Below are 137447 nucleotides of genomic sequence, written 5' to 3'. Positions count from 1 at the left end.
TTCTTCAGGGGACAGTTTCTTACTGTATGTTCACTAAATACAGTACCCAGTAAACAAAAACTAAGAAGGCAATTTGATGAAGGATGCTGGGAAGATCAGCAAGAGACATTCACTTCTGGACAGGTTCATTATGTCCACTGACTGACTGCTTTAGCCCATATTTTCCAGCTGTTTAACATCAAACACTCACATAACTGTCAATATGTATTAAGGACAGTTGAGTTAGTAAAAAATACTTCCTCATAACTTCATTCATTCATTCATTCATTCATTCATTCATTCGTGTGTGTGTGTGTGTGTGTGTGTGTGTGTGTGTGTGTGTGTGTGTGTGTGTGTGTGTGTGTGTGTGTGTGTTTTCAAATGGGACTTCTTTCTCCTATGGATAGATAGCAATTTATTTGTATATTTAGATGTTGTCTAAAATAATCAATTGATTTTTTCTTCTTATTCCCAAGTGTCATGATTACTACTAGAAATCAGAATAAGTATGTCTTTATATGAGTCCTTTATCAGAGTATGTAATTTCCATGGTTCACTCAGTTTAATCTAAATACATTTTTAGGAGTTTACATTCAATCAAACAAGTTTACTGCTGAAGTCACATGCCTGTAATCACATGAGCTTCTGGAAAGATCTCTCTGCTTCTTTCAGCAAAAGAAGAGAAATAGACACACAGGCACAAATAGTCTGCACAGAGACCCAGACTGAGCACTTGCATAGACAGAGTTTGCTGTTCCTATATTTAGTGCAAATTCATTTGTTATCTAGTAAAGTTCTACAAACCAACTCATTTGCATCTCTGCTCTATTATTTGCTCTGCTAATTCATTACAATACAATAAAAGGTTATGGGCCCAGCATGTTTCCTCTGCATATATTTTCCTCTGATGCAAAGTGAGTTGCTGATATAAAGGAAGCTCTTAAAGAAGCAAGGTGTTAAATGAAGAAGTCTCAATCATTGCCTCTAACTCAGCAATGACTGTTTCAGCAAATATGAGTGCAGTACAAACCCGCAACCAATATGCCCTGGCAAGCAGTTCCTCTCTACCTGCTCTCCCATGGTTGGATGAGCAAAAATTTTTGATCAAGCAATTTCGTATGAAGCATACTCTTGCTACTCAGAATTTCTCCCATATGACTGAGCAAGAAATGCCCCAACATTCCCATGAGTTGAAACTGTTTAAAATGGTTGATTCCAAAGTATGCTATCTCCTGACTTCAAAAATAGAAGGATAATGTAGGGTTGTCCAAAAGTATTGCATTAATTGATTTAATTTTCAGTTTTGGGGGCCTAAACTCTGTTCCTAAAGAGTTCTTATTTTGTCTATATTTTTAATGCCCATATTCTCATACTGGTTCTATGCAAAGCTTTTAAAATAACATCTGGCTCTGTTTACCTATGACAGCTGGAAAGAAATGCCACTCAGAGTCTATCAGCTAGGAATTACAATCAATAAGGTAGTGAGAGCGAGCAACAGGTGTAACAGGTGAAGAATATTTCCTGAGCTTCAATTACAGCTTCCTGAGCATAGCAGTGCTCACTCAGTGCTCTGTGAGATCATCCGCACAATATGTTGTATATAAAGAAGGGGGAGAAGTAAATTAATGGCAAAAAAGGATTAGTTATAATAAAGCAATGTGACAAGATGGGATAGATGTTACAAATACCCTTGAAAACATGACAAACTTTCCTCTCCTTGCAGAACCAAATTCTGAACATTGAAATATGATTTTTGCTTTCTATGAATTTGTAAAAATGACAAAAATATCTATTAATTTCATATATATCCTGTCTTTCCCCATTCTCTCGCCAGTTTTACTATCAAAACAGCATTGTAAGGTAGGTTAGATTGAGACTATGTGACTTACCTAAGATCATGTAGTGAACTTCCATTGTACATAAAGATATGAACTTGGGTATCCCAGATTCTAGTCTGTGACTACACTAACCAGGACACCACAATGACTTTCGGGGGGAGGGGGAGGGGTTGCATTTATACTCAGGAGGTGGATCTTTAACCTTCCACTCAGAAACTGGCAGTCTTGGGAAAATTAATATTTCTTGGCTTAACCTTCCTTCATAGGTTGCTGGAAGGATAAATGATATAAGACATATAATGGGCTTTGTGTTTGTGTGCTCATGGTATATGTTCATCCCAATCATTTCTAGTAAACATGTTTTGCAAAGGTTTTAAGTGCTTCAAAAATCTGAAAAACCTCTTCAACTGAAGACAGCAGGACAAAAGGAGTGACTGATCTATTTCCCATGCACAAATATCTTTGCTGTACTCTTAAAAACTGTTGCCCATCTCCAGCCTAAGACCCCACCCAGGAATACTCCCTGAACAGACTTGACAACATAGACTTAAGGAATCCAAAAGTGAAACCTCTCCTAAGGATTTTAAAAGGTGGATGCCAGCAGCCATGCATATTCCTTGATATTGAAATATGATATATTTTTGCTTTGCAAATAATGGCATGCAACCTCCAAATCTCCTTAGCATCTTCCTATGAATTTTTGATGCTCTTGCACTGGCAAAAGTTGCATCACATACACTGTGCTGTGTGTGCCCCCCCCCCCCCCGCTCCAATTTTTGTTTCTATGCTACAAAATTCTGCTGTATGTGCTTGTCCTTGACACCTGATTGCCAACAATCCTTTCAACTGATACAGAGCAGGTCACATTTTCTTTCTCAGTGATCGAAAGGCTTGCCCAGGGCCTCATCACTTTATGTGGCTCTTTGATGAGAAAAGATGGGTTTACAATAGGGCACCCTTCAGTGGCCTTTGGAGCCCTTAAGAGAAGCAAAACAGCTCCCCTAGGGGCAGAAATAACCTACTTGAAGCACCTGAAGACTTTGGCAAACTGAAGAATAAGATGGAGAGACATTTTCTTTGAAGCAGAGACTAGAAGAGAAAGTGCAGCCTAAGGGAGCCAAAGAAGAAAAGATCAAAACAACTGTAAGGAATTCAGACTGACATTGGCAAATGCTTGACATGACTCTGCAGTTGGGAATATGGAAAGCTCAGGCTGAGCCTCACTGCAATGGTATCAATTTACCACTTGGACCATGAAGATAAAGGGACACAGTCAAGGGTAGTTAAGTAAAATTAGACTTGCCTTCTCCAGTAAGTTTCCACTGTCAGACTCTGTGTTTGGAAGCCTGTGAGAGCATATGAAAGAGACTTTTTTGAGACCACCTGGAAAAGCTAGAAGAAAGCTGGAAATAGAGCATTGCGTTTTAATTCTGTATAACAGAAGTGTCAGTGTTCCCAGTGGTCTTTTTGTGTGGTCATTAAAATGTTCCTTCTTTCCCTTTTAACAACTGCCACTTCGATCCTAAATGGAGTTATGCCCTTCTAAGTTTATTGATAGAGCTCAGTTTAGGATTGTACTGGAACTGAACTAGGCACACAAAGGACTTCTAAGTGCTGCATGCTCTGCATTACAACTGATAGCGGAGCCAGGAGAGAATCCCGCTCCTGGACTGTGTCTGAACTAAAAACGTTTGAAAGATTTATTCTGTTTTGTATTTATTAGGTAGAAACTAGTTTGTATTAGATAAGAATAGGATTTGTAAGTTTCCCTGTACTTGTGTTTGTATGGAACCTCCTTGGCCCAAGGCAGAGAGCCATCTCTGCCTCACCCGGACCCATCCCATTCACGTGTAAAGTTTCTTGATGCACGCGGACAAAGGGAAACCTCCGTCGAGGCGCCTTGCCCTGCCTAATCCCATCAGCAGGCAGATAAGGGGAACACGTCATCGCTCTCTGCCTCCTGACCCCGGACACCTGGAGAAAACCTTTGTGTGTCCCCCGTCAGTGGACACGTCATCGCCTCGCCCTGCTCTGGCGCGAAACTCGAGAAGGGAATGCCTATCGGACATTGATTGGTTCCTGCATGTTGCAATGTATGATTGGTTGTTTTGAATGGTGGTGGGCTGTCTTTGGTTCTCCCGGGCTCCCGACGGGAGAAAGTGTACTTAAGGATTGTAAGGCTGCTAGGGCAGCGCAGTGTTTGTGCGATGGGAGGTGCTGACACTTAGGTCAGCATCTCAATAAATCTCTTTTATATATATCCGAAGCCTTGTCGGGTCTTGCTTGGAGTTCCTGGGCTGCCGGTGAGCGGGATACTCTAGAGCAAGGAAAGTGTTACCCTGAGCAGCTGTAACAGTTGGGGCTCGTCTCGGGATTTCCTGAACCTACGGGAGAACCGGTTGTTTTCGAGGAACCGACCCGACTGGCGGAGTGCAGTTCCGAGAACGGCGCTGGTTGCAGCGATTCGAGGTCGGAGGACCTGTTTGGTCGGAGGTTGTGGGCGCCCTCTGCAGGACAGGTGAGACGGACTCTGGCGAAAAAGGGGACGGGAGATCCCAGAGAGAGAGAGAGAGAGAGAGAGAATTTTCCGTGGGAGCCATAAAGAAGGGGAACGGAGGGCCTCGGCGTTAAGGGTTAGTCCGAAGGACAAGAAAGAACCCAGGCCAGGTTTAAACCCAGCGTGTCCTTAGGCCCAGGAATTTTGCAAACGGGTTTTGGTCCGGGAAGGACGGGAACAGAAGCCCAGGTCAGAAATTAGCGAGCAGAGTTGGTTAGAAAATGGGAGCCTGTGGGTCTAAGGATGGAAGCCTCAAGTCTCTCCCAGAATCCACCCAGTTGGCTTGCGTCCTGTATAACTGGAATAAGCTCAGTCGCAGCCCCGTGTCTAAGAAGAAAGTTGGAGTCGTGGTGCAGGCTAATGGACCAATTACAATTTGTCCGGGCCGGCCTCTGGGCAGTAACGGCTCGTTTAGCTGGCCAGTCCTCCAGAATTTGTATCAGGTCCTAAGGAGCACTGGGTTAAAGAAGCAGGCTAAGACACTGGAGAGGACCTTTATGGAGGTCTATAGAAATCCCAAGAGTTATGCCTGCGTTCAGGGAACCAAAATCATGCTAGTGGTGGAGCCAGGCGTCCACCGAGGAGTCAGTAGTTTTAGGGCAGCCCCCATGGAGATCCTGCCCTCCCCCCCAGATGATCTATTAGATTTCCCAGTAAGCTAGCATGGCCTCAGCCCCCACCGGAAAGTGTGGCTAGAAACGGAAAACCCTCCAGCATTTGGACAGCAGGCTGTCGTTTCCCCTCAAGATGCGACTGATAGCGGGCCTTCGAGTGGTGCCCTCCGCCTCCTCAGATGGGGATGGCCCTCCTTCTGGCTCCACAGCTCACGTGACTCAGCTTTCCCCCCGGAGAGAGTCCGGCCCCTCATCCCCAATTCGAATTCAGGCTCCTCCCGGGACTTCCTCCCATCGACCCCAGTACAATCGCATTTGGCTCAGATGCTGGACCTAAGTGGCCTCCCAAGTTCATAGTATGCAGTCTGCCCTCAGGAGTTCCCGGGTTTGGCTCCAACCTGGTCTTCCCCACGGTCGGGTGCCTCCCTCTCCACCGAGATGGTTGAGACCCCATCTTTCCCATCCACGCCGTCTACAAGCTTCAGAGAATGGCAGCCGCTACCGGCTCGACGCCGCTCCCGACCGCCTAAGTGGGGTTGAGTCAAAGGTGCGAGGCGGCGCCGGCGGCATGTTCTCCATCCGTACTCAGATGGGAATGACCCCGACCGCAGCCCGTTCTCTTTATGTCCATGTTCCCTTTACTGCCTTCGACCTGTATAATTGGAAGGAGAGGTCGCCTCCCCGTATTAATCGCTGATCCCTTTGGCCCTGACCCAACTGGTAGAATCCATTTTCACAATTCCACTTGCCCAATTTTCAAGGATATCCAGCAGCTGTTACTTACTCCTTTGACCGGGAGGAGAGGGTTTTACCATGCAAGGCGGCTAGAATCGAAGCCACCCAATATGTAGACTTAATTTCATCAGGAAGGAGCCGCACTCGCCACATTGGCTGAGGTGTTCCCGAAGTTAGACCCAGGGTGGGATGTGAACAGAGAGGCAGACCGGGATAAATTGGGGAATTATCGGCGCTTTATAATCTCGGTTCTCGAAATGGCGCCTCCATCACGCCATGATCTGTCCAAACTTCACCAGCTAGCTCAGAACAAGGATGAGTCACCACGCGCCTTTATGGAACGCGATTCGTTCGAAAAGTCGAAATGGACACGGGTGGATCCCACCGACCCAGTCTACCACGCCTAATCAATAAGCGTGTTCGCCGGTGGAGTGCCCGGATATTAGAAAAGTTGAATCGGATCCCGGATAATACCCTTAAGGATCCGGGCTGATCTCCGAAAACGCCAATACTGTATATTTGAGCGGGAGGAGATGGCACAGGATGCGAAGGAGAAGGTTAAGGAAGAACCGCCACCGCCAGCTAGTAGGAGCCCACAAGCAGCTGTGAGCAATGGCCGAGACCCTGGTTTCCCAGCCATCCTATGGGAATGTTCCCAGGACTTCATTACATGCCCCAACAACCCCGCCTTAGAGCAGATTCAGAATTCATTGCAGGAGGTGGTGGTGGGAGCCTACGGGCCGGCCGCTGGGTGGGAACCGGGATTTTGGTGGGAGCTCGGGTTACCAAGGGCTCTCCCGCAGCCCGGCCGTCGGCTCCACGCAATGCCCCTTGGATAGAGATCAGTGCAGTTATTGCAGCCAACATGGCCACTGGCGCCGAGTGTAAGCGCTGCTGGCTTCGGGAGGCCGCCAACCCCAGCCACGCGTGGCAACAGTTACCGCAACCCTCAGTCTGCCAGGCCCCAGTCTCTGCATTTCAACCCCCCGGCGCAATCTCCCCAAACCTCCGCTAGGACAGCCCGGTAATTTTTCCAGGCACGGGAACCCCGTTTGAGTGGGTGCCCGGATCTGGAGACCGGAGCAACAGGCAGGCTCTGGGATCTTTGGGCTCGAATCTAACTGCCGCTCTCCCCTCGGGTTGACAAGCGCCCCTTGCGCCTCCGAAGTTCCCCACGAAGATCAGCAGCGGGCGGCTCAAGCAGTGAGCTCCGTCAGCCATCGCCAAATCTTTACCTCGCCTGGCGCTGGGGGGGGGGGTGATCGCCAGCTCCGCCCCTGAAGTCCCTGTTCCATTCTGGAGCCACTGAGGTGGGTCGTTGGGATCATTCAGCCCTCACCAACCTCGGAGGTCAGCCTCGCTCTAACGCATCTCTCTCCCACCCGTGTTCACACCATGGAATTAGCCCCGTGTTTGGCTTCCTCCACAAGCTGCCTGGCCCTCCCAATGCCTCTGAACATGTGCAAGATGTTCTTCCTGAGCCTGTTTCTCCCCTTGTCCCTGCGATTCATCCGCCCGGTAGACCTACGCAGATTCGATGCCTGTATCGGAGTTGATGCTAGACCCTTTGCGGCCCTTCGCCGAGGGCTTATTGCCTTGTGGCGCCCCTGATGGCCTCGCTCCCCTATCCCCTCTGACCCGATTTTCCTGTTTTGCAGCCTCTATTCCCATGTTGGTTGATACTGGGGCCTCCTGCTCTGTTCTGAATTCTACCTTTCCGCTCCCACGCACGGGGAGTGAGGTGCGTATCATGGGTGCTAGTGGCGAAGCTGCAGCTTGTTCCCTACCGCCCCACTTCTGTCTCCGGCTGCCCGGTGGCGGTCGTGAAAGCATTCCTTCCTCAACATGGAGGATTGCCCGTCTCCCTTTTTTTTGGGCCGCCGACTACTCTCAAATTGAACGCCTCCCCTTTCATTTTCCCCACTCTGGCTGCTCGTTGACTTTGGGACCTGAATTGAGGGAAATTCGCCCCCGCCGGGCCCCGGCCTGATGGGCCCCATCACTGAATCAGTCCTTCGGGCTGGAGACCCGACTCCCAGCTCCCGATGTGCCCTGCTTGTCCAAGCTCTTACTTAGCTGCACGGACTGTGTTCCTCGACTCCAAACGGTAAGCGCTGGAGTTTCAGCGGCCTGACCTGCGCTTCGCCTTTGGGTTCGAGAATGATGTTGTATCCCTCCTCCTCTTATACCCGCTGGCCCACTGCAAAGGCTTATAGCTGCTCGGGGCTGTGCTATACAGCATGTAGAACGGTGGCTGCTGTGCGTGTGGGATTCCCCGGACCGCTTTTGACCACAACTCTGTCCCTCTCGCTGCCTTGGGCTGGCCCGTCCCCTCGGCCAGCCATTGCTGGTCCCCTTCTGACTCCACACCTGGGGCGCCATGCCTCCTGCTCTGCCCGGGTGCCTCCTGGCCCCCGTCTTCATGTGAGCGCGGGCAGCTAAGGGGAATTTTAGAGCCGGGACACGTGGTTCTGTTGCCCCGCCCCGCTGCCCTCATGCACCGAAGCCCTGCCCCTGCCGTCTCGGGCGCAGTTTTCCTCTTCACTCATGGTTTGGGCCGATTTGCAGCCCTCCTCGGGTCTACGCGGTGCGGGCAGGTGGCCTTGGCTTTTCGCTTCCTTTCTGCCTCCTTCTGCCCCTTAGCCTCCCCTAATTTTGTTGGGTCCCCTGGCTTTTTGGGATTTTGCAACGCCTTGGTTCGGTGGGTCTGGTTTTGGTGTTGTTTCTGAGACATTGCCTCAGGGGGGTGGAGAGAATCCAGACCACGCTTTAAAATGGATGCAATGTCTCAGATCCAACCAGCCGCTTTCTTCAACCAGCCAGCTTTTTTCTTCTTCGCCCTTAGAAACGCTGCAGTCTCAGAGCACACGCAGAATTTCAGTCCTGAGGCTCCAGCCAATTCTGTAGACAAGGGATTAGTGGCTGTGAGTCCCCCGCTGGGAGGCGATTTTCAGGCTGACACGTGCTCGGACTCGGCCAAAACCCCGCACCTCAGCTTCTTGGTTGCCATAGAGTGAAGCCTCCCTTCCTGCCGCAGTTGGGCTTAACAGATCGAACGGAGTTTTGCATTCAATAAAGCCGCTTAGGAATAGTGCCACAACTGCCGCCAAAAAAGTCGCATAAGGGGAAGGCTACGGGCTGGTTTCAGGGTATCACTAGGATGAAAGGGGGGGAGGGAGTTCACGCTATGCTGTTTCTTTGCTTAGGTGCATTTTTCTGTTCGGGCAAGGGTTAGGAAAACTGTACCAGCACTGGACGATTTTGCCACATGGGCTCAGTTTCCACTCTGTTTCTGGCTACTCTGTTTTGGCCCAGTTCTACAAGCTCTGTTTTCAGATTGGCCCTTTTCCACCATGACGGCACCATCCACAAGAAGGAAGGGACCACACTGGCGGGTTGGGTTGGACCGCTGTGGTTCAGACCACTCGCCATGGATTTTCCTCTCTGTTTCGCTTTTCTTTTCACTACTCAGCAAGGGAGGACCTTAGCAGGGTCACTCCCCAAAAACTATGTACAGTTGGCCTATATTTACATATCAACATATTTACAGTTAAAAAACCAGTCCTACTGTGCAATGTGCTGGAAGCGCAGGGCAGCACGTGAAACCAGGGACAATGACGGTTCCTAAGAAGACTGCATATGTCTAGCTTGGGAACTCCGGAAGTTTTGCCCTCCTAAGTAGCATATTCACAGACACGTGGACACCATTAAAAACCACAATTGGAAACCGTTACTTACATCGCCACTGGACACCCTCATGGCCTATGCCACTCTCCGCTGGAAACGGTCTGGGATCCGGGAAACCCTGTTGTGAATTCATTTTTTCGCCTGTAATTAGCTATGCATACCCATGATTCCTATAGCCCAGCCCTTGTTGGTGGTGGCGGTCCAGACACCATGGAGCCTGTTTACGCCACGCCATTGACGCTGCTCACCTACGCTTAGGCTTGCTCTTGCCCTAAGGGTTTCAGCCCCGCCCTGACACCTCCCTTCGCTTACTTTGCCGGCTTACCCCTATACCGTATGTTTCTCACCGAAGTGTTTTTCCTATGCAACGTTGTTTAGCAAGTTACATGGGAGGTGTCCAGGCACTTTTCATAAAAAATTATGGACTTTTGGCGTCTGCCGCATTGGGATCCGCTCCAGGCATTAGATCTGACAAGCCGAAGTTCGCTGCTTCATGCCCGCCGCGCTGGGATGTCCCCTCGGGCGAGATCGCGACCTGGGATCGATGCCGGCCGCCTCTGGTGACGCAGGGAGCCATGGCGAAGATGCCATTGACCTACTTCTGTTGCCAAGATGTGAAGAGCGTGCCATGCCAGCTGACAGCCACCCCGGGCGCCAGAAGTACCAAAGGGGGGGTGATCCCGGGTGACTGAGCCGCCTCCCCGAGATGCCAAGGATTCTGCAGATGCAGCCGGATTCTCGGACTTCGAGCGGCGGTGTAAGCGCTTGTCAATGTCAACTGTGATCACTCAACTGTCTTTGCGCTGGTGACCCGCTGTAGTTCAAACGGACCCTCGCTTTCTACTGGTCCTCAAGACCAAGACGCCCATCACAGGCCCGACGCTTTCTGCCTTCTGTGTTGTCTCAACTCAGCCCTTTGTCTTCTCCGTTGCCGGAACACCTCCATGCGCCCCCCCTCGCCGCTAATTCGAACGTTTCAGAAAGTGCCTGGACTACCCTCTGTTCCTTCTTTGGTTGGGTTTACTTGGGGATCTCCTGATTTATGGGTGTACTTTGATGTTCTGTTGTATATGTATGATATAAGTTCTTAAAGGTCCCAATGCTCCCCGCCGTCTGCCAAGAGCCTGTCATGCTCCTCGCATCCCTGACTACCCAGTGCAGCCAGGGCCCCTTCCCGGTACTCACAGCGAATTAGCCTGGGCATTCACGCCATGATTGCAAATGGCGGAAAGCCCAGAAAGTGGGGAAATGATACGGAGCCAGGAGAGAATCCCTACCCTGGACTGTGTCTGAAATCCAAAAAACGCTTGAAAGATTTATTCTGTTTTGTATTTGGCTAGGCAGAAACTAGTTTGTATTAGATAAGCAATAGGATTTGTAAGTTTCCTGTACTTGTGTTTGTATGGAACCTCCTTGGGCCCAAGGCAGAGAGCCATCGCTGCCTCACCCGACCCATCCCATTCACGCAGGTAAAGTTTCTTGATGCACGCTGACAAAGGGAAACCTCCGCCGAGGCTTCGTTCTGCCTAATCCCATCAGCAGGCAGATAAGGGGAACACGTCATCGCTTCCCCTCTGCCTCCTGACCCCGACACCTGGAGAAAACCTTTGTGTGTCCCCCCCCGCCAGTGGGATTAATGCCATCGCCTCGGCCGCCTGCTCTGGCGCGAAACTCGAGAAGGGAATGCCTATCGGACATTGATTGGTTCCTGCATGTTGCAATGTATGATTGGTTGTTTTGAATGGTGGTGGGCTGTCTTTGGTTCTCCCGGGCTCCCGACGGGAGAAAGTGTACTTAAGGGATTGTAAGGCTGCTAGGCAGCGCAGTGTTTGTGCAGAAGGGAGGTGCTGACACTTAGGTCAGCATCTCAATAAATCTCTTTTATATATATCCGAGCCTTGTCGGGTCTTGCTTGGGTTCCTGGGCGCTGCCGAGAGCGGGATACTCTAGAGCAAGGAAAGTGTTACCCTGAGCAGCGCGGTAACACAACTGCTGTAGTTGTAAAAAGCTAAGATCCATGCTGCTTGCTTTCTGTAAGTGTATGTAGAAAGAGAGCTTTTTTTATTTCTGCATACTTAATACTGTCACTGGAAATATATTGCTTTTAAAGTCTTTTAAAAATATTCAATAATGTTTTATTTTGCTTTATTTGTGTTGTTTTGAATTGACTGGACCAAACCCAGATTAAGCTTGGTAATGTTGTCAGTCGGAGGCTTGTTCCAGAGTCTGAGGCAGGGGAACAAATCTCTCAGACCAATGCAGGTCAGTCTTAATACCACCACAGTGCCTTTCATTACTTGTTGCTCCTTCCTGCTTTTTTGAGATAAGAAAATTAGCAGAGCTATTCTCAAGCTGATGATGAAGCACCCATGAAGGGGAACTGGTGTTGCCTAGCATCAAAGATACTGAGCTATAAAGCAGGAACCCCCTGGTTCGAATCTCTCCTCTCTCATGAATTCACTAGGGGACCTTAAGCAGGCTACTCCCTCATCCCCAGTTTCTTTTGCAGTAGAGATACAATAGTGCTGACTAGATTTACAAGACTGTTTTACAGACAGTTACCTTACTATATAATTGTGTAGCAAGCTCCCAATTCTGAACCAGAAAAGGCAAGGGTTCCTGGGAATGGTAGTCCTCAACCATCGAGGAGGGTCCAGATTCCACTTATACTTTCCAGCAGACCTTGCTAAGACTGCCACTGTAGGAAATGCTGCTGCCTTCGCACAAATGCTTTAAAAAAAAAGGCACTGCTGTTGCAAAAGCAGCTGCACAAGGGCAACAAACACCCTGTTGGTTCCCCCCCCTTTTCAAAACTGGGATCCAGCTTTGCAAATGGGGGCACGCCTATGGAGATGGGGAGCACTCAGGCACCCTGACCCTGCTGCTCCCCTTGTAAAGCCAGGATCCAGCTTTGCAAACAGGTGTGTGCATGTGCCTATGGAGATGAGGAGAACTCTTCCCATCTTCACAGGTTAAGAAACAGCACAAAGTCCTTCATTTCCAGCCATATTTGCTTGCAGACCTTCATCTACAAGCTATAAATTATTCCCTATTACCAGGAGGAAGTAATAAAATCCACTCTTCACAAGTACAGACTTGTGAATCTTGGGATACAGAGTGGAGGTTTTCTTGACTCAATTTTTAAAAGGCCATTCACCCAAAAAACTTGTTTTTCTGCAAAAATATGGTGGCTCTTGAGATTGCCTGGGCATTAAGCTCCTTCTGTTCTTTGACCTTTTGCAGTGAAGTACTTCATTTTCCGTAGTGTGATGTTCCGGAGTTTAATCTTGCCTGAGTATTCTGTCTCTTCAGTCCACAAACTCTAATCCCAAGGGAAGTGGGGGAAGGACTTTGACAGTAGTTCTTTGCTGGTGTGTAATGGCAATTTTGTACATGCATAGAGGCTTACATTACATCACACAAGTTACAATAAGATGGTTTGCAATGATTCCCTAGTTTAAAAAGAAATGAACCTAGCTGGGAGGAAAATACCCTCAAGGAGGAAGCATTGTGCGTGAGAGTCTATGACCATAGAAGGGGTTACGTTCTCCTCCCTACTTGCTAATGGTAGCCCTGTACATATCCTTCACCCATGCATTCCCACTGTCTTTGCAAACATAGAATTCAAATGGCAGATTTGCAAGACTAACCAATAATTCTTCCCCGAGTGGTCACATCCATGCATTGCCATTGCAAGGCAGTCATGGCACTTTCCACAAAACCAAGGTGCATTGCTTCTTTCCTACCATGCTGTGTACAAACCAATTTCTGGCAGAGAATAGGGAGGAACCAGTCCTCATTCACTGGAAGCAGCACTGGTCGGGTTTGAGGGGCCCTTAGACAAGATGGTCTCAGCTGGGCCCCTCCTCTAAGTGGGCTCACTTGCTGCTGCCCATTCCTTTGCTGTTCCTCTCTGGTCCTAATTAACACGACTGTCTGGAGGGAGAGGGTGAGATGACTAGCAGGAGCTATAGCTTTTCCTCGCTCCTTTTAAAGATGAGTGACAAGCAGGCACTGAGAGTGCAGAAGAGAAACCACAGGGCTAGGGGAAGGACTCCAAGTCAGGTGCAGGAACCCCTTCTGGGCCATGTACTTTCCTGGCCTGAATCCAAAGCAGGGGTCCATCCCACTAGGAAATGAGAAGACAGTCGATTAGCAATGCTATGTTACTTCTGCAAAGTTTTGGGGAGTACATCTCATGGGATGAGCTCTTGCCTATGATAACATATGCCACAATAATCCAGGTGGCTTCTGCAGAATCTTCTGGAGGAGAATTTGTATACAGCACAGCAACAATAAGAGCAACATGGTTAGCGGTTAAGGTGTCAGACCAAGGCCTGGGAAACCAGGTTCAAATCCCCATTCATGCCATGGAAGCCTGCTGGATGACTTTGGGTCAGTCACACACTCTCAATCCTAACCCTGGCTCAGATGCGTATGGCAGCCAAATCCCCCCCCCCCCCCCCCGTACAGAGCCCTGCTTACTTGTGAGTCAAGCTCCAGCCCCTCTTCCCTGCCCAGCAGCTGGGGCACGAGTTTCTCTCACCGCAGCTGCTGGGCTGGAAGGCATAGTCATGTGTGGGGCCAATTTTGTGCCCCTTACTTGACCAGATTAGCTGTGCCCAGGGACATAGGTTATGCCACTGCCATGGCTAGTATGTGGATGGGAGACCTCCAAGGAATACCAGGGTCCTAACAAGGAAACAGGCAATGGCAAACTATCCCTGAATGTCTCTTGCCTTGAAAACCTACAGGGTCCCATTAAGTCAGCTGTTACTTGAAGGGGGGAAGCAGCACTTGTTTGTTTCTGTTCTTGAAGTAGACAGCCACTAGAGAGTATGAAATCTTTGCCTAGAAACAACAGCTGTCTGGAACTACAGTCTATTCTGAAGAGAAAATGTGGGGTCTACTGCCCTCTTTTGGATAAATATGAATTTGCTTGTAGTCACGGATATGTCTTTCTCTTTTTCCTAACCAAATACAACCTCTGGAATGTGTTCAGTAGGGAGTTTAAATCACCTTTCACTGGGCCTTTCCCCACTCCCTTCCATCTCCCTATGCCGCTGCTCTCAGCAGCGCCAGCTGCATCCCAGGCGCCTTCAGGAACCTCCCACGCACCCCGCCGCTTCTGTGCTGGGTCGCCAAAAGGCATGCCTCGTTCGAAGAGCCGCCTGGGATGCCGCTACGAGCGGCAGCGTCAGGGCGGCTGCGCATTGGCCGCTCCTGCCGTGGGGAGGGAGGAGGAACCCCGCGCTACTCTCCTCAAGTAGCGTGGGGCTTACGGTAAGTGGGGAAAGGCCCAGTACTCTTTATTATGTTATTTATGTAACTTCTGATCAGTGGTTAGGTAGAAGACAATGTGGAGGAGAAGGGTCCTCTGAAATCAGAGTTGAAAATAGTCTAAGGACTGCTTTACATTTTATGTGGCATCCCTCCTCAGCCAGCGACTATATGTGCAGTGTTGTGAAGGGAGAGATGCAACTTTGCAGCCACACAGAAAACTGGTGCTGAGAAGCTGTGACACGTTTTCCAACAGTTGTCAAGGACTGAGCCACATCACAAAGCAATGATGCCCCATTCAAAACCTGAACACACTTACCGGTAAATAACATTTATTGAAAGGTGAGAAAACAATAAGGTCAAGCTGGGAGGTTTAACTAACGATATGAATAAAAATTATAATGGCAGTCCCAAGCTTAGGACCAAAAAAGAAGAAAGTCTTCTAGCTACTTTTCCTCACAGTCACTGGGAAGCCATACACTCTCAGGAGAGTTCATTCCAGAAGACGGCCACTCCTCTGCAAGCAGCCTTGCTCTGTCTCCACTGTTTTCTACAGGAATGTACTGTTTAGAAAGTTTCCACACCATCAGTAGAAAAAATGCCTCAGCTTCTCCTCTGGCTGTTTCTCCCTCTTGGGAGTAATGCTCTCCCCCTCCCCCCCCCACACACACACCCCACACACACACATCTTATTGCCAGACAACCACTTGCCTGGCCTCCCACCACCCTCTAGAGGGCAGGCTAGGTCTCACTGTCCAGGTGAAAACATGTTAAATGCTTTTAAATAATACACGTGTAAAACGTTTATATTGAAACGGTTCTTGTGTGGGTAAGCATCTGGTTTCTCCTGTGTATGTGCATGAACCATAAGACATCAAAGCCTGATATTTCACACGCTGTAGCTACTGAGGTTTATTTTAAGCTTTAGCCTACAGTAGCCATGTTTTTCTAATATACCTTTTACAACACATGCCACCATATTTGGCTTTTCAGACTGTAAAGGAAAGGCTATTGCACAGTAAAGGACCAAGGGAATGTGACAGTAAGCCTTGGTAGAACAGGGCTGTAACAAATACATCACTATTTCAATCTATGAAATGGTGGAGCATGCAGCTCCCACAGAGCATTGCTTTGCTTTTCATAGGTCATGCAAAATGGTTTGTCGAATAGTGACTTGTTCAGGCAGCTGTGTGGTTATGCAGACTTGCTTTTTCCTTGGCTTCTGTTTGTACTGCACTTGGTTAGATGAAACAGGTTACCGCTTGTCACATGGGGTGGTTTATAATCTCAGAAGGGTGTTTGTTGTGTGGGTAAGCATCTGGTTTCTCCTGTGTATGTGCATGAACCATAAGACATCAAAGCCTGATATTTCACACGCTGTAGCTACTGAGGTTTATTTTAAGCTTTAGCCTACAGTAGCCATGTTTTTCTAATATACCATAATCTCTTTATGGGCATAATCAGTCATGTGAAGAGATAGAAAAAGTGCAGAGAAGGGCAATGATTGAGGGACTGGAGCACCTTCCTTATGAGGAGAGGCTGCAGTGTTTGGGACTCTTTAGTTTGGAGAGGAGACGTCTGAGGGGGGATATGATTGAAGTCTATAAAATTATGCATGGGGTAGAAAATGTTGACAGAGAGAAATTTTTCTCTCTTTCTCACAATACTAGAACCAGGGGGCATTCATTAGGACTAATAAAAGGAAACACTTCTTCACGCAACGTGTGATTGGTGTTTGGAATATGCTGCCACAGGAGGTGGTGATGGCCACTAACCTGGATAGCTTTAAAAGGGGCTTGGACAGATTTATGGAGGAGAAGTCGATTTATGGCTACCAATCTTGATCCTCTTTGATCTGAGATTGCAAATGCCTTAACAGTCCAGGTGCTCGGGAGCAACAGCCGCAGAAGGCCATTGCTTTCACATCCTGCATGTGAGCTCCCAAAGGCACCTGGTGGGCCACTGCGAGTAGCAGAGAGCTGGACTAGATGGACTCTGGTCTGATCCAGCTGGCTTGTTCTTATGTTCTTATGTGAGGAAGCCAGTAATGAGGTGTAGTGGTTAACAGCAGGTGGACTCTAATCTGGAGAACCAGGTTTGATTCCCCACTCCTCCATGTGAGCAGTGGACTCTTATCTGATGAACTAGAATTATTTCTCCACTCCTACATTCCTGCTGGGTGACCTTGGCCTAGTCACAGTTCTCTCAGAACTCTCTCGGCCCCACCTACCTCACAAGGTGTCAGTTGTGGGGAGCAAAAGGGAAAGGAGTTTGTAAGCCGCCTTGAATCTCCTTACAGGAGAGAAAGGGAGGGTATATATCCAAACTCTTTTTCTTCTTCTGAATCTAGGGCCCGTTCCGCACACGCAAAATAATGCGTTTTCAAACCACTTTCACAACTCTTTGCAAGTGGATTTTGCTATTCTGCACAGCTATTCCGCACAGCAAGAGCACTGAAAGCAGTTTGAAAGTGCATTATTCTGCATGTGCGGAATGAGCCTAAGTTTAGTGTGTCTCACAATCTGTCAGAAATGTGAATACTGAGGACTTGATAAAATTTACTTCACAACCAATGCTGGCCTTTAATTTTGCCGCTTAAATGAAAAGAGAAAATCATACATACACAGTTGGATTTGGCCTCATTTCCCCTCTAATGGGATACACTGATGGAGGTTGTTAAAAACATTATCCTCCCTCCACCCACAAAGTGCTGTCTGAGGGTACTGTTGTGCAATGTTTCATCTGCCTCCCACACAATTGCATGTGCCTCATCATGGGGTTATAGACAACCACCATATCTGCATTAAAGTAAGACTCAAATCACAAGTGCTTTTTTAAAGCAGGGGAAGATTTTTTTCTTCACAGCAATTAAAAACCTGCACATTAAAAATATACTAAAACTGCCTTTCTGTTTTTCAGGCAGACACAGCAACAGTGGGAGCAGGGCTGGAAAATGGTTTAAATTGAACCATGCAGTTACCCTCTGAAACATGGGAACTCAATACCTAGATTAATGACAAGCCCCAACTGCTATCTATACCCACAGCAAAAACTGTTTTGCAGAAGGGTGTTTGTTTATTGCTGTCTAGCCACCAGAGGGCAATATATAATTACAGCTGTTGTTCCATGATGAGTTTTCCAGACCAGATATAACAAACCAAGCAAAACCAATGTGCCAACAGACAGCAATTATAATTGCCGTTTTCTAATTCTTGGCTCACCCTGGCCTCGTGTTTGACACGAGATGCTGTCAGATCCAGGTTTTCTAGCAACCAAGGAGAAAGTGTAAGAATTATGCTGGTGCTACAATAAATAACAACTTGTGTATTGTGTATAGTCTACTTACTAGAATGGCACAGTGCATGCTGTGGTACCCGTCCAGTTCCCTTCTCATAGTGAAACTACTTCTTTGTCACAAGTAGGAGCCATGACGTGGATGTCTCTTCAATGCACAGGGAGATGTGTGACATGATGCACAATGACGACCTACATGTTCTAACCATTCAGATCAGCAGCAAGTGCCACTAATTAGGCAGCCGTGAGCGCTACCATAGAGCCCCAAAGCTTGAATCTTCTGTCATGTTTGGCCAATTGCTTGGCACGTTCCTTGTGCCAGTTTGCTAACCCTGTGTGTTTGTAAACTGCCACCAAGTTGTGGCCAAGTTATGGCTACCCCAAACGGTTTTCAAGGCACGAACTGAACAAAGGTGGCTTGCCATTGCCTGCCTCTATGTAGCATCCCTATACTTCTTTGGTGGTCTCCCATCCAAATACTGAGCAGGGATGACCCTACTTAGCTTCTGAAAACTGATAATGTTGGGCTAGCCTGGGACATGCAAGTCAGGGCTTTCAAGCTTCAGGATTCTCCCTTTTAACTATATAATTTTCTTGTATTTAGCTCCCTGAAATTTAGGTCAAGGTCATATTCCTAGTGCCATGTTTTCTAGAGGCTGAGTCGTGCACAGAGTTGAGTGCTTTTACACAGCACTCAAAGACAGAGGCCCCTTCCGCACACGCAAAATAATGCATTTTCAAACCACTTTCACAACTGTTTGCAAGTGGATTTTGCCATTCCGCACAGCTTCAAAGAGCACTGAAAGCAGTTTGAAAGTGCATTATTCTGCATGTACGGAATGAGCCAGAGTGTTTAAAACAAAAACTCCAGCCACTATGAACCTAAAATCCAAAGGAGTGGGTAGCCATTGTTCAGACCAGTTTGATGGGGCAGTTTTGAATGCACTTAGTTTAGATATACAGAGTCAGCATGTATGGAGATCTAAATGGGGGTGATGGATTACAGCAGTTGGTCTGTGTTCCGGCAGTGATGCTTGTGCGTGTATAAGCCGAGTAGTGTATTCTGGTACACTCTGCAGTGTCACACAGTATTTGAGAGCCTCTTCACACATTACAGAGAACTCATTTGCAGGGTAGCTCTGTTGGGCCTGCTGGGAAACCCAGACACATTCTAAGGAACACGTGGCTTTCCCTAAATAGAAGAAAAGCTGGTTTTTATGCCCTGCTTTTCTCTACCTTAAGGAGCCTCAAAGTGGCTTACAATCACCTTTCCATCTCCCTCACAGTAGATACCTTGTATGTTGGGCAAGAGAGTTCAGAGAGAACAATGACTAGTCCACGGTCATTCAGCAAGCTTCATGTACAGGAGTGGGGAATCAAACCTGATTCTCCAGATTAAAGTCCACCACTCTTAACCACTGCACAATACTGTCTCTCACTCCCTGAAACTGTTTCAGATGGGGGGGGGGGAATGGTGTGTGGAGAAGGCTGAAGCTTTTTCTGTATATAGTCTGTGAGTCTGATCCTGTTTAGATACTGCACATACAGAAATTGAAGAGAAGCCATGTAGAAGTGATCTATAGTTGCTGACTATCTTGCTAATATGCACTAGATTCCTGTGCATCAGCACTACACTAGATTAGAATTTCTAATCATGAATCAAAGGAATGGACAAATTGGAAAACAGAGAGACTGTGTAGCTGAGGCAGCCACATTGGAACCACAGGGAGCTGCTCTGTTGGCCTCTGTGGCGGGTCCATGGTTGCTGTAAAGTACACATCTCTTCAACTGGCACTGAAAATCCGAAAAGACAGATCCAGTCTAGCATGACAGATTTTGGACGGAGAGTTGCCCTGTGTCCTGAATGCACCCAAAAAGGGGGTACCTCAATAAGTGTTATAAAGAATATCTCCTATTCCCTGAAGCGTATCAAAGGGTGAGGCAGACAGTGTGACAGACACCAGAGGTCAGGATTCAGAGAAACTACTGTGAGAAAGTCTCATATCAGAGCAAAACACATAATAGGGGTGCCAGTAGAAGGGGAGGGGTTGGAAGGCTTTAACCTTGCCACACACATGGGGCGTGCAGGCAGTTAGTAGCATGAGGGGAAGCAGCACCCCCCCCCCACAAACACTCATTGGTTCATTCAGACTGCTGCATACAAAGTGGGAAGGAGCAAAGGAGTAGTAAAAGCTACTGCTCTGCAGGGATTCCAGCTCTCCCCCTCCTTTCCGTTTCTCCTCTACTCCTGTTTCCATAGAAGCCACTAAATCTGTTTCCATGGAGACGATAGTGATTGTTTTGAGTTCAGCACAATGAAAACAAATATGGGGCTGCGACAGAGCTGCACAGGCTCTGGAGAGTAAGTGGCAGTGGAGGAGAAATCATCCAAAGTGGAGCAAAGGGCAAGACAGCCAGAGGATCAGGAACCTGAGTGCAGAGCAAGAACAAGAGATGACTCAATAGCAGCACATAACAGGGATGCAGGGCTAGCTAGATGGCCCAAGTACTCCAAGCACCCTTCTAGACAGTGGTCTCCTGCAGCTAGCCCCTCCAGCAGATCCAGGCTCAGTGATGCTTCTCCCTTAAACAGTGCACTGATTGGCTCTGAGTTCGCACTCTGTATCAGACATAACTTCATCACACACGAGGCAAGCAGTTCACGGGAAGCTTTCTGCCACTAGTAGGATGATGGTGCGTTATTCTGTTGTAACCCAGCATGGCTGGATCTAGGGAATGACAGAAGTGCACAGGAGGTTTTCTGCAAGCACAGTCCCAGCATCTAGTCCTGTTCTGTGTAGGAACAACCATTCTACACAGTCTGGAAAGCAAGGACAGTTCAAACATTTGGCTGTAACCCACTTTTCAGCCATTCATGAATGAGGGTGCCTTTGCTATCCCTTCCATTGCTGTGGTTCATCATCTTGAGTCTCTTGTTTTGTCTCATCCTTACTTTTCCTGCACTGTGTAGGTTATGTGGTAGACAGCTGACAGCACTGAGACAGTTGGGGAAAGACAGATACTTGTGAACTTGGGAGGAACCCCACCTGCAATACAATACTATCAACCACACCTTTGCATGGCAAGTTCCACCCAAACACTTACTGATTGGTTCCCCACCCTGGGACGTGGACAATATATACCCCACTATAACATTCCCTTCTCACTGGACACAGTGGGCCACTCCCCACTCACCATAAGCCGCGGGGTCACCTCTTTAAAAGACACGAGGAGGATGGACGTTCCCCACGTCACCAGCGCCCACTGCGCAGCTGCCCTTAATTTGCCGCTCTCCCACCTCCTTGTCGCGCGGCAAATTGGCTCCTCTGAAAAGAGCAACATTTTCAAAAACCCCGCAGGTGCCGCAGGGGGGTGGGGAACCTCGGCTGTTTACGCGTGGCTGATTTGCTCTGACGCGCAGCTTCCGGCCAATCAGGAAACAGGAACCATCATTTTGTTTAGGGAGGGTATTCCCATCAGAAAGTGCTTGGAAATTGAGACGTGTGCACAACAAGACGTGCCAACATTGCTCTTTTTTGCTCGAGCTCCACTGTTTTGCAGCTTGGCAAAGTGCTGCTGAGCACAGGGTTGTCGGCGGTGTAAACCGAAACCGATATTTACTTTCATTTTTCTGCCCAAGCAATTTGCAACAGGTAGTGACGTCAGCATGTGCAGACGTCTTAAAACAATGCGTTCAGCTTATCCAAACGAACTTTTCGGGTCAGCCAATCAAAATGGAGCCCCGCCTTCAGCTGGCTGCAACTCCCACGTGTAAATGATGCACACGTGTGCCAGCCAATCAGAACGCTCGATTGCCTCTTTGACTCTTGATGTGGAACCCCACACTATTTCCTGAATGGAAAATGAGTGGGGAACAAATGTCTCCGTTGTCAAAAGCCACGGAGGCTTTTCTACGAGGGGTCGCTGTGGGATTGCACTCAGACGAGGTAAGTGGGGAGTGGCCCAGTGTGTAACAGACTTCCCTCTGTGATACACCTCTGAAGATGTCAGCCACAGATGCAGGCAAAACGTTAGGAACAAGATCTACCAGACCACAGCCACACAGTCCGGAAAACCCACCAGAACCAGTTGAATCCGGCTGTGAAAGCCTTCAACAATACAAAATAAAAATGTAGGTAGAGTTCGGGCCTTTCCTCACTTCCCTTAAGCCCCGCGCTACTCGAGGAGAGTAGCGCGGGGTCCCTCGGCACTCTCCACTGAGAGGGGCGGCGACAGCACAGCCGCCCCGAAGCTGCTGCTGTCGCGCCCCTCAGCGCGCAGCATCCCAGGCGCTCTTCTCAACGGCGCCTTTTGATGGCTCTGCGCGGGGTCGTGGGGACGGCCGGGCGCGCGCCTGGGATGCTGCGCGCTGAGAGCAGCGCACGGCATAGAGGGGAAGGACAAAAGTGGGGAAAGGCCCTTCCTTCTGTTTTGACTGATGTTGGTTTAATGCATTTGAATCAGTGCTAAATATACACTTTATCTTGCCATTTCCTCTCTGTAACTTTGTTTCAAGGTTAGACTCACCAATTTGTAAACTGTTGAGGTATTCTGGAATGAAGGGGCTTTCCCTAGGGATACAAATCAGTGTTTTTCAATCTGTCATCTTCACACCCATGAAAAGCTCTGTACAAGTGTCCATTTCTTCTGTTTTAAAAAAGACATTCCATTCTGAATCTTTTAAGAAACACAGCAAAGGTTCATATAAATGATAAATCCTTATACCACCCTTGGAAGTAGTTTGGGTTTGCTGTTACTAGAGTCCAATGACCACAGAGCAGTCACGAAGAACCTTCCTCTGTTGTAAAGATGTGGTATAGTGGTGGAACTTTTAAAATGGGAATATTCTTATGGACCACCATTAGACGTAGAAGAGAAAACAATCTCCTTGGAGTGTTTGACCCAAACTGTTTTGTTATGTCTTTTCATGGAGACAGCTACAGCTGAATGTATATAAGTGTACAAAGTAGAATAGTAAAAAAAGAAAGAACCACAACAATTGTGCAACTTTTCATGTCTTCTCACTGATTGAATTTGAATAGTAGTGCAACATATCTGCACATAGTACTTTCGATTGTGTGTTCCTGCATTGTAGGGGGTTGGACTTGATGGCCCTTGGGGTCTCTTCCAACTCTATGATTCTATAACGAAAAGGGAGGATGGAGAGTGACAATAGCCTTGACACTCAAATTGTGAGCTTCAAATACCTTTGTGCAGTGCAACAGAATGAAGAAACCCAGCCAATTTGGTCTCTCACATGTTGCAGTACAGCAACACAAATCAAAACTACACTATGGCTATGTTAGTTGCTATATGTTATGCTGAAGCACATGGTGATCTATTTACAGGAATCAGCTGGTTATTCAGAAGCACATTACAGATTCCATGGTAAATAAATGGGTACATAACTAGTAATACCAATGTAATTGAGTGGTATGATATCACTTAGACATTTTGGGACATACAGATGAGCCACACACTAAAAATGAATGGCTATTGATTCACTCCCAACAGGAATTAGAACACTGATGATATTCCATGTGTTCTACATATACCGTGTTTCTCCAAAAATAAGACAGTGTCTTATATTTTTGCTCCCAAAGATGTGCTATGTCTTATTTTCAGGGGATGTCTTATTTTTCCACTCCACAGCTGCATGCTCTGGTGCTTCCAAACAAAAACTTTGCTACGTCTTACTTTTGGGGGATGTTTTATATTTAGCACTTCAGCAAAATCTCTACTACGTCTTATTCTCAGGGGATGTCTTATTTTCGGAGAAACATGGCACATCTTGTTTTCTAATACAAGTGGTTTTTTTCTTTTTGGACAGCAAGTCATGTTTGCTATATGATGACCCAGTGGGGTTTTTAAGGCAAGAAGTTCAGAGGTGGTTTGTCATAAGTGATATACAAATTCATAATTCCAGAACATTTCTTGAAGAACTGAAATTCTCCAGTGTAGTACAAGAATTAACTCGTTGGATCTGTTGTTTAAAACATCAGATCAGTGGGAGCTTAACAATGACGACACAGAGGCAGATTTTTAATAGAGATTATTTGTAATGGCTCTCTTAACAGACTTTTAGATTCTTGTTTTCTACAACAATTCTGTGTAAAAAGCCCCAGGACAATATACAAGAGTTTGAGAAAGTGGAGTAAAAAAACAACAACCCAGCCTGGGGGCACTGTGATTAGTTCCACTTGCTTTTTAATATAGGTAGTTACCCCAGGGAAATTTGACCAGACTGAACATTTTAACCTAAACACTTGAAAAAATAAAATACAATAAAATAAAAACCCTTTATTATAACACTAACAAGACATGGCCAAACCCAAAATAAATATTTACAGTCCTCTTAGCGAAGAAAGGCATTGACTGGGAACAAGGCTGCCAGATGGAGAATGTGCAACTCCACGTGGAACAGTTCATGTCTCGGGAATGCAGCAGGATGAATTTCAGGAATACAACAGTGAAGATGGTGGTGGGTGTTTTCCCATTGAAAGAAGAGCTGGAATATAAGTGGCACCCAGAACTTGGGCTCTTATGCCCACGTTCCAGCAAGAAAATCTGAGCCAATTTGGGAAGAAACTAGCAAGGCACTAGGCAATGTCTTTCCTCAAAGGAGAACAGTAGTCCCTATGGAGTCCTAATTGTGAACTGACAAAGGGTCTGTTCTTGTGCCACAAACAACCCCATGGTTTCCATAACTTTATTACAAAAGTAGTAAAACAATTAAAAAAAAATATTCTGAAAAACAACTAAGAAAGAATTGAGTCACAATTTTGTTTTGCATATGCACACTCTTCACATTTGCTGGGGCATGCATGCACAGTGGACTCAAGCATGCATCTCCAGCAGACCAAATAAAAAGAGAATCAACCCTAATTGACAGCACTATTTTGGGCATGTGGCTTTCTAAAGAGAAAAGGATGCCTGCCTCCTACACATAATAACTTGTAGAGGAATGCCAAGAATAACACTGCATTCTGTGTGAGGAAGATGATCTGAGAATGCCTCTCCCTTTGCACAGATTGTACAGCACAGCGCACCCGATATAAACAGCGTAGTGTTCTTATGATCTGGAATCAAGCAGTGAAGAACAGTAGACAGAGAAGCACAAACTGGAGGGGAGAAAGCGCAATCACTATTGGAAGACAATCTGAAATGAATGGAGAGGATGTATCCCAGTACACCTAAGGTTACATTCAGAGATGCAACCACATATCAGCATTGTGTGAGATCTCATACAGGAAGAAGAGCAAATCACAAAAGGTGACAGCCTCTTTGTATGTTTTCAGCAAACTGTGGAAGCAGCTGGAACCAGTGTCACAACTGAAGCAGCAATAACAAAATGATGGAGGAATAAGAAAAAGGGGGCCTCAGCAGTATACTTGTGAACAAGGCTTTAAAAAGACTGAGAGAACCATGTGGAACTTTGACAGTTAGGGAAGACCTCAAGATGGCAAAGCACAGAGGGAAACAAGAAGAGGCAGGAATTGTGAGCGCTGAAGAAGGATAGGAAACTGTGGAAGAAGCACATTGAGACTTAGTCAGGCCACAGAAAAAGCTAGAGATGTGCAGAACTATAAACAGTAAAACAGACAGAATAATGTGGGAACCATCTGCTGAAGAATGACTTAGAAGTGAGGCCAGATGAAAACAATATGATACATGATAAGGCTGGAGATGTACTTTGTCAAGCTATCTGATAGCAAAGAACTAAAAAGAGTGAAACCTTGCTTAGGACTGCACCATCAGCCAGGAGTTAGCAGACAGGAGAGCCAACCGATAGAGAAAGGCAGTGAGACAAGGACAACAGTACTCAGGGCAAAAAATGAAATGAGGAGCAGGATACTGTGCAATTGGCAAAAGCAGACAAAGATCAGAACAGGGAGACAGAAAAGCAAAAGTTTTGGGATGGGAAGTGAGAAAACAAGCAGGGATCAGATGCACCGAAGGAGCACATGGGACCTGCCTGGCAATTACCCATCTTCACTGGAGACTTTTCTCAGGCTACCTTCACATCTGCAGCTACTACTACGTGTAACTACTAGAGAGGGCCTTTTCTGTGGTGGTGGTGGTGGTGGTGATTGCAGAACTTCCTCCTAACTCAGATATGCCTGATGCGCATGCTAGCATCATTTAGATTCCAGATTCCTTTTTTTTTAACCTACGCTCTTAATGACATATGAAATACAAAGTTTTGTGGCTGGTTTTAATATTTTTTGTTTTTATTGGGTTGGACCCAACCACTCCTTTCTGCAAAGCATGGAACCTTCCTCCCACTGGAGCAAGCCCCCTTACCTAGCAGAAGGGAGTTGCTGAATCCAGCCCATTGGCTTGTTAGTTGTTTTGAGTGCTCTTAAAGTAGAAAAGCAGAGTAGAAATCTCTTCAATAAATAAAACACGGGAGACAGGTTATTATGTCTATGGCAGGAACCAAGGAATGGTTGAAGGAGACAAAGAATGTTCTGTCTGAGCATCTAAAGCAGTGGTTCTCAACCTTCCTAATCCCGTGACCCTTTAATACATTTCCTCATGTTGTGGTGACCCCCAACCCTAACATTTATCCATTTTACAGATAAAGAACACTGATGCAGAGAGTCTTAGGCGACTCCTGTGAAAGGGTCGTTCGACCCCCAGGTTGAGAACCAGTGATCTAATGCTATTAAGAAGTGGGATAGACCAAAAAAGGGGAAATAGAATGATTATGACAAGCTTCCAAGTAAACAAGTTGGTATTAAAGTGACAGACCTAATGTGGAATTACTCACAGGAACCAGAAATACATAGATGGAGGTGTGGAGTGGCAAACGTGCAAAAGGAAATGCTCAGGACCCAAGCAGAAGGAACAGCAAGACACAATATTGTGAATACATAGTACAGAACTAACCAAGAGGCATAGGAACAGGTTAGGAAATGACAGGTGAAAGAGATAAAAAGTAGGTATGGAGGGAATGATCCAGGGTGGAGAACAAGAGCTGGAAGATGGATGGAGCAATTTCAAAAGTAACATGGGGGAAAGCACTGAGAAGACAAGAGCCTACTGATGACTAGAAGGTGGTAATGGGGGAGAGAGTCAATCCAGGTTCAAGGGATGATAGATGGGAAGAATATCAGAGGTGTAAAATCAATGAAAACTGTTGATATGGCAAAGTAATAAATGGGAAATTATAAGTAATAATTGGAAAATTCAATCATCATATACATAACAAAGAGGCAAAATTATACTTCATATACAACTTTGCAGTAGACTAAATGCTGGGGAAATGTAACCTGTGTACCACAGCTTTGCTAGAAAATGAATGATGGAAAGATAACTAATTTTATACAGACCTCTTGAAATAACAGTGTGTGAACATATATGCTGTTGATGGGACAGGGAGGGGGGAGGTTGTTCTATAAACTTTAAAATGCTACAGCCTTCGCATGCTGCAGGCAATCTGCATGGAGAGAGAGGGCACAAGTGTCAGAGAATTATGGGGGAATTTTGCAGAAGTAGAACACAGTAACAAGAAAGCCCAAAAGAATCAAAATAACACAAAGCTGGAAACCAGTTCATACTGCTGAATTTTCTCCTGGAATGGTATAAACCAGTCAGCTGGCAACCAACCAGCTAACTACAGCCGGAAAAAGTGCAGCCACGGTTTTAAAAAGATGGATGACAGCCTAGTTCACATAGGCATATGCAACACGTGATGAAATACTGCTGAAAGCATGAACTGACTCCAGTAAAGAGCTCCTTTTGAGTGAGTGAAAGGCACTTTTGCATGAACAGGGGAGGGAATCTCAGGTTTCCATCTTCCAAGGTTCATCCTGCCAGCAGGAATAGCTGCAGATGAGGTGTAAAGGCAGGGGAAAAGGGGCAGGAAAGCTCTGTTGCACAACCAGAACTCTGTTCATTGCTGTCTGCACTTTCAGGTGATACAACAATTCTATCACTGGTATTCAACCTGTGATGTCTTCCACAGGACAGAACCATGCAAACTGCAAGAGCAAAACAAACAGATATACCTACTTGCAAGCCCCAAGTTGACACCAAGATCATCAAGTAATGAAAGCTCATGTGATGAATCAGCTTTAGACCATTCCTGTCCATATAGAGATTCAGCAACAAGAACTGGTGAAAAGATAGTAGGATGTTCATGGGGAGGAGGAACAGAAAACATTAAGGGAGAAAGGGAGATGGAATGGTCAGAGACAAATGAGGATTAAAGAACCAGAGGAAAAAGGGAAGCAACAGTAGAAAGTTAAAAGACAGGGGCCCGCAGAAGCATGGGAAAATAATGATAGGAAAACAGGTGGGAGACATGGGACACTTTATTTACTACTTCACAGGATAATTCTAACAATTACCAAATCATCTCGAAGAGATAAAGCTCTCCTTGGGGGACTATGGTCACCTGTTAGGGGCTCAGACTGGAGTTACTTCAGAATCCATTTGAAGTTTTATCTTTCTTGCAGCTCTGACCTCACCATCACTGCCTAAAGCAGAGATCTAAAATGTGAAGGTTGAAAGAGAAGTTCTCCTCAAATTCATGGGGTCTATTTCTCTAGTTCCCCTCACAGCTGGATTGCATTAAAAGACTCTGAAAATCAATTTATTAAAAGCAGAATAAGCTACTTTTGATGTGAAGCAACAAAGAAACACATGGGGCTGTTTGGAAAACACAAGAAATACAGAATGCGGGTTCAAGCAAGATCTTTCAGAGATCTGAAAAAGTATGATAAAGACTTGCAATATGCATGAGCAATTTTTAAAAATTCACTGCAGTATTGTTCCAAACAAATTTTTCAAGTGCTTCAAAAATCTCCAAAGTTGATTTGACTGGAGACCATAAAGGGACTGAAAAAATGATACATTTGTTCATTCCATGGCTTTATCACCCTATTTTCAAGTCTGTGGAAAAAAATGCATAGTCCCCGACTGTTATTTTTAGAGGTGCCACATACTGAATTCAGTGCATCAGTTCAAACATGAGAAACTATAATAAAAGTTCTCATGAGAAAGAAAATGACAATTCACTGCATCACAAAGAATACTTGAAAACTACCATTCCTCATTACATATCTGAAGATACCAGCCGCAGGTGCAGGCGAAACAACAGGAGAAAATGCTACTGGAACATACAACCCGGAAAACCCACAACACTCCTCATGAGTTTTTCATTTTCACATGGGAATTGTTTCATACAAATGAGCTCACTGTATGAAAAAAGAAAAGATTTTACTGCCTGAAGAAGGTAGACCAGTCTTCTGAGAAGTGAGAGGTGACCACTGCAAGCCTTTGTCAGCTGAAATGTCCTCTTACTTCTCCCTTGCTATAAGAAAGCCAGTGTCAGGGTCAAACTAGATGTTACAAGCCAATACCTGTAATAAAGTTCCCATATTTTTTCTTATTCTTAAGAAATGAATAAAAAGCAACCTGGGAAATCTGCAATTTTAAGTGGAGGAGCAGCAGGCGACAGGATGTTTTATGCTGTTCCTTGGTTGTTTTTCTGCCTCAAATCATCCCAGCTGTTTCCCCTCACATTATCCCAGATGTGTATGTGTAAATATTAAAAGACCTGCAAACAAGATGACAAAAGGAGAAAGGGGTAAGCGCCCTCCACGAGTACTGAAAACTGCAGCTTCCCGAAGTTCCCTCTCATTCAACATGGAACGCTGCTGTGGCTTCCACAATCTTGAAGAATTGGGCTGGTTTCACACTTGACACAGAGTCACTGTGTTGACATAAGGAGACATCAGGAGGAGAAAGAGGTGATAGACAGACATTCAGCCTGAACTGAATTACTTATCGAATTGTATGTCAGATCTTTTGGGCATGCCAATAAGGAAAGGAGTGGAAGTCCCAGGCCAAGTACAATTAGGGGACACACAACCTTCCTCAGAGACAAGGGGAAATAGGACACAATTGCCTAAGCCAGTTGTGCTGGCGGGAAGTTTAAGCAATTGAATTAGTTCATGTTTAAAATTGATCAAACCATTTTTAGAATGGCCTATCCTCTGGGGATGCTTGTGAACAGAGGCCAGTTTTTGCCAAAACTCTATTCTTCCAAGATTCAGAGCAGAGAGACAATAAAGAATGAAGTCGTCTATGCCTCAGGCTGTGTTGTCAAAGTAAATCCCAACTGTGGTGTTTGAGACATACTGGTAAGTGGTGCACTAGTGGCAAAGGGATGCCACAGGCAGACACTGGAGGACATCTTGCAGGAGATAACAAGGTTGCAATTTGCTAATGACAAAATGTCCCAGAATCTATAAATTCCATACTTAAAAACAAAAAAACCAGCACAGCTATTTACAGAGTAAGTCAAAATTTAAGAATATATAAATAATTAAAAGACATTGGTAAAAAAAATTGACCCAAAAAATCACAATCCAAAAAAGTAGAAGATTCTTTTCTTTTAAAAAAAGCCTCCAATGAAAATGCTAAAAAACATCCTAAAAAGGAAGTATTTACATCAGGAATTAGCAAGCACAATTAACCTCATATCCTACCCACCCCCTTTATACAAATTCATGCAAAGAGTAGAAAGGGGCTGCCCCAGAAAAGCCAGTCTAGCCTTGAGCTGGGGAGGTGGTCAGCTGCTGGTGCCTACTTTGCATTATGCTCTTCTATGTATGAGAACAGGCCTGCCTCTATAAGTGGAAAGACAGCAACAGACAGGCAGACAATAGGTCTGTTTTCCCAGCACAGTAAGGCGCTTGGTGGCGAGAGCTCAACCCCTTTGCTGCCAGTCTCTTGCCTGCTAGCAGTAACTGAAGAACTCACACAGTGGGATGCAGACTGAGAACAAGGCCACAGATGTGATATTTGCATGGATCTCACTGCTCTGCCAAAGAAAACAGCTCAGTCGCATAGGCTTGGGGTCAACAGTGTACTGAGCTGTAATGCTAAGGCTGTGCTTAGTAGGTTTAGCTTGGGAGTTCACAGACCTGAAGGCGGAGACCCAATACTCTTGAGTCCCACATTGAGGATCTATTTCAGGGCATGAGGCTTGCTGCACTCTACAGCAGACTTCATTCCCAACACTTTTAGCCCTATCCTTACACACCCTCTGTGTATTATTGCCATTTTGACTTGCAGTACGTATGGAGAATGGTTTCCTATATTATTTTAAGCATGCTCACTTGAAGGAGCAAAACATGCCACAAGCTCCCGATTCCCAGCAGTTAAAGTAACACCTGACAGGGGATGCAGGAGGCATTTCTGCTTCTGCAATTAAGTGCAATTGAAGTAACACAGGAATGAACTCTTAAGAGAATCCTAGAGCCATTAACAGGTGCCTGGTTGCCTTTCCCTTCCCTCTGCCAAGCTTCTTCATTACACGTGTATCTGAATAACTACTGGCATCTACGCCAAGAAATGCTGGTTTTACGCTAAAGGCATTAAGTAATGTTGCTTGTAGAGTTGAAGTCTCCCCAGTCTAAAAAAATGTTACTAGTTATTAATTGGGCCAGTTGCTTTCCCTCTAGAATGGACTCAGTTGCCTGCTACAAGCCAGGAACTTATCCACAGGTTGCAACACAAGGACAATCCCAACAGCTGCTGCACACCTGCAGTTCCACTACACAAGAGGTATTTTTATTTCAACTAATTATCTGGCGCATCCTCTCTCTGTTCTTACAGTTAGAGAACATCATTACTCAAAGTGATTCCTTTGTAACAGCAAATGGATTGAAAACTGTGTTGGTTTCTCTACCCCTTCGTCTGTGCTCAATGTAGCCTGTTAATGAATCAACATATGAAGAGAAAGGGGAGGGGGGGGATAGTGCATTCTAAAGATACAGCAAATAAACTCACTAGATTGATTAGCTTTAGGGACCATCCCAGATTGTTCTGTAAAATGTTCTATATGTCTAGCCATTAGATACAGGGAGAGTTCTGTGAATCCACTTTTTACCATGTAGAGTTGCAATGGCCAGGATTGGGACACCTCCTGTCCTTGTTTCGTACATTGTGTTTGTAAACTGAGTCAGTGACAATCTGGATCCAAAAGCCATGATGCACAAATCTACCAAAATTCTCCATGCCTGTTTTGTCTTCTTTACCTTGCAATCCTGTGCACAATTACTTTGGACTAAGTGTGACTGAATTCACAGGAACTAAGTATGCAAAGGATAAGTCATCCCTGTTAGAATTGGCCACATGGGCATTTCACCACAAATAGGCTGAAAATGGACATGCACTTCAGCTCCAGAAAAAGGAAGGCTGCAGTAAGTGCCTGTCAATCAATGAGGGGGAAAAACCCATCCGAAGGGCAAACACTAGAACACACACAGATGTATCCATGGGAGTCCCAGAGGAACCATCCATCCCTCAACCACAACAGCATGAATGGCTTTGGTCAGGAATTAAAAATCAACGAGACAGTGATTTTTCATTCTTTGTCAATACTGATTTGTAAAGAAATGACAGCTGGTCAGTGCAGAAGATACAGGGGAAAAGCCAAGGCAGACTTGCACTAATGCTCATGTCTTGCTTGCAAGTCCAGCACCAGAAACATCCCCAGTGGGGGAGAAGGATTCTCATGCAGACTCCAATTTGGATCCACCAGAGAGATTTTGCTCACAGAGCCCAACTTTCTCCTCTTTCCAACTCAAGTTAGCAGGCAGGAGTGAATCCTTCCACCCACAGAAATGCTTCAGTGGATCCAAGCCTCTCTCTCATACAGATATACATCATAGTTCTTGATACATAACCGAAACTATGCTCTGGGCACAAGACAGGGCAGGCACCTCCTCATACAGTTTCCCAGAGCAGAACTACAGCTTAATTCTCCCTGAGGGTTTTCTTTGATCAGGTAAAGCCAATGTGAGTAGGTGAATGCAAGGGGTAAGGAGAGACTCCCTCCCCCTTTTTTTGTTCACAATCACTTCTTCCGTGGTGGCTTTTCTCCCTGAAAAAGACAAGGGGCCAAAATCTTTGATCTGTCAGGGAGAAAAGCAGCTGGGGGGCATGCCAGTGCACCAGGTAACATTAAGCCACCCACCTTTGCTTTAACTGATACCAGAAAGTCCTCAGGGGAAAAAGAACAATGGAATTATACCACACAAGCAACTCCACTCCTTCGGTTTTATTATTATGGTTGGAGTGGCAATAATTGTTCAAAGCTCAGTTTACTTTTAATTGGTGTGAAACAAAACAGAACAATTCTCTTTAAAATGTCCAGGGCTGCAAATATAGTTTGAAATTAGTTTCCAACCATGAAGGCAGGAAACGTGTGAAAAGTGCCGTCAAGTCACAGCCAACTTATGGCAACCCCAACAAAGGCTTTTAAAGACAAGTGAGAAGCTGAGGTGGTGTGCCATTGCCTGTCTCTACAGAGTCTTCCTTGGTGGTCTCCCTTCTAAGAACTGACCCTGCTTAGCTTCTGAGATGTGATGAAATTGAGCTACACCCAAAGACAGGGAATACAGGTTCAATAGTGAATAGACAGAAGGGTAGGGAACTCCAGTGAGATCTGTGAGGTAGGTAGGTCTGAGTAGGATTTCTAGGCAGGACCCAAAGATTAAGGGTAGAAAATATTGGGAGTATTCTTTACCAGAACAGAGGGAGAGGCTTGGATCAATTGCTTGTCTCCACAATTAGGAGAAGCAAGATAAATTAGGCAAATAAGGAAATGAGTTCAGCATGATGTAGACATTCAGCTGCAAAATTTGGCTAAGCTTGGTGGAAAATTTAGAGACTTTATTTTAATCACAAAGGCTTGGATCTAACGATGTGCAAGCAGAAACATGAACAGGCTTGGCGCAGTCCTGCTTGCTCAAGGTCTTGTGCAATGCCCAGCACTTCCTGCCCTATAGATTAGAGTGCCCAGAAATCTGCTGCAGAACCCCAGTCACTCCATGGCAGCATTATGGTTTGCCCTTCTGTCATGGATCAGCCAAGTTCTAGTACAGGTATCCTGAAGAAATTTCGCTTTGATACTGTCCCAGGAGTGATCTATACATATGTTCTAAAAGGATGCTCTCCTCCTTCAGCATTCCCACTTCGAAATGTACTCTCTTAAAAGCTTTTAACCTGTGGAAAGCTAGAGCATCAGGAAGAAGTGTTGCAGCATTGCCTTCTCCATGACATTAATCTTCTATATGCAGGGAGTTCTGTTTGCATTTCTAACATGGAGAAACTTTTGAAGTTGTGATGCCCAGGCTGCATTCTGAAATGGTATAGCCTCAGGAGGAGGGCATGCTTTCTTTCTCTTTAGGGAGATTCTTCCAAGGAAGCTATTCCTTAGTCCACCTTGCTCTTTGTATGGTGGCAGAACTGTAAACAGTGGCACGCATCCAATCAGCTGAAAACTTCCTGGTGTGGAAGTTTCTCATGTTCCAGCTCCATTGCAGCCTATTAATCCCCTTTGAAATTTTGTTTCTGGGCATCAGCAGACCCTCAGTAGTGGCACAGGGGCAAAGTGAGGGTTTGCAGTGGAAGGGGAAGGGTGAAAATCACATTTCTCCTTTTCCGCAAAACAAAATATCATTCCACCAGAGGAACTGCATAGGTGGATAGATACCAACACGGTAGCCTATGACAGGGGTGGCCAACCTATGGCACTCCAGATGTTCATGGACTACAATTCCCATCAGCCCCTGGCAGGATGGCCAATTGGCCATGCTGGCAGGAGTTGATGGGAATTGCAGTCCACGCACATTTGGAGTGCCATAAGTTGGGCACCCTGGCCTATGATATCTCACTAGATGACACCTCTAGGACACGGACACTGCCCTACCTTTTCAGATCATAATCCTGTACACGCACAGTGTTCTAGCAGGTGAAACATTAAAAGATCCCAAATAACAAATCCGTTAGTGGGGTCAGCAAAACTCCCACCAATAATTCATCAGCAAAACAAGGAGGAACTGCGAGTCTGTTGCAGCTGTGAGAATTGCCCATGAGAACAGGTGATGCCACACACTGATCAAGGAAACATAGATTTCCATTTCTTTGGCCTGGGTGAAGGTTAATTCACATGAACTAATTAGCATCAAACAGCATGTAAATTGACTGCTTTCCATAACAAATTTGAGAAGGTGGCACAGAAAAAAAAACCTGCTATGAGATGTGAAGTTCCCAGGAATTTGGAATGTTTGGCACCTCTTCATGTCTGGAAATGTGGCACCTTCTCTATTCTCTGTTCCCAACCAAGTGAATTTTCACACTGTTGGGTCTGTCCTTGCCATTTCTCCCTTAAAGTTAATAATTCTTTGAGGCCAGCTTGATCACAAAGCTTCTCAAACATTATTTTTAAAAAGAGGTGTATGATTTTCTTTGGGAACAGTGACATCTTCCCTTGGTGAAGGCAAGGTGGAAATGAGGTTGGTTTTAGAGACACAGAAATACTTTACATACCCCTTTTTGTGACCTCTCTGGACTCGACCACACCCAGACCAGCCAACCAGGGAAGCAGAGGTGGATCATATAAAGGAGATGTTTTGATCTATAGAAATCATCTGTCTAAAGAGGACAGACTGGCTCTACTGACGCACTTCAGTAACCACAGGGTGTCTGATGCACAGCGATAGGTAGGAAGGCAACAGAAGCCATCTCTGCATTGTTGTTACTTGCCGACCAGATAAAAACATGATAGTGCAATGCTGCATCCTCACTTTATCAAGAACAGACATGGAAGCTGATATCACCCCTACCCAATTGCAGTGCAGGCTGAATGGATGGCACCGTGCAGACACTACTGGCTCAGCAAACTCGAGAAAAACTATCCATGCAAACATGGCCATAGAAGAACCGGCACATTTCCAGCCTACTTGTGCACAATCCAACACCCAAGAGCAGTGATGTTACTGTGGCTTCCCCCCACTCCCCCTTAGCTAAGATATCAAAATAAACCCTCCCCATCCCACATTTTCCTCTATATAACACAAGAGCCTCATTCTGTGGGGATTCTTTTATCATACAGCTGTTCTCAGGAAACTTCTAAAAGAGAAGAGCCCTCAAAACCAGTTCTGCACTGTTTGTAAAGAACTGTTTCCCCTTCCTTTAGACCAAGGCAGCTTCTTTGATGCTTTCCAAAATACTCTTGGCCCCTCTCACTGATGCCTGTTTCATGGGAAAGGGAATGAATCTCCTCAAACTGGTGACCACGGGAGAAAGCTGCCACACTCAATACCACATATGCCCACTGTGTGCCATAGAAACGGCACAGAGTGTTTCATTAAACTCCAGCAATGCCCCTCTCCTGTAGAGTGTGGCTGAAGGTTTTCCAGGAACACAAAACCACCCCATCCCAGCAAAACTCCCACTCTGTCCCCTGGCTCTATAGCACAGCTTCTGTGTTCACAAGAACCCCTGCTAAGGACAGACAGGAGCTGTGCGTTACTGCTCTGAGCATCTAAGGGTGGAGCCCCTCAGGATCTCTGCTGTGGCTGGTCCTCGAGTTGCCAAAGGGACCGGCAGGTTCAGGGAGGAGTTGCTCTTCCATCAGCACAGCAGCCAGCACAGCCCCTTTCACTCACTCAGCGGCCCTGCCCTCTCCTCCGCCCGGCTGCTGTCACTGGGGTGCAACTTGCACTTGGAAGGAGAGTGGCGGACAGCTGAGCGCGAGGGCCGAGCAAAACAAGAGGTCAGCGACTGGGAGCTGCAGTCACAGGCAACATCCTGCAAAGAGAAGGGAAAAGTGGCACAGTGAAAAGGGATGGTTTGCAGAGGAAAGACACTAACAGAGATCTGGTGTTGGGTGGGAATCAGTTCCCCATGCAAAACCCACCTCCATCCCTAGGTGTCCTTGAGACAAGCCTTCAAACCTCACCCACCCCATGGCAATATGGAGCAACTATTGAGGCCTACCTCACAGGAATGTTACACTGAGGGGATTCACTTTGAACCTGTATGGAGTAAATGCTAAAAAATAACAACAACCACTTTTATGGTTGCTTTGCAGAGGAAGGCAATGGCCAACCACCTATGTTTGTCTCTTGTCAAAAAAGCTCTCTTGGGGTCCATAAGTTAGCTGTGATGACAGCACTTTCTACAGTCACCCCCACCACCACTGGTACTGGGGCATAGTAAGCATGACTTCCAAATTAAGGTTTAAGATCCAGTCTGTTTTATATTTACCTGCTTTATTTATACCCCACCATTCTCCCCGGTGGGGACCAAAAGCAGTTTTCACCATTATTCTCTTCTCCGTTTAATCCTCCAAAGAACCCAGTGAGATACATTCGGTTCAAAAATGTGTGGCTAGTCCAAGGTTACCTAGCAAGTTTTCATGGCAGGGTTGGGATTCAAACCTGGGTCTTCCAGATCCCACACTGACACTCTAAGCGCTATATCATATGACTGCTGTCAGTGCCCTTTTGATTTACAACATATTCAAGCCATTTGTGCAATCTGCCTGCAGCTTCCTTGTTACACAGCTTCAAGTGAGTGACTGCCAAAAAATGTGTACAATTTATCAGGTCCCTTGCCCAATACTGAGAGGACCCTCTCCCCCGCCCTGGACCAGCCAGATAACGACGATGTGGATTTAGAGTCTAAGTTGTAATCACATCCCAAAACACTGGATGTTCTTGACGTCTTTGGCCCCTCAAGTTGTTAGCAGATGGAAGGCATCCTATCCTATCCTACGCTTTAGCCCACAGATGGACCTTCAGGGCTGGTCAGATCTCAGCTAGTACATCATTTCTGGGAACACAAAACATTACCTCATTGGCAATAGTAGCAGAGATGATGTCTGGCTCCCTTAAGGCTCTGTCCTTGCCTCCTTGGCTCAAGGTGGACAGCTTTGGTTCCTCAATGCAACCTTGCTTTAAGGGTTTTTTGTCAAGGGTCTTGGGGGTGGTTTCAGACTGCTGGGGCACAGCTAAAGATGGGTGATCTGGCTTCTTGCTGCTGCTTTCTACTCCTGTGGGATCCTTCTTCTCAGGAACGAAAGTGGGGCTCTGAGTTCTGCCACACACATTCCGGAAGAACTCCTGCACTATTCCGTATTTGGGTGCCTCTGGCTTGGCTTTGCTTTCCTGGCACCCTGGCTTCCAGATGGATTCGGTACTCCCAGAATGCTCCACAACATTGAACAAGCTGGACAGGCCATCGTTAATATTGCTGAGGACTGGACTATCTCTGGTGGTCGTGGACCGAGCCCAAGCGGACCCATTTTGCTTACTCTGGTGGAGGTTCCACAGGCTTCGATCCTTAGAGTTGTCCAGCTTAGAAGATGATCTTCTCTGGAGTTTGGGGGAGCCATACTTGGGGGAGCAACAGGGCCGTTCAATCCTGGAATGGACTTTGTCCAGAGATGAGGAAATCTGCTTGCTGCGCATAGACATGAGTGAAGAGCTTCGAGGGGACCAGCTTTTGCTGCTGTGGATGCTGCCTCTGGGCATGTCTGTTTGTAGACCAATGCTGACAGTCTGGATGGTCTGAGTGCCGACGCTGGTCAGTCCCACTGTCTGGCTGGAAGTGCTCTTCACCTTTCTCTCCAGAGAGCTGGAACGGATAGCTTGACGGACACAATTGGTGATCTCCTTCATGTCATCACTCATGTTTCCAGAGATCTCCAGGTCATGCAGGGAGGATGGAAATCTGGGGACAGGAGCCACAGTTTTCTTGCTAACAGTACCACCATCAAGCAGCTCACGATGTTGCTTGGAGAAGTTGCACAGCCATCTGCTGTACATGTTTTCTGAGTTGTCTGACTCCTCCTTGGGTTTAGCCATTGTGAATAAGAAGCCAGGCTCAACCATGATTTTCCTCTCTCTGTTGTGCACCAGAGGCGTTTCCAACCTCCTCACCACTGGGGGGCTATAGTAAATACGGATCCCAGTCTTGTCTGGGGCTGTGTGGCTCCTCTGTATTTGTTTCTGGGACTGATCCTGCACGGACAAGATGTCGGCCTTGGTGCAGTCACATGATGAGGCGGCCAGGTCCTCTGTGGCCTGGTTCTCAGATGTGGGTTGCTCACTATTCACATAAGCACAGTTCTTGGGGGCGACCCCTACAGTGTCATTTAATGTGTCAGTCACCATCTGAGCAGGTGAAGACCCTTTTTTGATGTTGGTATTATCTGTGACCACAGGGCTGGTCTTGCCAGAAAGGTAAGGTGAACAGTCGAGCAAACTTTCAAATTCAGACATTGAGGAAACTGACTTTGTCCTGGAGGAGACAAGAAAGGAATGAGTACAGCAAATCTTCATAACAGTTTTGAAAAGTGGATTATTTCTGGCTTCTGACTCATATCTCTCTAAACAGAAGGCCCATTTCCACTGCTAGGCTGTATACCCACTTTCCTGCTTCCATGTTTCTCTGTAAGGGCCAATTTTGTCATTCTTTTTCTGACTGCCTTACATGCATGAGGGAAAAGCTGAAAGATAGTAGAAGCCATGACTTCTGCAAAGCTCAAGCTAACCATAGGCCAGACTGTGGCATGGACCTGGAACATCTGCTACTATATCTGCATTAACTATTCAGATATTAAAGACTCTTGTCTTCTGCCTTTTGTTTTATTCCATAATGGCCAAAAATATAAGTAGGAAAAATAATGCTGGGAACAGTGAAAAAGGACACTTGCCATCGTTGTGGTTAAGGACAATGGACTAGATGCAACCAGCTTTTCTGCTCATCTCATTCAATTTCCCTCTTCACTTGCTCCTCCATTCCTACAAGTAGGTCCCATAATCCCTTACAATCAAAAGGGGACTCTCCTGTCTCCTTTTCCTCAGAAAAGCTGCTAGACTTCCACACACCATGGATAAGGAGGTTCATGCTCACAATAGAAGGCTATGTGCAATGTTACCACCACCACCTTCCCCCGGTTACTCTTATCATGGAGAGTATGATTTTGTTTATAAAACCAGAGGATAGTAACTATCCTGGATTTACTAACAAATTTTTGCTTGAAGTTCAACCATTCCCACCTCCATTTCAGCTTTCAATACACAAAGGTTATGTGATAGACTTTTGCTAAAGAGCAGCTGGGATAACCCCATGCCTTTTAATTTTTCCCCAAATAAACAGCTTCAGAGACCACAATGGAAGCCAATGGAAAAATTAAACAAGACAACAAGCATTATTAGACATGTTTTGCATTTTCACTGAGAAAGTAGATTAAAAACATTGGTTTTCCCAGCATCATTTGTCTAAGAGACACTCAGAAGAGGAAGACACTAGTCTAGTGGAAGTCAGCAAGAGAGTCACACAGTGAACATTTACACTCACAGAAGGCAAATGACATAGCCCCAGCAACTTGGCCTGCATGGGAAAAATCTGTCATTTTGTGTTATCCAGCCAGCTGAAAAGCTAGGCTAAACCTGTCACGGTGTCCTGTAAGGCCAATTGCAATTTCTAGAGTGCTCAAAGGAAACCAGTGGTGTTGCTTCCTAGTGATGGGCATGCTTTTCTTCCTAATTATCAGATAGGGGCGTGAGGAGAGAAGAATGCTACCTATTTCCAGATGCTGAAGAACTGAGAGAAATAACCCAACCCCTGGAGCTATGCAAAAAGCACTTCATGCCTCTCACCTTTTTAGATTACTTCCTTTGATGTCTGTTTCAGAAACAGTTTCTTTGTCAGTTATCTTCTCATTGAGTGTCTGAAAGAATGTTAAGAGAGTTTTATCATCATTTGTGGTTTGTTCCATTTTTTGTACACTCAGGTCTCAGTTTAGACTTGGCAATAGTTACAGATACCTTAGTACCTTCCAGACTGGACTACTGTACATAGGGCGGTCTTGGAAAAGTTCTTGGCAACTGTGATTGCAGCTGCACACACAGGGGATAACTTTGCTTCAGTTTTCACTAGCTTCCAGTTGTTTCTGGATCCTATTCAAAATGCCAGTTTCGACCTTCAACTGGTTTAGGTCCAGAGTACATAAAGCACCCCATTCTCCAAAAATAGCTCACTCAGACAGACCTTGCTGTTTTCATCACTACCAAAAATTCACTAGAAGGCCCTGTGCTACAGTATTCTTTTGGTGGAGGTTTAGCCACAAAAAGGTTAGGTTATTTATTTTGCAGACCAGTAGCCACCCTCCATTCCTTGGGCAGCAAAGCGAGGCATGGGACTTGCCCCATGACACCATTGCTGCCCTGGGAGTGGGGAAATTAAGAGCCATCTCCGTGAGTTGCATGGTGCCCAGAGGGCAAGGCCGGAGAAAGGTATCTGGTGTGGGACAATAAGGTGGACTGGGGGTGGAGCCAGAGAATGCAGGGTCATATATGGCCGGGGAAGGCAGCACTTCTGTCTCCTCTCCCAGTGCTTGATGGCATTCCCCACCTTCCCTCCATCTAGTGCATGGTTGAGTTGAGTTTTAAAAAATTGTTACAGGCATTTGAATTATTATTCCTCTATCCCATCACAACTTGGTGGTTTGTGCATGGGGACTGATACTTTTGGGGGGTTGGAGTCGGCGTGCCTGCCTCCCCATTACTGGGGCCTCTTCTAAAGACCTTAAAGATGGGATTGGCCTCATTGTTGCATGCCCTGGTGGGGGCTGATGGATGGCCAGCGCCCTTTGGCAATAAAGGAAGATCCACTTAGGGCCAGTACCCAGTTGGCTCCCACTGACTTGCTGCTTCTGGTTCCCCCAGAACTGGATTGGGGGAAGGTGTGCACTGGGTTCAGCAAGCGTGCTGTCCACTGATCAGGATGCGTTCAGCAAGTGGGTTGCCCAGTGATTGGGATTTGATTGATGGTGATCATGAACAAGGTGAAGACACCTGTCTGATGTTTGAGTTTCTGCTGACATCAGAATGTGGTTGTTACTGCTCTACTGGCTAGCTCTTTGACCTCTTTACAGGCCTTCCTGATAGAAAGTCTTAAGCAATTACATTGCAGACAGAAATTCAGTGGGCACAGCTTTTTCCAGGATTTTTGTCTATACCACAGCTGTTAAACCACAGAGTCCCTGTCATAGAAAATGCATTTATTTATTAATATTTCTGTGTCCCACACAGGCTGTATCAGATAGCCCAAAAGGTACTGACCATCTCTAGGATTTGTTTCCAGTGCAATTCTACATTTCCCTCTAACTCTTCTGAGATATGATTTTATTTCACAGGTTCAGTGGCAAACGCCCAAGTTTATCCTCTCCCAGATCTTGTAATAGAGAATAAGCCATTCCTCTTACCTCTTTCCAGCTAGCGCCATGGTTTTCCATCTCTGAATTTTTCAAAGCCCATCGGTCAGCTCCTTTCTGCAGCTGACAGAGGATGCATACAAAGTAATCTGAAAGTTTGGCTTGTACATAAAAATCCTACTGTCCTCAGCATGTCATTGCCTTGGATGGTAATTTATTTGTTTCAGTTTCCAGTGGGCATATAACAAATCCTAACAACATGCAGGCACTGGCATGACAACATTAGCAGAATAACAAATGTGTCCCTTTGCAGGACCTCACACATCACTGGCGTGCTTACTGTTCTAAAAGGAAATCAATCTCCTAATACAATACTGATGGTTAGAGGCAAATATCTAGCTTGGTGTGGGTCATGCTGAGGTTGTGTCTATGAAGCATTAACTGCTGGCAAAGACAAGAGTTCAGTAGGTCATGAGGAGGTAGATCTATTTGGTTATGGCCATTGACAATAGTGGGAAAACTCAAAGAACATGTTTTCACTACAAAGAAGAAGAAGAAGAAGAGTTTGGATTTATATCCCCCCTTTCTCTCCTGCAGGAGACTCAAAGGCTTACAGTCTCCTTGCCCTTCCCCCTTCACAACAAACACCCTGTGAGGTGGGTGGGGCTGAGAGAGCTCTGAAAAGCTGTGACTAGCCCAAGGTCACCTAGCTGGCGTGTGTGGGAGTGTACAGGCTAATCTGAATTCCCCAGATAAGCCTCTACAACTCAAGCGGCAGAGCTGGAAATCAAACCCGGTTCCTCCAGATCAGAGTGCACCTGCTCTTAGGCACTACGCCACTGCCTTTCAAGGAGAGTCTCACCATACCTCTATGATGTTTGCAGTGGAGACTCTTTACACAGGGAAAAATGAATCAAGATCATTACATAGCAAGGATACACAGCTCACTATGATTTATCTTGGGAAGACTCAGTCAAGTTTTCACCATATTTGGAGTCAAAAAGGAATTTCCCTCAGGCTGTATGAACCAGTGACTTGTCCAGAGCTGGGGAGGTCACCGCCCTCTGTTGCATGCATGCCTTGCTTCACAGGATTTATCTGGAGCAATTTATATGCAAGGGAGGTCTACTATAGTTTGCCTTGTTTGCTTTACTTGGGGAAGCAGTGATTTCCTCATATATATACACGTACTAACATCCATATAAGACATGGTTACAGATTCTGGAACTCAGGTTCCCCTATGTATCTACATTCATAGCAAGGAACATGCATCAGTTCTGGAACTTATATAGGGTATATTCATACTTGTCTGAGTACAGAGAGCTGCACTTAGAGAAAAAGAGATTATTTAAGAACACCAACTCAGCCCCTACCTGGTTCAGTTTGTTCTGCAGCTCCCTCACTTCCTGTTCTGCTGCTTGTTGCTCAATCTTGAAGTGGCCCAAGAGCTCCAGCTTCTCCTGGTCCCAGTTCTTCTCACTGATTTGCAGCTGTTTGGTCAGGTCCATGACAGCACTGTAGGACTCAGCCAGGAGGTGCTGGTGCTCTTCCCGCTCCCGCTTCAGAGCTGCTTTCCAGTCAGGGAGGGCTCGATCCGTCAGGCCTTTCCCACCCTTGGATTCCAGCTGCAAGACCAAACCAGCCACTGTGTCAGGGAACCCAACCAAATCAAAGGTTCTGGGCACAACATCTGAATCTGGTGACAGGAAATTGCTCAGCACTTTTTCACCTGTCATCTGCTCTGATAGAGGATAGGTGGGTTCCTTTCCTTTCTGATGGGAATGCTGGGAGGTAGAATGGGAATAGAGAGTTCTTACAGAATTCACTACTGCTGAATTTCTCTTCTCAGCGTGATCTGTCCACTCACTGGCACTTTGAAAAAGGACCATCTGTGATGCCTTCTTTTGTTTTTATAATACACGTATTATTTAATATGCATTTATTAAACTATATATGTATATTTGTCCTGCTTTTCTCTCCAGTAGGGATCCAACATGGGCCACAACATTGTTCTTCTTTTCTCCATGTTATCCTTACAACAACCCTGTGAGGTAAGCTAGGCTGAGAGTGTGTGACTGACCCAAGATCATGGTAGAGTGGGGGATTCAGACCCTGTTTCTGGTTGCTACCAATGTCACCTCTGCAGGCCATAGCACAGAGAGCAGGGGTTGAGAAGAGGATCTCAGGGGACAGGGTGAACAGTTTGGGAGGGAGAGGTCCTTCAAAGTACCCTGGCCCTAAGCCATTTAGACCCTCATAGGCAAGAACCAGCAGTTTGAATTGTGCCAAGAAACAGATGGGTAGCCACGATGATCCGATCTCTGCATCCAGCCCCTGACAATAACCCAGTTGCTAAATTCTGGACCAACTGAAGTTTCTGAACAGCTTACAAAGACAGACCCATGCCTTTGAAATATCACAGTAAACTATCCTGGAGGTGATCAGAGTGCACATTACTGTGGCCAGGCTATGTTTTTTGAAGAAAAAGCACTGGTAGATTATCAGCCACATAGTATAACTGGGCGCCAAGAGTGGGCCAGGATCTAGCAGCACCCCTAAATTACAAACCTGCTTCTTCTTTTTGTTGTCCAAAAGTTTGTTTTATCAGTTTTTGTGAGGCTTGGATATGTCTTAATTTTTGAAAATGCTATTGTTTTATACTGTGATAATAAAACAATATTTTCTGGCATCTGTGTTGCGCCTAAGGGCAAGTGACTTCAAAGCAGATCCTAGTCCACAAATGCAAAGTGTCCCTGAGCCTTGGATATGATAGGTTCAACTGTGCAATTAATTCCATTTCAGGCAGACAGAGGCCAAATTAATCATCTTCAGCAAGCCAGCTCTGTGATCAGTCCACAAAGAGGGGAATTAAGTCATCCAGAGGCCAGAATGTGGACTAGGTCGACCTCACCAGATCTTGTAAGCTAAGCAGGGAGACCACTTGGATGGGAGACCACCATGGAAGACTTCACAGAAGAAGAAAATGGCAAACCACCTGTGCTTAACAATTGCTTTCAAAACCTTATGGAGTTGCCATAGGTCAGCTGCAACTTGAGGGTACTTCTCTCTCTCTTTCAGTCACTCACACATACACATCTAGAGGTTAGTATACTTCCAACAACTCTGCCTGCACATTATGAACTAAAGGTCAAATTGCAGCATCTGTCATAATTAGGGGATTCCAGTAACATGCTGATGCCAAGGAAGTCTATGGCATAATTCCTTGTCTAGGAAGATACATGAATCAGGGAGTACCCTTGCGGTTAACATTCTGAATACCATCTTTGCTCCAAGGATGCATACAGATGTACATAACTTTTAACGATGCCTGTTGTGGGCATGCATAATATTGCATCTCTAGATGAGCTCAACAGTAACCTGCACTCCTCCTTCACAGCAAAAGATGGACTTGAACAAAAATCAGCGCCTAGTCCTTGTGTTAATCATGGTCATACACATACTCACTCGCACTGGCCTCCTTAAAGTATGCCTGTGAATAATGTGGACTAGCTGGCCTGCGGGCCAGTCATGAACCCACTTCCAACTCTTCCCAAAACAGATTTGTTAAGCTTAAGAGATCTTTTTTTTAAAAAAGGTTCCAACAAATATTTGAACAGATGAACACGGGGGGGGGGGGGGGAATGGAGACTGGGGGGGGGGGGGTGAGAGGACTTGAAGCCATAGACTGCACGTGTGTCAATTCAGCAATAAGGAGATTAGACCTCTCCTTGCAGCAGATAAACTCACACCTACAGATATATCTGTATGTTTCTTTAAGAACAGAAAAGCTTTACATTGACAATGGCAAGTAAATGTGAAGTAAAAACAATACAGAATCTCTTTATTCTGGTACTCCTGCACAGCCATATGGAAGACAGATAAATAACAAGGAAAACCAGCCCGTGAAGAGGAACAAGAGTGTGTGCCTTTGGACACAAGTTAACCACATGGCCCAATTAGAAAAAAGCTCTAAACTCCTACAACACTCCAGAGAACGGTAAGCCAATTTTAGAAGCCCCATTTCCCATGCTCACTGGCACCTGACAGTTCAGATAGCTGAAGAGGAAATGATTATTCTAATCAGATAATAATTGGGCATATCCACTGCATTTATGCATAACAGCCGTTCAGTGCAGATGCTATTCCGGGTGATAATGGGCATTTGGGGGAGGGGTACCATGAAAACCTAATAATGGTATCTCTAGAGTACAATATCAGCAAGTGGGTTATTATTCAAAACTTCTTTATTATAACCCTAATGAGTCTTCTCAGGAATGCTGAAATGCAGGCGCACTCAAACTAAAGCGGCTTCAGTTTACAATTTCTCCATAAGCTATTGCATTGATATAATAACTGAACTAAGAGATTACAATGATTGTTGGAGTCTGATGCAAATTTTGCATCTCAAACCCCACTGCATACATTCAGCAGCAGGCAGGAAATTCACATTACAGTACAACCAGATACTGACAGATAGATTAGGGCACCCTGCAAGTTTAGCACCACCGTAATCTTGAAAGATTTCTGGGAAACAGTGGACCTGTATTTGCTCTGGGATAGTATTATACTTAGCGTCGGATGGCAGCTATGTTTACTGCACAACAAAGCCTCTTTCCCCACTGTGTACATGCTATCAACTGCCAGCATGAGATGAAGCGTGCCATAAAGTTATACTGCAGGGTGATCACAAATGCTAATACAATGCTCCCAGTCCTCTAAATTAGGGACATTAGCACTATGTCATAACTATTTAAATAAATGAAGTATCTGATTTCTCACTGCATGTTACTAATGGCTTGGGTCCACCAAATTTGCACTCAGTTAACTGTAGCTTAATTTCACTCTATAGCCTATCAGAGATCTTAGCCATCTGTGCAGAGAGTCAAAGATGGTAATGGTAGGGGCTGGGTAGCGCAACTCAGACATTCTGTGCTTACCAAAATGCCTGCTCACTCACTGCCCTTAAATTAACGAAACCACCCAATTTATGGACATTTATGCTAACTATGAACAGCAGGTACCTCCCTGCTGCTGAGGATGCAGTGAAAGCATTGCAGGGCTGCACTTGGAGAAAACAGGTCAGAGAGGTTAGGTTTCTCCCATTTCTAAAAACCCATTAAGTTCCTTCGCTTCAAATTAAATTGTAATAGGACCTTGCTTGTTATATGTGTTTGGCTGGTACAACAGAGAAAAGATTCATATGTATATTCTCTAATATGTGTTAATATCGGCTCACGCAAGTCATCTACTCTTCTATGCCGTGTAACATTCAATAGAAGACTCAGCAGCAATAAGTGAATCATGCTAGGCAGTGGCGTTTCTCCATAGGGACGAGGGGTACCCCTTGTCCCCGGGCGCAACAATGGCGGTCACGTGGGGGGCGCCAAAATGTCGGGCGGCGGGCCCCTCCCCCACCTCCCCAGACTGCACCAGATCATGTGAAGCCAAGCACATAGCAGTCGGCAGCCTGCCTTAGCCACGCCCACACTGGACGGTAGCCTCTCTGGGCCAGTCCCACCATTCAGACAAGCCACCAGAGTCGAAGGGCGGGGAAGCTCCGCCTCCCTTTGACCCAGCGTGCCTTGCCTCCTTCTCCTTCTCTCAGCGCATGTGGTCGGAGGTTGCACAAACCTCCTCCCCTGCTGAGTGACTGTAGCAGCGCATAAGGGAAGGAGAGGTGAGAGAAGGCCCGGGAGGAAGCAAGCAGCGGCAGCAGCAGGCACGTGGCAAAAGAAGCTGGCTCGGCTTTTGCCTTCGAAGTCCTGCCAGTGCCGAATTCAACAGCCTGTGTCCCTCCTAGTCCCAGCCACAGGAAGCAGGTTTGTTTTTCATCCGCCGGCCCATTGCTGCCCCCCCCCCGCATAACAACTCACTAAGGCCTTAGAAGAGGCTTAGGAAGGGAGTGAGGGAGAAAGAAGGGGTTGCTGCTGGCTGGGTGCTGGAGGCTTTATTCGACCTCGCACTTGCGGGGGGGGGGGGATGCGGTCACTTCACACAGCCTCCCGTTCTGAGCAGAGAACAGGGGGCACCGGGCTGCACGCCATCTGGGCCGTCGGTGCGCCGCTGCCAGCCTCCTTTCCTGTGTTTAGAGGCGCCTGAATAGGTGGGCATGGGAGGTGGACTCCAGTCCTGCAGGGCTTGTTGCTTCTCCCTCGAGGGAGGTTTGTTTAGTTTTCCCCTGCGGGCTCATTGCCCTCCCCTGGCATAACGACTCACTCAAGGCCTTTAGAAGAGGCTGAGGGAGGGAGAAAGAAGGGGGTTGCTGCTGGCTGGACGCCGGAGGCTTTATTCGACCTCATGCACTCGCTGGGAGTGATGCGGCCGCTTCACACGGCCTCCTGTTCTGGAGCAGAGAACGAGCGGGCGCACGCCAGCTGGGCCGCCGGGTGCCGCCGCCGAAGGGCGCCTGGCTGGGAGAGTAGGTGGCAAGCAGACGCTGGGGGGGGGGGCAGACAGCCTGGTCAGCTCCCTCCCTGTATTTAGAGGCGCCTGAATAGGTGGGCATGGAGGGGGACTCCAGTCCTTGCAGGGCTTGTTGCTTCTCCACCAGGAAGGTTTGTTTAGTTTTGCTCCCCCCTCCCCCTGGCATAACAACTGGCCTTAGAAGAGGCTTGGGAAGGTAGTGAGGGAGAGAGAAGGGGGGTGCTGCTGGCTGGGTGCTGGAGGCTTTATTCGACCTCATGCACTTGCGGGGAGAGGGATGCGGCCGCTTCACACGGCCTCCTGTTCTGAGCAGGGAACGGGCGGGCGGCAGCACCGAAGGGCGCTCTGGCTGGGAGAGGACTGGTGGAGTAGACGGCAAGCACACGCTCACGGGGTGCGGGGTGCATGCAAATGGCCCGGGGGGGGGCGCAGACGGCCTGGTCAGCTCCCTCCCTTTATTTAGAGGCGCCCAAATAGGCGGGAATGGGAGGGGGACTCCAGTCCTAGCAGCGCTTGTTGGTTCTCCACCAGGAAGGTTTGTTTAGTTTTCCTCCGTGGGCCCATCGCTCCTCCCGCCCCAACAGGCAGTTTCGATTCCTTCCTGTGGCTGGTGCCAGGCACTTGTGGAGCAGTAGTGGTTAGAGCGGGTGCAGGTAGTGATGCAGAACCCCAAGGAAAACTTCAGGGGTGGTGGGGATGCCAGCTCGGCGCCTTATGATGAGGGGGCTGGGACAAGGAAGGACCAAAGTCCTGGCAGGGAAGTTGGCAAGCGGGAATCCCTGGCGGGACACAGGCTGGCAAGGTTCCCACCCTGTACCAAACTAGGAGTCTTCCTAGGGGGGCACTTTGTAGGGGGGACACCCTGCTGGGAGGGGGCTCAGACAGGCACAGGATATAGCCGCAGATTGCCTTTATTACTGATCCCCAACATATCCTGTTAAAAAATTCAAATAGTGAAGTGCTTAAAAATTACGTGGATGGAACTGTGGTTCCCTCTTCACCTCTTCCCCAGCCAACCTCTTCCCCAGCCCTCCTTGTAGGAGAGAAGCCCCAGCAGCCCCCAGATGAGGGTTGCTGGCTTGAGCAACTCTCCTTTCCAAGGAGGCTGCCCAGCTGGTTGGGAAAGATCCAGCTGTTAAAAAATTAGAATCCCACCACTGCTTCTTCCCATCCCCAGCCTCACAATGAGGTTTAGGAGGTCAGAAAGTGTGTACTACCAAAGATCTACCAGCATGATTTCTGAATTTCTAGCTTTATAACTCTGCAAAGAATAAGTCTATTGAGGGGGGGGTGTTAATGAAAGCTGAGAATTCAGAGATCATGGCAAAGGATTTTTAGAACTTCAAGTGCACACTTTTGGAATACAAATTAAAGAGAACATTCCATTGAGTTGCAACTGACTCATGACAATCCTTTGCATGGAGCATTCCAGGCAAGAAACAGAGGTGGTTAGCTATTGCTTTCCTCTGCATAGCAACCTGGTCTTCCTTGGTAGTCTCCTCCTATCCAAGTAGTGACCATGGGTGACCCTACTTAGCCTCTAAGTCCTGACAACCTTGAACCCAACTGGGCTAATCAGGATGGTGTGATAGCAATAGCAACAGCCAATGTTTTTAAAGCACTCTAGTGATACTGCACCAGAGGAAGCGGGAATGCTGGGGAAATAATGGGTGACTCTCTGGGATGCAGTCACAGATAATTAAATCTCAGATTAATCAGTTACCAATAAATGCTGTATGTGTGTGTGTCTGTGGGCGACTCTGTGTGTGCCCACAGAGAGGGCTCTGAGTGCCACCTCTGGCACCCGTGCCATAGGTTCGCCACCACTGCTATACAGAGTTCTCCAATCTAAGCCCATGGACCACTGTATACGAGCCTGGCAAGGAAGGGGGTGGTGGTGACACCACTCATCCTGACAGCTGGAGTAGAGCTGTCTGGGGGTGATTTTTGAGATTTGCATGCTAAATACCCACTTGCACTGGCTGGAGCTGTTTCTCAGGCTAACAACCTACCTCATAGGGTTGGTGTGAGGACAAAATTAGGAAAGACATTTGATTGGGGAGAGAGCCATGTATGTTATGCTGGGGCTGGGAGGTGTTTTGTGAGAGATGACGCTGACATTCGTTTGGCAAATGTTTTGCTGGGGGTGATTTGTGAGAGATTTACATGCTTACTTGCACTGCCTGGCTTGGAGGAATGTGGCAGCTACTTTCCCTTCTGCCTAGGGACGACTGCTGTAGTAAAACATTTTGAAAGCATTCTGAAAAAATTGTCTAAATGTTTGATTTTTGCTGAGTGGTATAGACTATTGCTGTGTTGGGGCATGTTCTATGGTGATTTAGAAATGACCTGGTGCAAAAAATCATTGTTTGGTTGTGGGGGGGGGGGGGGAATGGCCACCCACACCGGGGGGGGGGGCGCCAAACTCAAGTTTTGTCCCCGGGCTCCAGTCTACCTAGCTACACCTCTGATGCTAGGGAATAAAGAAAACCTCTGTGCATGGGACTGGATTTTCCTAAGTAATCTGTGAGTTTGTTCAACATTTGTGCATATCAGAGCTAACTTATGAACTGGTGAATGATCAATTTCAAGCTGGAAAACAAATTTCAGAAATACTCTACTGCTGCAAATGTCAATGGAGAGCATGGGGTATATGACAATTAAAAGAATTCATGCATGTTTATAACTCCTGAAAAGTAATGTTTAACTGTTGTGGGTTTTCTGGGCTGTGTGACCATGGCCTGGTAGTTTATGTTTTGTCTGCATCTATGGTTGGCATCTTCAGAGGCAATGCCAGCCATACATACAAGGAAACATTAGCAGCAAAAACTACCACACCATGTCCACACAGCCCAAAAAAATCCACAGCAGTCTGTTGATTCTGGCTGTGAAAGACTTCAACAGAAATTTTAAGTTAGTATTTATTGGTTCAAGTTCGGCAAGACCACCAGAAGCCCTGAAATCATTGTGCTCATCTCATTGTCCACCTTAAGAGTGCCTTTAAAAATTTTTTACACTGAGAAGCAAGACATAAATCTTTTAAATAAATATAACCCTGAGCCTCTAATTGACAATACAAAACTAAAGTGCCTACTGTCTGTCTGGTCTGTGTACTGTCTGGTCTGACTCAAAGCAGGTTCCGCATTTTTTATCACTGCGGCAAACCACAGGATGGGCAGCAGGGTTTTCAATAGTGAGCTAGAACAGAATGATCAATACTGATCCACATAACTCTGAACAAGGGCCAAGTGTCTATTAATTGCCTCCTAATAAACACATTTCCCTGAAGGACCTAGGTGCGGCACACATAATGCTTAATATTTTTCACTCACATCAGCTAAAGGATGGGAGAGAAATCAATAACATTCATAAACAGAGATTGCCTCAATGGCAGCCATTAAGATCCCGATAATTTCAGGCTGCACCCAAACACTTTATGTGATGCTGAACACATAGCTGGCGAAAAGATGGGTGTTTACAGACAAGAGCAACCATGCTGAGAGGCAGGGCAGGGCCAAATCTGGCTTTTCTTTTGAGGAAAGCCCATGAAAAGAAATTGACTTTACAATCACAACAGAACAGCCTTTGCCCACTTAATAGGACAGATCATCAATACTGAGCCGAAGAGGTGTTAGGAAATATTACGGAATTAATCACCTTGATGAAAGTATGCTCTGAAAAGGAACTAGAATCAAACAGCTTGGTTGGTTTGGGGAGTGCTTGAATACCCCACACCTCCATAGGTAAGCAATTGATTGCTTCATCTTGCTGCCTCTGAAGTAAACATGAAAACAGTCACTTTCAACAGGTAAAACACTAAGTCCTGCAAAGTCCCTGCAGAGGTATCATAACTGTAATGTGTAAGGAACTGAGGCGGTCCTTTTGTAGCAGCAACCAAGTCAGTTTTTAGAGCTTCTGATTGGGAAGAGTGAGACAGAGGGAGCAAAATTGGGCCTGAAAGAAGAGAGGCAGAAGTTCACAGGAGTTCCCAAGATCCCAAGAAACCTGGTAAACACCCAAAGACTCTACCTCAAACTGCTTTACTCCCAGGAGTTATTGATACTGGGCCTGACCTGTCACAGGTTGTTCAAAAATGTCCGGGATGATTTTGGAAACCTTTATTCATTCATTCACAGTTGCAGCATACAAGGCAAAACAAAACAAGAACTTCAGTCAAAATGAGATTAAGAGAGAAAAGGAGCTAAGGTCACACTTAGGTTTTAATGGAAGGGTTTAGGAAATTACCAGCATCCATTCCCATACACAGGCTTTTTAAAACCATCACTGCTGTGTGAATCCACAGGGTTTCTAACAGTGCTAGAAAGGTGCTGGAATAATGAAGTGCGCAAAAAATAGTCACACTGTTATTATGATGAAATAGTCTATGATGACAGTGTTGAGGAGATTTGAGAGCAAAAATGAAAGTAGTCTTTTACAAAAGACTGGGAGCAGCATGAGGGGGCACACAGGATATGAGCTTGCTTCTTCATAAGTTATTTTAATGGCAGAGGAAATAAGCAGGTGACTCAGCAATTCACAAAGGGTGAGGATGATACTCTTCATTTTAGCCACAAACCAGACAGCTCATTTCCCTTCTACACACTAACCCCACCACATTTACTCTTTATGAAAATGGTACACAAGCAGCCTGAACTGCACATTCACGTACATGCACATTATCTGAACATGTGTCTGAGTCTTTTGTGATATCACGTTGCCAGACTTTCAGACATCACTTCCAGCATACAAAATGGAGAAAGCTTCTTGGACACCAGCCTTGGAGGGGCAGCTGAGATAACTATCAAAATATTGATGCTTCTCTTAATGTTTTCCTGCCCTTGATGGAAATAAATATTTAGCCTAAGAGTTAGAACTCAGATGCCCACAAAGGATTAGAAAACAAAAAGAACACAGAAGGAACAAAGAATGTGATGTTTTCTTGCCTCTTTCAAGAAAACTAAACATCAAGGAAGGACACCACATGGAATTCCAAGGAGCCTATAAGCAATGGCTTTGGATACTGTTTTGTTCCTACACATATGGCAACCACAAACACTCTCAGAGTAGAAGATCTGTGACCTACAACACAGTCAGAGGGTCAGAGTTAAAAACAGGAGTGAACTTCACATGGCTGTTAACTAGCTGATGTAGAAGTCCCTTCACAAGGAGTATATAACATATAAAATGGTGAACACCTGCACACAACTGACGCTTCCGGTTTCTGCAGTCATGAAAATCTGAGGTGAAAATGTTACCCAAGTCATGAGCACCACTGCCTGTAAACTGTGACTGCTCACGTATCCTCAGTGCAGCCACGAGTGTGAAGTTGAATGAGGATAACCCAGGCTGAATTTGGTGGACTAGCTTCCCATTACATGAACTAGACTGTGGAACTTACAAAAGAAACAGGGCTGCCAACAGGAATGCAATAATGTTTTGGGGTTTGTTTTTTGCGGAAGCAGGGCACAGGAAAAGGAGAATCTACTCATAAGGGTTTAATGTGCTGCCGCATAAGCAGGCATGCAAGCGTGCAAGCAAGGGCATAAGTAGCATGATACAAAATCTCTGCTGCACTTTGAGGGGCTGCTTAGAGTTTTGCTACTTTTGCAGATTTTCTTAAAATAATTATTTAATTTTAATTGTAAGTCTGTCTAAGAAACAGCTGGTTTAGGGGTATGGTATGTTAAAACATATAAATGTTTTAAACAAATAAATACATGAGTCAGTTTGTACCCTGAGTCTTAATTTTAAAAGGCATAATGCTGAAGGCAACGTTTACAGCCACATCTGGGGATTTTGCTGCAAGCATCCACAAAGCCAGAGTGTTTTGGAACACATGGAGAGGAAGCTCGTGAGCTGCTTGCAGCCGGCTCTGAAGGGAGCCCTTTGTTGGGCAGAAACACCGTTGCTCGGCTATTTCTACAGCAAGCTGCTGCAAAGCTACAGTATAAAGACTTCAATTTTATTACATTTTTCCAAAGCCACACACCAAGGCTGAGTGCCAGACTGCATTAGTCCTAACGTCATGCCGGTTGACAAGAGGCTTTCTTGCTGTGCTTGCCATATGCAGCAGAGTGCAAGAGTGAAATAAACACACAAAAAGGACAGGCACCAGGCCATGTCTGCACAATCTCATGCAAGTACCACCTAAATGCCAAGGCCAAACCAGACACTGTAAAAGGAGCAGACACTCTCTCTTTACTCACTCTTCCTCATAGTGTTTAACACAGAAAGAACAAATGATGATTCATTGTGTTGTGGATCTCCCACCTCCCACCTCATGGAAAAGATTATGAGAGGCGAGGGCGGAAAAAGGCAGTGTGATGACGGCACACTGCACATTGTTTGTATTAGACAAGGAGAGTAAGGTAACACAGTGCAAGTTCCATGTTTTTTACAACATCCAGTTAAGAAGAACTGTAGCATTCTGCTTATTTTTCCTCTTGGAAAGGCAGCAGTTCAGGGTGGTCTATGTTTTTCTACCAGGGTTGCTGAGTCTTTGTAACCTACATACCAGGCAGAAATTCAGCTTTTCTCATCATACATGAAAAGGATCCAGCTGTTGAACATCTACCCATCATGCAGTCATCAAAGTTACATGAGACCCAAAAAAAGCTTTTATTCCTATAGTGTTTACATCGTGACCATGCTTTGTTCAGTGGTGGCATTTCACGCTCTAATCCAAACTAACTTTTTTCAGACCTACTTGGACACTGAGGACATAAAGCTCTGACCTTTAACTCTCCCTTTCCATACAATCCCACATCTCCAACTGCTGGTCTGTGGCAGCAAAAAAGAATCCATGCAGATATGTCAGATTTCCAAACGCCTCAACTTTCCTCTTATTCCTTCTCTCTTCATATACTTTTTGCACCGTCAGACACCACCAATATCCACCTTGCTGATAAGATACAAAACGTTGGCTTTATGTTGTACTCCATTCCCCCTCTCATTTGCTGCCCATATTCAGTTGTGTTGTGCAGCTTCTGCCTGTACAACACTGCAAAAATGTCAGCTCTTCTCTTTCTTCTTAAGCAGAAGTCTGACCCATGCCCTGATCATGACTTGATTACTACAGTCTTCTCTAACCTGATCTTTTTTACATCTCAAGAATCCCACCTGTATCCACTAAATCCTAAATTGTTCCCCTCTCCTGTTGTTCTGACGTGTGATGTCTCCGAAATGGGTCTCCACATTGACAACATGTATCATCCCTGGCCAGCCTATATCCCCCATCTTCACATGTAAAGCCTCCATGTTCTTGCTCCCCTCGTGTTCATACCCTTCCCTCTAAAGGTTTCTGACCACTGCTTCTCCAGTCATCTAAATTCTCCTGTTCCCTTAAACAAACCTTCTCATCCTCCTTTGCTGCCCCTTATGCTGGAAGGCCAAGAGCTACAAAGTGCCATTTCGCACTTCCTTTCAAATCGCCTCTCAAAACTGACTTTGGGGCATGCACGCACATTCTTCCTTTATTCCACTTCCCTCCAACTTTTCACCTTTCTACAGCTTCATCCTGTGCTAAACTTTAGATTACAAGCTCCCTGGGGCACAGACTTATTGTCTCGTTTGTTGCTCTGCAGAATGCCATGTAGACAGCACTATAGATAATAACCTGTTGCCTAGAACAAAGTAATTCATAAGTGGGTTTCTGCCACCTCCTATGCAAAGCACACTGTCAGAAACTAGGACACTGAGTGAGAGACACTCAAAGTAACTCAAGCCTGCCTAGAAAAAGACTCTGCCTGACCTACAAGGCCTGGTTCCTCATCACAGATGCGTGAGATTGCTCAGTAGTGAGGAAAATAACTCTGAGTGCATGCAGACATACTCTCTGCTTTATTACTATTGTATTTAAATGAGCACCAGGTCAGACAACTGGCTGAAATTACACCTCAGGCAAAAGCCAGCATAGTCCAAAATGAATAATATTGTACCTTGTAATCATTCTCACATTGTACCAAAACTGCCAGTTTATTGGTTCCTCACATAGATGCTGTCCTGCTTCCTTCCAACACGATCCTTTCCCAGACAAAGAAAGCAACAGTGCTTAACTCACATTATCAATGTCTCTTGTGGGACTCTCTCACTGATCGGCCTACCTATATGACCCACATTTAGAATTACACCATTTCAGATATTTTTCACAGAAAAGGTGGGCAGAAATAGGCCCCTCAACAACTGACAGCTCTGTCTACTACAGAAACCCTTTCAGCAGAAAGACTGTCAAGTTTAGTGTGTACAGTGCACTCCTTCCAATTTATGAAGCTACACATACCCTAGAGTTCTGTGGATTTGATGCTCTGCTATCAAGAGGCATCACCTGATTGATTTCAGAGGCCCCCTTCTCCCATCACAGAACATAACTGAAGGTCTCAGCAGGATGAGCACAACTTGTTGCAACAGAGACTAGCAGGAGACAAGCAGGAACATTCTGTGGAGTTGTCAACAGCATGATGTCACTTTTGGGGGAACGAAGGAGTAATGTCACGTCTCTCTAGGAATCATAAAAAAGTCCATGGTAAAACCACAGAGTTTTCAGTGATTCCTAGAAAAGACTGTCTTCACTTCCAGGTTTTCCCAGAATGAGTTCATGTTATTGTTGTCAGCATTTTTTAACATTATTTTCCTCCCAGGGGCTGCAAAAATGGCAAACATGGGAAAAGGAAATCAGGGGCATCGGCATCCCCCAACCCCAGAGGGAAAATGGTATCCCTAGTCTGGAAGGGGCTTACACAGGGAGCTGACAGAGTAAAGTGTGATTCTTGAAAGTCTGACCTGTGTGATGAGACATTTGAGCTCAGTCCTCTCCATCTCCCAGGTTGCCTTGGCCTTGACAAACTGTTGCTGCAGTTCGTTCATGCCTCTCCTCTCTTCACGCAGCTCTGTGCACAGTTCCTTTAAGATCACCTTCATGTCTGACAGGGTCTTGACGTACTCATTGGGCTGCTAAGATAAAAAAATGCTTAATAAATTCTGATGTATTTTGGACAGTGTAGCCACTGGTTACCACCTCCTACAATCCTCTGAGCACCAGAAATTCCTTTAGATTATATTTTTACCTTGTCCTTTCTCCAGAGAGAGATCACAGACATATACACAGTCCTCCCATCTCTCAATTTAGCCTTACAGCAATCGTGTAAGGTAGATAATGGAGAGTGTGAATGGTCCAAGGTCACATAGTGAGTTTCCTGGATTTGCATCTGGGTCACCCAAGTCCTAGGTCTGACACTCTTAGACACAAACGTAGATGAAGAGTTGGTTTTTATACCCTGCGTTTGTCGACATTTGAGCCTCAAAGCAGCTTAAAACCTTTCCTTCCCCTCCCCCAAGATACCTTGTGAGGTAAGTGGGGCTGAGAGAGTTCTGAGAGAACTGTGACTGGCCTGAAGTCATCCAGCAGCCTTCTTATGGAACAGTGGGAAATAAACCCAGACTAGGTTTACCAGACTACAGTCTGATGCTCATGTGAAGGAGTGGGGAGTCAAACCTGACTCTCCCCTTCACTTCATGCCATTTTCCTGACTGGTATAAGAATTCTGAAGTCCGATAATTGAATTTGTAAAACCCCTGGAAACTCTGCTCACGAAATTCCATAATCTTGTCTGATTTGGCTCTATGTCAGCAGCCTTTAAAAAAGCAAGCAAAAGGCATCTTTCCATGGAGGGGGGAGCTACAGAACACTTAAGACTTTGTATGGTGCAACCCGGCTTGCAAAGGAAACCCGATTAAGCACAAAGATCAATCTGGGAATCCTGGGCATATTCAAATGTCAGCGCTCCCACTTTTATCTTTCCTCCTGCTCCCAACATTGTTTTGGAAAATTCAAATTCCAAAAATCCAAACTGTATTTTCTATCAAATTTACTTACCATGCATATCTTAAACTATTGTTATTTTTACTACCTGCAGCCTTGGAATCTTTCATTTTGCAGCCAGGACTGCGGCCATGGGAGGGGAGGTACGGAGGAAACATGGGGAAGAATGGGAGGGGTGGCTCGAAACCATGTGACCAGTGAATAAAATAACACACATCTGCCTCAAACCTTCATTGCCCTCTCCCCTCTTCTTCCATGGCTCATAGCATGCAAGGGAGATGTGATCCTGATCTTTTCACTTTGCACATCAATCTCTTTCAGGGAAGAAACAGCAAGCCCGCCCCTTCTGAGACGCCCTGCGTGATGATAAAGGATCACTTCTACAGGGCTTTTTCCTAACCCCAGATGGCCCCGACCCTGGATGACTCAAGCTAGCCTGATCTCCTCAGCTCTTGAAAGCTAAGCAGGGTTGGCTGTGGCCAGTACCAGGATGGAAGACCAAAGAAATCCAAGGTTGCTATAAAGAGGCAGACAATAGCAAACCATCTCTGTTCGTCTCTTTCCTGAAAAGCTTTCAGGATCACTGTGGGTGTAAACAGATCACTCTGATCCCAGGAACAGGTGTGGGTTTTCTCTGCTCCCCCCCTCCGCCTGCCTCTACTCCTTGTACCAGACTCAAGATCAGATTTTCACACTTTCCTACCTGATTCAGGCAAATGCAGCATATTTAATTTGATTTATTCAGCACCTATTTTTCTTAAGAGGCAATTTCTCCCCTTTTACTTTGCACTGTCCTGGGACTGCTTTGGGGACTGCTGCACTCCATTAGTATCCATGCAGGAATAAAAAGTTGCTTCTGAGACTGATTTAATGTGGAAGTTTGGAACCTGCCCAAAAAGAGTTCACAGATTTTTCACCACAGGCACCAAAGATACCTACCAAGATAGGCACCAAAGTTAGCTCTCCTTGCATACATATGCGGGCCATCTGAGATCAAACACTACAGGCAGAACTTTCAAAGAAGTCAGTTCATCTGTTCAGATGAATGCAAATCAAGCAGAGGTATCAAGGAATCCATACCAATGGAGGGTGTGTTTGTGTGTGTGTGTGTGTACCTCTCTCTCTGTGTGTGTGTGTGTGTGTGTGAGTGTGTGTGTGTGAGAGAGAGAGAGAGAGAGAGAGATCTAAAATACTGCAATGAATCCTCAGAAGCTGAAGCTCTATAGATGCCGGGTCTCCTATTGCTCCCACATCCCAGCTCACCGCGTTCTGAGACCAGAGTTCTCCAGCACACGTCTTGTTATCTGCTTGCTGCTGGGGGTTCAGTTCCTCCTCTTCTATCAGCAGGTACAGTTCTTTCATGCTGTTCACCTGAGAAAGCACAGAACGGAGCAAAACGTAAGCAGGAGAGCTTGGACGTCTGCACTATGTGATTTGGGTGCAAAAAAAACAATATGTGCCCTACTGTAAAGTCCATCCAATGGTCAGGGGCTTAGGACTATGTGCAATAAGGTAAACAGAAGAGGCTAGAGCACCAGATGAGGCTCTCTGCAGCATGTCCATTGGAACGTTGCTCCATTGCCACATCAGCCTTGTCGCTTTTTCTGCACCAGGCACTCTATGGTACACTTGCGTCTGAGGAGAGTCATCTGAATTCCTCCTCAGCCTGGCCTATAAAGAGGCTGTTGTTCCCAAGCCTACAATCACTCAGCTGCCCACAGACCATGTATTTTGCTTTCAGCAGGAATGAATCCACTGCACTAGCAAGGGACTGTGTTATTTCTCTCTCTCTGACTAAACCTCCCTTTCTCATCCTATTCAGATGAGGGAATGCTTGATAGGAGATTATCAGACAAGTAAAACAAACAAAAAATGATGCCTCTCTAAAAGAAAGCAGGGATAAAATGAATGTATGCTAGAATGAGGCTTACGGGCTGCCACAAACAGCCGAGGCCTCTTCAGGCAACAGCAGACTTTGCAACTTTCTCTGCATCTGTGAGGAGGCCAGTTCTCTTAGTACATTTTCATCTGTGATAATAAAAAGCATTTTACACGTCTTGTTCCCACCACCCTGAATGTTATTAATTTGCATTCGGATCTAAACAAAAACAAAAAATTAACTATAAATAAATAAACCTAAGCCTTGTATGCAAAAATCACCCTAAATGGCTGACCTTCACTTTGCTATACTATGTATGGCTGAGGGGACTTGAATGCTGAAGGTCAGACAGCGAAGCTTGCCTCCAAAGAACAGACAAAACAGACAGGAGGAGTTAGACACAGCTGAGCTGATATGGGACCCTTCTGATACACATGGTAAAATAGAAGAAAAAAAATCACATGACATCACATGGACAAATAGTACCATTCATTCTATTATCTTAACCTTATCTTTCTTCCCCTTGAGTTACAGAAAATGGGGAGCAAACAATGTGGCCATGTTTGCAGAACTGGAAAAAAAGTAAACTCAGCAAAAACTATTAACAGAAGCAAAAACACCTGCAAATGCTATAACTGTTTATTCTAAAATCAAATGCATTTGCATTACTTTGTTAATATCCTGTGTTTCTTCCCAATGGGGACCCAAAGCATCTTAGAACATCCTTTGCTGTGAAACAACGCTGTAAGGTAGGTTAGGCTGAGTGTGTGACAGGTCTAAGGTCACCCAGCTAGTTTCCATAGCACAGCAGGGATTCGAACGCAGGTTCTCTGAGTATTTTAGTCCAACCCTATCCACTATGCCACATCAGTCTCAATGGTAGCATAGTAGTTCTCCAAGTACACACTTGGCCGGCTTGCTGCTCACCATACCTCTAAGAAGTCATTGCCTTCATTCTGCAGAATCTTGCCCTGTCTCCAACGTTTCAGGAACCACTTGAGCTTCATGAAAAGGAGCAAGAAATTTTGCTTGAACTGCTGGGATTCCTGCACCAGAAGGTTTTTCTCTTGGCTCCAGAATTTTTGCTCCAGCCTCCTCTGAAGGTTCAGACTCTGCTGCTCAAATTCCCGCCTCAGGAGGGCCTTCTGGTGATCTTCCTTCAGCTGAACAGGAATGGCAAGAACATAAGGGAGAGACTGAGTAGGCTACACAGAGGGCCAGAAGTACATGACACCAAGGTATTGCTTATTGATGGATTACAGGCACTAGTAGTTACAGGATATTGTACTTTAATAGCCTCAGGTGGATCAGGTGTTCTCTTCCAGTGGACCCTCCAAAAGATGAGAGAATTCAAGTCACTGCCTGAATCTCCTCCACAGCCTCAGGTGAAATGACTAGCTATTAATCAAGTTTGTGGAAGCCAAGGGTTTGCGAGAAAGCTGCATTTCCACATGTTCTATTTTGACCATATAAAGTGATATTAGAAAAATTTAGACTATGGTTGCAAACACAGATACACAAACACCCGCATTGTCAACCTGCTTAAATGTCTGAACATTCCATTCATGTTGTGCATGTTTTCACAAATCTATCTGAAACCAGAAGCGCCCCCCCTCTTTTTTGTTATTTGGGTTGGTTTTGGGGGGGTAGGGGGGGACCATAACATAAATTTGATGCTTCGGCCATGCAATACCTACAGATCGAATGAGCACAGAAGGCTAACTCCCTGCACGGCCTCTCCGCTCTGTGGAGGCCAATTTATTAGTGGTCCCTGGCCCCTCAATGATGTGGCTGGCCTCCACACTGAGGCTACAGTGGCTTTTACTGGCTCTGGCCCTCCGGCCTGGTGGGAACACACCCTCCCTCCAGGGTGTCCAGGGCCCTGCTGGGACCTCAATGAGGTTCCGTGCCCAGGGGCCTGTAAAGGGCTCACGGAGCTGTTCCGCCGGGCCTTTGGAGGAACCAGCCGCTGAATGGCCGCCCCCCTCCCCCAGTTGGCCCTTTACATCTGGGCCTGTCATCTTGGCACTTGTCCTCCTCCTCCGGGGAGAATTTTTAAAAACTGGGGTTAGTCGGACGCCTCTATTATTGTTCTTACCGTTGCTATCGCTGTTTTAATGGTTTTAGTTACTTACCTATATTAATATTGTTTTTATACTGTACACCGCCCAGAGCCCTTCGGGGATGGGGCGGTATAAAAGTCCAATCAATCAATCAATCAATCAATCAATCAATCAATCAATCAATCAATCAATCAATCAAAGCACCAGGAAACTGTTTTAGCACTGTATTTTGCTTCTGTATATTGTTAAGAGATTTCATTAGAAAGGGCAAGGAAACAAAGACAACTTTGGATTCTAGGCTTGCAAGGGAGCATCTTAAGTAGCTTTGGTTCTTTGTTGATGGTGCAAAAACAGCACTTTATGGCTTAGGTGAAAGCTGATGCTGTGTCACTCTGAACAGAGTAGGTGTTGGATTAAGTCACAGTGGCAGGAGTTCTCACCATGGAGTAATCATGAATGGCCATTTTTATTTCAGAACAGAAGCACCCAGCTGCTCCAGGGACTTGTTCCAAGATCTCCAGCTCTCCTTAATTATGGTCAGGGCTTTTTCAGTCCTGACCCCAGCCTGGTGGAATTCTGTCCAATGAGACCAAGACCCTGTTCTGCCGGGTTGAGGGCTGTGATGGCTTCCACACTAGCTGGTCTCCCTTCACTCTTTTCTTTTCTGTTTCTTTCTCTTCCCCATTCATTTGCCCCACTTCCTTCCTCTCTGATCCTCCCTACTGTCATTTCCCCCTTGAATAAATGCTGCCCAGAAGTGTTATGGATCCTTTTTAAGCTACCTGTATAACACAAAAAAACTTATAAGAGAGGAGTAAGTTAGGTACATTCTATGCAAAGTTATTAACATATTTATATGGAAACGGATCTGGCCTCTGTGATCCATGCAACGGTCATCTCCAGATTAGACTATTGTAACTCGCTCTACGCGGGCCTTCCCTTGCGTTTGATCCGGAGATTAAAACTGGTTCAGCATGCAGCGGCGCACTTGCTAACAGGCAGCGCCGCCTGGGAACACATCCAACCAGTGCTGCGCCAGCTGCATTGGCTTCCAGTAGAGGATTCCGGATCATCTTCTAAGATAGTAGTGCTGACCTTTAAAGGCCATACTGGCGGCCTGGGACCATCTGATATCCTTTAGAGACCGCATCACCCCATGTCTACACGGGCTCCTCCTCGGATCGGGCGGAGGCCAGCCATTTACTGGTGGTCCCTGGCCCTTCAGTGGTGTGGCTGGCCTCCACACGGGCCAGGACCTTTACGGCCCTGGCCCCAGCCTGGTGGAACACTCTTCCACCAGCTGTCCGGGCCCTGCGGGACCTTAGGGAGTTCCGCAGGGCCTGTAAGAGGGAGCTGTTCCGCCAGGCCTTTGGAGGAACCAGCCGCTAATAGTGCCCCGTTCCTTCGGCCCTTGACAACTGGGCCACCTGTCATCCAACGAGACTCGCCATGCCTCCCTCTCTGAGGGGGGAGGGATTTTTATTACTGGAATGCTGGACACCACTTTAATTTGCTGAGTTTTATAATTGAAATAGGAAATGAAAACTTTTTATCGCTGCCTTAAATGACTACTTATTTTATTTATTTATTTATTTATTTATTTATTCGATTTGGTAAACCTACTTCCTACTCTGAAAGGGGGGCTACTGTATTTTTATATATTGTGCAATCACCTGTGATTCTTCTCGGGATGGGGCGGTATAAAAGTCCAATAAAATAAAATAAATAAATAAATAAAATATACTTTCTTGGATTAATGGAATGGTTTTAACCTTTGTATTCATTATAGTCTTTAATTGTTATATTTTGGTTGTAAGCCACTCTGAGCCTGGTTTCTGCCAGGAAAGATACAGGAACTAAATCTAATAAAATAAAATAAAAATGCTGCCTGTTGTACGTTTTCTGGGCTGTGTGGCCGTGATCTGGTGGTTTTAGCTCCTAATGTTTCGCCTGCATCTGTCATAGGCATCTGCCATAGGCATGTCAGCCAGTCACAGATATGGGCAAAATGGTAGAAGTTAAAACCTCCTGACCATTTCCACACAGCCCAGAAAACCCACAGCAACCAATGGATTCCTGCGTGAACACCTCTGACAACGCAAAATAAAAATAAATAAAAATACAAGCAAATACCGACATGGTTTCAGTATGACATCACAGCATGCATGCTATGGACTCATCTCCAAGGCTCATTCCGCACATGCAGAATAATGCACTTTCAAACTGCTTTCAGTGCTCTTTGAAGCTGTGTGGAATGGCAAAATCCACTTGCAAACAGTTGTGAAAGTGGTTTGAAAACGCATTATTTTGCGTGTGCGGAAGGGGCCCAAGCCATGTATACTCAACATGTAGGGAACCCAAAGACTCAGGTGGATGCATTTATCTGTTTAGTTAAAGAGCACAGGAGGTCTTTTGTACTTCCACAGATTTGTGCACTGGAGTGTGCCTGAAGCTGCAAGGCCCGTGCTGGAGTCCTCAAAGCATTTGTGACATGTCTGCTTCATAGCCTGAAGTGTGGCTCCAGGCAAAACTCTCTGACCTGGCAGATTTTCTGGGTGAAATTCTCTGCTTCCTCCTTCCTCAGTTGTCTCTCCTGGGAGAGCTGTTCCTGCAGGCCCCTCAAGCTCTCATTGGCCTCCGAAAGAACCAGCTGCAACTCCTTGATCTGCAGGAACAGTTGAAAAAGACAACAATTACTGCGAACCTCATGGGGGAACACCCCATGTCTCTTTTTCATGCAAGTTTTGCTAACTATTGAGGGAACAGTGCCAGTCAGGAGTGCTCTGGGCCTATGCTCATGATTCTGTGCTTTCAGGTCACATGTTCCATTGCAAACTTGATTGATTTCCTATATTTGTTCTTGGCAATTTTAAACTTGTCCATTTACTAGTGTGGCAACTTTAGAAAACAACAAGAAACCAGGTAGCTTGGAAGTATTTGGCTGATTAGTAGGCTTGTTTGTAGCCACTGAATAAACTTCCTTGTCCAGTAAGCATTTAATGCAAGTTGAGTCACAGAGCTGCTCAGAAACAGTCACAGAGCTGCTTTGAGTCTGGCTGATCAGCAGAAATCAACATACTGCTGATGCAAAAACCGCACTCCTTCCTTTTTTGATTATTTGTATTGAAAGACTGTTAAATTGATATGCAAGGAATTCAAACAGTGGCAAACGCAAACTTAATTAGAGAAGGAGGAGAAATAATGACATTACAAAACTTTATAGAGTTAGGAGGAAATGAGAACTGATTGGTATTGAGGGGTATATGGGAAAGGATTTCACGAATAAAAGGAGAATGCATAATGGCTAAGTATTTAGAACTATATGAAAAAAACAAAGGAAAATTTGGGGGCATATATATGAATATATGATAGATGACAAGGAATTCATAATAAGAACATTGAATCAAAAATGGGAGAAGGAGGGCTCTCTAGATACTGCAAAAATTGAAAAATTAATAAATAAATGGAAAATTATAAAGACTGAGAAATATATGGAGTTAGAAAGAAAAGTGATATTAAAATGGTACAGAACACCAAAACAATTAGCATATATGATAAAGGGACTTAGTCCCAAATGTTGGCACTGTGGGGACCAGGAGGCATACTATAGTCATATGTGGATTGAATGTAAAGAGGTGAAAAGATTTTGGGCAAGTGTACTGTTATATATGGAGAAATTGGTGAAGATTAATATTGCTTTAAACAATGATATAATGTTTATGGGTGTAATGGAAGATGGAAGGGTAGACAAAAAATACAGTCAAATGTATAAAATAATGATTAAAGCAGCACATGCAACAATAGGGTTGGGTTGGAAAGAAAAGAAAAAATGGACAATCCAGAAATGGCTGGAATATATTTTGGAACAAGTGACATTGGACATTTTCGATATAATATCAAAAAATGAACTGTGGCAAGAGAAACAGAGCGAAATTTTGAAGATATGGACAATATATGTGGACTGGATGAAAGAAGCCGGAGTCAACGAAGAAATATGGGAGAAGAGGCAACAAAGAATGAACTTACTGCTGTTTGGGTAAAACAAAACTGTAAAGAAGATATCATGGGGGGAAGGGAGAAAAAGGGGGAAATGTATTGTTTGAAAATGTAAGACGAAGTGCACAAATATATAATGGAAAATTCAAGCTGTACAATAAAAAATATTTTTAAAAAATTGATATGCATGCTGTCATTCTTAAACCCTAGCTTTAATGAAGCTTTGCCCATTATGTATCCAGAAATTATATGCCAGTGCTGTATAGGAACACACAAGAATGAAGGACATGTGCAAAACAAAATCAAGTGCCTCCTCTGGACCAGCACTGAATACAAGGAACAGAGAGTTTCAGTCTTCATGGAATGCTACATCTGCCTTCATGCCCATAATGTTCCTTACCCAAGTTTTATTTTGCACCTCACTAAAGATATATAAGGAGCTGCGTGGCGTAGTGGTTAAGTGCTTGCACTGCCACTCACACGGTCAGGAGTTCAAGCCCCCTGTGGGGCATATATCCTGGCAGCTGGCTCATGGTCAACTCAACCACACATCCATTCCTTGGTCGGTAAATGAGTACCTAGCACATAGCTAGGGGGTAAAGAATAGCTGGGGAAAGCAATGGCAAACTACCCCACAAAAATGGCTTGTCTATGAAATCACTGCTTGCAGTGGTACCCCAGGGTCAGACATGACTGAAGGGGAAACTTTACCTTTACCTAAAGATATATATGTCTTGAACTGGCATTTCCCCAGCCAGGACATTTTCCCCAGAGCCTCTCTCCTCCCTTCTCTAGGATTGGTGAGTACATACCTCAGATGCATAAGAGTCTTTCTCCTCTGGCTGGTATGACTTGTAACTTCGGTCAAGATCCACACTGGCACTTGTATCAATGGTGGTGCTGTTGCTACTGCTGCGGTAGAGGTCAGAGGGCCTGCTCTCCCCGACGTCCCAGTCTGAGGCCTCCCTAAAGTCAGACTGCTGCATGCATGGGCAAGTTGATGAGAACAAACCAAAAGAGCAGAAGAAAAAAGAAAAAACAAACAAAACAATGGGTCTCAGGAACAATAAGAGAGCTACAAGACAACAAAAAGGATGAAGAGGAGCAGGAGCTTCACTACTGTGGTGGAAGACAAAGTGGAAAACAAAAGCAGACACAAAATGAGCAGACACGTGGGCTGGATTGTTTGGGGGAGGGGGAAAAAGAGAGAGAGGGAAAAAATGTGCAAACACCAGTTATGGTGCCATGCAGTGCCAGGGGTGGGGTTGGACCTAGTTGGGATTGGAAGGGGATAGCCAGCAGCATGCGTAAAAATAGAACTCTGGAAAAACTGGAGTGTGCTTTAGGAGGTTGTAAACCCAACCCAGCTTCCCAGAACTCCTTCCCTTCCTTTTAGCCTTTTCTTAGGTTTCTGAGGCCTTGGCTACTTTGCTTCAGAAAGGCTGACAGTCCATGGGTATAGGGTCAGCTTGCCAAAGCACCAGATACACCATGTGTTTGTAGAAATGTCATTTTCAGCACCTCAGTCCAGTCTACAAAGGGTGAGTGCAGGGGAGTCTATGATACCTCACATCCATAACCCGATGAACCATCAACTAAACCAAGCATTAGGGCCAACAGTAGCAGTCCGATGCAACAAGGGGTTTCTGTGCAACTCCCCTCAGCTTTCTGAATGAGGAAAGCTGAGACAACAGTTGAAATGAGGAAATGATTTCGTTTTCCTCCCTCTTCTAAGTTTCACAAACAGGCATTGAAATTTTCTTCCTGGGACAATGCTTTGAAACATAAATCCTACAGTTAAGAGGAAATCTAATCCGCTTTCCATCTTTACACCCAAAAATTATCTGTGTCCAAATTAAAGACCAAGCTCATGATCTTGAATCCATGTGGAAGCAGCAATACCAAGTGTTTAACATGTTATGTTCAAGATCTACCATGTATGAAACCGAACACCTGGGACACTTTCTTCTAGTGGACTGAAGACTTTAAAGTAAAATCATCCTCAACTGAAATCAAATTTTAGTGGCTATGTTAATCAGTGCAATTTACAGTTCAATCGTAAGTCTTCTAATTTCACTGGAGTCACTGGATTGCTGAAGACTACGCGGTTAGGACACTGCCAACCACAATAGTGGGATCTCCTACTAATGCTCTTTTTTAAATTATAAACTAGAACTGTAGGGACCCCAATTTAGATCAGAGTTGTGACATGTAAGAAAGGGATTGGCCCTTTACCCTGCCCCCACCCACATGCTATTTGCCCAATCTCAGTCTGTGGCTCTTATTAGTTTTCTTGTGAGAGAAAAAACACAGGCATTGGTAAGGATCTTTGTGTATTCTACACAGGACAAACAGACACCTCAGGGAGCAAAAGCAAACAAAACAGCAAAAATAATTGGAGGTTGGGGGTTAAACCCAAAGTCCCAGCACTGTGACTCTGATCCAGATTTTTTTTCAAGACACAAATTTGTTTGTGGACAACTCAACAACACCTCCACTTGTGACTCCAAAAGCTCACTTCTGAGGTTTGCCACATGAATTGGTGAAATTACTGGCATGCAAAGTGCTATAATAACAGAATGTTTAAACTGATGATAGCTCGTATGTTGTTGCTCTCATCCCTTCCTACCTCAGGAACTATTCTTAAATTAACATTTGAATTAATTAAACCAATACTTTATTAGCACATTTCTCAGGGGAAGTCATTTCTCCAAACTTATCTAATTAAAGTTCAAATTAAACATTTTTTTCCAACCTAGTTAACTTTGCAAAGTTTCACAGTGGTGCTATTTCAGGCAGCTCTCTCCATATGTGAAAATGTGCTGTTAAAATGAACTACAGGCTTTTATCACTTCAAAAAATAAATATGTGAGGCTATGTGCTGAACGTAAACCTCCTGGGAAAGGGCTGTGTCATTTCTCTGTTCTGCACAAACCCGCACTCTATCAGACACTAAATAAAGTAAAAGTCAGCAGCAGTCACAGCACAGCACACAGTTCAATCCACCTCCTGCCCAGCGCACACTCTGCTGAACCAGAGTCCTATCTCATCATTGGCCTCAGTTCCATGCATTGAGCCAGTGGTTAGTGTGTTATTTCATTCTGAGGAGGCAGAAAAGGGAAGTTACATTAACAGGGTCAGGTGCCGATTTGTTAAAGCAGGAGAAACAGCATGGCAAATAAAGCAATAGTCACTGTTAAGGGAATCACTGTCAACCATCTAGGGGAAACCCTCACCTGGAATTCAGAGTTTTGCTCTTTCCGCAAAGCCTCTTTCATGGCATTCTGGGAGCTAGAACTTGGCAATGAGTCTTTCTGGTCTTTCACACAATCACCAACGTGGTCCACCTTCTTCATGAAGCTGTTCAACTCCTGTTGAAGGACCCCAAGCCGCATCAAAATGGCACTGATCAGCTTCGAATCTGTGGTGCTCTCGTTATCCATGGCCTCACTCAGCACCAGCTCTGCACAGTCGTTGTCCATGCAGAGCTTTAGGCTGGAGGTGAAACCGTTGGCATCTGAGATCAGGACATCGATGGCTTTGCTGACCAGAGCAGCCTGGTCCCTGATGTCAAGGAGGGTCTCAAAGTCCTTGGATTGGAAAAGCCTGCTAGGGCTGGTTTCGTGAGATTTGCTAGTATTGCTAAGGCCATTTCCAGGTGCTCTCTCCTTAGTGTCATTCTCTCCCCCAACTGGCACCTCTCTCCAAAGGGACGTTGGAACGCACTGGGCAGAGTCCCCAGCCTCAGCATCGGTCTCCAGCATGGGCCGGGTGGTCTGGCATGAGGCAAGGTCACAGCGCTGCAGATTAGAGAGCAGCACTCGGTTCTCATACTGCAGCTTCTTGACCTTGCCACTCAGCTCACCGATTTGGACCTTGGCAGTGGCCAGCTCTTCTTGAGAGGTCTCACTGATCACTGAACAGCTGTCCTCAGAGAGGGTGATGTCCAGGTCATGGTCTGACTTGTACTTATTGAGCTCGTTCATGAGGAGTTTGTTTTGCTCCTCCAGTTCCATCAGCGACCGCCTTAGCAGCTCTGCCTCCTCCTCCACAAATTGTAAATGCCTCCTGAGCTCCGCTATACTCTCCCCTGAGTCCCCACAGTTTGTCAGGGAGAAGGCAAACCGGATGTCTTGTCCCAATAGATCTTTGTCTCCTTGAACTTTCATGTCATCCATTTCTGCCCTCAGCCCTCGGTTTTCAACCTCAAGCTCCACTATCCTCCGGCTCAAGATATTAGCTTCTTCTTCAACAAGCTTCAGGTGGACCTTCAGCTCTGCCTCTCTGGAATGAGGGGAGTCAGCCAGCTCCTCTATAGAGAGGGAACTCTCCAAGTCCCCATACAAGGACCGATACTTCATTAGTTCCTCCTTCATGCTGTCATTGTCTTTGGCTAGCTTTGTCAGTTTTTTGCACATTAGAGCAGATTCCTCCTTAGCAAAATGCAATTGACACTTGAGGTCTGCACTGTCCTCCTAGAATTAAAAAAGAAAATGGTGCAAGAATTAAAAAACTGAATGTTTATAAGGTGGATAGAAGATATTAACTGAGAAAAGGTAAAGCCCCAACACTATTCCTCTGTTTACCTCCAAATTCTACCTTCATGCTGGCAAAGGATCTTAAGGAATTTTCCTCTGCATTGGGAAGACTGCAGGAGTCAACATTACAGGTGTCTATCAAGGAAAGCATGCTAGAATTGACTGAACAAGTATCCCAAGGTAATTCCAAGGTGGGGAGAGGTGGGGGGAGGTTAAGAAGACCAGTTCAGTAACTGTTAAGAATGGTCTCATCCTACAAGTTTAAAGAACAAGGAATATCTAATAGAGCTCAAGAGAATTGTGTTAAAATTCTAGAGGCTAGATGATCACAGAATGCTTACAGTTTTCCAATTCTACAGTTTAGAACAGGCAGAAAAGTAGAAGTCTGTAAAAAGGGGCAGTTAAAAATGCCGAACAGCTCATCAAAAAGAGATTGTCAAATAATCCTACAATGATGGGAGAAATCTGCAGTTGAATCTGCTTTAGAATTTTGGGCGGAACTTCAGGGGACCCCTCATTCTCACAGGCAGACAATCCATGTGTAGATTTTTGATGATTTTTCATATAGGAAAAAGAAACATTTATAGTGTATGTATCCTGTACTTTTAATATGCCTCAGTGGCTTCCACTAACAGTTAAGAACAATAAAACAATCTTTTAAAAGTATCAATAAGAGCATCAAATAAGATGATTATTAACAACAAAAAACAATACTAAAGAGTAAAATCCAATAAATAAATAAAACCAGCATCATTCTACCACCAAGTTCACCACTACAAAGTCAGCAATAAGAACCAGAGTAGGGAAGGGAAGAATGATCCAAAGGGGGAACAGCAACTGGAAAAAATTAACTGCAAAGTTGCCAGAAAAGATGGGATTACAAAACCCTGTGCCTCTTTTCCCCCCGCCCACTTTTCAGATCTTTATTTTGTTTTGAAGAATGAGGAAAAAGCTACACTCAGTTCAGTGTCCATTGTAATCTGGTCTTCAGCTGGGCAGCACAACTCAAACTAAGTAAAGTGTTAGAAAAGCAGTTGTAACCCCCATGCCCAGAATGGGTTGGCCCAGAATGGGTTGACCCAGTAAGGGGTGGAGACTCGGAGCAGCAGAGAGGCTGAAAGAGCTCTTTTGCAGAAGAACAAGGCTACCAGACTCGGACCTTGATTTGTATAAGCCCTTAACACCTTGTTAAGGTAATTTCAATATTGTTGGGAACTACTGGGAAGGTAGTTGTTGTTTTGCTGTGTTGTAAATGTTGGAGTTTATTGTTTCAGGGTTTCTTTTGTGGTTGTAATGGGTGAGAGTTCTCCTGGAGACCTTCATCATGTTGCAACCTGTTCATCAAGCCCTTGGAGTCTTCAGGAGCCAGCCAACTTGCAAAGAAGATTTGGACTTGGCAATATCAGTAGACTGTAAATAGAAGGACTTGAAATGCAACCTGAACAGGACCTTGAATTGTAACGTTAAATGTTGATGTTTTAAAAGTGTTAATTGTAAAGAAAAGTAAACCATTTTGTTGTTTAAATTTGGTTCTTTGCAACTCATTCCAGGTTCTGCCCCACAGAACCCACAGTGACTTCAGGCATCCCTGATCCTTGACCAATTAGCCAACACTTATGATTTCCAGAGAACTTTTTATAACACCAGAACAGTCTTGTTTCAGGGTGAAATGGGAGATATACCAAGGCAGCTCAGCTGGACACACTTTTGAAACAAAGACAGCTGGACATGTAAGACCACAGAGGTGCTTTGGCAGTGGGCTGTTATCCAGCTGTCAAGAGTAGAACTACAAACTTTTCCCAGTGCTAGAAAACTGTCCTTTTGTCGCAGTTCTGGAAAAGTGAACCAAGGTTCACAGCTCTCCCTATTCCTCCTCATGCAGCTTCCTTACCACAGAAGCTCTAAGGGCCAAACCAAACATTAACTGTTTTGAGGAGTTGGGTCAACACTGGGGGTGGGGTAGAAGTTATTTCTTGTTATTTCTTCAATGCAATTTTGGCAAAGGTGAAATACCTTGGGGCGGGGGAGGCAGGAGCCTTTACTCCCCCTACAGCAGCTTTCCAAGCCCAAACGGCCTCCCCTTTTGTTATCGGAAGCCATTCCTCATAGCTGCTGTGTGGCTGCAGGGAACCAGGACCCACCTGTTTAAAAAATTGGCCCTCAGACACAAAGATTAATTCTGAATTATACAGTGTAAATCAATAATAATGGATATTGGTTGTAACAAAAAAGGCTCACTTTGTCTAGGAATATAAACTGCTGGAGGTATATTTTCAAGACAAGTTGCATATGAGGTATGTGTGAATGTGTTCAAATCTTAATGGGTAGAGCTTTTTGCAGCTCCTTAGGAATTCAATTCAACTAGAATTCAATTCCTTAAGAATTCAATTCCTTAAGAATTCAATTCATCTAGAAGCAGGGAGAGGCAAAAGGAAACTATCCCCACTCCAAAACTGTACGCAAAATGGTTGTCTTGCCCCAAATACATTACCATTTGCCTCTCTTACATTACTGTTCATTAAATATCTGAATCCTTACAATAGCTTCCCAATGTTGGCACTAGAAGAGTGTGGGCTCTCCCAGAATTTTTAAAAAATTGGATCTGACATCACCATTGTTCTTTTCTTGGCCCTAAGGGAAGGAATTGGTGGCTTAGGATTTGACATTGAGAAGTCTATCTCTGAATCATATACCTTATTAGCATTTCCAAAACAAACAAGCCTAATGCCAAACATATATTATAAACAGGAAATGACGAGAAGCAATTTTTGGAAGTATATGATACCAAAAAATGTAATTGTAATGATTCCTCCTTTTAATGATTTTTCTGTACAACATAAATCTTGCACATTTTCAAAACGCAGAAATATTTTATCTTCCTTTCTCCGATAGTACTCATCCCTATGTTTTCAATTCAATGCACTCATTTTAAAGAAATATATTCTAACCAGCGTTTGAGGCCATCACCACCACTATTACCACCACCCCAGCTTGAGGAAATGTAATTTTTTTTTCTGAATATGGGATTCTAACACAAAATCCTAGGTCACCTATTCTAGCCTAATCTCAATACATGATTACTTCTTCCAGTCCCCCTTTAAGTATTCCTTTTCCTTAGATTTCAATCATGTCATTAGAATTTTGAAAACATTCCTAGGGGTTCCAATCCATCAGACATCTACAAAGAAAGCCTTCCAAGGAGTGGTATAGCCTAGAGATGAATGTTTCATATAATTTCCCTGTGCATCTCAACTGCTTGTCCCATTCAACCGAGAGGCTACAAGACAGAGTTGATGGCCCTCTGACCCTTCCAAATCTTTCAATTCTATTAATTGTTCCTAAAATAAGACCTGGAGAGGAAGACAGAACTAGGACAAAGAGGCTTAGAGACAGCTTCTACTCTAGAGCTGTGGCTATGCTAAACTCCGCTGCTTCATATTGATGTATTTGGGGCTGTGTAGGGATGGGTGGAGGAAGGGGAAAGTGAGGATGATGTATGAGTCTGAAATTGTGTGCATCGAGGAATGCTGCTGTAAATTTCGTTGTGCGTGCACAATGACAATAAAATGCTTATGCTTATGCTTATGCTTGAAACTGTGTTTCTGGCTGTTTCCAAGCAGAGTCAGGGAAATGTGACTAAGCCACTGTCTATACATTTCCAAATGCTGGATCTGTTCCTTTTCCTGAAATTTGGAGGGGGCCAGCTTTGTTCTTACAGACTTTTGAAAGCAAGAAAACCGTTAGGAAATGCTACACAGTTCAGAGAGTTCTTGGATTCCCTGTGGCAATTTGGGGATTTGAAATTTTTCCCTCAATAAATATTACCTCATAAATAGTGACCGTTGGTTTTAAATCTCAGTGTTCATTTCCTGTTTCCATGGCTCGCTGAGGGAAAAAAATTCAAGACAAATCTTTCCCCTAGTAAAGGCACTCTCCTCCAGGCACTCGAGAGCTCCTTTCCAGATGGCCAGTACAGTATGAGCATTCAATTGCAACCGTCATGCCTGAGATTGCATCAGCCCAGAGTTGAAAAGAGGCTATTATTAACTCTCTAAAAGTCCTAGATTGTTGTATGATACTTAGAAGAACTTCACTGCTCCAGATTCCAGCACAGCACAAAGACCAAAAACTCACTGAACAATAAACTGCCCATGGAAGAACTGGGGACATAATGACCTTAATCTTTGATCCAATCAGGTATTTATGCTCTCTTAGAAACCAAATTCAGCCCCAGAACTCGGGTTCAATAGAAGCCTTTTAACAGGAAAGCAACATACAATCCTTCTCACTTCTGACTACTGGAGCCTAATTTTCAAATGTTCACTGTCCTTTAAAAAGCTTACATGTCAAATTTCCAAACAGTAGTGTAATAAACTTTTCCTTTTTTTAAAATCGCTGTCAACTTGCAGCTGACTTACAAACCACGTACGATTTTCAAGACAAGAGATATAAGAGGTGGTTTACTACTGTCTGCTTCTGTGTAATGACCCTGGTATTCCTGAGTAGTCTCTCAACCAAATATGAGCTAGGTTTGACCCCACTAAGTTTCCAAGATATGACGGGATCAGGCTAGCCTGGGCCATCAAGGTCAGGTTCCATTTTCCATTAAAGATCAACCAAAACACCACAAAATTGAGCAAGTTTCCAACTCTTCATTAGGCTGGATACTCAATTTAAAAAAAACAAGGGGAAAACATGTCTGAGGGGATTATGGAAGAGCCCCTAGTTCTGAAGTGGATAGGGAGTAGAAATGGAATCCCCCCCCCTTCCTTTTTGTTCTGAAGATCCAGCCTGATGAAAAGTTACAGAAAACCCCAAACCTTGACCACTGTTTTGTGATACTCTGGGGTTCCTGTCAAAACTCAGTATAATGCGAAAGGGGAGAACCTTTAACAGCACCAAAATCACACTGCAAGTCCTAAAATTAGTGCAGCTCCTGCTGAGCCCATGGCACTTTCCTTTCACTGTACAGACGGGAAGAATGAAGCAGGACGTGTGTGTGTGTGTGTGTGTGTGTGCGCGCGCGCGCGCGCGCAGCCCAACACTATGCATCTTCACTTGAAAGAAAGTCTTACTGTGTTCAACGGGTCAGGCTCCCTAGGAAGTGTGCACAGGATTGCAGACTTAAAAGAACTTGGTGCTTTGAGCTCAGATCTTCTAAAGCCTTCTGAAGAGAAGACGATTTACAGGGGAAGCTCTAGCCATTTGTGTGTAAGAACAGCTAAACCACTAACCCAGTATCATTCACTGCATAAATGGCAGTCATGGATCTACACAGAGAAAATAAATGGGCCTTTTAATTTCCTGCTAAGGTTATTTTCCTTTCAAATAAATCATGTACTGGAGTAGGCATGGTTGATATATGTGGACAGGAAATCTGAGAACTCTCAAGAAGAGTGAGTAGCTTGGGAATAAAACAGACAGAGAATATGCCTTGTAACCTTTCACCCAACAGCTGCATACTCTCTACGCACATCTGGTCTCTTCCCCAGACACTGGCAGTGACAGGGAGGGAATGAATTGGTGCAAACGCCATCTTTCCAGGTGTCCATAAATTATAGATTAAAATTTACCCTACAACAGTCCGGTGAATTTTCTAGTATTAGAGATTTGGCAAGAAATACACAACCCACCAACTGCCCATCTCATTCACTCACTGCACTAGGCAACTCTTTCCCAGGCAATGGATAGAAGGTATCTGAGGGTGTAAACAGGCATGTGGACAGGGGTGAACCGGTAGACATTGTCTACGTGGATTTCCAAAAGGCTTTTGACAAAGTTCCTCACCAGAGACTGTTGAGAAATCGCGCCCGAGGCTTCAGCCGGGAGGCGCAATTGCGTGGGGGGAGGAACGAATGGAAGGTATTATTCCCGCCGGCCGGCCGAGGCTGTCACGTGGCCGGGTGCCGGCACGTGACAGGGGCCTTCAAGCAGCCTATAAAAGGCGGCGTCGGCGGGAACCGGCCTCTTTCGAGGCTGGCTGCTTTCAAAGGAGAAGGGTTTGTGCCGGCTGCTTTGAAAGATAAGCATTTGTGCTGCGCTTTCTCTTGCCAGCCTCGTTAAGAGCCCCTGCTCTGCAGCAATGAAGGAATAAGAGGGGAAGTCCTCCTATGGATTAAAAACTGGTTGAGAAACAGGAAGCAAAGAGTGGGTGTAAATGGGAAATTCTCACAATGGAGAGATGTGGGGAGTGGTGTCCCCCAAGGATCCGTATTGGGACCAGTGCTCTTTAACCTATTCATAAATGACCTGGAAGTAGGGGTGGGTAGCGTGGTGGCCAAGTTTGCAGCTGATACCAAATTATGTAGGGTGGTGAGAACCACAAAGGATTGCGAAGAGCTCCAAGCGGACCTTGATAAATTAGGTGAGTGGGCTCAGAAATGGCAAATGCAGTTCAATGTAGCAAAATGTAAAGTGATGCACATAGGGGCAAAAAATCCAAACTTCACATACACGCTACAGGGGTCAGTGCTATCAGTCACAGACCAGGAAAGGGATTTAGGCGTCTTAGTTGATAGTTCCATGGGAATGTCAACTCAATGCATGGCAGCTGTGAAAAAGGCAAACTCTATGCTGGGGATCATTAGAAAAGGAATTGATAATAAAACTGCAAAGATTGTCATGCCCTTATATAAAGCAGTGGTGCGACCGCACTTGGAGTACTGTGTCCAGTTCTGGTCGCCGCATCTCAAAAAGGATATTGAGGAGATAGAAAAAGTGCAGAGAAGGGCAACAAGGATGATTGAGGGACTGGAGCACCTTCCCTATGAGGAGAGGCTGCAGCGTTTGGGACTCTTTAGTTTGGAGAGGAGGCGGCTGAGGGGGGATATGATTGAAGTCTACAAAATTATGCATGGGGTAGAAAATGTTGACAGAGAGAAATTTTTCTCTCTTTCTCACAATACTAGAACCAGGGGGCATTCATTGAAAATGCTGGGGGGAAGAATTAGGACTCATAAAAGGAAACACTTCTTCACGCAACGTGTGATTGGTGTTTGGAATATGCTGCCACAGGAGGTGGTGATGGCCACTAACCTGGATAGCTTTAAAAGGGGCTTGGACAGATTTATGGAGGAGAAGTCGATTTATGGCTACCAATCTTGATCCTCTTTGATCTGAGATTGCAAATGCCTTAACAGACCAGGTGATCGGGAGCAACAGCTGCAGAAGGCCATTGCTTTCACATCCTGCAGGTGAGCTCCCAAAGGCACCTGGTGGGCCACTGCGAGTAGCAGAGAGCTGGACTAGATGGACTCTGGTGTGATCCAGCTGGCTTGTTCTTATGTCCTTATGTATGCTGATTCAATTTAGGATGTTACTTTTCGACCTGTTGACATTTGAGGAATTTAAAACTGAAGTACAAACAAGGGTGTCATATCCAGTCCTGGATGACAAGGGCACAGAAGAATCCAACTGTAGATCTTAAGAACCACAGCCCCTCAGATTATTTCTGCCAGGAAAACAAAACTGCTGCTCCAATAGATTATTTATCAACATCTCCTTTCAAGGTCCCTGAACAAATCATGAATATACCGGCAAAGCTACATGAAGCCAGCTCAAATCAGGAATGCACCACTAATTTGAGTAGAAATGTGCACATTTCCCCCAGCTGTTCATCTAATAAATGTTCGTACACATCCACAGCATCAATTTTTGCCTCAGTCAGGGGTATAAGATCCATTTAAAAATCAACAGTACATCCCAATCCTCATTTTGCTCTGCCACTGATTTCATTTGCATCATTTGCTGCTTACTAATGACACCCTCGGCATTACTGTGGGGGTCTGACTTCATGATGTTCTGCTGATATTTGGGGTCAGCCAATGTACTGCAGAGGATTTAACTACTAAAATTGACTTACACACAAAATGGAGCGGGGGTGGTGGGGGGAAGATGCCAGTTTGTTTTGCTATTTGTTTACAATATAGTCATTAGCGTTCCAATACGCATAAGAAAAGCAACTGCTTGAACTACTAAAAGGGCCACTGTTGCATACTTACACCTTCAGTTCTGACCCTTTGCATCATGGTATCAGCACATCTGAGCGAATTTGGAAGACTAAAACCCCCTCAGATCATTAGCAGGTGGAAAGTGCTTATTTACCAAAGCATGTTGCAATTCATAAGTATTCAGCAGAAGGGAGAGAAGTGGGCAAGCGATAACATTTTGGAAAATTTACAGGTCTGCTGTCCATTCCTAACTAAGGGTGTAATTACTGCAACGCACATGACTGCTGGAACCATAGCAGCTAAAGTGGTGTCTGATGCAAGGCTAGCAAGGCAGAGCTCTCCACCCAGCATGCCTACAAAAACTCCCTCCTCACCCAACCACTCCATATATTTGCAGGATGGAGCCACACCTTATACTTTTAAAAATACCACGCAAAGGTCATGGCCAAGCTTGAGTCTCAGAGTTCACTGCTTAGCTTTCCTGTCACAGAAAACAGAAATGGTTTCCCATGTTAGGCTACAGTTGAACTAAGTTTAACCTATTTGGCTCACCCCCATAACCAACATATTCCCCTTGAGAGTGAACATCCTTGAGAGTGAATATCAACTATGACTGTCAGTATAAAAAGTAGCAATACTGTCCTTATGTGCTAGATTAAGCAGTGGATTACATTCTTGCATTGCTTGTTGTATTATAGTGTTTTGTCTTCCATAATCTGCCTTGACTCTCAATGAGAAAGGCAGATAATTAATAAGCAAACAAACAAACATTCCAGCAGCCAGAATAGCCTTTACATTAAGCATACACTGCAGGCTGCATTTGCAAAAGATAGTAGAAAGTTATACATAATTTGACTTTAAAGAAATACCTGGGCAGATGATTTTTTGTCTGCTTTCCCAAGAGAACGCGATCCTCTTTTCTTCAAAGAATTCTGAAATTTAAAAAAAGGATTAATGATTGGCTGAACACTGATGCTTATTTCTCAGCATGAGTAGACTTTGTATTAGTTCCAGGCCCTCCTGTTTTTCTGTCTGTTCAGGTATCTCCGCGTATCTCAATACAAATGCATGGTAAGAAGGATGGTAGCTATGCTTGATTAAGTGCCAACCTGAGAAACTTCCTCTGGAGCATTAGATTTAATTTTAGGACTGAATCTGACTGAGAGATATGTATGATTTATACTTTGGCGTACACAGTTACATTTAGAACTAGTTATATTTAGAACCAGAGGAAAACTCAATATATGCAACACTTATTTTCAATCAACTGAACTTATTTTGATGATTTAACAGTATAAATATGACTAATTTTTAACAGTAACCATATAAAATTATATTTGGTACATTTATGGAATTTGGTATATTTTTCTGCAATATCAAAAACATTCAACTATTCAACAGCTTATTAATTATGGACAAAATTTGCCACATGTAAATAATGAATACATACCTGAAAACATGATGTACAAGTGTGGGACCCACAAGGACTCGGCGGGGGGGGGGGGATTTTATGTCCATACTCTTGTTCCTCTTGGTCACACCCTGGAACTGCATGTAGCTTCTCCCCTCACTGTCACTCTTGACCACTTCCCTAGCACTCTTTCTGTATCCTGCCCCCATCTTCAACACTCTCTCCCTCTATCAGCCCCTCTTCTTTCCTTCATGTCTACCCACTTCCTCGTTCTTTTCTGATTTGCTCTCCAGCAGCCCCTGCCCCCTCACTGATCCAACTTTTTCTGTTTTGCTCCCTCACCTTCAGCTTTCCCTTTTTACTTTTTACCTTGCATTCAAAATGTAGTCAAGGGGAGGCGCACTGACCAGCATCCTAAGAAGGGAAGGATATTCTCCCACATTAAGTGGAAGGGTTGGGGTGATATTTATAGCAAGAACAGCTTAGCTGGTCAAAAGCATTAATGCATGTTAAAGAAAGCAGGAGGATATTCCCAAATGACTGCTAACTACTTGAAAATAGATGGTAATTTTAGTGAAATCTGTCATCCTGATTTGGACAGGCATAATCCCTTCATGTGAGACCAAGAGAATTCCACAGGTAATTATCTCCATCTTTGTTGTAAATGCAGAGAGTGGACTTAGAAGGGGAATGAATATAGCCTGGGGTTGCTTGCAGAACAACATTTGAGTAGCAATAGAAAAGTATCCTGTGCACCAGGGGGAGAAAAGTCACCACTGCACAGAAAATATGGTACCAGAGCTGTGATATCAGAGTCTGATTTCTTTATAAAAGACTGGAATGCCTTCCATCTCCTTGATGTAAGAAGCAGAGTGTGACTAACTATTCATGCTCAGTTTCAATAGAATCACTATTCATTACAAGGTCCCATAAAAGAGATTTCTCTTAATCACTTTGGCTGCAGTTTTATGGATGAACCTCCATTTCAAGGCTCACACCTTCCACTTCCAAACAAAAATCCCATTACATTCAATTAAGTGAGTAGCAAGTCATCCAAGTCATTGGGCTTGCCACAGCCAAGAGTTTTCTTCCACTTGCAAATTAAAATGATGTTTGGAAGAACTTTAATGCTCTAAGAACTAGCAATTTATAAACAGTGTAACTGCAAATATACCATGCCTCTGTCAAACAGCATTCACCTCCAAAGGATAGCTAGCCTATGATATCGTGTGTTCTCTGATAATTGAAAAGGACAGCTTCAGTCTCTCATGCTCTTAAAAATACAAACAAGATTCAAAGACTAGCTCTAAATAACAATCATGTCAAGCACAAAAGAGAGAAGGCCATGGGAATTCATTCCAGCTAAAGCAGCAGATTTACAACATAACCATATTGATTGTAAGTAGTATGTTGGCAGTTTCTTAGCTCTCCTGGTGAGGGGCAGAACTGGCCCTGTGGGAAAGCAACTACATGAAGGCATCCAAATTTAACAAAACAGTTAAATGAAGGAGTTCTTTGCGCAGGCAATGTGCTCTTGATCAAACTCCCCAACTTCCTTTGCAGTCGCCCCAGCATTTCTTGATGTTTAATTTTCTTTTTTGAACACGGTTCCAAGATATTTTTCAGAATTGAGGCATCCCTTTGCTGACGATGACAAGTCTCTGGATCCAACCACAACCCAGTCGAAGCTGATGCAACCACCCTTCTTCTCTGTTGGATCAGACTTAGCATTCCCCGCTTTGACTCACACCCCTTTCTCTTGCACTGCTGATGACTTCTCATAAAGGGCTACTTTTAGCTTCAAAGACTTATCAACTCTCACCCGTGCTGCAAACTTTTGGCAGATTTTGCAGACCAGAACACTATGGCCCTCACCAAGGCATAACTAGCAGAGAGTCTGTTCGTCTGTGTGGGTCATCTTCACTCCACACTCCATACATTACTTCAGTAACCCCAAATGGACCAACCTGATGACTCTACCGACCACTCCTACTCAAGGAGTGGGGGGATACAGCCAACAAACTTCAATGAAGAACAAAGCTCGAGTGAACCTTCCCATAGTGGCAAAGAAGGAACTGAGGGCAATGGTATTGGTCTTCTACATTTAAGAGGAAAGCATGCATGCGACCAACGGTCGCGACAGTGAGCTCTACAGTTAGACTCGAGGTCTTTACCGTGGCTCAGCCAATGTGGGATTACACCAAAGACCAATAATGAATTATCTTTATCTTCAATCAAGTAAAATAAAGCCAACATCTAATGGCATTTTGAAGACTAACAAAATGTATTCCATTATAAGTTTTTGTGAGCCAGACCTCACACCTTCAGATGCATACAGAGCGCACAATCAATCTATATATATAAAAACCTAACCATTCATTTGTTGGTCTTGCCCTAACGCCGAAACGGCTGGATGGATCGCCCCCAAATTTTCACAGGAAGTCCCTCCCTGTTGCGGGCAGGTGATTGGACCTTCAAATTGCCAAAAGTCCATACCTGAGCCAGGTAAAACGTCTTTTTCCTGGCGCACCAGGCCATGAAGCTGGCTCTGTTTAACTGTCACACTTTGAATGTTCGTGCAGCCTGTCTGTGGCCTGAGGGCTTGGTATGAGGGCTTAGAATGTTCGCAGAGATGGGCAGTGAACACAGTAAATAGGTAATACTGTTAGGTAACATGAGTGGAAGTGAAACACTTCCAGCTCATCCTCACACACCTCACTCTGCCCTCCCTCACATCCAACCACCACTTACCCACTTCCTCACCCATATTCGCCACAGCTCTCTTTTACTAAAAGCAAGCTGGAGTTTGCCTTTTTCTTCTAAGAAAATCCGCGGGGTGGGGGCGAACCAACACTACTGCCTCCGCTTCTTTTGCACGTGGCCCTTTAAAAACCCAGGGAGCTGGCCTCAATCTAAGCGCCTCACCACCCTGCCTCTGCTGCCTGACTGGGATAGCCTCCTTGCCCCAGTTCTGCCTTACCCAAGCCTGGACTGTGCGTGTCAACCAGCCTCATGGACAGCGGGATTCGCACTCTGGACAGTTCCGTTGTGGAATGGAAAGGGTTACCTTATACTAAAAACCAAGACAGCACCATATAATAATGTTAATTGAAAAGGGAAAGAGGGATTCCATTTGACCACCCCAGCAGCAGCGGAGGAGGAGGAGGAGGAGGAGTTTAGATTTATATCCCCCCTTTCTCTCCTGTAGGAGACTCAAAGGGGCTTACAACCTCCTTGCCCTTCACCCCTTACAACAAACACCCTGTGAGGTGGGTGGGGCTGAGAGAGCTCCGAAAAGCTGTGACTAGCCCAAGGTCACACAGCTGGTGTGTGTGGGACTGCACAGGCTAATCTGAATTCCCCAGATAAGCCTCCACAACTCAAGCTGCAGAGCTGGGAATCAAACCTGGTTCCTCCAGATCAGAGTGCACCTGTTCTTAGCCACTACGCCACTGCTGCTCCCAAAAGGCTATGCTGGGGATCCTTAGACCTGCATGGACATCTGTGTGGGTTGTGGACTGTGATGAGAAGGACAATTGCCACAGCAAAGCGTGGCCGGGCCCCGCTAGTTAGTAATAAAACGTTTGGGGGGAGGTGACATTGTGGCAGAAGGAGATACGTAGGAAATCATTGAGGTCTTTGTCTCTGTGAAAGGAACATATGTAGTTTCTACTCATAATGAATGACAAGAGAGATTAGAGGTTCCAGAGTCTCATGGGGTGTAGATATGAAAAAAAATCCAATCAAAGCCATAATAAATCCATTCAGAGTAGGTGTAGAAAAGAAGACAACTTTATTTTCAACCAAATAAACATCAGGAAATGTGCTGAGTTTTTCAGTGCCCAAATTAACTTTCTACATGGCCCCTTGGCCCCTTCTGCGCATGCAGTATGATGCACTTTCAATCCACTTTCACAATTGTTTGCAAGTGAAATAAACAAATACAGTCAAAATGCTGCTTCGTCCCATGCCATGGGCAGACAGTTCCCTATACCCCTGTATCCTAAACTACAATCTCTTATTTTTGTGTGATTTCAGAACAGACACTAAAAACACCTATTAATCTAGAATGCATCATTTGAGAATGTTATTAGTGGAATGCACTAATAACATTCTCAAGTGATGCATTTCATAGGTATTTTAAATGGCCCTTTAGTGGCTATTCTACTCATTGTGTCCTTTTCATTACATTTACAAAGAAAGAAAGGAGTTGGGAAAAAAACAAATAATTTGTGGAAACAGTTTTTCAGTATTTATGACGGATGAAGTATGTTTAATAAATAACCAGTATCTTAGGGCTTGTCCATACATGCAGGCCTGCAGTGCTAATCAGGTGGCAGAGCACAGACAGGGCCAAATGGATTGTATCATTACAAACCAGAGACGAAAGATCACATAATTTATTCCTTAGAACTAGAAAACAAACATAGCACATAAGAAATAATGGGGTACAATATTTCTCCCTGTTGTTCTGGCATTTGTTTATTTCAGGACAGCTTTACATGGAAAACATCAAAGATGCGTCTCCCCAATCTGCAGCTGAAGTGGTTCAGCCCATTCTGTCCCTTCCAAATTCTGCCACCTCATTCTACTATAATTCTAAACCAGGCCCTAGATAGGTTTACAGACAAATCAGATGCATTTATGGAGGAAGAACTAACGACTATCAGTGATTATTAGCCACTATTAGCCATCAGTGGCTATTAGCTAAGAATGGAGCCTCGAAGGCAGCATCTGTCTGGTGCTAAGGATAAACAACAGTGGAGGGATTGCTGTCTACCAGAAGAATCTGGCTTGCTGCTCTTGGAAACAGAATACTGGCCTAAATGGGTCTTGTTCTGACCAGATTAGCATTTGTATATTCATCTTTCCCCTGACTAAGAGCCCCATCCAGAGGAGGGGAGCCAAATCCACCGGTAGAAGTGTACGGCCACTCTGGTGTGTGTCCACTCTGGCAGATTTACCTTCCCTGGGGCACTTACTCTGGCAGAGGGGCAATTCCTCTGGCCTGTGGCCACCATGACCCTCGCTGGTGCTGAGACACTGTGCCAGACACTATGCCAGTGCCCCTGCCGCCACTGGCATTGTGGGGCAGGCCAGGGGAAAGAGCTGATGTTCGTTAGCTCCCTCATGACCATTCAACACATTATGCTGGTGGCCAAGAATTGAGACTTAAGTCACTCTTTTGGGTGGCATAAGTCAGTTACGCCCCATAGAGGTTTCTCGGCAGCAGGGGAAGCATTTTCACTTTCTGAGCCTCCCCACACTACCAGAAAGCCTCCTTGGGAGCAGCAGCTAGGCACAGCCACAGTGCCACAGCTGGGCACCCAGCTCTTGGATGGGGCTATGCCAGTGCCATCTTAAACGGGTCTACTCAAAATCCTACATGTCTAATCAATGCGGCTTTAAGCCCAGGAAAGTGATCTGAGGATTACACTATCAGCATAGACTCAGATTCCAAAGGAACAAGAAGAACACATTACATAATAGTGATTCTAGAACAGTGGTTCTCAACCTGGGGGTCGGGACCCCTTTGTGGGTCGAATGACCCTTTCACAGGGGTCGCCTAAGACTCTCTGCATCAGTGTTCTCCATCTGTAAAATGGATAAATGCTAGGGTTGGGGGTCACCACAACATGAGGAACTGTATTAAAGGGTCACGGCATTAGGAAGGTTGAGAACCACTGTCCTAGAAACTTTGGCCCCTTCCGCACACACAAAATAATGTGTTTTCAAACCACTTTCACAACTGTTTGCAAGTGGATTTTGCCATTCCGCACAGCTTCAAAGAGCACTGAAAGCAGTTTGAAAGTGCATTATTCTGCATGTGCGGAATAAGCCTTTGCCAAATTGACAACTTCTTTCCTCAGGTTCTTAATGTATCATCTTGTTGCCAACTTTTGCTAATCAATGTGGAGACACCACAGCTATAATTGGAACATGAAGACTTGGAGCCTGGGAATTTGATGGGTAGAAATAGGAACACTGCTCTCATCAAGTCTCGTTCCCCACTTGTAGATCTGGAAACTTAAAAGGATGCTTTAACATTGACTAACATTATAAGGCATTTGATGTGCTTAAATTACTCAATCCTCCAGTTAAGTGGATAGCTTTTATTGGACCTCTTTTTGAAGCTCAAAGGCTGGTGAATACTCAGCAATAAAAGGTTTCTCCTTACTTAATTTATGCTGCTCTTCCTCCTCCTAACAAGTATCCCCCACCCACGTTTCCACTGCAAAAGCCTTGGAATAGAGCCAGTGCTTTAAAAGAACTCCCCCTGATGAAGAAAAGACAAGACAAGCTGCCCATTGAAACCTCCAACACCCACCCTCACAAAGTGTTTGGCAAACTGTTAAGAGAGATACACATCAGTAACTTACAGAAGTTACTATAACGTACTGAGGAGGGGGGCTCAACAATGCCCCCTTGGATGCCATTCTGTCCACATACACTGAGCCAAAAATATTCACAAACTGGTGTTAGAGTGCTGTAGCCAAGAAACATAGCTATGAAATGTGAGCGGGTACCTCTGCCAAGGCTCACAGACTCAAGCCACTCCTATTAAGGATAAACCTTTTCTTCAAAAGCCATCGCTTCTCTCTGTGGCTTGGCACACCCGGCATAACAAGCAATAGGGAGGGGCGCAGCAGCAGCAACACAAATAGCTTACTACTTGATCACAGCTCCTATGGAAATGGAGCACATGTCCACTGCAGCAGTATGTGATACTTAGAATGGTAGCTGAGCCAGCCATTCCTGTTCCCATTCTTTACTGAAGTTTTAAAAGAGAGAAAGAGGAAGAGAGCAAGCTAATAATTTAAGTTTCACCAATGCCAATAACACTACACGCAGCAATCACGCAGCAATCAGCCATTTTGCAATCTCAGATCAAAGAGGATCGAGATTGGTAGCCATAAATTGACTTCTCCTCCATAAATCTGTCCAAGCCCCTTTTAAAGCTATCCAGGTTAGTGGCCATCACCACCTCCTGTGGCAGCATATCTATCCCATAGAAATATCTATCCCATAGGATAAAGCCATCTACATCAGTACCCATCTTTCAGGGCTAAGGAAGAAGAAAAAGAGTTTGGATTTATATCCACCCCCTTTCTCTCCTGTAAGGAAACTCAAAGGGGTTTACAAACTCCTTTCCCTTCCTCTCCCCACAACTTGTGAGGTAGGTGCAGCTGAGAGAGTTGTGAAGAACTGTGAGAAGCCCAAATTTACCCAGCAGGAATGTAGGAGTGGGGAAACAAATCCGGTTCACCAGATAAGAGTACACCACTCAGGTGGAGGAATGGGGAATCAAACCCAGTTCTGCAAATTAGAGTCCACCTGCTCTTAACCATTATACTGTGCTGTGCTTGTGGTGTTTGGTGTTTGCGTAGCTGCACTGCAACTGTACAATGCAGACTTGAGCATCATAAAGTCTTGGTTTCATAGGCTGAAGAATGTCTGAGCAGTACCAGATGAAATATAATCAGAAGTCTGCAGATATGTCATGACCAGCAGCCAAAACCTTTGGTGCTCTTCCAATAACTGTCGGTCACTTACCAGGACTAAAAACTTTTAAACAAATAAAGCAAAACAAATAAAAAAATAAAGCAAAAAAGAGTTGAACAATTTTGTGTATTTTTTCCTGGAAGTAGAATTAGGGCTGCTTTGGCTGGCACAGAATTCCAGCATATTTATTTTTAGCACAGAGTACATGAACGTAACCCTGTTGTCACATAAAACTGACAAAGTCTGGATGAGACAGCGTAGAACAAAACCTGGCTTTTACAATTAAATACATCACAAGAGAAAATACATTCATGTTTTTTTAGGGAAAATTCCAGTGTTTGGGGTGTGGGGGGCACCCCTCTGTCTCAGAACACGTCTCTGCACAGCAGTGCAGGACAACACAATGATTGTGGCCACTTTATCATCCCAACCAGGCAGGCATTATGATCCGGATTGTTTGCTTAGCAGACTGCCATCTGCAGTGGCTGCTGACCAGATTTGATTGGGTTTATTTTCTTACTGCTTTACCTCTGCCCTGCTTTTTTCAATCCATTTTTATGCGGTGGTTTCTGTCTAAGTTCATTGGACAGCCAAAGCTGACAAATGTGATTAGATTTGACTGCTACCATACTGATGCCACCAGACATGCACATAAGATCCCTTTCACCCCCTTCCTGGGTGATGCCCTAAACTCAGTCATAAACAAGTCCTTCCAAATCCCTCCCAGCAGGACCAGTGAAGCCACAGGTGCAAACAGGCACAAGTGTGACAATTAATTGGCCTTTCCAGCACTTATCCAATTATCAGAGATGCTCCCTCCAGCTGGAGAATAATCAGCACATAATCCCCTTAGGAGCAAGCTTGCCCCCTGCTCAGAGCCTGCCAGAGGCAGAGGCTGGGGTGAGGAGAGAGCAGAAAAGAAGAACAGGTTAGCCAGGCAAAAGCAAAGGTCTGATAACCTGCTTATTGAGTACTGATTATGCAAACACAGCACTTGAAGCTGCACTGCAGCCAGTAGAGCCAAGCTTGAGAGGCCTCTTGAGGGCTCTTCTTCATACTAATGTATAAGAATCATAACTGTTCAGAGATTCAACCCAAGGCTCATGTAAATATGTCAGCTCTCCTTTTCACAGATCCGCCTGTGATACAGTTTGGGGCCACAGCCAAAGAGGGTGGTATTAATAAATTTGCTGCAAGGTGTGAATTCCCCAGCGGATGCCAGCTGGTTTTAATGGGCTGTCATCACTCAAATATTTGTACTGCCTGCACTCAAAAAAAATGCTAACTATTCCATGTGGTGTTCCTGGGAGAGGGAGTTCCCATCCATCGCTCGGCATCTAAAGAAAGACATTTTCTTACCTGGTCATCACATAGCACACACAGCAAGTAGGAATCAAAGCTATGAAGTCAAAACAGAAAGCCTTTCTTGGTCTAGGAGACCCACATATCTACAGGAACATTCCCTCAGTATGCCCCATAGCAAGTCCTGCGTTCACCTGATCAAAGGCTATTTGAAGGCACCACCCTGCAAACAGGTAAGAGTGACACCTGCATTCTTTGTGTGTGGTCCCCACCATACGGAATGGCCAGTCTGAGGAGGTCAGAAAGGTGTCCACATGTTTAACATTCTGTACATATATGTAAAACAGAACAATTAAGGCTGTAGTTTATTACATACATTACTGTTTGGACTGCATTTTTCCCTGATTTTGCAATGCACCTCAGGAGGACATTTAACCTGTTCCCTTTGCAAGTAGCTACCACAAACTCACTCGCTCCAAGTAGCTTTAAGGATTGCAGACAAGAATTCAGGCAAAGTTGTGTATCATAGTGGGATACCATTCTGGACCTATATGACAACTACCCCACAGCTTGGGAGAAAACAGAAAGGGGCTGGGGTGGGGCTGCACCCCCAGCAGGTTGACAGCAAAGCCTCCTCCTTCCTGCATTCTGCTGAATGATAAAAAGGGTCTTTTTCACCTAGCTGCAAATTTATAATAAAACCCACTTATTCATGAGCAGCACAAAAGTACCAAACTACACATAATGCTGCCGATCTCTAGAGAACTATTTAAGCTGCAAAAATCAGCTGTGATAATGAAACTGTATGAATGAGGGCTGAAGAGATGGAGAAGGAGGGTTAACTAAGACAGACAGTTTCCCTAATCAGAAATGCCCACCAGGCTGCTTTAAGCCCTAGAACAGTGGTGGCGAACCTTTGGCACTCCAGATGTTATGGACTACAATTCCCATCAGCCCCTACATTTGGCCATGCTGGCAGAGGCTGATGGGAATTGTAGTCCATAACATCTGGAGTGCCAAAGGTTCGCCACCACGGCCCTAGAAGGATAAAAAGACAGGCACCCCTACTGTGCCAGCCTTTTTTTTCCTTTCTAGACTTTTAAAGCAGCTGAGGGTGGGGGGTGGGTGGGGAGCAGTAAACCGCACTGGGGAAACTATGTGTGAAACTCACTCCTTCTTAAGTGCCATGGCCCTTGTCTATATCTGCATGTCCATTCATCTGCTTTCTGCAGCTAAAATACGTCTGGAAGGATCCCAGATCCCAAGCCTTAATGTATGGTTGGAGTACATGAATGTCTGACAATTCTAAGTAGCTTCCATACATTTAAATCAAAACTTAATGTGTGGGGAAGAATTTCTGAAGCTCTTCATGGCTCCTCCCTATTAAAGGGAGGGGACATTTTTTCTCCAGGCCCGTTGGCAAGCCTAATTGCATAATCACAATAGCAAATTGCACAATAGCATGATTGCACATCCGCAATTAACATTTTTTTGGCCATCATCTGTTTAACATTTGTCACACAGACTCTCTGTTTCAGAACAGTATTCAGTGGGAGGGAAATAACATTCCCTGGAGATCTCAATTCTTCTTCAGTCAAGTCTAGGATCTTCTTCCTTCCTTCCCCATATCTGAAATGCAAAACAGTGTGGGCTAGATAGAGCTGAAGTTCAAGGGGGTTTGTCTTCTGAGAATCCTCACAGTTGTCTTACGCTGGTGGGGCCTATCCTCACTGAGTTTGGGATGTTACCACAGGTCAGGGAAGCCTGGGATTGTTTGCTCATTTCCTATGAGAACAGAACAACTTTCTCGAGCTACGGTACTCCTAAAATCTGGATAAACGTCTGCTACTATACACCATAATGGCTTGCTTATATTCTTTGTCCCTCTCATTTTGACAACATACCCTGAGAAATATGCATCAGAATATTGAACCAGATTATTTTTGGGGCCCTTGCCTGTCCCGCAGCATTATTATTATTCTAGATCAGGGTTCCAGTCCAATATTTTTATCAGTGTGGACTAATTTAGGACACAGGCAGAAGTGAGTTGCTTTAGAGTTAAGTAGAGGACCAGTGGTGACAGCATCACAGCACCGATCTTTCAGTCTTATGTGCAAAGACCCAGTTTGGGGGTCTTAGAAAAAGGAATTACAGGAATAATCTGATGGAGGCTAAATCTGATTGAGCCAGTGTGGTATAGTGGTCACAATGCTGGACTAAGATCTGGGAGATCCAAGTTCATCTCTGCAGGTTTCCATTGTCTTTTTTTGACAGGCTAGACTGACAGTTTGACAGGCTATACTGAACATAGTGAACAAAAATAAATCGTATATACTGCATTCATCTGTATGCATCACCTCTCCCTTGTGCACATGTCAGGTGACTTCAGTCGAGCATGCACAAGACAACCCTCTCTCTTTCTTTCCATTTTCCAATCCTTCACTAGCAACCACAGCTTTTCTATTCACTTACTATTCAGTTCATGCTTTCAGGCTGCTCAGAAACCACTCTCATGTCCATTAGTGTTGCCTACTGTGGGTATAAGCAGCACGTACTGCCTAGAGAGCAATACCAAAGGAAAAAAAGTGATCAGTCCTCTCTACCAAGGGCAGGAATCGTTGAAGCTCCTAAGCTGTCCGTGCGGCCATTTTGCACCAAAAGCTGACCTAGACAAAAAGTTACACAGCCGATTCTCAATAGCTAATATTTCTTAATATATGGTTGTGTAGATGATACAGTTGACATGGAAAAAGTGTAGTGCAAATGTCCTAAAAACGAAGAAGAACAAACCCCACTGGCTTTCAAGAAAAAGGCTGCTGTGTGGAAGTCTATGCACAAGCCTTTCTTTACACGATCATATGCTACATGCATATGTCTGCATGGTGGAATTCAGTGGCATGAACCAGCCATTCTTAGCCATTCATGATTAGGAACAAAAGAACTTTCTATATACAAGCAGAGTTGAGTTCCTTAGACAAAAGATTAAATATATCAGTGTATGGAGGTGTCCTGCACAGCACCACACCCAGCCATGCTACTTGTCAGGCAAAAGAATAAACTGCACTATGCAGAGGGGTTGGCTAGACAGGTGTTAATCTTCTTTGCTACATGAACCAATACAGAATTGGCGCTACAACAGGGTGGCAATGAAGTCATGCTATGTAAGAGTTTAGTTTCTTAGAGCAGTGATAGTCACCAGAGCCTACCAACTATGAGCTGGGAAAGTTGACAAGGACTTCGCAAGAGTCAGGGCAGTGAGGAAGGTTGCCTGGCCTCACTCCAGTGATGGTAATTCCACGCTGCCAATTCTGTATTCCTGCTGTAACTGGACACCAGATTTCTTTTTGGCCTACTGCCCCTGCCTCTCACACAGTCCTGTTCCTCTCGCTGTTTTGGCAACCCTGTAAGTGCCATGAGCCAGTTCCTTTCTCTGAAGATAATCCTCCAAGGTGTTTTGCTGAACACAGATGGCTGGCCAGTTTTGCCAGTCTCCAGGTGGGGCCTAGAGATCTCCTAGAAGAGGGGCTGGCAGGGGCTGATGGGAATTGTAGTCCATGAACATCTGGAGAGCCGCAGGTTGCAGACCTGTAGAAGTACAACCAATCTCTAGACTACGGAGATCAATTCCTCTGGAGAAAACAGCTGCTTGGGGAGAATGAAACTCTTTGACATTATACTCTGGGGAGGTCCTTCCCTTCCACAAACCCTGCTATCCCCAGGCTCTACTCCCAAATTCCCAGGAATTTCCTAACCCATCGCTGGCAATGCTAGCTACTACAGCTTCATCAAGCTCGGACTATTTCCCTTTACACTACCAGTTCAGCATTTTATAAAGCCTAAATCATTAGATCTGAACAGCATCATGACACCAGAAAAATATGATCCTGACAAACCAAAAACAGCCTACTATCAAGAAAAATGAAGGATCAGCTCCTGCTGTACTACCAGCCAACCAATAAGATCTGTCCTGTGTGCACCTGCCTTCAGAGAGGTGATGGGTGGGCATATTCTGCAGTAGCACCACACATTTGGAATGCCCTTCCCCCTGTGCCTACTTTTACTGTCTCTTAGGCACAAGACCAAACACATCTTTTCCTCCCAGGCTCTTAGTTAGGGGTTTATCTTACCATCTCTTTAAAACAGTCTGCTTTTGGCCTGAGGTCTGTTTTATGGATATATTTTATGTGATTTACATCCAACAGTATGTTTTTAATGGCTTGTTGTATATTGTTATATTACTTTAACTGTAAACTCCTTTCAAGCAAAACTCTGAAGAGGCAGCATAGAAATACTCTAAATAAACAAACAAATATTAGCAGCTGACTTGGCCGTAAGTTCTCCTCAGCCTCCAAGTTGCTGCTTTTTGGAATATTTTTGTGGATAAAGATCCCAGTGGATACAGGAAATGCCTAAACTATGAGTCAAACTAGACAGTATGGCATCTTCAACTCCACCCCAGCAACACACCAATATTTGGTAGGCGTGAGTTCCCATTAGAGAACTCCTTTCAATAGCACCACATGGGCCCAGCTCTGGTCAGGACTGCCCTGGTGTGAGGGAAGAAGGATTTCCGCCTTCTCATGAGCCTTTTTTCAATCTGAAATGATACCTGAGGGAGGCATGTGAGCATATAACAGGAAGTGGCTAAATTATCCCTGCTATCTGTTGAAGAGGCAAAGCTATGGAGAATTCCATCTGCTGGGAATAATCAAGATCCAAGCAGATAGGCATAAAAGAGTTTGTAACATGATTCTAAAGGAAAATGGCTAATCAAGAGTCCTTCCCTACATCCAGTATTCATATACAGCAACTGGCTCCAACCTGACCCCTTCTTCCTATAATTTGTCAGACTGGTTAGCTGTACACAGTGCTCTTGAAACTGTGTGCATTTTGCTTCACAGAGACGCCGATGCAACAGACTCTTCAATAAACTACAAGGACCCAAAAGATACAGTCTAAGGAAATGGGAAAGCAAACGATCCCAGTGTATTATCATGCATTTCACAAAACATGCAAAGCTGAATGATTTCTAAACAAGAATTCATTAACGTACAGACCAACTTTGTTTGAGAAACACAAAACTGTTATTTACAAAAAATGGTCTGTTCTTCTGTGTTAATGCAGATGAACAATGAGATGCAGACATCTACTACTACAGCTTCTTAACACTTCCAATCACCTACCATTCTTGAAAGTTTGAGTTTGATCCAGATGGCTGAGAAGAAAGGAGAGCAGCTGAAGGGTTAGAGATGGATATGGAAGAACTGAGTATATATATTCCTCACCATCACCCAGGAAGCGGGGTCAGTGGGGAGCCTTGAACAAGTCATTTTTCTCAGCCTATCCTACCTCACTACCCTGTTGTGTGGTCAGAACACAACTCTAAGCCCCCTGAAAGGAAACTATAATATGAGAAAAACAAACAACTACCACAAGGGATGCACTTACCTCCCGTAGTTTGTCCATCTCATTCTGCAGCACCTGCTTAGCCAACTCACTCTCAATGAGCCGCTGGCGCAAATCCTCATTCTCTTCCTCCAGCTTAATCCTCTTTTTCTCCACAGCTTCCAGCTCATTATGTAGCCGCACAGAGACATCTTTGGCTACCTGAGATGCAGACAGGAAAAAAAAGAAAACACAGCATAAAGGTAGGCCCTTAAGATTTATGCACAAGGTTCAAACAACTATCATTTACCACACTGGACATTAGACTTTACATTTTAGATTCAAGGCCATTTCCTGTCTCTGCTCCAAAATGCTCAAGAGTTTCAAGCACTAGCACTGGGCCAAAAATAGCATTCATAATCTGCTTTAAAAGATTTTCTTTCAAAAATGCATATTAACATTCAATAGCTTAAACAGCACTTACACTTTTATGTAGCAGTAACTAATCAGCTTTCACAAATTTAATTTTACAAAGCCGTTAGAGCTCCACTGACACAACCATATGTGTCACAACCATATGTGTCAAAGGGCTGAAAAGTTGTTAGTGAGGCTCTTCCTGTGGCCCAGACCTCATGCATCAGTCTGGCAAACCCTGGGGGCTTTGTACATTAATCAGAAAGCAGTGAAAGAGGAATTCCACTGAGTCATGCTTTGGGATAATGTTTGAAGAATTCATATATTTTCCCAATGACAGAATGCATGAGCTGTGTCCTATACTGGAAGTATACACATCTCTCCATATTTACACAATATCCAAAAGTAGGGAGAGAAGTAAAAATCAATTGCACACCATACGTTGCTGCATCTTTGTAATATACAAAGCAGCTCTTGGTCTTCAACTGTGTCTAGCACATTAAGAAACACCCAGGTTTTCACATACCAGTTCTCTCAGAATTCACAGTTGTTCACAGGGAAAACTGGGACCTTATTACCCTCCTAGAGTCAGAAGGTGTCCACAAAATTGATCAAAATGGAAAGAATGGGAAAATGCAAAGTGTATATCCTGGATAAACGGCTCAGTGATGTCATCTGTGGGGCAACAGACAATTTAAAGATTTCAAAGATCCACAATTATCAGTATGGGTATAAAAACCCAAAATTCTCTAATATGGGTAGAGCAGAATCCTTGAAACTTGGCACAAGCACCCATACAGCTCAATACTCAGACAGCTGAGCCATAAGCAGAGGACTCAGACCACATTGGAAAGAATAAGAACACTGCCAAAGTCCTCAAATTGATGGAAACAATTAATGTAAAGTTGAAAGTCTGAATTGCATCTCCTGCTACTCAGCTCTCAGGACTTTTTTTTAAATTTAAGATTATGGCCATGTCAGGGTCAGCTGGTACTAATTCCAATTAGAACAGTTTCCTGAAATTGTCATCTATGAGAAGCAGAGCCAAAAAGATTGAGTCAAAAAAAAAAAAAACAAGCAATGGGGCAGGAGGCATGGTCGAGGGAAGCAGAAGACCATAGTCAAATAAATAGGCAGTGTAGAGCTAGTCCCTTTCTTATTGGTTGCTAGATCCAAAGGATCAGAACAGCAGCTTATACAGCCACTGCCCTGCCCTGATTGGCTCTCTTGGACCAAAGTATAGACTACCTTTTACACAGATTTGCCATAGGGACTTGCAGCCATACTGCAGCTGCAAGTTCCAGTGACTACTCTATTCACAAGCACCACAGGGATCAAATTCTGATCTGGACCATGGTGCAGAGGGAGGGAGGGCTCTAGTGTTCCCCCAACATTGTTTGTGAGCAGCAGCAGTGTAGTGCTAAAGAACAGGTGTTCTCTAATCTGGAGGAACCAGGTTTGATTCCCCACTCTGCCACTTGAGCTGTGGAGGCTTATCTGGGAAATTCAGATTAGCCTGTGCACTCCCAACACACGCCAGCTGGGTGATCTTGGGCTAGTTACAGTTCTTCTGAGCTCTCTCAGCCCCACCTACCTCACAGGGTGTTTGTTGTGAGGGGGGAAGGGAAAGGCGTTTGTAAGCCCCATTTGAGTCTCCTTACAGGAGAGACAGGGAGGATATAAATCCAACTCTTCTTCTTCTTCCAGGGCCAAAATGGCCCAAGGGCAATTATTTGCCACATTTGGGGGCTGCATGTGCAAAAAGTGAGAAGGGGAGGCAAGAGCCCCTCTTCTCCTGACCCCACAGTTCTATTACAAATTGGACCCCTGTTACACTTTTACACAGGAATTATCACCAGGGACTCGCATCTACAATATGGCTGCATGTCCCCATAGCACACTCATGTAAAATGTAGTATGTGAGACGGGTGATCCCAAACTGACCACTTGTGGAATGGCACTGTGGTGCCCTTCAGGAGCCTGTGTTGCTGGGCTGAGGCTCCCAGAATCCTAGGTCTGAGGTTCCCAATGACCTACAAATAGTCAGATTAAAACATCAGAAAGACAGAACCCAGCAAAGACTTGCAGAGTCATGGAACTCTGAGCAATCCCTTAAAAATGGTTATAACTCATCCTATGCATAGCCACAGGAAAGCTGGCAAGCAGTGTCACAAAGATGGATTACCTTTTTGTTCACATTCTCCACCAAAGCTCAATGAATGAACTCTAGACCCCAGCAGCCCCCAAAACATGGGTCTGTCTGTATGGTCAGAGTGAGGTAGCCAGTAAGCACTATTCAGCCTATAAGCAGCTTTGTGCCAGAACTGCCCCTACTTTCTGGGAAAGCAGCAACTTGTATATTAAAGTTCTGCCTAAAAGTGAATTACAAACATATACACACTTTTTGAGGGTTGTTTGCTGTGATAGTAGCACAGCTGCATACATCAGAGAAAGCTGCTACTTCTAATGTATATGCTTAGGTTAGGATATTGAGCTATCAAGCTCTTTTTCTAATAGGGCAGTACATTGGCTATGGGTTTTATAACACAACAGATGTGAAGGTCAAAGGGTACCAATACAATGCTTTAAAACAATCATGATGGACATGTCAGGTTGGAGAAGAAAGGGTGATGCACCAGGTTATGGGGGCATGGGGGTGGGGGAGAGATGCAATGATCCCTAGGCAGCTAATGGTAGAGAGAGGGTTGCCCTATGCTTCACCTTTTGCAATTATTTATGCAAATTCCCTGCTGAATTCTGGCTATGGGAATTGACAACTGAGCTAGCAGAGAAGCAAGTGGCAGAACAGCAGCTGTCATGGAATTAGCATAGCTTAGAGATGCAGCATGGAAACCAAACTGGGGGAAAGCTCCAGTTATTTCCTGTTTCTGCAAACGAAACACTTGCATGGTAAGACAACCAGCAGCCAGCTGTTGGAGCTTTAGGGAAACAGAATAGAGAATGATAGCCTGACAAGCATATGGAAACTACCATATCTCATCCAACTTAGAAGAGAACCAGCCCATACAAAGACCTGTATAAATGAAAACAGAAGGGTGACAGAGCAAAATAAAAAGCTGCATTTCTGAATCCTAAAAGTTTCTTTCAATGAAACCTATGCCCGTGGCATAGCAATTGTAGCTCCTGTGTTCGTGTTCAAGATGTCGAGTTCCACAGGTTAGCTTCTCAGCAATTAGCAGCACTGACACCCTGAAGGAGCTAATAAAAATATTCAGTCTACCATAGACATTTTTCATCGTCAAGTCACAGATGTAGGATTTCAAGGCAAAAGACGATCAGACGTTCAGAGGTGGTTTGCCATTGCCTTCCTCAGCATCACAGCCTTGATATTCCTTGGTCATCTCTCATCCAAATATTTGCCAAAGCCGACCCTGTTTAATTTATGAGATCTGACAAGATCAGGCTAGCCTAAGCTGTCCAGGTCAGGGCATTTCGTCTACAGAAAGCCCAAACTGCAGAAGAGTATCTAAAGTGCATGGTGCATAAACATAAAGTATACCAAACCAAGCTACTCCTGTGGAAGTTATGTTAGAACGGCAGAGTTCAAAGCAGGGCTGAAATGAGATGCCCAGTTCCCACAGGACAAATTCTTATAGGGAGCCAACAAACGCCCAAAACGTATTGGCCAGACACCCTAAAGATGTCTGGTGAAACTACTTCAGAAAACACCTAAGCTGAGCCTATCACAGCTTCATCTATAAGCAAGAAAAAATCTTGGAAACAACCTGCCAGTCAAAAGAAGGCAAGATTATGCTGCATAGCTCCTGAACAGGCAAAAGGCCTATCCATAAGGAAGTCAAAAAAGGGGGAAAGCGTGTGGAAGTCTGTGTGTGAGGCAAAGGAAAACGGGGAACAAGTATTGCCTCATGCTTGGTTTTTGTTTTGTGAGTTAATAAAAATAATCTTCTGTCTCAAACAGCTACGTAGAACATACAGGGACATGAGGCTGGGATAGAAGTGTGGATGCTGGAACCTTATACAAAAAATTAGAAGGAAAACTTGCAACCTGACCCAGAAGACTTTAGTCTGGTTAGGTAGAACCCCCTGTCCTACTCAGACCCATCTGTGCAAAGAGTCTTCCTTATCAATGCAGTTAAAATCTCTGCAGTCCCTGCTTTTGGCCCCCCTGGGCAGCACACAGGCTGACACTCCACCTGACATCCTTCATGCTGCCACCTCCTGATCTACAGACTAATGCCAATAGATGACACCCCCCAACCCAGTGCATTATTTATTGACTGTCCAATTTTGCTCATCGTACTATGTGTAATCTGCCTTGAGTCCCTGTGAGAAAGATGGGACTATAAATTACATAAATAGATAGATTCAGAATTCTCACATATCAACAGCTCTGAACTATAATACCCCACAGGGCAGCAATGTGCCTTTGGAAGAGGCAGTAGAGGACGCAAATCAAGACTTCTGACACCACTCTGCTGCATCTCACATTGCATTTTTAAAAATCACCAAGTTGTGGGTGGCAGTGGCTAACTCTGCTTTTAAGCAGCCATGCAAGCGTATCCTGTTAATTATAGAGCAGTTAGCACTAGATGCTAGGGCGGAGACCATCAATCATTGTGACAACCTTCATTTCCAGAATCAGGCATATTCTGGTGCCTGCAGCACTTGGCAACAGACCCTCTCTTTTGTGTAAAGGCCTCGGCTTGGCTTAGCCTCAGACTTTGCTCAGCTTCCCATTTGCCACAATGCAAAAGCACTCTGCAGCAACATAAACAATGGCACGTCACTGTGAATGGAGAGGCTGCTTGTGCCCACTATTAGTGAGATAGGACAAATGCAAGCAAAGGGGCTGTCTGGGAAAACAGTTACAGGGAAGACTGCCAACAGCAGTGATGGGCATTGATTCTTCACCCTCCTCCTAATGGATGCATTGGAAACCCCAGCAATAACATGCCAAAATAACCTTTGATGAGGGAATGGCATACTTCTCTTGCACCGTCTAACTGTACACATGAAAAAGCACCTTTCAATTCCATTGTTTCTTTTTCTCTCTTAACCACCAGGAAAGATCCGGTGAAAGGTCTATTCAGTTGCAAAAAGAATCAGAGTTCTGTATTTCCCTCCCCTGGAGCCCCTTGGAACAACCAAAAATATGACAACTCCTTCCACAGTCTATCAGACTTTTTTCTCTCACTATGAGTACTCAAAGCACATACAAAACACAAGGATGAGAGAATGTACCACAGCAAAAAGTGTAATAACTGTGCCACCTAAAATAATGTTTGTATTAATAGATTGAACTGAAGTATATTGTTGCTTACTTCAACCAAAAAAACTTTGACAAAAAAATGTATGTTGCACCTCTCTCAACTGCTGTTTATACAGCATGCAATTCAATCACAGATCTCCAATGTAACACATAATTTGCCCTGAATTCCACCTACTCTAAAGGAGATCCGGGCTATGCACAAAGATGCTGTCAAGTGGCCACTGGCATCCCCAGGATTTCTAATAAATCTGAACATTCATCATTACCAAGAAAGTGGAGAACAAAGAATTTGGAACGAATCTAAATCAAATGTCTGGAAATCATCTGTCCTGAACAGTGCTATTTGTATACGATGTTTATGCAGATCATTGTCAGGGGAAGTTCAAAGGTACTAAAGCTCTGCAACAAAATATTCCCACATTTGTAATCATCTCAAAAGGAATCTCTGGTGATTTCTAGGCAGTATAACACCTAAGCCTGCCTCATGATGCAACCTAGTCCATCTTGATTTCCCCCTGGTGCCCAGCCACCCTGGCTAGGCTTTTATCATTTCTCTGACACCTTCTCCTGCCCTTTCCTACCCCAGCTGTTTGCACTTTTATCCCCTGTTGAATACCTAAACCATTAGATAAGAAATCTATAGCCAAGAGACCAAAGCTACAAGCCTGGGAGGCAGCAAGAAAGGGTGCATTCATTTAACAGACTATGTTGTCTTGCGACGCCGGGAAACTGCCACACTGGAGCAACATATGCACCCGCAGCTGGCCGGCACAGTCATCATGCGAAGACCTCTCAGGCAGCGTAAGGGAGGGGCTCGGACTCTCTGGTCAGCTGCTTAGCTCCATGACTGTAAAATGAACTGACAAGAAAGCATATCCCTTATAACTAGCCCTTCCCTGTGAAGCCTAAAAGGCCATGCAATGGAAAAAGACTGCAGACTGGAATAGGGAAAAGCAGAAGACCAGCTGCAGCTAAAAGAGGCCGTTCCTAACCAGAGCAAGAACACAAGCATACACACCCATTGCACTGAGAACAACATGTTGTAAGGTGTGATACAAGCTTCAACCATCCCAATGTGATGCAGTGAGCAGAGAGGGTAAGCCCCAGGCAGAAACCTCCATACACTAGCTGTTAAGGCACTAGCTGTTAAGGCACCATTTTTCAGTCTCCTATGCTCACAAGACTGTTGTGAGAGTAAACAACCACTCTAAGGCTGATTCCGCATGGGCCAAAAACAGCAGTGTGAAAATGGTGTGAAAATGGTGTAAAAGGGTTTATACTGTTTTCACACCATTTTCACACTCCCACCCCCCCCCCCCCCCCCCCCCCCCCTCCTCCGCCCCACTCCCCCCCCCCCCCCCCCCCCCCCCACCCCCCCCCCCCCCCCCCCCCCCCCCCCCCCCCCCCCCCCCCCCCCCCCCCCCCCCCCCCCCCTCCCCCCCCCCCGCCCCCACACCCCCCCCCCCCCACCCCCCCCCCCCCCCCCCCCCCCCCCCCCCCACCCCCCGCCCCCCCCACCCCCCCCCCCCCCCACCCCCCCCCCCCCCCACCCCCCCCCCCCCCCACCCCCCCCCCCCCCCACCCCCCCCCCCCCCCACCCCCCCCCCCCCCCACCCCCCCCCCCCCCCACCCCCCCCCCCCCCCACCCCCCCCCCCCCCCACCCCCCCCCCCCCCCACCCCCCCCCCCCCCCACCCCCCCCCCCATGTAAAAGGGTTTATACTGTTTTCACACCATTTTCACACCGCTGTTTTTGGCCCATGCGGAATCAGCCTAAAGCTCCTTAGAGATAAGAATGCAAGATTCTTCAGAGAACACCAAGTCTCTTCTCCCAGGCAAAGAGAGAAAGGCTAAGAGCCTGCAATTGGTGACTAAAGCCTGCAATGTGAGACCAGCCCCTCCCCAGAAACTCACTGATTGGCCAGTTCAAAATTATTTCATAAACTAGCCAGGAATTAGGAGCTCAAGGAAGCTTACTGCTCAGCGGCATTTCAAGCAGCTATTTCACACACACACAAAAAGGCTTGAACCAGGAAGAATTTTCAATGGAGAGTGGATATTCTGTACTCAAAGAAAATAAAGAAAATCAAGTTAGGTCTGCACCAGCAAAAGATTGAACCTTGGACCTCATAAGCATCATCAGTCACATCTGTATACATTTTATTCCATTTGTGTTAATTGTGGGAAACATAGCTCTGAAGCCCTTGCCTACCCAATCTTCAGAGATTTCACTTAGCTAGTAATTTCTCCAGACATTTTGCACAAAATGGCTTATAGCAAAATCAACAGACACTAAAAATGTAAAAAAACCCACTAAGACAGTAAAATAATTTATTTAAAAGCAGCATAGTAAATCATGAGCCAAAATAGCAAATTTCATAGACTTTAAGAACTAGAATTTTTATATTCTCAAGATGAACTTTATAACTTATGCCAAATGCTGCAACTGTGAAGTGAGATAACAGCATTGTGGAACATACAAGACCTGATTCCAGGAGCCACTTCTGAGGAGCTGCACATGATTTATGTGAAGACAACCTCAGAACTAATTCCTGGTTATCAGAATTATGAAGTCATTGCTTAGAGAGATGCTGTTAACATGACTGATCTACATGGGCCAATGAAATGGTACACAGAATAAAGGAGCTCCTGATACTTAATGCATTCAAATGATACCTCTCTTGCGAAATAAGACAACTGGCAACTGCAGGCTTACTTTGACATCTTGTTCAAGGCTATGGATGAGTTCTCCATCTACTTGGCCAGTCTGTGCCACACGGAGACTGCGTCGTTCCGCCTTACGCAAGCGGTACTGCAAGATACGGCACGTCTTACTGGCTTGGTCCAGCTGCTGCCGGAGTTCCTGTAGCTGGTAGACATCTTCCTCCATGTAGACGTCTCTCATCTCCAGCATTTCAGCACGTAGCTCCTCAATCTCATCCTGTGAAAAACAGGAACAATGGTCAAAAGATCAACAGGACATAAAACCGAAGTTTCTAGCCTACTGCATTTATAGGGAACATCCTTCACAGGCACAAGGTCCCAAAACATAACCTCATCAGAATGGGTACTTTGTAATTACTTCTAAATCTTTCCACCCATCTCGCACCCTCTTTCCTTTCACAGATTATTCTGCCACTGAACAGAGCAGCCAAGGAAGGTGTAACAGCAGGAGGCAAACCAGTAAGGTGATCTAGAAAGGTATTAAAGACACTGGAAAATTTGATGCACACCACATATGGGATAAGAGACGCTTTATGCTTAAGACACCTGCATATAAACATACCTTATCCCACCTACAGGTAAGAGACTATTTCTCCTGTGCCCACATACATATGAAAATCATCAGAAGAAATGATAGCAGGGAAACGGAGTAGAGGATGCAGCCATCGACTACTGGCAGAGGAGAAATAAACATCTATTTTTTGAAACAGGACATCATCAGAAATACAGATGGGGTGGAAGTTTCAGTAGAGAACTAAATTACAAATACCTATCCCTTCCATTGTCCAGAATGTGACCCAGGTTTGGTCCATTAAACTATCTTACAAAAGGAAAATGCACCAGTAATATTCCATTAATTTACTTTGATTATGTATACATGTCTTCAGTTTGCAAAGAAAACTTGGGATTTCCCAAATTTTACTTCCAATATCTGTAAGTTATTGATGCAACCCTTAGCCTACCAGCACCCTAGAAACATTTTAAGGGCAATGCTAATTCTCTCATTGCAATTCTGAACTCTTCTCTACTTCTCCAAACCACACTTGAGAAACAGACGAAACTAACAGCTACAAATCCAGGATTTACACAAGAACATTAGAAAAAAATCCCACACCTAAGGCTCCAAATCCATCCAGGACCAGAGTATAGCCTGCTGATGCTAATACAGCTAATTGGACCTGGGAGGTTAAATGCACCATAAGTACCACACAGGCAAAGCTAGGGTAAATGACTGCCGAAACTACACAGCAAGAAAAAGGGAAACACAGTGCCAGCTTGTCACTTGGAGAGCTCTACTGCAAAGAACCACTGGGAGACCATAACAAAATGACATACTGAATATGCCAAGTCATTCCTGACCCTGTCTGTGACGCACTCAGTCAATGGCCAAGGCACAACAACAACAACAACAACAACATGCATTACTTATTGCACTTTAAAAAAAATCCTACGTTTTAATACAAAATGAGAAACCGGTGGCAAAACTAGCACCAATCATTTCCCCTGAAGAAGTGTCAAAACTACTGCTGTGTATTTCCCCTCAGGAGAAAGGAGGCTGAGAAAAAGTGCCCCATGCACACTAGAAAGAGGTGTGTGGATGTACAGTGGAGAGTTCCTATGGAGTCCAGAAATACCTACAGAAGTAGAGCACAAGCAAGGAGACACTAAACACTACTGGCAACAACTTAAAAGATCAAATTCTAAATACAACCAATTTGTTTTAGCAGACCATGAAAGCAAGCCAAAGTACATTGTGAGCACCCGTCTGCCGGCCACCCCTGCAAGTTGGCCATCATGACCTCATAGGGACTCAATTACCCTTCTGAAACAAACAAGATGTGACTCTGGCTTCTGATCTTAAGCTCTTTACTTCCATCAGACAGTTAACAGCACTACCGAAATCCTCAACCCATGGACCACATCAAACCCCTCTCTCCTACCCTGCCTCCTTTTTATCCTTCAGGAGGTCCCCTCCCTCCTGAGAGCTGTTCCAGCCTGCGAGTGGCTGGCCTTGGACTGGCTCTTCAGCTTTCCTGGCCCTCCTCCTTGATTGCAGCCTGGCTGAGGCTGGTTTGGCCCTGCCTCACACTAAGCTGCAGAGAACTGCTGATTGGCCAGGGCAGCTTGGCTAGGGTTGTGCTGCCTCCACTCGTTATCTGGAACTGTAGAGGTCTGCTGTTGTTGCTTAGACCCCCTTGCCATTTCTCTGAAGTTTCTCCCAGCTTCTGGCTTCCTGGAGGTCCCTGCTTCTTTTGGTAAGTTGGCGGGATGCCAATTGTGCAGAGCTCCACTGTCTCTGGGAGGGCATTTTGTGATGAGGGGGGTGGAACAGGTTGCTGGGTGTTGGGAGGCAGCCCTGTCCCTGGACACACATTCAAGAAGCCATGGCCCAAAGAAAGCATAGTAACCATACTTTCTTCAGTAGACATGCTTCCAGAGTTACAGGAGAATTGCCACAAAGTTGTGTGTTCTTGTTGTAGAAAAGCAACCCAATGAACTCAGCAAGGCAGAGAAAGCAGGGTCTCAAAGAAATGAGAAAGGCCCTTCCATATGGCTTCAGTAATTACATGTCCTGTACTAAAGGGCTCTGGTATAGATAATTGTGAACACACTCTTCCCACAGCAGACTGGGTGTACTCTATATTTAGTGTTAGAGCTCTCACTGAGTGGTAACAGAATCTGCATTCCTGGTTTGCCAGACGGCCCTTGTCCCTGGTACCAAAAGGGCAGTAGACTGCTTCCCCATAGCTTCCATGTATGCCTTTCAGCTAAGGCCTATTTACAGTGCGTGCACACGTACACACTTTAAAGAACCTTCATTAACCACCAGTCCAGAGCAGACACTGGCTAGAACATCATCTGCATGTCCTTAAACCAAGCGCACTGCTGTTTGCACCATGGAATTCTGGTTGTGTTTTCAAGGGTTTTGTTCACATTGCCACAACTGTGAACTACTATATATACTCGTGCATAAGTCGAATTTTTCAGCACACTTTTAATGCTGAAAAAGCTCCCCTCGACTTATACACGGGTCATTACAATTTTTGGGTGTTTTTATTTTGATGGCCAGCAGGGGGCGCAGTTTTATGCTAGTCATTCTGAGAAGCGCATGGACGCGCCCGCCCTGCTGCCTGCAGGGTGGGCAAGGATGAAGCCGGCAGCTTGGCCTCGCTGGCTGCCGGGAAAGCGCCCGCCCCGCTCCAACGGGGCGGGCGAGAGGGGAAGCCCGCGGCGCAGCCCAGCCGTGAGCAGTTGGTGGGCCCGCCCTGCTGCCTGCAGGGCGGGCAAGGATGGGGCCAGCGGCTCAGCTCGTGGAGCCACAGTGCAAGGGCAGAAGAGCCGCATGCAGCTCTCAAGCCGCAGGTTCCCTACCCCTGTCTAGTGGCACCAAAATTTCAGGGTACCCTCAGACGACACTCCTGATGATACCAGCCAAGTTTGGTAAAGTTTGGTTCAGGGGGTCCAAAGTTATGGACCCCCAAAGGAGGTGCCTCATTCCCCATTGTTTTCAATAGGAGCTAATAGTAGATGGGACTACCCTTTTGAGGGTCCATAACTTTGGATACCCTGAACCAAAATTCACCAAACCTGGGTGGTATCATCAGGAAGGTCTCCTAAAGATACTCTGAAATGTTGGTACTGCTAACATAAACAGTTATTGTTGAGACCATATTGTTCTTGTTGACCCTCTTTTCCACTTACAGAGCTAGTTTACTGTTTTTCTTTGAAATAAATATTCAAAAACATTTAACCTACTGATGCCTCAATTAATGTAATTTTATTGGTATCTATTTTTATTTTTGAAATTTACCAGTAGCTGCTGCATTTTCTACCCTCGACTTATATGCGGGTCAACTTATACACGGGTATATACGGTATTACTTATTAAAGCATGCTGAGCTACATTTCAGCACCATTATCATCTCAAGTCATTTGTGTCCTTCACCAGCTGAATCAGATCAAGTATCCTGAAGACAGTGGATGTTGTTGTCATGTAAGTAGAAGTGGTATGGAATGGGGTTGGTTTTGGTTAGTCCACTGCTTAACAGCAACTAATTGATTATGTTAATCTTTGCCTCCATAGCATAAAGATTATAGTTAATTATCTATTGCTAAGCAGTTTGCCTTTCCTCACTAGTAGCTGAAGAACTTGAGCATAATTCTTGTCTTTTCTTTTGGCCACCCCACCTTGAACAGCTTTTATTTATTTAGAAAAATTATATGCTGGCTCTCCAGATACAGGTTTTATACCTAATCCACCAGCAATCCCTCACTGATACAACTTGGAATTGGGAGCAATACTAGTTCTAATGGAATTTTGACCCCCAGGGCTAACCATTCAACAGAACATCACTTTCCTTTACCAGTCTCAACCATGTGAACATAAAAAAGCCTGACAGACTGGAAGAATAACTTCAATATCAGAAGGGAACTCACCGAACACAGAGCCTGGAGCGAGGGCGGCTCAAGAGAGAGATGCTTGTTTCTATAAATGTTTTACAAGGAGATAAAGAGGAAATCGTGGGTAGAGATGGGATTCTCCAAGCTTAAACAGCAGGAACAACTAAACCCAAAAATGTAGGTCAACTAGAAGGAAAAAAACCTGCGTTCTATTGGATAGAAATATTAGCAGGCTGTGAAGTGACAGCAGCATTTCTTTCAGAAGTATACAAGGTTGCTCCAGTTACAACTGCTGCCTGCCCTTCAAGTGCAATCAAGAGAAATACGTGCATCTCCATTTATAGGTCAAGCCTAATCGTAGTAGGCCCAACAGGGAAAACTAGCTCAAATCACACTCAGCATGGGCAGCTTCAACAGGAGGGATGAAAACAATTTCACCACAGCAGCTGCTGTAAGTGGGCAAAAAGGGGCAGAAACAGTGCCCGGGTGCTTCTGTTCTTGCCAGCTTTCTATAATGCTGCAGTTCAGCTTGATAGAGAAAGGGGGGATGCAGAACTTACCTCCACCACCACCCCTCCACAGTGAATATGGGTGGAGCGTCCATTTTGTCATTTCCCCTCTCAGCTGGAGAAAATTAGATTTTTATTTTCTCCAGTTGCAGGGAGGGGCCAAATTGGGTGCAGCATAATCTGAATGTTTTCATTTATTGCAGGGGCTTCCTGCTTTCCATGCAGAAGAAAATGTTCCACTCTCCTGGCTTTCCACAAATGATGAAAACCAGAATTATCCAAGAGGGAAGTTCTATGCAGGCAACAGAGCTGCACTGTACTGAGCAAGTCACAAAGTTATTTGGAAAAATTATCAGGGACTGTGGTCTATATTTCTGTGTACAGCTTGTTGAAACTAGAATCCTACTATAGAATTGTGCATCATTTAATGTGTCACGTTAATACTTCTGCTTCGCTTCAATTCTGCTTTTAGAGTTCTGGTTGTTTCTACAATTCAAATTGTTTATTGAATGTCCCATTCATCACTCTGTAATCTGCCCTGAGTCCAAATAAGAAGGACCCAAAAACGCCCAAGAGAAAGCAGTCACAGATAATACAAACATAGCATAAACTGAAAATCATACATCTTATACGCAATCCAAGCTTTCCCCCTAGAATTTCCATTTATGGAAAGACAAGTGCCAGTCTATTGTTCAAGGGTAAGAATTTCAGTGGATAAAATACCCTTTTATCTGAATATAGGACTTTCGCTAAAGATTTTGCTCAATCTGCACATCAGGAAATGGGAGTATCTATCTGTTGATTACAGTGCCGTGGGGGGGGGAGGGAAATTGTGCCTGGGGCAAAATGGCACCTGCCCCATGCCCCTCCCCTCCCCCCTTAATACCTTAGATGTCCTAGCAATTCATGAGTTTGCTGCTACCTTAGAAAAAGCACCCTGCTGGGAACTACACTTCCCAGGAGACCTTGCGAGCCCAAACCCCTGCAGTGAGCCCAAACCCCTGTGGTGCTCGCAAGGCCCTCCTGGGAAGTTCCCAGCAGGGTGCTTTTTCTAAGGTAGCAGCAACTAACTAACTAAGGTAACTAACAACTAAGATCCGCTGTTCCCCTCTTAAGGGAGCTGAGGAGTTAATGGCTGAACGCCATCTGTTTTAACTGAGTATGAATTAGGAACGCTGCTTTTAACTGTTATGAATTTTTAGTATTTTATCCTGTTATCCGCTTTTATTGTGATGTAAACCGCCCTGAGCCCTTTGGGGGAGGGCGGTATAAAAGTGGAACCAATAAATAAATAAATAAATAACAAATAAGGTGTAGCAGTAACTAACTAACTATGTACCAATAACTAAGATCCGCTGTTCCTCCTTAAGGGAGCTTTAGGAGTTAATGGCTGAACGCCATCTGTTTTAACTGAGTATGAATTAGGAACGCTGCTTTTAACTGTTATGAATTTTTAGTATTTTATCCTGTTATCCGCTTTTATTGTGATGTAAACCGCCCTGAGCCCTTTGGGGGAGGGCGGTATAAAAGTGGAACCAATAAATAAATAAATAAATAAATAAATAAGGTAGCACCAAACTCTTAGCTTAGCACTAAGGAAGCAGCAAACTCTTAGCAGGAAACTCAAACTAAGGTAAGTGGGGGGAGGGGCATGGGGGGCACGCCACATGACCACAATGGCACGTGCCCCGGGCGCGGTGCCCCCTCAGCCCTTTGCAGCTCTGCTTATGGTTGACTAGAATGCACAAAGCTTCTCCAGTAAATATACCATTTGGAATATTTTTCTCTATATACAAACACCAAACACAGTCATGCTTTTCTTTCAGCTGACGAATGCATCAGAGTATCCCTGTCCAATAATCCAGAAACAAGTTTATTCCATATCTTGATTTACTCAAGACTTCATCAGCTGATGATACGGACAAAGTCAGGTGGCCCAGAGCAAGCTATAGTGCCCACAAAGACACAAATATGATGGATCATGTACATAAAAGGGAAACCTTGCATCATTTTCACATACTGGTTCCACAAAACAAAAGTAGAGAAGATAAAACAATTCCTCCTGTTTGGACCTATCCAGCTCATTTCTCTCTCACAATCTGGGATGATGCTAGAATCCTAGAGTTCAACCATCTGTTTCCTGTTTCACTGGCAGTAGTTCTCCTGCAATGACATCCAAGCTCTCTCAGCCATATCCTCTGCCCCCAAGCCAAATTCCCTGCTCCCTCTGGAAGTCCCTTCAAATTATTGCTTATTTGAATCTGGAGGGTAGGAGCCGGGCCAGTGGTTAATCTTTTTATGATTAGCAGAGGAAAGCTAATCTGAGAATGGCACCCATTAGGAAGCCTTTCTATTGACCAAGCAAGCAAAGAGGGAACGCAAGCGATGGCTTCAGAGACCTGCCTCCCAGCCAGCTTGTCAAATCTGATGATGAAATGAGGCCTCATCTCCAAGGGCACTAGAGGATTCAGTTCTCTATGCAAACAGCATCCCGGCAAATCACAATCCTAGAGCCGTCTTCAACCCACTCCCTTTTAAATTCAATTATATTGTGGAAAATCTCATAAATTTCCCGGATTGCAGCAGTCCATACAATTTATGGGATGGACTTGTGCACAGGAAATTTGTTCATTTTAATACACTGGCTCGCACACACATGTAAAAACAGACTGCAAAACAGACCTGGCTTAATCACACATTTCAGTGCACCACAAGCAAAGAACTGCCTGTGTGCTCAGCAGTGTATCATGCGCAGGGTAGAATACTTTATTGATATGTCAAAAACTAAAAGCTGCACAATGCAGTAGCAGTTCGTGCACAAGACCAGCTCTACTTGGCTGAACTGAACTGGCTGGGAGGAAAACCCCAGGACAGGAAGGCTTTTCCAGCAGCTTCAACGTGATGGAAAAGAGGATGAGTCACACTAGCAACCTCTCAGTTTGCAACTTGAATTAGATAACTTTGTAAGAGGTTATCTAATAGCCAAGCAACTTTATAAACAACAGCCTTGTTGAAATGTGATCAACTTTTGTTAGCAAATGGAACAAGGGGAAAAAACGTTCCATTTCTTGATGCCACACTCATACCGGTTGATTACATTTCTTACTGCAAGGCAGTACTAAAAGGATAATGTGATAGTATTTAATGCACACCATTTTATTTACACACACATTACTAATCATGAAAGTAGAAGTACTGCACTGATCCCACTTTATGCGCTTGGAAATATTGTTCAAGCAAGGATAAAGGGAAACAAGTATTTCTCATGTACTAGATATAAGAAATGAGACTGAGTATATGGGAAGGGGGCACACATGACTTATTTGCATCAGGCCTACAGAAATAATGCTTGAGTCCTGTATGGCTGTCCACATGACAGAAGAAAATAATTTTAAAGCCATGCTGGTTGTATAATCAGTTTTCAGTTTCAAAACATGTTTTATGGTCTCGTTCCAGTTTTCAGATTTAGCATACAAGTGTAGTTATCAAATCAATCTAAGCTCCAGACACCTGAACCAGCACAATGCAAACATATCCAAATGTGTATGGCATGTTCATATTTTACATGTATTAAATATACATCTGAAAATGGCATCTTCAGATCCTCTGAAGATGCCAGCCACAGATGCAGGCAAAACATCAGGAGAAAATGCTACTGGAAACCACACAACACCCCAGTGATTCCTGCCGTGAAAGCCTTCGATAATACATCTGAAAAGTTTGTCTATCTTCTAACAAAAATAAAATAGCCTTCAGAAAACATTCTTCAGATTTGCACTTCTTACCACACATTCAAGTGGGCAGAGCAAATGCCTGGCAATCAGGAGACTCTGGGATCTATCCCTAACATGTCCAATTCAAGGACTTTAGATTAAAAAATTTTGGGAAAGACTTTTCTCTGCCTAGAGAGCTGCCCGCAGTCAGAGAAGATAAAACTAAGTAGGTGGACCAATGGGTTGACTCAGTACCAGGCAGTTTAACTCATTTGGAAAGACTGGAGCCCTTCTATAATCAGTTGAAGTTACCACTGAAAATGACATCTCTGAAATAGCATTTAGGTCATACAAACGGCTTTTTGCTGGTCTACACAACGGAGATCTTGATCTGAGTAGGTGGGCAGAAATGCCAGTGTTAAATGAATGCATAAGCCTGTTAGTTGTTTGGAACAAAGAATTCCGTACCAGAGCAAAGTGTTCTGGGTGTGATATATGTTCTGATGGGTAATTCAATGTTGCAAAGTCCTTGTGTCACCCACCAAGAACGCTGCTTTTGAAAAGAAATCTACATTGTCCAGATTGGATTGGAGAATTATTGCATCAAGCGTATTTTATTAAACAGGCCTTGCATGAACCATGCCGATCAAGTTTCAACGAGTGAATGTAATTAAAGGACACATCATAATGATGCCTGTCCTCCTTTGAAAGGCGCCATTATAACTATGCTTATATAAAACTAGGGGCTGGAGCTGTACAAAGGAATAGAGCAATTAAACCCCCTATTCCACTGGCCTCAACATCAAAGTGCTGCACAACGGTATTTATTTCTATACAGGTGGAGGGAGGCCTTTGCTTTGACAGCTGCAATAAAAAATAAGAGAGAATTCAACATGGACAAGCAAACACAGCTTCAAAAGCCAGACCAACCTCAGAAAATTTGGAACGCCAAACCACCAAATGATTAGCCAAAGGATGTTAAGCCATTGGGCTGTTCTGACATGAGGGACTGCTTCCCATACCAAAGGCAAAGAGAGCACAAAAAGAGTGCTCCTTCAACTATACGCTGAAAATACTCAGTTTCGACAACAACAGTGTGTACAGGTACTCTTAGCAGCTTTCTCTCCTGCAACCAGACAGCCAGTGTGGCTTCAAAGGACCATCTCCTTCCATATGTCCCTATGTGCTAACTACAGTCATCAGGCGGCCATCTGTAGGCTACCCCAGCACACCGGGTGGCCTGTCTGGACTCCACCAGAACCCTGGCTCCAGTTCTGCAGAAGGGGTCTCTGAAAAGGTAAGGGAGGGCAGGGCCCTATTTGGAGATCTTCAGGAGGTGCTATAAAGCAGACAAGGAAGGGGGAGACTTGGGGTTTACCACTTTATTTTGGTTGTGACTGAAAATGTTTTTAACATCTACTGTACGCCACACTGAACTACAAGAAAAGGTGGTAGACAGACAGATATTCCACCTTTATATTTATAATAAATAAAAATAAAGTGTTGGGCAAGGACACAGGAAAACCTGGTCCAATCCCTACTTGCCAGAAAAGTTACTGGATGATCTGGCTAAGACCAGAATCAATCAATCAATCAATCAATCAATCAATCTCTCTCTCTCTCTCTCTCTCTCTCTCTCACCTACCCCACAGGGTTGTTGTGAGAATACAATGGAGGGAAGAACCATATGAACTGCCTTGAACTCTTTGGAGGAAGGACAGAATAAAAATACACTGGAATAAATATAAAAAATTCACACCAAGCGGTTTCCCCAGAGCCAAAGCATCATTCAGAAGTACTGCCAGATGTTTTGTGTATCTGACTTGCTCCTCAATGACTGATAGAGTTAAGCTGTAAAAGAATTTGGAATTTAGTATAGGTTTTATATTTTCACTGAAACATAACTAAAATTTGAAAATCATTTTTAAGGGCATTATTATGTATTCTCAGTTCACAGGTCATGGTCATCTGGCAATTAAACCATCAATCCTTTCTCATTTTACTAAATTCATATTCAATTCCTCTAAATAAAACTGTCAATAAACCTGTGTGATCCTGAGGAGATATACAAAATCATTCAACCCAAGTGATGCTGTTTTCCTAATTTTGCAAAGGTGCAAATGCTTTCAGAAAATCACCCCAAAGATGTTCAAAGTCCAATTTGATGACATAAAACAGCAATTCCCCACAAATGGAAACTGGAGATAGCAAGTTATACCACAGTACTTAATATGTTTGTTCCAGTTGATATGTAGACTTTGCAATTCCAATCAAGGTCATGTGATACATGGTAAAATGGTTCCACTGAGCAACTCACAGTGAACCAGGTTCCAAGGAGGCTGATGGATTGTAATCCTCTCAATATTCTTCCTCTGAGCACAATCTAACCAAATTATTCATCCTCCACTAACTAGTCCTTGCATTCATAATTTACAAAGTAATTTTATCTATTTTTCTCTTCTTTGAGAGTTTATATTATTTTTATTCCAATTTTTAGGTAAGGCTCAGAGAAAATGCCTTGCCCAAGGAGACAAAATGAATCTGAACTCAGGTTTTCAAAATTAAAGTCCAACTCCCTAGTTAAGTACAACCTCTCTCATCAGATACAGTTTGTACGTTATACAGTCCAAACACACTAATGACAAACTGTGGACACATATGATAAGCCTCAGAATGCAAGACTGTCACATTTTTTCAGGATTAATATTCCAAACTGGTATAGATCTTTCCTATTAACTCAAGCTGAGGCACTGGGGACCTAAATCTTTGCAATAAAAGTAAATCAGGACACTTTATTATAGACAGCAGCAAGTAATTCAACTAAGACATCTTCCTGAATACATATCTTAGTCACAAAAAATATACAGAATGGGACATCCAAATAATTAAAAGTTAAATTCTCCAAGTGCATAACTATGGGTATATTGCAATGCACTTGTTCATAGGCAATTCAATAACACACCTCTGAGGTTTCCACATGACACAAAGATCAAACTATTTCTGCCAGTATGGAATAGGATGCACAACAATCTTCTGATCGGAGATCTCAAGGCAACTCCCTTGGTTGCAGAATGCAAAACTACATCTGTTCACAAAATCTCATTTAATCTAATTCAATCGTCACCAGATCTAACCTATTACAAGCAATTACCCCATCAATTTTTGGTTGTTAATATTGTTGGCACTATTTTGCAAATTATAACTTTTTTTAATCGAAGGCAGAGAGAATCTTAAAGTAATCAGCAGCATGTGCAAAAAGCCAGAAAAGGTAATGCAGAACACATCTGGCAGTCAAAGAAAGCAAATGAAATCTGTGGAGAGTAAAGAAGACAATGCTTTGATCTGGATTTTACAGATGTTAAATCAGCGTCTCACAAAGACCACGAAACCAGTTAGTACAAACTGGACTGGGCAAGGAGATTTCGCAATAAAACAAAACCAGTCAGGATATACAGTAGCATAACAATGCGGACAGCCATAGTCAGGACAGCAACTAACCTACTTGTCCCATTAAGCAAAAGACCAATATAAAAAGAGGATAAAGGTTAAATAATAATTTTGAAAATCAATGTCTAGGAAGAAAGATTTTATTTTTCAACAAAAAGAAGGAACATTCAGACTTCCAGAAGCATGCTGTTCACTTGCAACCCACATAAGATGTAAATGAATAGGCTACAATTATCTCCTTTTAACAGTAAAGGGGCCAGTCCTCATTAAGGCCATGGAAACAGAAAGGTCAGAGCACCCACAGACAAATCAGCAATTTCAACATACTCAGAGAACTCCCCAAGTACGTTTTTCTAAAAATCTGGTACATTAGCAACAAGAAAAGAGACATAACCTGTTGAAGGATGAAAATGTTCCAGAATTACAATGGAATGTTGTCAGCCACTAAGAGACAATTAAAACGGGGAAAGGAAATTAAGTCTGCTAAAAACTCTGAGAGCTCAAAGAATCAGGGCCTTCTTGGAGGTGGAATCCCATAATACCGTAATTTAATTTTGATCTGTCACCTATCCAACAAGTTCTATCCAAGTCAACGAACTAATAGTAATGCCAATTAAAAAAAACAGTTTAGCATACGAGCAACTAAAAAACCATTTAGTTTCAATTATGGAGCTCCCTCCCAAGCACACCTACCAATACCTAATATCAGAATAATTCAGAAAGAGGGAAAGGGTTTTATCTAGACTTGCTTTTATTCACATAGTTTATTTCCACATGCTGATAACTGACTTCAGTCAAGTGCTTTGTTTCTTTTATTGGAATGGACACAGTACCATCAGAAGACCTCTTCTCATGTAATATAACTTTCCCAACTTTCTACTCTACCCCATGACACCCCAGACAATACTACCCTTGGGGTTCAGGGACCAGTGCTAGTACAATGTGGATGGGGGTCTGCAGTAGGAAAAGGAAATAGCTAACACCCCGCGCTGCCCTTCCAGTGGTGGAAAACAAGTATCAGATCCAACCTTTTCTTGTTGAATTACAGTTTGCAAAATTATTTTGCTGAATTGGATTCTAATTCTTGCATTTGTATTCCTCACAGCTGCCCTCGGCTTTTGTTTAAAAAGGGAATTGTTGACTTTGTATTTTAGATACAACTCGAAGTTACTGTTTACAAGTCAGGCTGCTGTCTGATTGTTTGCCACTAATGTGACAGGAGCTCTTCAAAGAACAGGGACAAGTCGTACCCAGTCTTGCCGCTTGACATCCTTAACTCAGCCACTGAGGTTCTAATATAGAATCTGGTCCACACCAACCAGTAAACCATGGCTCCTAGATGCAAAAAAATTTCCTCCCTATATTGAATAAATAGCTTCAAAAATAACTCAGTTCTGTCTTGCTTATTATCAATTTAGCATCCAGGATTTATATTCTATTGAGATTAAGGACTACTTAACACTTCCATCACATGCACACACAAACAAGCAGCTAACCTTTATTTTCACAATCAAAATTTACATAAAGCCTTCTTTATTTTAGGAAAAATGTAAACAAAAATTAGCATAGAGTTGCCAACAATATTTTATGCATGGCTGTCCCATGGGCATTTAACAAGCTATACTACTACAGACAGCTATTTTAGAATTTTAAGCAACTGGTTGGCAGCTATTCTAAAATAGCTGTCTGCAGAAGACACACTGAGATCTCTGAAATGGTCCTTTACCTGACAAGGTTTGCCTTGCTTTGTCATGTATGCCAAGGGGTCAACGGGAAGACGCACTAGGAAGGCAGCATCAGATTGATTGTGGGATCAGTGAGTGCCCCAAAATGTCAATAATAGATCTGTCAACCTGTCTGCAGAACCCTATAACTGCAAGCCGTGGTCTCCATATTACACATGCATGACTTGTTCACGGTTTGGCAAACTACTTCCCCAAACCATAACAAATAGGATTCACATTAGATAACCGGGGGAGGGGGGGGAGTGTGGAGGTCAGGAAAAACTGCATAGATCCACTGTTGCCAGCATAATTGTTTGAAGGTAATTAAAAATTCCCAATATACATGCCATAGCTGTGTTAAGCAACAAAAGACAAACAACAATACAACGGTCTTTCAGGAAGCTGTCTGCTTCCGAGAGGGAATTACTATTTGTAGTTACCCAGCAGTGACCTTGCATTCTATAGGCTGGCAGGGGCTGATGGGAATGGTCCATTGGGCACTTACCGTGAAGGGGCCTTCTCCTGTGGGGCGACGTGGGCGTCTTGGTTGGGTGTTTCCTAACCCTTCTTCTGAGAGGCAGGATGTTGTTTTTTCCAACTTCCTGTTGAAGGCCCGGCCTCCATTTTCCCCAGTGGACTCCTGACAAAGCAGTGTCGACTCCTGAGGCCTTCAAGAAAAAACAACAGGAAGACTCCCCTATGGGACTCTAAGCCACAATTTCATTATGTTCTCGAGTATCATGTCTTTAGTAGCGTGTGCGTCCTTGTTAGGTCATCGAAAAGTCTTGGAGACTGTATAATCTCAGGGAAGAGCCAAGACGCCCACGTCGCCCCACAGGAGTAGGCCCCTTCACGGTAAGTGACCAATGGACCATTCTCCTGGAGGTGACTTAGGGCGTCTTGGTTGGGACCTCCCCGAGCAGTGTCCCTTGAATCTGGGTGGGATGATCAGTCTCCGAAAATATGCTCCAAGACCCTTGGAACCGAAAGCCGTTTCCGCTTGGCCGAGAATCGATTGGATCTTGTAAGTGTTCCTAATGGAAAGCTTGAGGCTGGATGGGACCATGTGGCCGCCCGACAGATGTATGCTTCAATTACTGGCGTTTGCCGTCCCTGAAGGCTGCATTTGCAGCAGCCCGGAGCGTGTAGGAGTGGGCTGTGATGCGCCTGTGGCACTGGTGGTAGATGTGATGCCTTGTAGGGCCTGGATGATGCACCTGGTTTGATGGTGCTACTGATCGTAGGCCCGGGGACATTTTGTGCCTCCTGTAGGGTGTGAGGATGTTTAAGTGAATAAGCTTTCTTCGGTCCGTCTGAGGGGTTCCGTGCTTAACGGATGAACTCCCTTCTTCAAGGGCTCTTTGCACGTCCAGACCATGCCATAGAACCTCTTTGGGGTGTGGTTGGCTTCGGGAAAAGAAGGTCGGGATGATGACCTCACTGTCTGACGCGTGGAATAAAGGTGCCCCACCTCTCGTAGAAACATTGGGTCTAGGGCGTGAAGCACTACTCTGTCCTGTGTGGAACACGCAAAGAGTTGGTGCATTGACCCGACCAGTGCTCTGAGTTCTGGATATTCTTGGCGTGCCGGCATGTGATGGCGCATCAAGAAGAGGGACTTTCATCCCTCAGCCATCTGAGGAGCATATCTCACGGATGGAGTTCTGAAAGGTGGTTTAGTTAGTGCTTTCTGGAGGACCGTGTTGAGTCTCCACGATTTGGGAAATCGGTGCATCGTTGGGGGCTGTCTCTGCTGCAACTCCCTTTTAGGGAAACGGATGATGTCCGATGTCTTGTAATCGGGTGTCCCTAAGCGACTTGGGGTCCACACCCGGTCGCGAGCGCCGCTTACCTTGCCTGCGTATAGTCGCGACTCCAGAAGTCCTTTTTCGGGCCCGCTTTGCAGGAACTTGGAGAATGCGTGGCAACCCGAGTGGTCTTACTGGGTCTATTTGTTGATTTTTGGCCCACCTAACGTAACGCTCTCCAATGAGCAGTTGTAGATGTTGGTGGTGGATTGTCTTCTGGATGCTAGTATAGTGTCTGTGACATCTTCGGAGGCAAACCCTTCCTTCTTAGTGCTTTGGCTGCTCAAGCTTCAGGCAGCTCAGACAGAAATTTCCACTGTGGGTTGGGGGTGGTGTACTGGCCCCTGGGACAGTACAATGTCAGGAGGAGTGGGCAAGGTGAGGGGGGAGGTGGACAGCTTGTAGAATTGAGGAAAACCATGCATGGTCGCCTTTAGGCCACCATGGTGCCACCAGGATGATCTTTCTGCTCTGTTCACTTCAGCTTCTTTTTTTTTTTTAGAAGCTTGGGGATGACTGGCACTGGTGGGAAAGCTGTGCAAAGAGGCCTTTGGGGCCACCATGTGATGTCATAGGCATCGTCATTGCCACAGAACTTGATGTTGATGGAACCGGGACATGAAAAAGCCGGCAGTTGGTGGTTCTTGTCGGAGGCAAAGAGGTCCACGAAAGTGGGGTCCCCGAGGCGGTGTACCACCCACCCGGCAGATCTGTGGGTGCAGCTTTCCACTCCCGCTTCTGCCACTTCTTGTCTGCTTTAACCAATCCGCTTACCATCGCTGAGGAAGTTGCTCCTGGATGTGCTCTGGCCGCCAAGGGGAGGCTAGATTGTTCTCTGCTCCAGAGAGAGGATCTGGCAGCCTCCCGATGGATGTAGGGTTGAAGATACCCCGATCCCCTGGTTGTTGCTGATACTTAATGCCTTTGCCGTTATGTTGTCCGGGTCCGGATCAGGACGGTTTGCGGTGTAGGTGGTCTTGGAAGTGTAGCAGGGCTAGGTGGGATTGGCCCTGGTCTCCGGTGGATGTTGATCTGGAGCATGGCTTCCTTTGGGGACCATTGGAACCCTGCGCGTAACTGCCTTGGCTGGATGCTCCCAACCTGTGAGGCTGGAAGGCTGTGAAGACCGCACCCTGCAGCAGTGTGAGGTAAATCCTTTTCCTCCGAGGAGGTTGTCTTTCCGGTCCACTCACGCTAGGGCTCTCCTTTGAGTGCTCTGGGGCAGGGCCAGAGGCTTGTCCCTCTTTCCATGATCAGTACTCTGATGTATGAGAGGAATCTCTGCAAATGGCCGGGCATGTAGTCTCTCCCCACTGGAATCGGCGCAAAGTCTACTGTTGATATGAACAATCCCATTAGGCTTGCTAGCTGGAGGGAGAGGATGCTTTGTTGGATGTCTGGAATGACGACGAAAGGCGAAGTATTCACTGAGCCTTTTCTCGAGGTAGGAAGAGGGAGTTCTTGGACGTGTCGATTATGGCTCCGAGGTGCTCCATCCTTTGGGATGGGGTGAGGGAGCTCTTGTCGAGGTTTATCAGGAAGCCGTGCTTGGTCAAGACCTCCTTGACCCTGGCCAGGTCCCGTTTCGCCTGCTCCTCCGAGCTTGACCTGATGAGGATGTTGTCTAGGTACGTCTAGGGTGTATGTGGATCCCTTCCTGGCGCAGGGCAATGATGGGGGCCAAGAGGATCTTGGAGAAAATCCTCGGGGCTGTGGCTAGTCCAAAAATGGGGAGCCGCCTCCTCCCGGTACTGGTAGTAGTGATCCTCCCCACCGGTGCGGAAACGCAGGAATCTGCGGTGGAGCGGGTTGATGGGGATGTGGAGGTAGGCTTCTGTCAGGTCCAGCGATGTCAGGTAACTCCCCTGGTTGAAGGTGCTCTGTAATGGATCTGAGTGGTCTCCATTTGAATTTGAAATATGGTGACTCATGTGGGTCTGTTGACGTACTTGAGGATCTCCGCAAGATGGCTCGCCAGTCTCCGCTCTTTGGCACGGGTGAAAAAAGTGGTGAGTAGACCCCTGAGGACCTCTCCGGCTGGCACTGGTTCCTATCGCTTGGATTTCCAGCAGGTGCGCTGGATGGCCAGCTTCGGCTCGCTGGCTTTTGTCTAGCCTGGAACTCTGATGAAACTGGCGGAAACGCCATGTCTGGGTGGAGCCGTTGTCAGATCCTAGGAGGTAGCCTGATATAATGACCTCCCTTGTCCATCTGGTTCACGTGATCGCCACCCACGCGATCCTGGAAGTGTTGTAGGCGGCCACCGATCCGAGTGTCCCTTCGGTCAACTGCTGTTGTGGGCCACCCCGGCGAAAGGGCTGTCCCGCCTTGCCTGGCTGGCTTATAGTTGCCGCCGAAAGGAGCTGGGAGCAGTGCCTCGTGAAAGCAGCGCTGCTAAGGAAGGGCTGTGGCTGGTGTGGATCTTTTGTCGCCTCTGGTCAGTTCGAGGCAGAGTCCGCTACATCTGGAATCGAAAGTGGACTTTGAAGCTGTTGGAGGAGGGTCCCCTGGATGTATCTTGGGCAAGGTTTTTCTACTCTTATTTTCTCCTTTGGACTCCACAAGTACCGTAATCCAGCTCCTGTCCAAATAGCCAAGCTTCCCCGTGAAAAGTCGGGCGGTAGCCACCACCTGTTTAGAATGAAAATCAGCTGCCCAAGAGCCGCAGCCAGGTGCATGTCAGCTGCCATCTGTTGCCAGGGCCAGGCTGCTAACTACTGAGTATCATGGCATCGAATGTGGTCGTGAGTCCGGCTTAGGTAGGAGACTGCAAGTGACAGCAAATTTCTCGGCTGCCCTCTCTGGACAGCCTCTTGGTCTTTGTGGTGCAACTCCCCTGTCTAGAAGCCTTCTAAGCCAGAGAGGATGGAAGTCTGGCCACGGGTGGCTGAGTGGGTGCTAACACCCTGGTCAGCCAATGATAAAGGCAACTTTCGTGGTGTCTTTTTCTCAAGAAGGTCTCCATGAGTCTATCCATGGGGTCCTTCAGGGAACTCCCTCGCCATCTTTTGGTCACTAGGCCCTGGGACTGGATGGAAGCTACTGGGGCGCCCACTCAGGGGGGACCTGCAGCATGTTATGGACATGCTAGTCCGCACTGCATAGAGTCGCTTTGGAATGAAGTGGGGATACCCTTGTGGGTGCCTAGGTTGGCCCATTCCCTCTTGGATTAGTCTTTCGAAAGTATTCTGGTAAGGGAAGACCTCCACTGCCTTCTCTTTGTCTGGGGAAAAAAATGTCCTTTGTTCCCTTTGGGACACCCCTTGATTGGTTTGGTAGTGGCTGGAGTAGGGGCCGCATGGGTCCTCTATGCCCTTCTGGGTCCCGTGCAGTTCCAAGGTAGAAACTGTCTTGGCTATGAGTGAGGGAGAGGTTTTCCTGCTTGAAAACTCCCTCAGGAAGGTCTTCACTAGGTTCCAGTCGGGACTCCTCATTTTCAGAGAAATGGTCATCCTGACTGTTCCCTCCAGTCCTCCCTCACTGTAATCCTCAGATTGTTCTCCTGGGACCGCTAGGGGGTCCCTTCTGTTCCCTGGACTGGGGTCCCTTCCATGTCTCGGACTGGGGGATTCTACGCCTTTGTTCCCAAGTGCGCGCTGGGTGGGGACCTGGGAGGGCTTACCTGGGTCTGGGTCATGCCTTCTGGGGCAGCCCGCCTCATGGTATCAATGTAATCTCCCTCCCTCATAGCGCCTCCTGAACATGTCTCATGAGGGCCCTGGGGGGAAGCATCCTCCATGACCCAGCTTCTTGGGTCACTCCCAGTCGAAGAAGGTGAGGAGAGGATCTGTCTCCCTCGCTCTGCTGGGGGGATCTTCCTCTGAAGGCAGTCTGGAGGATGACTCTGTCCTCCCGGGTTGTGAGTAGCCCTGCCTCCCAGGAGAGAGGCTGGGATGGCTGCCTCTTGGTAATCCCGGATGGAGGATGCCCCTGCCCTCCGGAGATGTGGGCTGTAGGTTGCTCTGCCCTCTCCGCCTTTGGATGGCTGCAGGCTGGGAGTTGCTCTGCCCTCCCGGGTAAAGGGATGCCCTGCTCCCTCCTGGAGATGGGCAGTTGGCCAGTGGACCTATCCTCCCGCTTCCCCGGGCATGGAGTTTCCCTGCCGAGTGGTTTCTCCTGCCCCCCCTGCCCCGCATTCCTTGCTCTTGATTCAGGCGATCCGGTCCTGGGCCCCTCCCAAGGTCATTTCTCAAGTTGCAGCCGCCTCCTCATCAGCCCTGCATGGGCCGTGGTATCGCGGGCTGCTGATTGCTCGCTCCAGCTGGGAGGTCGCGGGTACTCTGTTACTGGGGAGATCCGGCTTCTCCGCAACCCTGCATGGGCTGGCCACTGGCGCTTCCCTGCTGCTGTTCCCTCAAGCTCTGGGACTCTGCCGCCGCGATGCTTCTCCGCCAAGGCCAAGCTTAGGACGCTACTTCATGCTGCATTATGTCAGCCGTCGGTGTTCTTCTCCGGCAGCCTGGGTCTTCCGGATGGCTGGCTCCTCGGCCCTTCCACACCTGTGAAAGGTCTCCGGCGAGGCAGCCCTGGTCGCCATCGCGGCTATGGCCGTCGAGGATGGTGTTGAGGATCCCGGGATTTATCCCAAGGAATCCGGTGCCATCCGCTGCAGAGGAGCCAAGAACGCTCCGTCTGCGCCCAGCCGGGGGTAGGTGAGACCCAGCTGAGCCTAAAAAATCCAAAATGTGGCAAAAAGGAAAAATCTGGCTGCAGGAGCCAGTAAACAATCTGTAAATTCTGCTTCAGGCAGGAAAAGACTGGGGAAAATGGAGGCCGGGCCTTCAACAGGAAGTTGGAAAAAACAACATCCTGCCTCTCAGAAGAAGGGTTAGGAAACACCCAACCAAGACGCCCTAAGTCGCCTCCAGGAGAATTGTAGTCCATGAACATCTGGAGTGCCATAGGTTCGCCACCACGGCTATAGGCTAATAAACCAGGGCTTAATATTCCTAACTACATGACAAACATCTCCAACTTCACTGAAAGAAGCAATATTCGTTCTTTTATTACATTTACACCATGTCCTTCCTCTAAGATGCTCACTCCAGAACTCGTGGCATCCTCCCTCCCCCATTTTTTCCTTACAACACTCCTGTGAGGTAGTTTAGGCCGTAAGTTTGTGGCAGAGCAGGGATCTGACTGAGTCTTCCCAGTCCTGGTCCAGCACCGTATGAAAGCTAATGTAGTAGTCAGAGCATCAGACTTGGATCTCTGGCCCCTTTCACGCATGAAAATAATGAACTTTCAATCCACTTGTGCAGAATAGCAAAATCTACTTGCAAACAATTGTGAAAGTGAATTGAAAGTGCATTATTCTGCATGTGCGGAAGGGGCCGGAGACCCATGTTCAAATCCCCACTTGAACAATGGAAGCTTGCTGAGTATCCTTGAGCCAGTCATATACACTCAGCCTAATCTACCTCACAAGGCTGTTGTGAGGATAACATGGCAGACAGGAGAACAATGTAATCCACTTTGGGTTCCCACAGGGCACAAAGGTGGGGTACAAATGAAGAAAAATAAATAAATGGCTACAATACCACACTGGCTCACATCTTGTTCAACTGTATACTTCTTTCTTAGACCGAAAATAATTAGGCTTGAATGGCACGGAAATTAAAATTTTGCAAAGAACTGACCCCATACTGCAAGAGCTGCACTCATGTTCTTATAATATCTCACTATAACATGGAAACTGGTATCAAGGAAGAACAAGAAAACATTTCCTTGGAGATTAAAGACAAAAAAGCAGCAGCTTTCAATTAACTCCAAGCCACCAACTGACAGAAGAAACAGCACTGTGAGAGAAGAGGGGAAAATAAGATAAGATTTCCACAGGGAAATCTAAGAGAGTTCTCCAGCCTGCTGCTATGTCAGGGTCTCTGAATTAGCAATTTCAGGTGACCCAGAAACAAGACTGCTCCCAAAAGAATCTATTACAAGTACTTTGTGACTGAAGCAACAGAGCATCAAAACACATGGATCACCCATAAAGCCTCATGATCAGCCTTGAAAGTCACATGGATTGTCATAAAGCCTTATAACTATATCGTGATAAGGACAATAATACTTGCAGTTTATACAGTTCTTGTAGTGCTACCATGCTAGCCTGATCTTGTCAGATCTTGGAAACTAAGCAGGGGTGACCCTGGTTTGTTCTTGGATGGGATGCCACCAGGGAAGCTCAGGGTTTTTACACAAAGACAGGCAAACCCTACCAGGTCACCTGCAAGGTCACCATAAGACAGATACAATACATGTATTATTTTGTTGCAATGCTTATCCCAAAGTTACTACTTCCCACACTACAGATGAAGAGGGGCTGAAGAAAGAATGCCTTACTGAAAACCACCTAAAGAATTTGTGGCTAGGAGACATTGGAACCCCAGCCCTCCTGGAGCACAGCTTATTCTCATAACCACTGTGTTGCCTTTAGCACCTTTTCTACGAGCTATAAGTCTAATTAAATAGTTATCTTATTTCCACTTCATGGGGCGTTTCAATAATTTCTTTGTTGGTGCTGAAGGAAAGAAATGGTCATGTCAGCATCATAGCAGAGGCCAACAGCACTGAAACCCTCTGCGACAACAGATTAGGTTACTATGGTCTTCATGATACCTTAACTCCAGGTTTGTGGTCACATAGAGTATACATATAGAGACTGTCTTTTATCCCCGAAATGTAATATAATGGGCCAATAGATGGCAACTCAAATTATAACAAATGGGGGTGGGGACAGACAATGGGGAAAACACTGTCACAGATTTACACCACTCTATAAATTATCAACCCCCAAACTGGGAACTTTTGAAACAGTGTTAATGTAAAACATGTTACATCTCAAAATTTAAAAGGCTTTTCAAAGTGACATTTTTATTGCATGCTACACTGGAAAAAACATATGGTTTGCATCAAATGGGGTGGGGACAGACAATGGGGAAAACACTGTCACAGATTTACACCACTCTATAAATTATCAACCCCCAAACTGGGAACTTTTAACAGTAAGCACAAAAACATGTTACATCTCAAAATTTAAAAGGCTTTTCAAAGTGACATTTTTATTGCATGCTACACTGGAAAAAACATATGGTTTGCATGCTAATTATTATATAAAATCTATATTACACAATGCCTACAGTTTTAAAGCCAGTGAGGGCCTCAGTTGTTTGCACTGGGGAGTTCAATAACTGACTGTAAATCCTAAAATGTTGTTTTCTAGCCTCTATAATTATAGAAGTGATGGTTTCAAGAGAGAGTCGCATTCTGTGCCTATCGTATCCCATCAGGAGTGTTGTTAAAAATGAGTAGGAATAATGAACTTCTGATCTTCACAAATGTAAATTTGGAGCTAGGCATTTATGGTATTTCAGGTGAAGCTTAGACCCACTGAAAAAATTACAAGGAATAACAAGGAATAAAGAATTACAAGCATTTTCTATTGGGAGCACTGTTTGAAGATGGAGATTTTCTGTTGCCGGCTTCTGCTGTACAGCCCCCTTACACACTGTGAGAAAATGCCCTATCACTTTTTAGCAAGAACGGAGAGCGGCCTGAGATTAAAGCATGCACACAGGAGTGAAAGAGGGGTAGAGCAAGTGAACAAACAAGAACTGAATCTGAAGATGAGCAGAAGGCACTCAGAACCCTTGAACTCAGTCAGGTCTGTTTGAATCCCATATGACAGTTATCCGTAGCATATGTCTGTTATTTTGTCACGTGACTGACATGAAGATTTCTCTTGCCCCCTTGTTGCAGATGGGTTCCCTACTGCCCATTCTCTGTCTTCCTCTCCCTCTACAGCTGCTGCCGTATCACATCTCACATTTTCCATTCTGCTGAACAGAGCTCTTGTTTCCTCACAGATGGGTGACAAGGCGGTGGCAGGCAGTGCTCTTAAAGGCACAGCATGCTAGTATGGCCGCTGCTGTTAACAGGTCTTTGAAATCTGATGAGAGGTCAGGCAGGAAAGGTCAGCACAAGCACTCTCAATATCTCCACCACAGGTTTATCACTGGAGATGAACGGCCTGGTTTGGTCCTCCAGCACAGCGCTGTCAGTAAGAATCTGAAAGAGGAACTTTGACAGCATAGCCGACCTTAAGCCTAGCCCTGTATTTCTGGGATCAGTAATACAGAACCAAATATGCACACAGAACTTTTCTAACATCAGCTGAATGCAGTTGTGCTATTTGCCCCTGTTTTTTTCCCTGTTTCTCCACAGCTTCATGGCACATTCACACTTCTCCCCAGGATTCCCTGGCTTTTCTTTAGCCATTTCCAAACCTGATTTGCTGTGACATTTTGTGAAAGATTACAGGAAAACCAATGAGGCTGCCATGTTGGTAAAAAGATTTAGATTTTCCCAGTCCTGCTCACATGGCAGCCATTATCCCTGTACACATTGTGGTCATAGAGGGCGAAGGGGGAATCACCAATGAATATAGTTCTAACATTACAACATTATAATAATTTGTGTATCAGGTTCTTTGAATTCTTCACTTTAAAAAAGTCTATCCCTGCCCATTGTGGAGACATAAGGGGAAAGGTCTATCTCCCCAACCAAAGATACAGATTTTTTTTCAACAAACGTAAACTGAGAATTCAAAGAAGCTGATCCCCAGAATGTCACATGATAACAACAGTCAACTGCAGATTTTAAAACCTGAAAGGGGCTTGGAACACTGAGGGAAATATCCCTATTTGTGGACCAAGTCAGGGAAACTATAGGGAAATAAAGTCTGCAACCTGCGGCTCTCCAGATGTTCATGGACTACAAATCCCATCAACCCCTGCCAGCATGGCCAATTGGGATTTGTAGTCCATGAACATCTGGAGAGCCGCAGGTTTCAGACCCGTGGACGTCCTGTTACTACTGCACTGTATCAGTTGTGGGGAAACTACACAGTCCTTTCCCCTGGTAGAAAATACCATCCTCACATCCTGGAGAAGATACAGTGGACAGTCTGCAAAGGCTTTGAAAATGAAAATACACAATAAATCTTGACTCTGGGGTTGTTGTTTTTGTTGTTATTGTTGTCCACATACTTGTAATTTGAATGGAGAGGGGGGAAATAGAACAATCAGATTTTGGCAGTCATTGGCTGGAGATTTGGCTGCCACTGCCATTTTAAAATGATTTTAAAACTATGATCTGTCCTCCTGTGCAGCAAGTTGAGATAGGACCCAAGAATTTGCAGCCTCCAGGATGTTCAGGAACCACAATTCCTATCAGTTTTCTGTCAGGTGATGGCCACCATTGGCCAATTGGCCATGCTGGCAGGGGCTGATGGGAATTGTAGTTCCTGAACATCTGGAGAGCCGCAGGTTCCCTACCCCTGCACTAAGATATACACCAATGGAACAAAAAATCAAATTACTTGGGAAATCTGTTCCTACATGTGAGGGCAACAACAATAGTGAACAAAAATATGCCAGTTGGCACATACTCTGTGTTGTTTCTTGAAGGTATATTCTTGCATCTGAATACAAAGCTCGAGTAAGTGAGAGGCTATGATTCAACTTGCATAAAATTAACAGCAAAAGGTCAACTTCCAATGCCAAGATCAAGCATAAACAGAAATTTCAGCCTTCCTGCTCCAAGCTGAAAGTAAATCCTAACTGAATGTCTTCATGCATTCAAATCCCCTGAGAAAGACATTATGATACATTTTACCACCATTTTATAAGACTAACAAGAATTGTTATACTGATTCCATTTTTCTGCTTTGGTATATTTGTATTTGATGGGCTTATCTGTTCTGCTTTGACATAGCATGTCAGTTCTTGCAAAGTTTAGCTTATTTATACTAATTGATAATGATACTAAGGAACTTCTGTGGAGAGACACTTTCATTGAAACTGACCAGAACAAAAAAACAAACTAAAAGATGACAAAGTTCTATACAATACAAATTATATACAATACAAATTCAATACAAAGTTATATCAGCCCGTCAAAAATTAGACCACTACCCAAACATTGTGATCTTTGAGAGATTAAGCAACTCTTTTACAACTAAGCTGTTGTGTGAGGTGACTCAAAGCTCTTCTAAGGCCCAATGATTTCAGAGGAAGAACTGCAGAATCAATGGAACAAGCACCTCTAACTTTGTCTAAATCGCGCCTATTATTGTGTTTATTACTAATTAGTGCCCATCATCTTCTTTTTTTTCTAATTAGGGTGAAAAGTTGTAACATTGCCACAACAATGTTAAATCTCTGCCTCCGCTTTCTAAAGAATACTGAGAAGAACCAGTATAAATCAAGACTTGACTTCCTGCCAATTTTTCTTTAGTTAGGAGCAGGGGGGTGGGGAGGAAATAATCAACTACTTTTCTTTGGCTTTGCATTGAAGTGGCTCCGCACATGCTGTCCCTAGCTTTAACCCAAAAGCTCCACCAGTCTCCAAAATCCAAATATACTGCACAAGCACTGAGCGTGTGAGCACAAGAGATTCACACCCCAAATCTGCAAGGTCAGAATGAACAGTCATGAAATTCTGAGGCACAGAATAATAGATGGAGGTCAAAGAACAATTATATTGATCTCCATGCAAGATAAGGGCATCAGAACATGGACTTAGAATGCCACTTTTGCAAGCAATGGTGTACCATGTGGGTCGACTTGTGGGCATCACATGGGGGCACATTCAGCCACCCCTCCCCCGGCTGCTCACCACTTGCTCGTCCACCCATCGTCAGCCTGCACCTGGCTAGGCTGGGGGGAGGGGGGGGGCGTCTGCACAGCCCTCTGATGCCTGCCTTTTTCCCTCCTCCCAGGCCAGGGGGAGAGCACCACCAGCCATTGTGGGTCAGGGTCCCAGCTTCACCCAAATTGTCTCCCCAACTGAAAATCCATTTTCTGTTTGTTGTGTTTGTTGTGAGGGGTGTTTGTTGTGAGGGGGGAAGGGCAAGGAGATTGTAAACCCCTTTGAGTCTCCTACAGGAGAGAAAGGGGGGATATAAATCTTCTTCTTCTTCTTCTTCTTCTTCTTCTTCTTCTTCTTCTTCTTCTTCTTCTTCTTCTTCTTCTTCTTCTTCTTCTTCTTCTTCTTCTTCCTCTTCTTCTTCTTCCTGCTCTGCTTTAAGTCCCAAGAAGCACTGCACCCTCCAGCCATATTTGCACTCCTCAGTAGCTTCCTTCAAGATCCATTGAACTTCAATATCATGTGTAATTTGGCCCTACATACCAAGTAGTGCTAGGTCTTTCCATTTTAAACCATCAAAGTTACGATCTCGCCACACACCACTAAATAGTCAATTTGGTCTCAGAGGGCCCTCAACTTTGTCAAATACAGAAAGCTTGAAAGGAGAGTATAAACTAACAGTTATTGCTCGTAAGAACACAGTGTTTGGGATTAGAACTCATTTCACAATTCAGCACACAGTAAAGATATGTGGGAGCAAAGAATGATAAAAGGAGAAGGGCTAGAAGACCCTGCAAGAACTTCTAGCGACAGATGTGGCAGCAGATGATTTTCTCAGGCAATGGATACCTACAGATGTACACCCAAACACAGACAAAATTCCAGTGCTAGGTCCTTTAAATTACAAAGGTGACAAAGAATTGCTCTGCAGAACAGGAATGAAATCAGAGTGTATAAAGTATCTCCAGAAAAAGCAATAGGCAAGCATCCTACATTTCTATTGACTTTGCCCCGGCTTCTTGCATAATAAAATCAGATGAAACCATTGTATTGTTTTGTTTCTGCAAATAAGCATGCATATACAGCCTTACGTTTCTAGGACTCATGTTCTTCCTCTCCCTAGATACCTCACTAGGAACCTCTGCTTCAGCCAGCAACCTTATCCACCTTCACAGCAGGTTGTTATACACAGCCATTCAATGAATCCTGAGAAATGTTGCCATGCCAACACCAATTGTGCAAAATAAACCCATCACTGCAAAAAAAAAGAAAAGCAGGGCAGGAACTGAACCAAGAAATAGTTCAACTACTGCATCCATTCCAGAAGCCACAAGGCTAACTTGTCAAACAGTATTCTTACATCTATCCAAGCACTGCTCTAGCAGTCCCTCCACACTACTCTGAGGCCAAGTTGGCAAGGCAACTTTCCAGACTATTAATTTAGCTAAACCAGAAGTGTGCAAAGCACATAGGGAAAAAAATCCTTCAAGAAATAATTATGCAGATGTACCATCTCCCACTTGTTGATGATGGACAGTAAATGTGCCGGCTCTACAATCAATGCTGCATAATCCCATGTTGGATAGGTAGCTAGAAACAGAAGAAAACCCAGTACATTTCCAACAACAAAACAATACATAGATTTATGGGCTAGTTTAAGAACTTTCAAACTCTGCAACCTGCCAGATGCTTTCAAACTCTCCAAGTGGATGGTCCCTGAGAGCATGTGCAAAGCTATCTTAAGATTACCTTGTAATTATGGATTTGGAGAGGGAAGGACACCCACAGGACCAAGTGTAGCCAAGAACTTTCCAAGCCCACACCAATGCTTTCAAAAATGAAACAACCTCCAAAACAACAAACTGTTAAAGATAAAGTGTTTTGCTTCCTTTCAAAAATGCTGGATCATTTATACTGGAAAGTTCAACTCTGACAACCATGGAACTTGAAGGTGTTCACTCTGTGGAGCTATGAGGGCCACACGTCACACAGAAAATAATATGTTGCCTTCATTAAATGAACACAGGGGAACATTTACAGGGGAGAGTTAGCTGATGTGAGGAGTCCCCATTCACAAATACCCCTGTAACTGCCACCTCAGGCTGCTTTTAACCATTTTCTCTACAATTAAGAACTGAAACCAGAAGCAAGGTCAGCTGGGGGGAATATAGATGGGGGAGGGCATTTGCAGAGGAGAAGGGAGAGAAATATTAAGTACCTCTCCTCCCTAAACCAATTTCAGCCCAGTTGCAGGGCCTGTGTTTGAGGAAGAAAGTGCCTTTGTCCACCTGACAATTTTCATCAGGAGGGTGACAGGAATAGTTTGTCATTGTTGATTCATCTGACCTCTTAATGGCTTTTGATACCATTGATCATAGTATCCTTCTGGGGAGGACGACTGGGTTGAGAGTAGGGGATACTGTGCTTTGGTGGTTCAGTTATTACTTTGTGTGCTGGTTATAGAAGGTGATGCTAGGGGACTGCTCCTCAGGCCTGTGACATTTGAACATGTGAAGCTGCCTCATGGTGAATCAGAGCTTTGGTCCATCAAAGTCAGTATTGTTTACTCCAGACAGGCAGTGGCTCTTTATTGGTCTTTCTCATCACCTGCTACCTGCTCCTTTTAACTGTATGCCAAGAAGATGCCCTGTGACTAAACCATGGCCCCTCCCCTACAGAGCCCTGCAAGAGTCCATGTTAGCCCCCAAGTCATTTCACATCTCCATAAAATCAGCAGGAGAGTGAGTCTGAGAATGTGGAGTAAGGTACCACAGAATATGTAGATGGCAACCAGCTATATTTCTCCATAACATCTGGGTCAGGAAGAAAAAGTTTGGAAAAGGTGATGGAATAGTCCAGCAAAACAGAGGTGCCCATCCTCCAACTTAATGTATGCCATCCCTCACAAACAATGCTCTCCTGCTGTCTAGAAGGAATAAAAATTAATTTCCACACACAAAAAAACACATAATAACTGGACACAAATCTGACATAAAAATTGACGATATCACAAACAAGTGGGAGAACATTCTATCATAACACTCCACAGCGAAATTAAAAGTCACCATTAATCACAAAATAATTATACAGGCTCATAATGCTACATTAACACTCACCACTTATAATAGTTTCAGTTATCCTTCTAAATAAATAAGGAGCAGCAGTGATGTAGTGGTTAAGAGCAGGTGCATTCTAATCTGGAGGAACCGGGTTTGATTCCCCGTTCTGCAGCCTGAGCTGTGGAGGCTTATCTGGGGAATTCAGATTAGCCTGTGCACTCCCACACACACCAGCTGGGTGACCTTGGGCTAGTCACAGCTTCTCAAGCTCTCTCAGCCCCACCTACCTCACAGGGTGTTTGTTGTGAGGGGGAAAGGGCAAGGAGATTGTAAGCCCCTTTGAGTCTCCTACAGGAGAGAAAGGGGGGATATAGATCCAAACTCTTCTTCCACTTCTTCTACATCCTCTGAACAGTGGACTTGGAATAGTGTAACTGTTTAGGATTACACTGTTAGTTTAGGAATACTGTATCATTTGTAAATGATGTTGTGAACAGTCACATTTGAGCTCTGTAAAGAGACGTCACAGGCTGACCATCTTGCAGTTCATTGCCCTCTGACCTCTGCATGTATGTGTTATCTGACAACCGAAAGCACCCTTCACACATACAGGCTCTAGTTCCTGAAAGTGTATTTTCTTATTATTTATTTGAAATATTTACTCAGCCATCTTTCTTTCTTCAGAGTTCAAAGTCACTTACAATAGTAATAAAAAACAGAAACATTAACCTAAAACCTAACACTTAAAATCACACTGTAGGACTGCTTTGATTATACATGCAGTCCTAACTAAAAGAGTCTTCAGTTGCCTGTTAAAGATCAAAAGTGAGGGGGACGAGGCAGATCTTCCTGGGAGGTGGTTCCACAACTGTGGGGCTGCCACTGAAAAGGCCCTTTCTCATGTACCCAACAAACATGCATCGTTGACTGATGAGGCAGTAAAGGGGCCTCTCCCAGAAAACCCACCACAAGCAGTTGAATCCGGCCATGAAAGCCTTCAACAATACACTGTATGGCATCACTTCCACATAGTTTTCTGTGGTACCAGAATCAAGTCACTGTATCTTCTTCTATTTGCTGGTTGTGATACTAGAAAGAAGATATATTCTCTTGTGATAGAACAGTGGTTCTCAACGTGTGGGTTGCGACCCCTTTGGGGGTCGAACGACCCTTTCACAGGGGTTGCCTAAGATTCTCTGCATCAGTGTTCTCCATTTGTAAAATGGATGAATGTTAGGGTTGGGGGTCACCACAACATGAGGAGATGTATTAAAGGGTTGCAGCATTAGGAAGGTTGAGAACCACTGTGATAGAAGGTCTCAGTTAAATATGGCTGCGGAAATTTTTTTTCCATATGGTTCTAGGAAAGGAAAGTAATCAATATTACAGATTGTCTGTCCCAATGAATCCATACTGTGGGGGGCAGGGCTCTTTAAGTATTCATGAGTGCCCTTTGAGGCACAGGAATGTCTATTATAAATGCTGACAAGCGACTATCAGATGCAGAGGGGGAGAAGTACCTGTAATTACTCGAATTCTAAAATAGTGGCCAGCAACACATCAGGCTCATAGGATCTGATGGGTTGGGGAGCACCATGGTGCTGGAAGAGATCTTCTCTGGGACTGTGCAAAGTGTCCCGCAAGGCCAGCCTGCCCCTAAAGACTTCCCCATGTGTTTCAGCGTGATTCTGAAAAGCACCTGTTTCATTTTATTTTATCATGTGGCGGCAGAGGGGGCCATCATCAGCTTTCCTTTGGGGGCACTTGTTCTGTTCCAAGGGGCTCTGGGACGGTGGGAGGGAGCACGCCCAGTTCACAGGCGATGGTATTCCCGCCCCTTGGCCTGAAGGGTGCTTGCAGGAGGAGGGGGGACCTGTGGCACGACACGCTTCCGCTGCCAAGGCCCAGAGCCCGCCTGCGCCACGGCCCCAGTGGGGCTGCCCCGAACTAAGCCCGACGGCGCGGCCCTCACCTTGAGATAGTCGTTCTCCGAGCGCAGCTCCTCCAGTTCCCGGGCGACGCCGGCGTCCAGCAGCTCCTCGGTGAGGTCGGAGAAGGCCAGCGAGGTGCTGAGCGGCAGGCGGCTGCTGGCCACCGAGGCGGCCGTGGAGGGGTCGTCGGGAGGCAGCGGGGACTCGGCGGAGGCGGCGCTGGCGGGCTGGGCCGGAGGGGCGCTGCTGCTGGGGGGCGACTCGGTGTCGCTGCCGCTCAGGCCGCCCAGCTCCAGCAGCGCCAGCAGCTTGGCCCCCTCGGAGGCGCTGCAGTCCGACCCCTCCGAGCTGCTGTCGGTCAGGCTGAGCGCGGGCGGCAGCCGGGACCGCGTCGAAGAGGAGCCACCGGCGGCCGCGGCTGCTCCCTCGCCGGCCGCGGCCAGGCGGCCCCGCGCCTTGATCCGGGCCCCCGGCCGCCCGGCCGCGCCCTTCCCGGAGCCCCGCGCTCCCACCGACGGCCCGGCCTTGCCCTTCCTGTCGCCGCGGCCATCCTTGGGGCCCCCGAGCCGGCGCGAGTGCGCGACCGCGGCGCCCGGCTTGCCGGAGAAGGCGACGGGCGAGCCCGGGTGGTTTCCGCGCCGGCTCTTGGCCAGCGACCAGCCGGGCACGTCTTTGGGTCTGGCCGGGGACGGCGCCCGCTGCAGCTTCTTCTTCTCGGGCGGCGGCGGCGGCGCGGGGGCCGGAGCGAGGGGCTGGCTGCTCTCCGCCTCGGCCGGCGCGGCCATCCCCGGCGGGCTCCCCAAGGCGCGCGGCTGCGTCGTCCTCACTGGAGCAGCCCGGGGCGCGCGTCGCCGTCCATCCTCCTCATCCCCACGCCCGGGAAACCCCCGTGCCCCCCGCTGGCTGGCTGGCTGGCCGGCCTCTGGCTCCGTGGGCAGGCGAGGGCTGGGCTGGGCTGGGCTCTGGCTCAGTGGGCTCCGCTCGGCCGTTCTGCTGCGCGCTGATGCCTCTTGCTCCGTCTCTGGCAGTAGCAGCAGCAGCAGCAACAGCAGCCGCTCCTCCTCTCTCCGCCCAGCCGCTAAGCCGGTGACGCGCGCGGGCTGGGAACAAAAGGCGGAGAGAGGAGCTCGAGGGGGGCGCGGATCCTCGAGGCAACAGCGACCCCCTTCCCCGGACGGCCGAGCTGGAGCGGAGGAGTCCTCTTCTGGCCAAGTGTTGTGGGGTGTTTGTTTGTTTGTTTGTTTTTGCAAAACAAATACGGTGCTTCTGTTGCGCGCCTTTCTCCCGCAAAGGCGATTTTCAGAAAGGCCGGTCCCGGAACTGTTTTCGAAGACAGGCGAGAATGATTTTTGAATCAAGTTCTTCTGAACATGTGCAGAGTGCCTTGGTGTCATTAGAGACTAACTTCATAGCTGGAATTCAATGGCAGACTTTTGGAGGACCACGGCTTCTCCTGAATAAACCGGGCTCTGTTTGGAATCCAGCTACCAGTCAGGGATTGGCAGCAGTGCTACTTCGAATCTGTGTAGGTACTGCTAGTTTCATTACCCCCAGTCCTGCTGGGAAACATCCCAGTCTCACCCACTCACACACATATGCAGGGGGTGTGGGGGATGCCAGTCATCATCTCTGCCTCACACATGTGCTCCGGTACAGACACTTGACCTAGCACAGGAATACAGAAATCAAACAAGATAGCGAAGGAGGGAGACTTATGATGGAAAAACCATAGTAGCTTCAACTGGACTCCTGGGGGAGCAGATCTGCCTTGCAGGCCATATAGAACTGCATCAGATCCCACAGGGCTTGAGTCTAACTACACAGAACGTTGCACCAGGGTTGGGGCCAGAACAGGAAAGGCCCCGGCCCTGGTTGAAGCAAACCAGATAACATTCAGGCCAGGTATTGTCAAAGGCTTTCACGGCCGGATTCAACTGGTTCTGGTGGGTTTTCTGGGCTGTGTGGCTGTGGTCTGGTGGATTTTGTTCCTAACGTTTAGCCTGCATCTGTGGCTGGCATCTTCAGAGGTGTATCACAGAGAAAAGTCTGTTTCACACTGTGTCTACGTGAGAAGGGAAAGTTTAGTGTGGTATATTGTCCATGTCCCAGGGTGGGGAACCAATCATTAAGTGTTTGGGTGGAACTTGCTATGCAAAGTTGTGGTTGAGTGCATTGTATTGCGGGTGGGGTTATCAGTCCATTTTTTAAGTACTGGTAGCCAGGGTTTGCTAATTTTAAATGTCTCTTCTTTCTTATTGAAGTTGTCCTGGAGTTTGTGAATTTCAATGGCCTTCCTGTGCAGTCTGACATAGTAAGCTTCTGAATTGACCAGAATTTCAATGTTCTCAAATAAAATATTATGTCCAGTTTTGTTTAACGCATGTTCTGCAACTGCAGATTTTTCAGGATGGTTAAGCCGACAGTGTCTTTCGTGGTTCCTGTAATAATGGTCTGGAATGTCATGGGCGCTTAGTGGTTCCTATGTAGACCTTTCCACAGCTACAAGGTATGTGATATACTCCTGCAGAAGTGAGGGGGTCTCTCTTGTCCTTTGCTGAGCGTAGCATTTGCTGTATTTTTCTGGTGGGTTTGAAGATGGTCTGTAGGTAATGCTTTTTCCTCAGTTTCCCTATTTGATCTTTGATTCCCTTGATGTATGGTAGAAATATTTTTCTGGTGGTGGGCTGTTTCTTCTCAATCCTCTGGGTTTTTCTTGGCCTTAAAGCTCTTCTGATTTCTGTAGTGGAGTAGCCATTAGCCTGCAGAGCCCACGGCTACGCTCAGCAAACGACAAGAGAGACCCCCTCACTTCTGCAGCAGTACATCGCATGAAGATGCCAGCCACAGATGCAGGCGAAACGTTAGGAACAAAATCCACCAGACCATGGTCACACAGCCCAGAAAACCCACCAGAACCAATTCAGGCCAGGGATCACCAGAAGATTTTTCACTCACTGATACCAGCAGTATGCATGGGACACACCAGGAGAGACGGTCTCGAAGGTGCACTGATCCCAGACCATTAAGGGCTTCAGTGGAACTTGTGCTCCTGAGTGTTTTAATACTGTTTTAATTTGGGGAGAGCATGAAGCTTTTGTTTTTACTTCTGAAAGCAGTGGCTTGCTAGGGAGCAGGAAACAAGCATAGGGTTGGTGTCGTGTTCCCTACACACAATATATTCTTGTTTATCTTCACTCTGTAAATCTTTCCAAAAGGCTTTTCGTAAGCCTGGTTTGCATCCAGGTGGGCATCAGGAAAATGTAATTATTTTACAAATCCAAAGATGACTTTTCAAATCTTTACTTCCAACCAAGCATGGCTTTCGCAGCAGGCACTTGTGAGCTCCTTGGAGCTTTCTTCCTCTCAAGTTCCAACTGACCTTTCTTTGCAGAGCAATATTCGAAACATCTTGGTAATCCATGCACTGTCCCTGTAAAGTAGGTCATTATGATTATCCCCCCAATTATAATACATGTGGAGGGACTGAGTTGCAGAGATAATGGATTTCCTACGGCCACCCGGTGAGTTAATGACTGAAC

At 45.3% G+C, this 137447-nt stretch overlaps 1 protein-coding gene across 3 annotated transcripts; it reads right to left on the bottom strand.

Annotated features, from left to right (window-relative positions):
- Window positions 1-24023: 24023 nt before the first annotated feature.
- On the bottom strand, window positions 24024-134991 carry SOGA1 (suppressor of glucose, autophagy associated 1). Of its 3 annotated transcripts, none has more exons than XM_048496035.1 (15): window positions 133950-134991; window positions 102662-102886; window positions 94345-94503; window positions 79550-79612; window positions 69430-70668; window positions 67006-67173; window positions 64737-64862; window positions 61067-61297; window positions 59519-59626; window positions 57217-57387; window positions 43389-43640; window positions 42067-42138; window positions 40460-40530; window positions 37646-39095; window positions 24024-36599 (listed from the first exon to the last, which is right to left on the bottom strand). In XM_048496035.1, the coding sequence occupies exons 1-15, from the start codon at window positions 134691-134693 to the stop codon at window positions 36450-36452; spliced, it is 5229 nt and encodes a 1742-aa protein (XP_048351992.1). In that variant the 5' UTR covers window positions 134694-134991; the 3' UTR covers window positions 24024-36449. The 3 variants fall into 3 exon arrangements, with proteins under 3 accessions (XP_048351992.1, XP_048351993.1, XP_048351994.1); XM_048496036.1 differs by having other exon boundaries at window positions 57217-57384; XM_048496037.1 differs by having other exon boundaries at window positions 67006-67170.
- Between the last annotated feature and the right edge of the window lie 2456 nt (window positions 134992-137447).

Source organism: Sphaerodactylus townsendi, linkage group LG05 (assembly GCF_021028975.2).
Source record: "Sphaerodactylus townsendi isolate TG3544 linkage group LG05, MPM_Stown_v2.3, whole genome shotgun sequence".
Taxonomy (NCBI): Eukaryota; Metazoa; Chordata; class Lepidosauria; order Squamata; family Sphaerodactylidae; genus Sphaerodactylus; species Sphaerodactylus townsendi.
This window is presented reverse-complemented; position numbering and strand designations above follow the sequence as displayed.

Coding starts and splice junctions, on each gene's coding strand:
- SOGA1 (XM_048496035.1), bottom strand. CDS start 134,693: ATGGCCGCGCCGGCCGAGGCGGAGAGCAGCCAGCCCCTCGCTCCGGCC. Junction 67,174..69,429: donor AGCAAAACTCTGAATTCCAG/GTGAGGGTTTCC, acceptor CCATGCATGCAG/CAGTCTGACTTTAGGGAGGC. Junction 42,139..43,388: donor TGCAGAACAAACTGAACCAG/GTAGGGGCTGAG, acceptor ATCCTCTGTCAG/CTGCAGAAAGGAGCTGACCG.